The sequence below is a fragment of the Anarhichas minor genome, unplaced genomic scaffold, assembly GCF_050575085.1.
Source record: "Anarhichas minor isolate MPS153535 unplaced genomic scaffold, ASM5057508v1 ptg000024l, whole genome shotgun sequence".
Lineage (NCBI taxonomy): Eukaryota > Metazoa > Chordata > Actinopteri > Perciformes > Anarhichadidae > Anarhichas > Anarhichas minor.
In genome coordinates this window covers 3,275,904-3,410,000 of record NW_027466470.1, presented here as the reverse complement: position 1 = coordinate 3,410,000, position 134,097 = coordinate 3,275,904, and the positions used below count along the sequence as shown (strand labels likewise).

Below are 134,097 nucleotides of genomic sequence, written 5' to 3'. Positions count from 1 at the left end.
CATTCATGTGTATCTTCACAGGAGCATATTTCATCTTTAAAAATCCACTGAAGTTCAGACTGATACAGAACTCCAGCTCTGTATAAAAGACGTTGTCCCATCACAACTACTCAATGCCTTTAAATGAAATAAAGTACAAACACGTGGTTAGTAGTTTAGGGGATTATGTAAAACGAGTTTAAAACCCAGTTTATTGTCACATAATTGTGTCATCATGTCAGAGGTTGAAACCGCTGAATGATCAATATTTCATATTTAATAGAAGGCTGATATCGGCCCAAAGTATCAGCTTCTGTTTGGTGCAGTTCTTGCTGCAGTAGTTGTTTTCTGCGGTGCAGAGAGCTCACTGTTCATTACGGAGGTGGAAAGTGGAAATACATATTTTAACGGCCACAGATGGCGCCCTGATGACTTCTTAGCCGGAGCAGCGAAGGAGCGATTCGCTAGGGACGAGATTCATGAGAGTCGGCGTGTGAAACAAGCTACCCCGCAGGGCGGGAAAGTCCCTCTGTGTTTAATCGCCTTCCAACGTTACAACATGAAAGAGTCACTGTGTGCTGAGCAGCTCGCATGTAAACAGACGTGTGCCTTTGAGCTGCCGCAAACAGTGATTTGCCTATTTTGCTCACGTGTGCTGCAGGTTAGTGTAGATGTTGAAGGGAAACGGTGAGGTGTTATTCACACTTTATTTCCTCTGAGTAAAATACAAAATGATTTCCTTAAAAGGTTTGAAAAAGCAATTAGAAAATGTGACTTGTGGTCTTTGTAGTTCAGTTTTGTGTTTTGGTTTATTTCAACTGGACGCTGTGACATTTAAGAATAGGCTGGCTGGGCGGCTACAGCTCCGGTTGGCCATTAATCATGTTGTTGGTGTTTTGATCCCCAGCTGCTCCTGTCCACATGTGGAAGTGTCCTTCAGCAGGACCGAGCCTTAAAGTGCTCCAAACAAGGACAAGCATCTGCTGAATGTAACGAGTGCATGCCTGTTATGTTGAGGTGGTGAATACGCTTCCAGGACTTTTCCCTGAATGTGTAAAGTAGTGGTATCTCTGACTAATTATTGGAGAGATCTATGAGATTGAACGTTCACTCTCTCTCTGGAATTTTTCAAAATAGCCCAACTTGCACATGTAGTCAACAGTAAGCACCATAAATGTTTGTTGGAGGGCTTCACGATGCTTCTTCACATACTCTCGTGGCCCTTTCACACAGGACACGGTGCGCATTGCTGCACACAAACGTTCAGATTTAACTTTGAGTTTGCTCAGCGCAGCGAAAAGCCAAAGTGGCTTCCACCAAATCATTGGAAGCAATGTCTGTCAGAGCGCTGTTGTGTTTATGGCCCATGGGTGTACATTAAACATGTTTTAATGGAGATGCAGACTGTCGTAGATTTTTATTTTGTAACATCAAAATTGTGGAATTGAATCAAAATGAGTCTGAAAAACAGCAGAAGTGTTTAGCAGACCTTCCCTGGATAACAATAGTGACGCCATGAGAGGTTTCTCTCATTAGAAGTTTATTTCATTAGAGACGGTCGTGTTTCTACTTTTCTTTACTGTTTATTGCTTCTCTCCTGTGTCTCTAATTGTGCCCTTAGAAAGTTTTCTCGTCTTATAACTTGTTTTGTTCTGATTTATTTCACGGTTCCTCCGAGCACTGCAGTACTTTGAATTTATGTCTGTATTAATTACTGGATTTAATTAGCTTTGCTGTATTGTTAGCTGGTGCTTTTCCTCGGGTGCCTTAAGAAATGACTTTGCTTTTACCGCTTTGGATTTCAGCTGCTTCTGAACACACGTCAGCGTGCTGCGTGTCCAACATGTCGGCAGCCTTAGACCTCGTTGTGATGCAAGAAGACCGTTCTGTCTTTCGTTGTAACTCAATATGCTGCAGAGATCAGGATATAAACTGAAACAGAACATAAGGTTACACAATACTTCTGAACTTATGGGGAGCCTCAGACATAATACTTTCTCGAGGCCCCAATCACATGTGCTTAAAAACAAAATTCAAAGCTTAAAGCTACTGTGGGAAATGTTTAACATGGTTGTGAAACAGTATTGATTTAATACTGACGCCTCTATATGACCTACATAAGTCAACGAGAGCGTCAGCTGGAAGATTGCCTATCTTTATGTAGTTATTGGCCAGAAGAGGAGACGATGCTGCCGGGCCCTGAGCTCTCCACTTGCTGCCGGAGCTCCAACTGCAAAGCCCGATCATCAAAAAAATCTTTGAATTCATTCTTGCTGTTTCTTCTAATCCATCTGTGAAGTTCAATGAATACATCGCTAATGTGTTAAGTGTGAAGTCGCTTCCACTTAATTTCCCAGAATGCCTCCTCTCTCTCTCAGCATATTGTTCTCTGGTGCGCAGTATACGTGTGGGTGGATGGAGTGATGGTGATGAAGTAATGAGCTTCCAATAGAGAAAAAAAGTAAGATAGAGAAAGAAGGAACGATGTTGCAGCATGCTGTTAGTTGTTCAAATTATAATAAGGCTTTAGAAATGGCTCCTTTGGGGGCAGAATTGGTCTCCCACGTCTTCCATGATGGATGTCTCTGTGTGTGGATGCTGAACACTGGTACAGAAATGGGAATCTTGAAAGAAGCTCTTGCTGTTTTAATTGTGTGAAACTAAACTTAAAACTATAGGTGCTCAATACGAAAATCAGAGTGCATCTCATCATGGCGACAACTGAGCCAGCGGCTAGAAGCAGCGCTAGCAGCGCTAACAGCGCCATCAGTGGCGCTGATGGAGTCAACAGTGTAAACAAGTAGATTACAAGTAGAAATGTAACCTTTGGTTTGATCCAGTTGTGTAGTTGTGTCACGAAACAACTTGTCCTCATACTGTGGAAAGTCTCTTTCTTTTTAGCTCCGGTTTTGTTCTCCACCATCTCCTGAGGGAAACATCTGGCTCTTTAGCTGCTAAATGCTCCACTGTGTTTCCCAGCTAGTCGCTCACTTTGTCTAATTGGCGATTGGAAGTTAATTTAATCAGTAAAGTCGTAGTCCGGAAAAACAAAACAAGAAGTTAAAAGAAGCTAAACCGCTCTATATAGCTGAGAGGAACTGCAGAGTCGAGGGACAGTTCTCTGCGGATCGTCTCTTTTCACTGTTATTTGACCTTTTGTTAATGAAAAATGATGATTTAGTGCAGCTTTAAGCCCTGTTCCTCCTCCCACTGCTGTGCACCAAACTGCAGCGTGTACAAACTGAATAAAACACCCAGGAAACAATTGATTCAGCTCATCGATCCTCACAGTGATGCCAAACGTTTCTACAGCAGTTAGCGTGCTGTCAAATTTTTATTAGAATTAAACAATGAAGTTGCAACTATGCCCATGTAAGGTTTGTAAGTACCCGAGGGGTGAGTTAATGAAACAGTAAGGCGTTATTGACAGAGGAGGATTCAGGAGGGATCGATAAGGAGAAGACTCGCAAGCTCCCCGTGAGAAAGGAAGCGAACGAGAAGATGAGAGGAAATTAAACTTTAATGTTCCTTGTGGGGGAAATGGGTCACTGCAGCTAAGAAAAGACAACACACAACATCTAAAAATGTAACAAATCCCCAAAATACGTCACAATGAATGCAAAAGTGTTGTCTAACTCTTATCTTAGTTGTCAAAGGAGGAGAAGGACGGTGGATTGAGACGGTCTGCAGCCTGCTCACCTGATTAGAAAAGTACAAGGGCAACAATTTGAGGATGAATCAGTATTTAGCAGATTAACTGAACTCTTCAAAGGTTACAGACGGGCAGATAAATAGACGGACATTTACATTACAACATTTAAGAAAGTATATTACAGCTGAGGGTTCGGATGGAGAGGACAGATGAATGAAAAGTCATCAAAAGCTGCAGAGAGCCAAATGAAGACCTCATCGCCTCGATGAAATAGCTTTCATACCCGAAGGGGAATCTGACATTCATAAGCTATAACCAAAAACAAACACGGCTCCCTGAAACCAATAAGTTGTCCTTCAGACATTTATCCCCAAAAGAGCCCACCTATAGTACATCACTTAATAATCGTCCACGCCGACTTTGCTCTCCACATTTCATTTGTTTCCGGAGCTCGGGGCGAGGTCTGTCTGGAGCTGTTTATCAGAGCCAGATGAGCGAGCTGAAATACGTCCTGAGAGGTTTGATATTTGTGTTTCTACTCTCACAGTAATTCAGCATCTGAGCGGCGGTGCCTGGATCGCTTCTGTAAGTGGAGCTGCTTTTTTATCCCTATTTATAAGAGATTCGGTTTATCTGCTAAAATGTCCATATCAGGTGTGACAAATAAGAAAATGAACAGTGAAATATGAACTTCCTCCTAAACAGCAGTGAATAAAAACTATAAATTAAGAGAGAGTTGCTGCACTTACGTTTCATTGTTGGCCACATACACACATCATTAGGTTACAGGAAATTATCTCTCTAGAATTTGCATATTTTTTATTATTTGGTTATTAATTTGAATGGATCTCCCGAGTGTCTAAACTAGAATTTGGAATAAAAAGAATATTTGAATGCTACGCAGCTTTTGTTCAAACCCGGTATTTCTGCACAGTTTGCGATAAAGATCAGGCTACATTAATATTGTTAGTATTTATGTATTGAACATTCCAGTGGGGGCTGCGTATAGGACCGAGACTCGTGTGATCCAAACATCTCCAATAACTTCAGAGCGATGTAAAGTCAACATTTTTTGAAAAAAAGATAGACGTAATAATTTCCAAAATGCACAATATGTATTAATTTAACGAAATGTTGCTGCGATCCGAATTTGTTGGCGTTCAGCCTTTGAAAAGCAACATTTACACTGTGGTCAAACAACAGTGTTCCTCTCCCGTATGCTCACACACACCTGTGTTAATTGGGCGGTCGATGTAAATACCCACGGCAACATTTTTTTTTACATATTTTTGGTTGATAACCTCCTAGAATATGAAGACAGTCATTCAAAGCTTCATCCGTAAAAAACCTCAGTAAAAGCTTTGAATGTTAAGAAAGGACACTCGTGCAGCCCTCGTGGTTTCATCTGCAGTTTTTCCAGAGAGAAGTTGAGCTAATAAGCCAACTGGTGGTAAAAACCTTCAAAGATAAACTCAGGCAGCCTCTCATTTCAGCGCCTACGCCGACAACTGTCACCTGAAATGTGAGTTGATCAAAGTTGATTCTGTCATTTTACGTAGGAACAGAAAGAACGTCTTGGTTGTTGTCTGCTTCACATGCTCTCCGTTTGCTCGTGTCAGTACCGGGTCTGTTCGGACAAAGACGGTTTTATTGAAAAGAAACACCATTATTTATATTAGGCTGCATCATTTTATCGGATTACATTCATGTCGGAACAATACAAGTCTGGGATCCTCGGCTCAATCATCTATTGTTTAATATTAGTCCTGAAGTCGTCATCTTTAAGAATACTTCCTCTCTCTGGTGTTTCTCTCCCGTCTGAGCTGATTTAGAGCCACTGGAGTGAGTGCTCTATAATCACAGCCTAACGGCAGATAATCTGAAGAACACTGAATGACTTTTAATCCTGGCCTAATGACGGATAATACCGCCTCACTCTTACGTGTCTGGATGCTGATTTGCATTTGCGCCCTCGTCCCTGGGCGTTTTTAGATGATGTTGACTCACTTGAGTCACCACTTTTAAACTCACAACTAAAGTAAATGTAAAACTTTTGAGGTCTGAGTCCTGCCTGAAAGTCAAATTTGAAAAGAAGTCTGTGAGTCAGGTGAGATTCATTCATATTCAGACAGCTTCTGCCTCGTTGCTCCGTGATTAGACTTCCTGAGGGCTGACATGACGGACAGGTAATCACATTTTCTGTGCCGTGAACTTGCTGACCAGTGTCTCCGCTAATTAGGCTCTAAGCTCTGCACGGTTCGGGTATTTACACGCCCATGCGTCGAAGGAGCGGTTTGATTATTCAGCTGCTGCAGACTGTGGAGAGATTTAATACCAGTTACAGTAAATAATAGAGATGCTGGAGGCTGATTGGCAAATTCGTGGGTGTTATTACTCACCCATTGAAGGCAATTCGTTGCCTAGAGAAAGAGTTGGTTATTTAAACTGTGGAGGCTCCAGGGGAATATTAGAGGTGCTTGATTAAATCTCTGAGCTCATGAATTATCCCTCATCTGTTCCAGGATTAATGTGGTAAAGAAGAGGTTGAGGATGGAGAGCGTGAACCAGGGCTCGTCTCATGAGTAATCTATTGCTTTTCAGTGAGCTGCTTGTTTGCTCTGAGAAGAACAAAGCCCTCGCAGTTTGGTGTTCAGCGAACTTCCCGGTCCTTTATGATTCATTAGAGGGCAGCTTCAGCGAGAGCCAGGACGAGTAGCCGAGGATAAATCCCCTTCATATCTCTTCTTTAGTGTCATTTATGGAAATGTGTGCTCGCAAAATGGAGCCATGAACGGGACCTGACGAAGTCAAGGTTTCGGGATGTGGAGCCACCAGTCATGAATCTGGATTTATTAACTCAGGAACAGTTAAGTGAGGAGCTGAAGGGGGTCTGCGGTCCACCCTATTGATATTGGGACCTGCTGGACTGTATTTGTTCAAGGCCGTCCCCAGAAGGAGCCTGTCTCCCCCAAAAAATGAAGCCGTTCATCACAAGATGGCTCGCCTCAAATATCAGCTTTCATCCGCTGAGGTCGTGATACTCCGTCACTCCGAGACGATGGACCCGAACAACAAATGGATTTTACACTCGCAACTGTATTTGTGCCGGCGGATGCATTAGTTATGGCTGTCGTAACTGGATATTTTACTGGGGACATTAAACTTACCAACTGTAACCGCATTAGTCACCAAGGTCACCGCGCTCTCTCACTCTCTATTACTGGGGATTAGCATTTCACCAGAAACAGATTGTCCTTCCTGCAGCTGCTGCAATCGCAACATATTACTCCACAGAATGAGCTCCGAAGAGCTAGAATGTGAAGTTCATATCAAACTGCCAGTTATATCGCTCGTATGCAAAGTGGAAACTTTGGTCTGAGGGTGGCGCTAGAGATACGTTTTAATCATCAGCATTAGGGTTCATCCTCTGGGGATCTGACCATTTGTGCACAAAGTTAAACATTGTACCTCGGGGAATGTCACAATTAAAACCCAAGTCACAAAGTTCTCCACACAAGGCAACTCATTAAAATCTATAAATTATAAAACATTAGATTTAATGATAAAACTAAGTTTAGCAGTAAGATTTAAACAAAATGCAGCTTGAGAGAGAACTTTTTTCTCACCTCATCACACCTGACCAATCACTGCATGAAGTGGGTGTCAGATTACTCGGGAAAGCAATCCATGTGCGTGTGTGTGTGTGTGTGTACGTGTGTGTGTGTGTGTGCGCGTGTGTGTGTGTGTGTGTGTGTGTGTGTGTGTGTGTGTGTATATATACGGGCCGCCATCTGCTTTCTGGAAGCACCGCCTCACATCTTTGAGATGATTTGACTTCATAAGATGAAGCAGGAGGAAGCAGCAGGATGACAGGGAGGACAGCAGGTATGACGGAAAGTGAGGCGAGTAGACGGGGACAGAAGTGTGTGAGAGAGGAAGGAAACGAGGAGAGGAGTGTGGAAGGATGCTGAAGATGGTGGATAGGAGAGAAAAAAGAGAGAGGGAGAGGAGGATTAGGGCCAGAGGAGGAACGAGGATGAGCAGCTAATAGTTTCCCGTGTCTGTTTCCCTGCTCTAACATTCTCAACTGCTTCTACAATTTCACCACCCGCTGGCTTTTAAGGGAGAGCGTGTGTGTTCATGTTCAGCCCCGAGAGGACTGACTTTCTGCACGACTGCTCTGCTATAAATATTAATGCCTTGTCAAAAAAAGTGAAAGTTTAAGGAACAGCTTCTATTGGTCGGATCTGTCAGTGTCAGAGCAGCCTACTACCTTTAAGTAATTACGATGGAATGAACTAAATTCACACGATCACGTCCTAGATGAGGATATGAACAGGATGGTAACAATCATATGTATAGTACCCATGGCATGTACACTACTTTCTCCTAACAATCCCACATATCAATGTACTGCACACTGTGGAGTGAACTACCAAGGGTCCATTAGAGAGGGAGTAGTGAATGAGTGAACGTGGGAGAGATTTCACACACAGCCCTTGTTACATCGGAGCTCCGTGTAAACCAGATCGTATGAGCCGGACTCTCGGAGCAGTTCTGGTTCTGGTCCTCGGGGGAGCAGAAGCTGCAGGAACGCTTCAGGTCTTGAGCGATCATATCGCAGCAGAGAGATAAATTCTAACCCGGAGAAAGAAACCGCAAAGAAATTAAATTTCTGTGAATTATCAACTCTGTGATGAAATACTTCAACCTTCAGGAAAGAAAAGATTAAATTTAAGACAGGCAGAGAACAAATGTGTGTAATACTGTTCTGGAGCACCTACAATCCTCTGCTCCCAAACCATCATCATCATCACCACCAACAGCGTCTGCTGACAGGAAGCCGAGAGTATCTTTGGTGTGAAACTAGTTTTAATCAGTGCAACGTGTCCTAAAGCTTGATTCATGCTTGTGTTAAAGTTTTAAATTGATGTCACACCATTGGACACACCCCTTTATGGGTGGGGGGGGGGGGGGGCCCGTGCGGTGAGGTTTTCGCCTGTCCGTGTCAACATTTTCTACGCAGATGCGGATGGGTGGAAACCATGCGCGAAGATACACCGCCCTTTAAAGTGTGGGAGAATATTTGTGAGTATAAAGATAAAAAACGCTACCTCGTCACGATTCTGCGCTTTTTTCCACTGTGGCTAATTAGGTGAAATTAGGTCAGAAGATCAATATACATTTACCATTTTTGTTTTATTGTTTATTTCTTATTTAATTTCAGTAAAAGAGCATTGTACAAGAAGAGGAAGAATACGTTCTGCTGTTTTAATAAAAAAGAATAGAAAAAAAGAATAATAATAACTTTGTTCTTTTTATCTGATTAATAATTGATTAATTGAAGTAATAATGGACGCATGAATCGATCATTAAAATAGTTTTTGATTGCAGTGCAAGTTTAATCTGTTATCCGGTGTGAACGGAGACAATTGGTGGATTTTTAAATTGCAAAAGTGTTATTATCCGTTCAGCTGGCAGCTTTGATCTCTTGGTGCTAAAGTTTCACATCAGACGTTTTCAAGAAGAATCTGCTCACAGAAGGATGTGACTCACAAGCTTTGACAGGAGATATTCACCACCATATCTCATGTTTCTGACCGGTGCCCTAATTGGAGTCTGTCATGACTTTCCCCCCAGATATCCCCAATTACACTGTCCTGTGACGGTTTAGCAGTTCAATGTGAAACTGCTGCATCAACACTCGTCTCCACAACTTCTAGTAAGGACAGACACTATTCTCTTAGTTAAAGTGGTAGCCTTCTGTGTTTCCAGCCTCGGGAGAAGCCGAGCTCCGAGTGTTTGATGGGCGGGAGAAGACGGACAACATCAAATTATCTGCAGAGACGTTTTTTAAAGAGCACTTATCTGCTAACGTCCCCCGCGGGAAGACGTCTGTAAAGTAGAACTGTAGGTGCTGTGACTGCGGCTGCTGTTGTGGTTTAGTGGAAGTGTAAAGAGGCTCCACACACACACACACACACACACACACACACACACACACACACACACACACACACACACACACACACACACACACACACACACACACACATACACACACACACACACAGGGAGGGAGTTCCATAGTTGCCTTTGGTAACGACATCCAATATTCTCTGGTCTGGAGCTGATATAAAATGTGTGTTATTGCACAGTGCCAGTGCAGGCAGGTCTCCATAGACCAGCTGTTACAGTGCGGGTGTAAAGGGGTTGTCTGGGCTCCAATGGCTGCAGCCGGCCTCCGGTTACTGGAATCATGTTTCCCCTCACCTTAACAAGATCAATCAGATAGATCTCTTCTGCTTTCCCACAACTCTGGTTTATAGATTAGCGATGTGTCTGCGGAGCCTTTAAACAAACGAGGTAACGACGTGCAGTATTGCATTGTGTTGATGAATTGTACCGGCCACTGCAGTTTAGCTTAAGTAGATAGAATGCAGATAAAAGGCCGGGACACGCCGCCATGTCTCTGCTCTGTGATTGGCTGAGTGTAGGATGTATACGGTAGGTCAGGGTTGGACATAAAGGCTGGGCGATGTGGCCTGAAAAGGAAATCTCCACGTTTTTGACACCACACCTGATTTAGGATTTTAACCATATATTCCCCCACACCATTTATCATGAGCTTCCATAGGAATTCTCACCCAACTTTTGGCACATTTTACTTCGTATTGATAACTAACTAGACCCATATGTGTCCCTTGTGCTCAAGAACAAAATCAATCAGAATATCTTTTCTGTCACATTCGGTTTCTTACATTGTTGACCATCACATAGAGCTAGGGATGCATAAAATGTTATATTATTCGTGGGTCAGTATTTCAATATTGATAATGTGGCAATATTTGAAATCCTCTATGTGTTGAATTCTACAGAAGTAGAAGAAGGTTATAGCTCAGGTTTTTATAAAACAAAATTGTCTCAGTCTATATGCTGCTGTCAGTCCATTCATCTCTGTGTCCACAGCAAAGAGACAATTGTTCCACTGGACAAGCACAGATACAATCTAATTAGCAAAAAACTAATGTTGGAGTATAAATGCACCATACCAAGGTCACATGATCGTGAGAATACACAACGAGGCTGAAGAGAAGGACTAGTCGTCGACTTAGCCACTTGTTAGTGACCGTTGTATTTCTGACACGTGAGAGCTTCATTGAGAGGGCTTTGTACTGACGTGTTTTATGTTGGAGAACAAAACGTTAAAGTCTCTTAAGCTTGTATTAACCACAGACCTTTTTTCAAGTATCTATCCAGAAATCCATTTTAATAACCCACTGACTTTGAGACAAGCGAACTGGAAGTGCAAAAATGCTGACTTCTGGGTTTTAGGACTCATTCCTGCAGCACTCTATATATCGCTTGCTTGACTGTCCTCACACTCAGCTGTTGGATTTAACAGTCGTTTACCTCTAAAATGATACACTTAATATCAAACAATCTGGCTTGTTCTGCTAAGCCTTCACGATACAACTGAACCACACCAGAGAAGGTTTGGATATGGATGAAGACCCTCCTCTTCAGACGGTCTTTGTCCAGTTATTTTGTCCGCACCAGAGTCTGAGTAACTGCAGTCGCACCAAACCAAACAAACTCAACCAAATTGGCAAATGCATCAGAATTTGCTCCAGACTTGCTCAGACTTTAATGATAACCCAAATACCATCCAATGAAATATCTAGCCTCACGCCACAATATAAGGATTATATTTACCTTTACAATCACAATATTTGAGCAGGTGATTGCTTATAGTCCCTATAGACAACATGTACAGAATGCTGCTCCAACACTCATTTGCATAAATATAGTTTGTGGTGTAAGCTCCTCTACTGGTGCAATTTATAGTTTTCAATTGTATGAATCCCCAGTGTTTCCTTTATGAAATAAATTAGGTTTGCCGAGGTGCTTGGATGATGTGAATATCTTTGAGTCGAGTATTTTATTTGAATGACAGAACACAATTACACGTTTTTTTTATTCCCCATGGAGACCCGTTGCTCTACTGCTCGCTATTAAGAGACATTTCCAGGCAAATATATTCAAACTATATTTACTTAGAGCGGCCAGAGAATTAGCAGATATTTTATTATACAAACCTCCTCCTGGAGCCATCAGTACGAGTGATGTAGCCGGCAGCTTTTCGCTCTAAATCTGCATAATTCTGGCATTATAATTCACAGTGAATGTTTGGGGGCTTCAGCCGTGTTTGTACTGCACCCTGGTGAAAAAAAAAAAAAAAAAAATCGAATTTCTCAACAGCTTCTTTTAACTCTCTCGTCTGCGGTAATGTGAGTGGAACCTGACGGCTTAAAAAAAAAGAAAAGAAAAGGTTTTAAATGCTGCTCGTCGCTGTTTTTGATCACTTCCTTTGCTTGATGTCTGTCTCCCCACGTCGCTGCTCAGTGTGACGAGCCTCAGAGAGGAGGAGGATTGTTCTCTCCTTTCAAAGAGTGCCTCAGAATGCATTAGGATGCTGTTCGTGTGAATCCGTGGCTGCATCCTTGCAGATTGTGCTTCACCTGATGATCTTATTATCTGGTATTTTGTTGCTGGACAAGGGGTTGAAGGCCAGAAGCAGTCGACATTATGCGGGAGCGTGTTTGACAGCTGGATGAAGAATTGGAGATGAGGAACAAACATTCCGGATGTTGTTAGCAGTGAGAAGTGCTGAGCCTCTCACTCTGGAAGCTGTCAGAGAGAAAGACCGGCAGGAAACTAGTTCCTCAAAGCATTGTGGGACGTTGAACTATAACATAGGAAACTGGAAATAACTGCTCAGGTTAACTTCTGGCACTTTTTGTGATGGTTTCTGCTCCTATTCAGTGCAGTTTGACAGTTTTCATGTAGGAAGTGTTTTTTTTATTTAACTCCAGTGTAAGAGTGGGTCTAACATGTAGAGCATCATGTTCTCCAACATGTTCTCCAACATAAACAACTGAACAGGTTGTTTTTCATTATATTCTGAAATGACCAATGTGATCTTTTTTACTCGTCTTCCTACCCCAGCAGTCACAAACTAGTTCGTTAAGCTACTAAAACTACTTGGTGAAGGTTAAAGACGGATTCCTTTCTTGGGTAAAACCAACCTGTAATGGTGGAAGAAAGTGTTGCACAAACACCAATCTTCATACTTAAAATCACACCCCAACATCTAATGTGAAACGTTTTGCATCAGTATAACAAATTCACAATATTTCTGCCTTTACCACTTTGAGAGCACATTCTTCATCTAAACACTTTACAAAAGTGTGTTATTTATATAAATAATCCTTTTCTGTGGGGAACTTCCATCACAACTGGCAGATGTGTTTTATTAAATATCAATATGTGCTACATGTCCAACTCTACAGTTCTTTATTGTAAATGTTTATAATTCCTGGCACATTTAAAGTAATCACATTTAATTATCTCAAACTATAGCTGTAAACAGCTTGTGATGTCAATGATTCAGCTAAATATAATTATTACACTGTAAGAAGTAAAGCTGCAGTGGATGAATATTAACTGTTGAATTAAAAAATGTATAGAAAATGATATTCTTCAGCTAACAAGAGAGCACCCTGACAACTGAAGGTAATATGTAATTAAGTGCTGTTTGGTCTTATCCACCGGATACTAAAGAGAAATTTATTCTTTTTTCTGAAGTCTTTTCAGTCTTGTGTTTTGGTTTTACAAGAGGGCGACTGAAATAAGTGACTCCGGTTAGACTCGAACTGATAATGTTGCAGTTTTGTAGCGTTGTAACCAGTCGGCTATCAAGTCACTGCAGTCTGTCAATGTTTTGTTGCTTCACGTCTCTGTGGATGAGGCCGGATTAAAAATGCGAAGCTTTTAAAACATTAAGGAGATGAGGCGGAAGTGTGGGTCTTGTAGTTCTTTTACCGAGCATGATTTAGCGACTCAGAATGCAACTTCTCTCTGTTTATGTCTGCGTTTCATGACAGTGAACTATTGATTTAACGGGGAAATAAAGTATCCCACTATGTTCTGTTTGTAATGCTTCCTTTGTTTGCATGAGCAGCTTTGAACCCCCTCTGGTCTAACTGGAGGTAGAAGTTGAGCGGATTAGTAATATGAACATTGATGTTTTCTGCTGGAGGATGATTGTTGGTGCTCTGCAGCAAAAACAAGCGTCCGTCGGAGCCTCATTATCCTGCTTACTGCTACATGCTCTGAATGGCTGAACGAGTCGGCTCACACTGAGTAGCACTGAACTCTGGGTCTGTGGGGCTTGCGGAGCTCTGAAATGCAGGACCTTCTGTTCACTGCTGTTTGTGGAGGTGATGGATGGAGCTCATCGGTATTCAGGGTCCCCGGCTCCGTCGTGGACTCTGTGGGCACTTTGTTATTCAGCGAAACAGTAAAGAAGTGGACAATGCAGGTGCATGAGCTGCCCTCTCTGCCACGTCGGTGTTGATGGAAGGCCTCAAACCTCCGGAGATTTCTGAAGAATCGTTTTTGAGGCTTCTCACTTTTAACTGCTGTCAAACTCGCCATTTGTCATTTCAGCAAAATGACAAACTTCACAAAGTATGGATGGATGAATTGGCCAGAAGCATGGGTGTCCAGGAGCACATCTGATTGAAATGAAAAGATGTTCACCATCACTCAAGTGTCAACATAATGGTCTCCTGCCCAACTGTGGTTGAGATTTTAGCGACTTCCCTTTTTTATTGTTTCACCTGAGGCTGAAACTCACTTTGTGGTCCTCTATTAAATCACTTAATGCTGGTATTCTAAGACACCACTATATTCTTTTCATAAATTGTGCCCATTGAGTTGTAGTGCTTGTATTATACTGTATATTGTCCATTGTTCAGGATGTGTGGATCATTCTTCTGTTAGTCTGGAGCCTCAAAGGTAAATGCCAGGGGAAGCTCTTTAAGTTCACCCTTGTTTAGACGTTGAGTCTGACAGAAACAGGAAGGAGGTGCGTTTGTTTTCCAGTTCGTGCCGAGGGTGAAGCTGCAGCGGTTTAATATTCATGGAGATCTCTGTCTAACACAGCCGGGGTCGGTGTCGAGGTTCAGTGGCTGCAGAGTCCAGCAGGTATTCAACATTTAGCTCCATTTCCCTCTGAGTCGTCCGTGTTTGTGCTTCACTGGTCACAATGTCAGGGACGCCGGCTCTTAAATGCCAAAGCTCAGCTGAGAGAAACCGGCCCGGTGTTTTTAAAGTGCTTCTGTCTCTCTCTCTGTCTGTCTCTCTCTCTCTGTCTCTGTCTCTTTCACTCTCTGTCTCTGTCTCTCTCTCATGTTACCTCAGCGAGGCTGTGCTCTCAACACACATGATCTCCTCAGAGATTACAGCACTCAGCGTTGGAGAGCCGTCCCTCTCATTTCACCTCTTCAGACTACTGTAATTCACCTGCTCTTCCCGCTGAGGGCTCTCCCACCACCCACAGTATAAGTGTGAAAGCCTGCAGGGATAAAGACAATCAGGAGGAGCCTCAGAGGACCAGAGAGCTGGAGGCCTACTGACGACTGTTGAGTAGCTGGACCGCATCTAAAGCAGTGGAATTAAATATGTACGAAGCTCAAAACCACTCTATTACTAATGATAGAGATCTTAAAGACCGACGATAAAGAGCCACTGTGAAGCTCAGTGTGTGTAATGTACATCAGGACTCTTTATGATCACTGCTGTAACAAACTCTCCTAAATGGACTTCAGACTCAATACCAGATCATTTCATCATCAAAGAGAAACTTCTCAGAGCCACAGTGTCACCGAGGCAAAGCTGGAGGCTTTCTGATGTTTTTTAATCAGCTGGACTGTAAAACTATTCACATCTGAAACTTGTGTTATATTTCTTAAACCTGCATAAACTGAACTCCGGAGCTCCGGATGCAAAAAGAAGTTTGGTTGTATAGAAGTCTATGAGAAAATGACTCTACTTCTCTCTTGATTTATTCCCTCAGTAAACATTGTAAACATGAGTTTATGGTCTCAATCTCTAGTTTCAAGTCTTCTTCAATACAGCATGATGTTCATTTAGTACATTATGGTCCATTTAGAGTCAAACAGACCATAAAGCAGGGTACGCTTTAGGGCGGGGCTGCTGTGATTGACACCTCAGGGGCCTCGATGCAGAAAAATATCCCAAATGCTTTTCATTTGACAAGTATTTAGTTCACACAGGAGCAAACAGAAGCAGGTTTTACCATGTGGTTATTTCATATAGACATGCTGTATTGTGATTGCTTTTAGGTAGATACCCAGCCCGACACTGTTCTTGTTCTTAAGTTCCTTGAACACCATAATTACACCAAAGTTTCACAGTTCAGCTAGAAAATGATCTAATGCTGTTGTGACATCTGTCTCATTGAACTTATTATTGAAATATTCAGGTTAAAATGGGGCCTTACGAATGCAGAGTAGCTCCTCTTTTAAAAAGTGAAATCATCAGGCCGTGGTGGATGTCGAGAAGCCAATAAAGACCGTGTGCTGTTGTTGAGATGAAGTACTTGACACTAATGCTGACAGAGTAATCAAATCTAAAAGCCTCGTTGTCAGAGTTGTGGGCTTGGATCGGACCGCAGCATGAATCATAATAATTGTCTCTTATCTCAGCGTCGGAGAACATCATCCATTAACAGAGAGGCTTTAGATGGAGGCAGCGTTAGTTTGGCTTTAGCTTAGAGTTCGGAGCTCGAGGGGGAGAAGATGTGAATATTTATTGAGCCGACGTTCATGAATCTGTGTGAATGTATGTGTATTCCTCTAAAACAAACACTTAGTGTTTAGTACATTATTTCTGCTCAGTAGTTTTATCAAATGAGAGAAAAAGCTGCAGCAACACATCCCCAGTGCTTCAATTGGAAATGTGCATTGATTTACAGTCAATTAAACGAAGCCTAATTAACATAGATTATTGCATCATGTATAATATATGACGTTTTTATTGCCAGTCATCCACAAAGAATTAAAGTGTGAAACGTTAAAGGTTTCTTCTGACAACACTGATTCGTCTCCATCAGGATCCAGCCAGTCAGGACGCCGTTCATCTCCACGACACGACACGACACGATTACTACATTCATTCATCCACATTATTACACTCTTCATTCATCTAATATGGCGCCATTACAGCTGAAAGACCTGTTTCCACCTGGGGACCATTAAAAACCTGCTTCTCAATGATTAGACTCCGCTCTGCCACTCGTGTGCTCATATTCACAGACTCAACAGGAACAAAGACGACGCTGTGACAACCTTTTGTTTTGGATATGAAGGCATTTGCTTCTTTGTGTTTTACACCTGGATGAATACTGAAATGCACGATGGTCAAGCTGAAAGGAAGTGCAGATGATTTTCATCTCTCAGCATCAGTTCTTCACTCAGTCTACGAGATGGAGGATGATAATAACCTCCAGCTGCGTCTGGTATTGTGCCGTCCTCAGAGTGGTTTTTAGTGTTCACCTCTGCTCTCTGCTGTGAGAAGAGGTTCTTTCCGTCTGCTTTTATGATTCTGACCCATAAAGATGTTTATACTCGTGCTAAGAGAGGAGACGTTCCTGCATCAAGCTGCTGTTGTGAACCACTGAGAGACTGCAGCGCGATGTCAAAGGCCTGTTTTCACTTAGCTGAGATTGAACCTGCAAAGATAAAACTCCACTTCTCCTCAGCTATTGAGGCTCAAACATGTGACGCTTCCGCCCCGTTACTTCTGGTATTCTGCTTTTCTAAACCCTGAAGTGCTGAATCACTCAGGACTCAGGATGCTGTGGTGCTCCTGTTCAACCTACTACTTCAACTACTCTGAGCATAGTTCTGTCTCTTTCACAGGCCTATCTTTAGTTATAAGTCCGTGGTTCAAGTAAAAATACTTAACTGACACTCAAAAACAATGTTTGCATTGCACTTAATATACACAGAAATAGACATAACAGCCAGGAACAGGAACTACAGAGTTGAAAAAATACAAGTAAAGAATAGACTTATAGGACTATTTTGTACACAAGTATCTTGAAAAATATGTCTATATATAAGTAGTATTTAGACATGTATACTGTATATAAAAAGTCTTGTTTCAGTTATAAACTATACAAATAGTGCTAATAATGAAATACTGAATGGACATTCATGGACTGTATGATTATGTATGGTATGTACATGTGTACATGTCTGTTTACTGTATTTAGTGTGATGGATTGAACTGACAGTTGTACGTATTATAAAATTGGTGCGTTAAAAACTGTGAGATTATGATCTATAATGGCAGCAGCATATATTTCAATGTTACAGCGTTTTTAACAGAGTGAGTGATTTACGTGTTCATCAGAGCGACAGGTTTTTGTCCAGTTTTCCCCCAACAGACGAGCATGTAGTCCTGTGGTAAAAACAAAAGATGAAATAAGTACAAGTTTTCCTGAAAACATTCTACTTGATGCGCTTTAACTTGAATCACTGCTGTAAACCTGCTCACCAGGGTATTCTCTTTTATTCTGTTTTATAAATATTAGATTTTATTCCTATATTTTAACTTCTGCAGTATTTTTAGTTTATGTCTTGGATTCTTTTTTCGTTTTTATACATTTTGTAGGAGCATTGTTGGTGGGAGTACATATTGCCAACGACTGCTCCGCTGTTATTGTTGTGTTTATGACAAATACAGAACTTCACCTTGATGACAAGTTTGAAAATGAAAAAATCTGAGGGTGTTGAGTTAGAAAGATTAGCCATTACTCGCTAAACACACCAAAATATCTGACCGAGCTGTTATTGGTCAAATTGCATTCTGGGTAATGAGAAGCTTGAGTTCCTCTAACAGCAACATTACAGGTACCAGTAATGAAGAGGACAGACGTTAATGTCTCAATTCAAAGACAACAAATGTGACAAATTGTCCTGACCCTAAAAATGAGCACATGACAAGTTTAGTTTAAGCATATTGAATTATTTTAAAGTGTGCTTTTTTCTTGTGCTTTGTGATGACAGAGGTGTGTGACAGCGCGCTGGTGTCCAATCTGCCGCCATCGTCCTTCAGAAGCTCGTCACAGCTGTCCAGCAGTCACGCGCCGGGCTTCGCCAAACTCAACAGGAGAGACGGTAAGGAAGAGTTTCTGCTGCCGACCAGACTGGAAACACAAGTCCTGATTTGGGCTGAAATCATATCATTATTGTCATTGTTTCCAGTGTTATAGGGCATGCTGTTTATGCTGCCTGTGTTGTTTGTTTCTTAGAGGGGATGTGAGCTTCTCCTTTGGTCTAGTGAAATGTGGAGTTTACCTGAGTCTAACTGAGACCAGCAGCGCTGGCTCGACTGCTTTATCCCCACATCAAAGCCCAGAATCAGCTGGGAGGGTGAGATGGGTTTAATCTGAGTCTGAATGATTTTCACCACCTGCGAAACTAAAGGAAGCAGAGCCTGCAGAGCACGGCTCAGGCCTCGGTTTGCTTAGAGGCTCGATCATCAAACAAACTGTCGTTGTGTCGCAGAATGCCGCCGGTCCGCTCTCTTTGTTTGCTGATCTGACTTTGATTTTTGGTTACAGTGGATTGACGACGCTCTCCGCTGTGGTGCCAGTACACATCTGTATCACCTGTAACAGCATCCAGCACACAGAAACATATATGAAGTTAAGCTTTTACTTTAAAGTGCAACTGAAGAATCTGATTCATCTCCAAGAACTTCAAAATTACAAGTAGGAAGAAGTTGCACTCATATTTTAGGTCATGTAGTGAAGACATTAATGTTAACTTACTGGTCTAAAGCCAGTTTACTATAATGCTGCTGACATTTCCTGGTTTCACATGAAAGCTACGGTTGGTAATCTTGAGAAACTAGCAAGAGTGCGCTAGATTTCAATTATAATTCAACCAAAAAGCCCAGCCCATGAAAGTAGCTGGCAGCGTTAGCTCTAAAAGTTGCTAAATCTATCAAGAAAGTCTCTAAGTCGCCAAAACCGTCAGCCCGTCCCTTCAGGCCTCCCTCCAAAACCATTCCTCCAGAATTATCATTGAGAATGTAGACAACAGATATGGCTGTTGTTAGTACTTACAGCTGATAAGCTGGCAGTGCAAGGGCAGAATATGCGCAGACAGGCAGGTTATGTAATGATTGGACGGACTTATTACAGATACTTGATATTTTCCTTACATTCAGAGTTTGCCATACTGCTCACTGTCCATTCTACTCCTTCTCTTCATATGTTCCTCAGACTGTTGTAGAGTCAGGCAGCTGCTTTTTACTGACTGCCTTATTTGGTTTAGCCACCTGTGGTGTAGAACCCCAAATGCTTCCTCACGCTGCTTCTCTGATGCGTCTCTGTCGTGATTATCCGATCAATTTAGTTTTGCTTGCTAGCGTCCTCCTCCAGTTTTTAAATGGATCAGCAGCGCATGCTATAGATCAGGCTGAGATTGGATTTAAAGAGCGCCCTTTTCTGGACATGGACTGTACATTTTGAGGTTATTACAATTCAGATATTTAACTTTTCCCACGTTGAAACAAAAGTCAAAAGTCTTTGTGTGTGTGTGTGTGTGTGTGTGTGTGTGTGTGTGTGTGTGTGTGTCACATTTCCTCTTCAGCAACATTCTTGATGCAGGATCCCAGAGTGAGATTCCAGCTGCTCGCCGAGGAAATCGATGAATAAATGAACGTCTCCATCTCGTGCTGCCGCTGCTAACACTCTGACTTCTCTAGTTCTCCGAGGAGCAGCGTTGCTCTCGCTTCAATTACCCACTAAGTGAACAGAGATGATCAGTTTTGGAATACTACCTACACAGCATCTTTACCAGGGATTTAATCAGTCAGCCTCGCAGCTGGAATCTATAACATTACACACATGTTTACGTGAAGATGTTGTTTAGCGAGAGGGACGTAGGCCTACAGACGGATCATGGCACCACATTTCACCGTGTACGAATATGTTCGCTACATATGTAGCCAGCTTGAATATTTTGTTAATCTAATGAAGCTAAAATGATAACACCAGCATGCTAACATGCTCAAACCGACGATGCTAAAAGGTGTCATTTTTAGAATGTTCATCATTTAAGTTTAGCTCTTTAGCATGCTATCATTAGCATTAAACACAAAGCAGGTGAGGCTGATGGGAATGTCATGAGGTTCTCAGGCGTTTGATCATAAACCAAAGCATTTGGACACATTTTGACCTGATAATGGCGCTCGATGAAAAGTCAGAGGATCACTCAAGTTATTATAATTCATCCAATAGGCATCCGACCGGCAGACCACTAGAGCCCTATCTGCTCTATATCCCTAACGAGTCCACGGACACGAGGGGAGAGGAACATTTTAACTTATTTTTGATCACTGCAGCTCGGCCAGAGGGAAACAACAACCTTACGTAACCTATTCTTACACAGACACTTCATAAAACCCAGCAGCAGCTTCTCTCTGCAGGGAGACCAGAGGACCTGACATTGACCTGATGTAGCTGGTCTCAGTGGAGGCCTGATGGCTCAGAGTCTGACACCAGAAGTGGATAAAAAGCCCTGATAGTCTATTGATTGGAGATGAATGGCCTTTTACCAGGAACCTGAGGAGGAATGCACTATGTTTCATTTTTTTTCTCTTTTGCCTCCCTTCCTCTCCTTCTCTTGTGTCTTTCCTTTTTTCCATCCCTCTCTGTGTCTCCTCTCCCCTCTTCTCCACCTCCTCTCTTATCAGCATCGATCCCGTCCATCTTCTTTTGCCCAGTACAGTCTGTGTGCTGCTGTGATCATTAGTTTCACTCCGTACGGCCGTCACATTTTCATTTTCATTGGTACGAACTAATTTAGCCGGCTCTGTCTTCCTGCCAAAATGTTAATAGCAGTCTTCATGTTTGAACCGCTTTCTTTCTTCGGGGGGGGCGACGCTGACAGTCATCATGACGCCACTGCAATTATGCTGGAATGGACTTGAGTATGATTATTGTGCCACAGTAGTCTGAAGGTGGAATTAAACTTTAATTGGAACCTGTAAATTTGGACCGACTGTGTAACAACAGCCAACTAAACCCTCTGTGTTTAGTTCTCCTGTGTGGCTTCTGAAAGCTGAAAACACTTAAATATCTATGGACTGTTTTTATGACAGCAATTCTTTCCTTAGTTGTTCTCTTCTGGTAGCAAGACCCCAGTCAAAATATACACAATAAATCGCCCAAATGCACACACACGAACGTTAATCTCTTGATAGCAAAGCCGCCTTGGTTTCTATGAATCATCAAAGTACAAAACAATAGCATCTCAAAGGCCCATTCAGTCGATGTTTTTGAGCTTTCTATCATATCACACCATCCTCATCAACACATTCAGTTTGTTTTGGTTTCCCGGCCCACAACTCTACGTCTAACAGCAGACAAGACAAAGTTAGCGACTAGCTGGTGGACAAAGTGGAGCATTTAGCAGCTAAAGAGACAGATGCTCTCGTCAGGTGTTGGTTGAGGAGAGTTTGTCATATCAGAGGGATAATATGTCAATCTTGTGTTTACAGCTTGTCTCTGCTGATATATATGTATATATATATATATACTGTATATATACATATATATATATATACATATATGTATATATACATATATATATATATATATATATATACATATATATATATACATATACATAGCAACAACACCAACCTTAAAACAAGTTAAAATGCAAATTGTAATTGTAAACAAGTAAGATTTAATCATACTAAATTGTGATATTTTGACTTTCTCAAAGTGCCGTCTTTGCAGTGCGGCATTTAAAAAATGTAAATCTCTCCTGCGTCACGTGCAGAGAACCTGCAGCGTCTTCCAGCCTGCTGCTGCTGTCGGTTCAGCATCGAGCCCGTCAGCTTCCTGTTGGACTCGCTCTCACACTGACATGTTATCAGAGATTACCCTCCGGGCTTTGTATTCTCATGCAAATGACCAGCGCTTATTCTGGACCTGGCACTTATAACAGCCCGTCTGTATCGCGCCTCTCCAGCTGCATCTTGCGTCGCTTCAAGCTGCCTGTCTCTCTGTCCTACTTGCTGTCTGCCTCTTCATTCCCTTTCTGCCTCACTGTCCACCTCCCTGTCTGTCTCTCTGCAGCTGTCTGAAGGAATATTACTGCGTTACTGATGATCAAACAGGCTTTTGTTTAGTTACCGTGAGGCTCAGTCAGGCTGCGGCTGCACTTGGCTCGCTGCACCTGGTATTATGTCACAGTTAACCTGAGACAAAGACTACATTCACACTCAGCCAGCTAATTCTGAAAACATATTTTCCTCATTGTTTCGTCCCTCCGTCCTCACTCAGCCTCATTATTCACACTCTGATATGAACCCCCTCAAACACGCTCTCCATTTTCTTACAGAATGAGACGACGTGCCATGTTATCATTCTTATCAGTGCATAAAGGTGACACGTTATCATTTAGGTCTGCTTTGACCAGTCTAAATGTCCCCTACACACTACCCAGCATAACCTTTATAACTGATTGGTTTTAGTGTCGACTTAGTCTGATCGTTCTTTCTCTGGTATCGTTGCTTTCATGGCTGTTGTGTTTGTATTTGTGTAATATATGATTAGAGTGCCGTTGATATTGCATAGAATGCTGAGAGTATATAAGTCTATGCACCAATTATATCAGTACTGAGGGGCTTGTGGTCAGTGCGACGTTGGCCAGATCTCAGGAAATGTCAGCAATTTGGAAACATTTTACATCGGAAAATCTGTCAAACTCGATAATATAAGAAAGTTCTGCGGTATTTATTCCCTGTATGTATCCGTTCATGTTTCAGAAAGGGTTTAACCTGAGGCCATACGACAATGATTACAATCACATCACATCCATACAGCTGAATAGTACACAGCTTAAACAATATCGGCTGATAAGCAGGTTCAGCTTGGGAGGAAAACCAATAAATATCAGTTTCAGTTATTTTTAGCTTCTGGTGGTAAACTTTCTATTTATTTAACAATGTTAAAAAAATGTATTTATTTGGATTCAGTTTTTTCTCAGACTTTTTGATTTCATACTTTACTTTGATAGCAGTCATGTTTAATGTGTGCACACAGCTGACTAGTCAGATGATTTGTTTGCCTGATTCTTTTCCCGGTTTTACTCATGTAGTTGTGAAACCCGTGTCGGTAAATAGGCCGAGATAAATCGTATTTACACGCTCGTGGAAATGAAGACACAGTTTAAATTTGTGTCTGACTTTGTGCAGCAAATGAAGAGCAACTTATAGTGATGTTTATTCCACAAATGACACAAAACGAAGCAGAAGAAGATACAAAACGCTGTATATGAAGTGGCGTGCGTCCCTGTTTGATGTGGTTTTTACATTTCCACATCTCCACTACTCCCTGTTTGATGTCACTCTGCTGACCTGCATTGTTCTTTACTTCTCTCATTGCCTTGACGGACAGACGAGGGAGAGGAACCACGGCGATCTCTGTGATTTAAAGCGACAGGCGTGGCAGAAAGTGTGCAGACAATCAGCCATCAGTTCACCTCAATTACATTAGTTGCAGTTCTACTGTCAGGGTGGACACCGTAAATCTGTGAAACGCTGCTCTGTCTCTGAGCTGTTTCCTTCTGATTCCCTCTTTTCCTTTCAGTCTCATCTCCATGAGTAAAGGTCAGAGTGTCTGCTCCTTTCTGTTGTCCTGTCACTGGACACGTCTGTTAGTCAACTGCTTATTAGCTTTGGCCTTTAGCTCTTTAAAGATCAGGATCCACCAGCCGTCACACCGACACCGATTCTTTTCTCCTCTGCCTGCCACCGCGCGTTGTTCAGAGACGTTCCTGACTATCAACATTTCCAACTGACCTCTTGAACTTACATGACAGTGAAAGTATATGCTGTAATATAAACATTTAAAACTTTCAATTTGGCATCAGTGAGGAGGAGTTCACACTGACATTACTGGCGTCACAAAGAGGCGATTGCAAGAAACAATTTTGAGGAAAAACTGTCAGTAGAGATAATGTAGTTTGTGTCTTGGTACACAAGATTCAGATAGAGCACACATGAATGCTCCAACACTGATCAGTCACAAAACTGCACCAGACAGACTCATAAAAAGTAATTAGATCATCAAAAGGGTTCAATTTTGGGTGCATAAAGTTGCTTGATAGTTTTGGTTTTTTTTTTAATATTGTGCGATAAAACCTTTTAGTATCTTGAGTCTATGAGCTCGTTGCATTTTAATGTCAGATTGACCGTTAGATATGCTCATTGTCGGTTAAAGTGAAAATGATGTCTTGAAGGCGGCACTGAAGATGATCAAAAACATTAGGATTCATCCTCTGGGGAACATGAATACACACAGCATATGTAATGTAAATCTGTACAGTAGTTTTCATAGAACAAAGTGTTGTTGTGGGATTTTGTCCTCATGTTGTCAGTGGTTGAGAAGCCAGGGAGTCAAAGTCATGTTAAATGGTCCTCAAGGGATCATGAACATCCACAGCTAATTTTATGACATGCTGGCGAGTTGTTTTGTCGGTGTTACGCTCTAAATACAACGTTCAGATGGACTGATGGGTTCAGTGCTACGACAACAGAGAGGTTGGCATTAATCTCTGTATTTGTGTGTGTTTGTCTATGGCGCTCCGTAGGAAGGAACATTAGCAGAGGACATGGCATTGATCCTGTGCAGTGGGTCAGTGGAAGACTTCAGTTTCTCAGTTTGTGACGTTCTCTGCGATGCTTCAGACATCTGTGTTGTTGACATTCCAGTTTTAATTAACTGCTAACTGTGATTGGCTGTTTCTCAGCAGGCACACCAGGAATGTATGGCGTAGTGGTAATCCAAAGGGACAAAGTGATCGTATGGTAATACAACTGTTGTGTGGTTTAAACCTGGTGTGAGGTGCAGAGTAGGCTTCTTGTCTTTGAGGAAACAAATAGACAGTGGAGAGGCAGCTTTCCTTCAGCACGTCTTCCATCTAAAACCACGTTAACACACAACACGTCAGCTTGTAACCTACAGCGTTGACACTTTACTTGCTGCCGTTGGAAGGAAAGAACTGAATTGTCTTTCTTAAAGTCGAGCATTTAAGCAGCTTTCTGTGTGTGTGTGTGTGTGTGTGTGTGTGTGTGTGTGTGTGTGTGTGTGTGTGTGTGTGTGTGTGTGTGTTTGCGTGTTTGCGTGCAAAGTGGGATGCTGGTCAACAGCCTCCTCCTTCAGAATCTGCCCATATGGTGTTTAAGCTCTGAGTTGTCGTTTTGGCCCAGCAAAGTATTTTCCTATGCACACACACACACACACACACACACACACACACACACACACACACACACACACACACACACAGCCTGGTGCATTTTTTCAGTATTTGAAGTGTCTTTATTGTGCAGCAGCCCATTCAATCAAATCACAGTTTATCTGTCCAAGCAGACTTCTGTCAACAAACCCCCCTCCAACACTCACACACACACACACTTGCATTTGCAGTGTGTGCAGTGTGCCTGGTTACACACACACACATGCACAGACTCCTGCCAGCATATACCTTTTGTACAATCCCTCAGGCATCAGTAAGTGGCTGTAATGCAATGTAACTCAGTGTATTGCATCAAAGAAAGGTTACTGGAAAAGTGCACATTTCTTCAATAACTGGACTCTAATCGATCTCCTTGTTTGTTCTCTGTGGGTGAACATCTCAGCCTGATGACCCGGAGCACAACCAATCACAACATAGGCCCCTTATTGATGACGTTCAACATGAGGGAGGATACAAACTGTAAAAGCCAGGCTCGGCAACGCATTGCTGTTTATGGGAAATGATATCAGCTTCCATGTGCTTCCATCTTCATTCTGCTTTATTTTTCATGAGGTCACTTTATAAGCCAAGTTAGTGACCTGCAATACACCTTTTAAAGATGGTGGTGGAGGTGTAAGTTGTTCAGTTTGGTAGAGATCTGGTGACTGTGAAGGCTGAAACAGCTGATTCACGTCATTGTCCTACCTCTCAAATATTCAGTAAGATATGAAAACGCTGTTTCAGTTGACGGTGCAGAATTAGCATTAATATTGCGAGACCTTTGGCCACAGATTATTTTTTGGTTTTGGAGCTCTGTTGCTTTGACAAGTGAAATATGAAATGCAGATTGTTCCGCCTGTTTCTGTCTCACAACGGAAAAGACAATGTGCGTGTTTTACTTAAATAGATATGAAAAGAAACAAATTCATGATGCCGCTGTGAGACACAAAGCAGAAAGGAGTGATTTAAATTCATCTGGAAAGTTCCTAAAGTGTGATTCATATCCCATTATAGCTTCGACATTTTTGATTTTCAAGGTGTTTGCTGTGTTTCAATCACTTTTCTTCAGTCGGCTTTCATAACAGAAAAGTGTGATTTTCGTTCAGAATGAAAGGTCAAGCAATGCAATTTCCTTTTCAGCATCTACCAAAGCCTATTTGAATGGAAATCTAATACATGACTTATGTATTTTCGTCTGTCTCCCTCTCTCTCCCTGCAGGAGCTGGAGGCTGGTCTCCTCTCACCTCAGACAGGTATCAGTGGCTGGAGGTCGACCTCGGTGAGCGGACCAAGATCACCGCTGTCGCGACTCAGGGCCGCTACGGCAGCTCTGATTGGCTGACGTCGTACCTGCTCATGTTCAGCGACACGGGACACAACTGGAAGCAGTACAGACAGGAGGACAGCATAGGGGTGAGTCCGTACTGCAGTAAACAACACCATCAAAACTGTGGTGTTAGGACTACGTCGTATTTGCATGAATCATCTCATCCCTTCAGACAAAGAACTTCATTGTTACGGCTTCACTTTCGTTCGTTCTTTTGTTGTATTTCCCCTCAGGGATAAATAATAACATCGTATTGTTTTGTGTAATTCATCTGAAATGATGTATTGCAGAGTTATGTGGCTCCGTCTACCCTGAACGGATAAACTGAGTCATCATGAGTTTATCTCTTCATTTATAATGTATGAACCAACGCTGAAGCTCTGCTGACTCGGCGCACCTGTTGACAAAACACTTAAGCTGCTGATCATGAACAGAGAGGCAGTCAAGTGGCACCATTTTGTTTTATTTGTTTATTTCTGTCTGGTACTCGGTGAAAGAGCGTTGTGTGAACAAAGCACAGAGAAGCTCGGGGAACAACCTCCGGTTCTTCCAAGTGAAGCCAATGCGGAAGTGCCTTAAAACATGCATTCTCTCTAGTGTCCACCAGGGGGCGACTCCTCTGGTTGTATAGAAGTCTATGAGAAAATGACTCTACTTCTCTCTTGATTTATTACCTCAGTAAACATTGTAAACATGAGTGTATGGTCTCAATCTCTAGTTTCAAATCTTCTTCAATACAGCATGATGCTCATTTGATAACTTATGGTCCATTTAGAGTCAAACAGACCATAAAGCAGGGGATGCTTTAGGGGCGGGGCTACACGGTGATTGACAGGTCTCTACCAGAGACGTATACGGCGTCTCTACGTCACTCCTCCTCATTCCAAACATGGTAACTTCTGTTCATTGGCCACGAAAAACATTGTGATAGCTCTAATCCTGGATTGCGAACTCAAGGCTTTAAAACGTCCACGAACCAATGAATGACGTCACGATGACTACGTCCACTTCTTATATACAGTCTATGGTAACAACACACCCAGAGGGAGATCGACTCCATTCTTTGCTCAGGCAGACATTACTCCGCTGTATCTTTACAAAGCCAACAGTTGTTTGATTTTATGTCAATGTTCTGAATAATGAATAGAGAATCTCTGAAGTGCTTTACATAGTCGAACTCTGTAGAGGAAGAAAGCTCTCCTGTTTGCTCTCCTGTTGACCTCACACTCTTGAGTGCGTACGTTGCCATTTCGAGTGCATTACAGGCTGAAATGAGAGTAATGTCAAATCAGTAAGACGTTTGGTTGTTGCACCAATGCCTTTACTTCTGCCTGAGTATACTGTTTGCTGATGGTGTTTCCTCGTTAGTCGGTCATCACGGGTAGCAACACGGTAGCAACATGAGCCATGAAAGTGGAAAAGCTCAGCTGGTCTCTGTAGAGCTGATTAATGAAGAAATCCGTCAGATAGACAGCGGAGGCAGCGAGGCATCACCTCCCACCTCCTGGTACACACACACACACACACACACACAACTCTTCTTCTGTGTTGTTCAGTGTTGGCCTTGTATTTGTCCCGCTGTGGTGATGGTGCACGGTTCAGTACGCAGCCACAGGAATACTAAGCGGTTCTGATCTTGTTGGTGTTGCAAACACGGTGATGAATCCTGTCAACACAGAGAGCCAGTTGAGTTACTTACTCTCCTTCTGAGCCTCATACCAACTCAAATATAGAACATTTCCCATTTCTATTTGCGTGGACATTCATCCCGGGTAAACCCACGTCTGTTACAGCGGTGCAGAGAGGAGCTTTTGATTAGAAGGAGAGCCGAGGCAATTTCCCCCACATGGAAGGAATCCAGCTAATCTCAGCGCTGAGGATGGTCTCTGAGAGAGCAGAGGACGACTTCTCACGGCTTAAAGACACGTTGATCTGACACTCTGCATAAACTGAGCACAATCCCAGTCGCATTTCAAAGTGTTTCCCAACTTCTGTGCGTTAGTCAGTCGAGCTCACAGAGTCAGTCAGAGGAGAGAGTTGATGTCAGAGCTGTTGGATCATACTGGGCTTCTGCTTTTAGACGCCTGAAGACCAGCGGAGGAAATATCCTGTTTTCTTTTCTCCTCTTTCTCTCCGTCCTCTTCTTTTTCCCAGAGGCCTGTGGGTGCTTGAAAATATAGCAATCCATCTTTTCTTCATGGTCTCCCTCATCTTTATCGGTTTGTTTCCTCCTGCCTGGAGGGCTGGGGATGAAGTGATCTCTTTCACTTTTCCCCGTTCTTCTCAAATTGTCCTCTCTCCCTTCTGGTTCCTCCTCTCATTGTCTGACACTGCTGCTTACCTCCGTCTCACTCTCACCATGTTTTTCTTTCCCCTTCATTTTGTCCCTTTGCCATTCACAGTTTATCTCTCTCATCATGTCTCTTTCACTTTCTCTGCTCCTCAAAGGCAGCTGTTGAAGTTATCTTGTTAAAAATATACAAGATTTGTCAATGTCAACATTTGGACTTTTCATTGTTTCAGTATAATTAAGTTAATTGCATTGATTACAATCAAAGCCTTTGTTTAAAGTTTAAAGTTCCTAATCCTATATTTAATAAAGTAGTTTGATTTATATGCAGTATATGCTTGTATTTATTCTAAACACAGTTGTGCTGAACTTCTTCTGTGTGTTTTACAGGTAGCAACAATACAGATGTATAATGAACAAGTCCTCATGATGTTTGTGTGTTTCAGTCTTTTCCAGGTAACAGTAATGCAGACAGCGTGGTTCAGTACAAACTGCAGCAGCCGGCCATCGCTCGCTTCCTCCGCCTCATTCCTCTGGACTGGAACCCCAGCGGGAGGATCGGACTCCGGCTGGAGACCTACGGGTGTCCTTACAGTAAGTCCTTTCTTTATCACCGGCCTGACTGGACTCTCTGTCGCCCAGCTGTCCTCCAGAGAAACATAGTTTGCATGGAGGACATAGCAAACAACAAATCACTACAACTGAGTAGAGAAGGACTCAACATCTCAATCAATATACAACACATTTAATTTGGTTAAAAAGAAAAGAAACACTCGTTACACATCACACCAATTCTTGTTTTTGTCTTTCCCCACGAATACATAGAACAACCAATGCTCCCTGGCCGCCTTTTCTTGGAAGCATTTCCACATTTCACAACTACTTTACACTCTCCGCTCTGATATTAACAGTGAAAACAACACGTATCGCGTCGTGTTAACAGATCCCGGCTCTGTAATTCTCAGATGATGCAACATATTGTCAGCTTCAGCCGCTGGCATCAACACGATGAACTAAACACACATCCCACTAAAACATATGTTCTGACTTTCTCCCATTCTGTGTCTAAATTACACTACAGTTTATTGTATCAGTAAATTACTCCATGGGGGGAAAAAATCTGTTTTCTTATTTGAGCCAATAAACATATTAATAACATGTATAAATTGATTCATCTTTCAGATGAGCATGAATCTAAATACATTATATCTGCAATGAATATGACTCCTCCTCATCTTCTTCATCCTCTTCATGACTCGCTTGAAGAAGCAGGTCTTTGTAATATTTTGTCCTCTCAGCATTAATTCCCTGCTGTGTCTTTGCCCTCATTTCTGTCCTCACGGCTGGTCTTTCACTATATTTGGACCTTCATAAAAACACACCACACTCATGAATATCAAAAACAGCTCCACACATTTACATATATATGCTCAAATGCATTTATTAAACAGTAAATATGAATGTGCAAACATGATTTCCATAAGGACTGTGTTTCGCATTCTATCAGCAGTGTGTTATTTCTGGTTCTTCCTTTCATCTGTACTTTTGTTTTCAAACTGTTGATTGGAGTGAAACAGGAAGTATATCAAAGGGGTGTCATAGAGTCATTTCACTTATTCTATTTCTATGGTCCGCATGCTAACATGCTCACTATGACGATGCTGCGTTTGCTTATTAGCACTAAACACAAAGTACAGCTGAAGCTAATTGTTAAGAGCATTAGTTTTGCAGGTATTTGGTCATAAACTAAAAGTATCGGACAAATTGAGATGTAATTCAAAACCACAAATATCAGGGGGTCACTAAAGTCAATTGTCTTCATCCTCTGGGGACCATGAATGTCTGCATATTTCTTTATTTACTGTAAATATCGGAAGCATTAACAGAATTAGCAGAGAAAGAAGTAAAATTATTTTCATTTCCTAAGTTTTTAGCCCACAGCTTAATATTGTGGAAGGATAATGAAGCATATTGCTTTACGTCCAGTTGATAAGCGCGTACCAAGTTAGTTAGTTGATCTTGCACTAATGTGGCCTCTATACACTTCATATATTTAGAGGTCCAGACGCAGGTATACCGAAGAAGCAGCATAACACTCCCGGCACTATCTCATTATATGAGTTCACCAAGTGGAAAGATGATTTATGATAAAAAAACATTTTGTGCCCCTTAATAAAACTGTGTCCCGTCTGGAAGAAGATGTATTATGGGACACATTAAATAGATGGATTTTGATAAATAGCCTGTAGTGGTTTGGAAATATTCTCAAGTTATCTAAGGACACAGCAGATCTATTACTTAATATGTTTATCAGTCGGCGTGCCGGTTGGCGGAGGAGACTCGTGGGTTTCCTGGTGGTAAACTAATGTAGCGTGCACAGCAGAATCCTCTTTGGAAAAACAAATGCAATATACTGAAGGAAGCTGAAATATAGCTGTTGGCAGCAAACAGTTTACCGCAGTGTGAAAAATGTCCTGTTGGTATTAGTCTGTTATTGAGGCAACGCAACAAAACGTTTCATAATGCGTCTTGGCGGATCATGTGTTGAGGCTTAAGCAATCAAAACAATAAAAACTGACTCATCATCGGTGGTACAACCTGAACAAACAGCACAGACATCACACCATGATGTCGGTCACTGTACGCACATGTGCCCCCAACACAGGGACCGTCCTAAGGGACGTGGAGGATAAATGTGTTTGTACACATTGTACAGTTGATATGTTTGTCAGTATAGCTGAGTTTGCCATATTGTTTTTACTTGCAGAGCAACAGATTGAACGATAATATGACGACAAAGTAAAGGTCAGGGACGCTATTTTAATATGTCGTTTTTGCCCTTTTTGTGTCAGATTATTCTTTTCGAAACAGGAAATATGTAGAGAGTCAAAGCTTTTATTCTGAAGGATTTGGGCCAGAAGCTTTATTGTTGTTGCTGCAAGTAAAGTATTTCTCAGGATGATGCAGACGTTTTGCAAGAGAATAAAAAAAGTGCATTGTCTTTTTTTAACCTTCCCATCTAAAATATCTCACCCCACGTTCCTTCCGGGGAAATTGAGTTTCAGTCACTTCTGGATTTGACAGATTAAGAAGCTAAAATCAATATTTCTGTATTAACGATGACACATGACTGCTCGTTGTCTCGTCTTTTAGCTCATTGTTATCCAGCACGCAAGTTAACCGTTTTGGTTCAGTTTCACCGTTTTCATCAGCATCATTTCCAGCTGCAGCAGACAGATGTTTTCAGCATCACACCGGCCGCAACGCCAAATCAGGCCAGGGGCCCCACAGGTGACAACAGTACCAGCCACATGCGACTGGTAATCAGTATCTGCTGGATGAATAAACAACTATTTACGACCTCAACTTTATGATAGTACATCACTGTTGTGTCTGCAGCTTGTTTCCACTGCCCCTAAGTGGTTAATGCAGTTTTGAAGAGTCTGTTAATAAAGCAACAAGCTTAATCACTTTTTGCACAGAATAAAAACTGAGAGGTTAATAGCTTGTCAGTTGCTGGACTGAACACAAAGTAAAGACACTCCTAATTAATGTTCTTGCTACAAGACTTGTCAGACTGTAGCGATGTTGTTTCGCATGCTGTAAGATGAAGAGTAGGCTACCGAGTGTCCAAGTTATGACTCGTAAACAAGCAGCGATCTATTATCGGGATGATTATAATCAGATAAAACATTATACTCTAGGATGAAACATAATCGAGGACTGAATGGCCTGTGAGTGGTAAGAGTAGTAAAGTAGACTTGAAGTAATGTTTCGGCTTCACACACTGAGGATGACTCGGTGCTCTGGAGCTTCATCTCGCTGCTCTGTAATCAGAAAGTGCACCGGACAATCCAATAAGAGCATCGCTGCGAGCGAAGTGGCTGTGAGACTGTGTCCTGGCGTTAAGGAGTAAAAGACTCGCCAAGTTCATTAAAAAGCGTTCAGTCAGAGAAACTTGTTGTACGGCTGCAAAAGGAAATTGATGCTGAACTCAGCTGCTGCTCTTTCTTTTCTTTCTTTTTTCAAGAATTTAGTATGTGCGGTGCATTATTTCACAGCCTACACGCTGTTCACCTCACCTCAGCCCAAATCCCCATCGAGCAAGTGAGACCCCGAGGTGAAATTTAATAATGAAAAGTGATAAACAGAATACAGATTCAGTCGTACACTCTGCTGCAATCATATCGATGTCAATATCAATATGTGATGTCAACCAATATCACATCAACCGAATTTATGCCCAGATGTAGGAGGATTTTGTGTTTTTGTCGGTGTGCAGTATGTATTATTAACAGCAACTCTGACATCTAATTATCTGTTGTGGACTTGAATATTCTGAAGACGGCAGTGTGTTCCTCCACACTGAAAGGAATGTGGTGATTGTTAAGCTGTTGTTTTTGGTTCAGGCTCCGGTTCGGATGTTTCACAGTTTTTTGATTGTTAAGTCTTTGACTCCTCTGTGTCTGTTTTGTCTTCCAGCCTCTGACGTTGTGAGTTTGGACGGCGGCAGCAGCAGTCTGGTGTACAGGTTGAGTCCCGGGCCGCGGGGGACATCCAGAGAGGTCGTCTCTCTGAAGTTTAAAACCCTGAGGAATTCTGGGACACTGCTGCACGCAGAGGGAGAGGGAGGACTCGGGCTGAGTCTGGAGTTAGAGAGAGGAAAGCTACTGCTGCTGCTCAGACAAGGTAGGACACACCGCATACATAATCATATCCACTGACAAATACTGCACTGGCCTCCTCTCATACATATGCAGTACACTGGAGCATAACACAAAAACCCTCTCTATCCTGAAACCCTCTCTACCTACTTTTTTGTTCAGATGAAAACACTACAAAGTAAAACAATGAGACGCAGCAACAGGCTCCTCAAATACACCCAATATACAAGAAGAAGAAAAGCATTTGTAATTCATAAAATAACAACATTTTACAGCATTTAAAATGATTTTTGTGGAATTTGGTGCCTTTAAAAATGTACCCCCTGTAATGTTTCACGCTATTTAAAGTTATTTAAAGACTCTAAAGAAAGCTCGTCGTTTTAGGATTACTAACTTACACTCCTTCTTTCTGATATCCAATGGAAAAAAAACCTTGAGCTGAAACAATTCGATCAGCAAAGAGAAAGTTTGTTGACAATATAAAGCCCTCTGAGATAACTTTAGATTGGTTGTGGTTGGTTGAGGTGGGCGACACGCACGCTGCCGCCTGATTGGTTTAAATCTTGGCCCACGCTCCGCTGCTGCATCTCAGTCTAGTTGCAGACATGATGGATGGTACCCGCTTTCTGTAGCATGTGTTAGGGCCGGACTCTGCAAGACGTGATGCATGGCTTACAGCCTGTACATAGGGAGGTGTGTGTGTGTGTGTGTGTGTGTGTGTGTGTGTTTAAATGGGGTTAAACCAGAGGTTTACATGCTGAATCATCACCATATGGCTCCCCTCTCATCAGAAACCCCATCTGGCTGCTGAAATACTTTCTTCATCCGTCCATCCATCCAACTCATTCGCCCTCTGCATTTCATATCTCCCAAAGGTTTTCCCCATCCCCCCTCTTTCTCTTTCTCTTTCCTTCTGTCCATCTCTGATATATTTTTCACTCAAATACTCTTCATCCCAGCATCCTTATCTTCCTCCATCCATTCCTCTCCCACATGTCTATCCTATCTTTCATCCGTCTGCCTCCCTCGTCCATCTGCCCCTTCTCTCTCTCCTCCGTCTCACAATGCAAACTTGTGAAACGATGATGGCACAGCCTTAAAGAAAATGTTAATGAATATAAATGTAAAGAATCCTCTTTTCTAAAGACCCAGACGTCTCCCTGACAAGTGGATCACCTTGTCTGCTGTACGAGACTGACTGTGTTACCTTCAAGAAAAACACCTCCACTGTAACACTCACGTGTGATTTAACCCAAGATAGGAGGCTGGACGTAGTCATGGTTATGTCGCCCGTTGGTTGGTGGACTGCTGTTTTGATTTCTTCGTCGCCATCTTGGATTACAGCCGTCACCGTGTTGTTTGTTACGCAACCAATGAACGAAAGTGACCATATTTGGAATGCGGAAGAGTGACGTAGAGACCCCATATACGACTCTGGCAGCAGCAGCGACCTGTCAATCACAGTAGCCCCGCCCTAAAGAAGACTGTTGAAGAAGACTTGAAACTAACAATCGAGACCATGAACTCATATTTACAATGTTTACTGAGGGAATAAATTAAGTGAGAAGTAGAGTAATTTTCTCATAGACTTCTATACAACCAGAGGAGTCGCCCCCTGCTGGTCAGTAGAGAGAATGCACGTTTTAAGACACTTTTGCGTCGGCGTCACTTGGCAGAACCAGAGTTTGCCGCCTGGATTTAACTGAAGGCTGCTCCCCCTTAAACTGATTCTGTGCCATCTTTTAGAACAGCGGCTCCACCTTAAAGACTGTTGTGTCAAAGAAAGTCAGTGCCTTTGAAAAGCAGCTCAGCGAGAGGAAATTGGAGCCCTCCATTGAAATGAAAGCAGGGACATGGAGAGGAGCTCAGACCGTCTCTCTTCTTCTTCTGTCTTTGTTCTTCATCTGATATGTCTGTTCCTTTCTGTTCCTCTCTACATGACTCTTTGCTTCTGTTTCCCTCTTCCTTTCTGTTGTAATCACGGTTTGTCTCCATAGATCTCGTTGCTATATTTTCACTTCAGAAGAGACCATTTGCCTCTTTCAGCTGCATGCTCTTCATTGTCTCTCTGTCCCTGACACGTACACACTCTTTGATATTCCCCCTTCAACCATCTTCTCTGTAGTCTTCCTTCATTGTTATGTGTCTCTGTGTTCTGAATGTGCCAACACAACTCGTGGCCTACTTGTCCTCCATGTCCATGAGCCCTTTTCAGTTCTGTGTCCTTCAATAAGGAGCAATAAGCAGGTAGATACAGAACAGTTGGATTAACACTTGTATGTAACACTATAGTTTATATTAACAGAGTCAGTACTTCTACTTTCAGTTACTTTTGTGAAGCCCGTAATGATTCTGAATGATCATTTCTTTTATGTTTGACACAGAAGAAGATGCTGTAACTGCTGCAATTTGGACTGTCACATTTTCATTTTAATCTGGTTTCTACAGTTTGTCAAATGAAGAATTGCCTCTCTAGTCAGAGCTTCTGATTCGGGCTGAATATGTGACAGGCGTTGTGCTTTACGAGGGTCAATTGCTGAAATGATTATACCAGCATGTTTTCTGATAAGAGCCGTCAGTGTCTCTCTCCATAATCAGATTTTAAGCGGCAGTAACAGAATAGCAGACAAGACGCGATGAGGTGATTCTGTCTTGAGGACATGAGGAGAATAATAAGGGCATACAGTTCAGCAGCACAGACTGTGAGGTCGTTTTTAGACTTCATCCAGAGCTTTTTCTGAACGCCTGTGCTTGCCTGCCACCTGCCTGTATAAAGCAATACCGAACAGCTCTACCAACAGTTTGCTCTCTTGCTCATGGGTTCATAGTTCAAACTAGATCAAAGTGGATTCACGCTCAAACAAAGCTAATATCTGAAAGTGCACATGGACACTTGTTTCTCTTCTCTTATCGTACAAGGCATGGGGATGGATTTGCATTGGAGCGATGCCATTTTGCAGTTGTCCAAACGCACAGCTGCTGCTCTGTCTTTGTTTCAATTCAATTCAATTGTACGGCCCACAATTACGAATCACAAATTGGCCTCAGAGGGCTTTACAACCTGTACAGCATCCGACATCCTCTGTGCTCGGACCCTTTGCATCGAAACAGGAAAAACTCCCCAAAAATAACCTTTAACGGGAGACAAAAAGGAAGAAAGCTCAGGGAGAGCAACAGAGGAGGTTAATAGATTTACAACACATTCAATGCATGTGACATAAATTATTCATATCATGAGAGTAGTAAGCAGAATAATGATGGAATAAAAGCTGACTATAATAATGAGAGCAGCAGTGGATATAATAGAATAATAAAAGCAGTAATGATAGCAATAGCTTGCACTGTTTGGTAAAACAACATGCCACTGTTCGAGTTACACGTCCTGTATTTGAGGTGAAAAATAAGCCACAAAGCTGCAGCATCGTGCTTCATCTTAAATCCGTAAACACAAGGGTTCGATTAGTCGCCATTATCCCAATACTTCCCGTGGTTCCCTGGTTAGACTGGTATGTAGCAACAAAAAAAGCTCATTGTGAGATATAGCCTAAGCCACTTATTTCTTAAAATGTCCCATTTTATCACGAAATAATTCGACAGCATCATCAAATTCATGGGGCAACTGTCGCCTGTGTCTCACGCATCACAAATAATTGACATTCTATCAACACAGGCAACACAGACAGCTCATTAGAGCAGAGATTCAACAGACATGTCGAGCCAGTTGGTTATATTTTACAATTAAAAATGGTAACAATAATAATACTTCATGTGTCTGTCACGATGACGACAATCGGTGCCGGCCATTCTCTCACACGACCAAATTTGACAGAATTGATCTAAAGAATGTGAAATTATAAAAGTAAGCAGACAAGCCAGATTTGAAATGTAAAAAAAATGGCAAAGTGATTGTTATTTTGTGGGGCGAAGCAGAAAAAATACAAAGCAAACTGACCTTTAATAGATGATGCCTAAAACCATGCAGCCAGACAAGGAATACAGCTTTTAATCAGCCCTATAAACTCCTAGCTTTTCTCTTTCTTCTGCTGTTCGCTGCAGAATTTAACTAACTCATTAACACAATAATATCTACTGTAACAAAGGTCAGTGATGACGGATGGGTTTGACATTCACAATGTCTTTTCTCTCCCCAGACAAAAAGAGAGAGATGGTTCTTTATAAATATTGATATCAATAGAGGGATATTCCAGTTGCTTGGCCTCTGATCTCTCACATTGATTCCTGCTTTCTCTTTCCAGTCATTCACACAGTAATCAAATCATCCATCCAGTGAAACCCTTCATCATCAGATCCTCTCTTCTCCACCTCCGACAACATAATAATTGTTCTATTAATCAATCCCTTTTAATACATCTGATTTTTTTTGTAAGTCTCTCCTATTGATCTCTCTCCACTCGTCCAACTCATCACAATAAAACTCTGGATCACGAGGTCTGCATCCTAACGTTCTCTCTCTGGATGAAGTTGTTTCTTCTCATCCGAGCCGCAGACAAATAAGCCCTCTCACATACTGGGCTGCATTATCAGAAATACATTCGTCCATCATCTTCAAACTGTCTCTGTTTCTCTCTTTGAAGTCGCAGTCGTCTCTCCCTAAAGAATATCTAATACATTTTTAATAGCTGACTCTGTTCGGCTCTTTCTCTCAGCAGAAGACACAAAGTTTCTCCTCCAGTGCTTTCTGGGGACAGATCCACTTGTTTGGACCCGCTGGTGCTCATCAATCATTAATGACGTCTTGCTGTGTTTCCTCTGCACTTTGTTTTAGGCATTATCACATATTTGGCTCCCAGTGCATGTATGCAGATACACTGTAGTCCCTAATGAGATGAGAGAGGGCGACCTCGCTGTGATCCTCTCCGTGGGATACCGAGAAAAAAGAGAAATATTTAGACGCAATACGGAGGCTGGTGTGTTGTAGCTGTCACGGGGCTTTCGTTTCCCCCGACACGAGGTCAGACTGTTGGAAAGAAGCAGGTCAGATAATGAGAAGACAACAAACAAACAGACAAACAAACAGGTCAGATAACTAAAGATAGAAAAAGGAGAAAACAACTGCTGTTATACTCAATGGAAGCAGACCACACTCACACGTCAAATAACTTGGAATAAACGTTTCATTTTATCTTCTCTTTTCTTTTTTTAACGTCTGATTCAGACTTTGAAAGTTAAACAGCGGCGATATGTTGATTGAAAGACTCCGTCAGTATGTGATTAATCCTCTCTGTGTCTGTCTGCTTTATTCTCTCCCTCCCTCCCCTTTCTTATTGCCATCTCATCATCTGCTACCTTCCCTTCACTCTTCCCTTCTTGCTCACCTTCATCCTCCTCCTTTTGCCCGACACTTTCCCTCCTCCTCACCTTCATCCTCCCTGTCCTCGCCCCTCCTTCCTCTTACCTCTTGTCACCTGACTTTCTCATGATCTTCCTCTTCATCCTTGTTTCCCCTCCTCCTTCCTCTCCTCCTGTATGCCCTCAATTTTCCCTCCCTTTTCTATCCTATCACGCCTTCACCACCTCAACGTCCTTTGCCGTCTTGTCGTTGTCACCTCCCTCTTCCTCCTCACCTGCGCTTTTCTCTCGCTCCTCCTCCATAATTCCTCGTCTCACCTCCTATCCACCCACGCCCATCTTTTCCTCCTTTCCTCATCTCTTCCAGGTACTTCCTCCTCTGAACGCCGGCGTCTCGCTTCCCTCGGCAGCCTGTTGGATGATCAGCATTGGCACCATTTAGCAGTGGAGCGGCGCAGCGCTCACCTCAACCTCACTGTGGACAAACACACGGAGAGGATTCAAATCCCCGCAGAGTTCAGCGGCTGGGACATCGAGAAGGTGAGAGGAGAACAACGCTGCTCTGACACAAAAACCACGCCTACATAAACACAACATATGCATTTTCACAGCAAAAATCGTTTTTGTCCCCATGCAGCTGAGTGTCGGGGCGGTCCAGGGCCTCGTCTCCGAGAGGAACTTTCACGGCTGCCTGGAAAACCTGCTGTACAACGGCCTCAACCTGATAGAATCAGCTAAAAACAAAGACCACCGAGTCACTGTTGTGGTGAGAACATTTTATCATGAACTCCCGGTTACCTGAAATGCTCTTATCTGAGCTTTTCTTCGTGATGAAAGCTTATCATCACTTGTTAATGTCTCATTTTGTTTTCAGTTTGTTTATATGGTTGTAAGGTGCTTATAGGTCAGAGCCTAAATGGCAAAAAAAAAAATCCACATTGCACATACTCATCATCATCAGATGTAGACAAGCAACTAGTTTAAAAAGTTGGATCCATGGGAAATACAGTCTCCGATTCTTTCGTGGCACCACATAGTTTTCTTTTTTCCTCCACTGTGATGATGACAGATCACGTTGATCATCTGGGGAAAGCGAGGAGCTTTGATGTTCAGCTCTTCAAACTCTCAGCTTTTATTTCTGAGAGAGAATACAGCATCAATAGCTGGAGCCGCGCCACCTAAAATACAATCTGGAGGCTAAATCTGTCCTTCCACCAGCTGACAAAAGATTCTGCTTGGTGTTGTTTTGTGACTTACTCGTTACCATGAAGACACAAGCTAAGAGTCCACCGAACTAATCCCTCACATGCATTATAGATGAGGTCGTGCGTGGCTACATGCAGGTTCATGTCGCTGCTGCTAATTAGCTGCTAGCTGCTTGTTGAAGCTGACGAGCGCTTAAAAGAGGACAGTGAGTGATGAGAGGACAGTGAAGTGTCGGCGGTGGGTAGACTTTCAGTAAAGCTCCCTCGTCTTTGTCATTAGGACCTTTAGGTGTTTCCACAGTGACGATAAGTGGATCGAGCTAAGTGGAGAGCAGAGCTGAACCATTTCTAATAAGCGGTCTGTCGTTACAGTGAAGGACCAGAGAAATAACGGTTCAGAGATTCACATGCATGGCTGAAGATCTAATAGGGGCTCTATTAGCTGTAGTCATTTTTAATATAAAGACCACTTTTGGCCATTCTTAAAGGTACGATAACAAAATGTAAGTAGAGCTTTAAATGATGTATGTGTGTTTAAGTGTGTGAGGGGGATTTTGGGGTGCACAGTGTGTTAGCGAATAGCCTTTGGGGGATTTTATTGCTCACTTTTTACTTTATATTTTGCAGTGGTGCTGCATCCTCCACCACCTACGTCCATACATCTTTTTAACAGCTCTGCAAAGGGTTTTAGATGTCATCTGTGTTTCCGGAGCATTATAAAGATAGCAGGCTGATATTCCCCGCAGAGGGCTGGGACTGTAATATATAACTGCTGCAGCCTTTGCAATGGACCCGGTGTCATTACCACTACTCAAAACAATGGGCCACAACGGAAACGTCTACAGAGCACTGCTCACATTCATACCCACCTCCCTCCACACCTCTTGGGTGACATTGGTATTTTTCAGTTTGCAATCATGGCTTTTATTCTCAAGGAGACTTGCTGATGAGATCAAGTGACACGAGGTCACATCGGCACGCCCTCTGCAGCTGATTAATATTCATGTTTAATGTTGTTTAATCTCTCTTGTAATCATTTTCTCTCTCTCTCCACGCTGCATGTTTCTCTCTCAGGGCAATGTGACCTTTTCTTGTGCTGAGTCGGTTTCCGTCGCCGTGACGTTCCCGGGCCCCCAGAGCTTCCTCCAGTTGCCGGGGGCGGCTGCGTCCTCGTCGGGGGGCGTGTCCGTTGGGTTCCAGTTCAGGACCTGGAACAAAGCGGGGCTTCTGCTCACCTTTGACCTGCCTCAGGAAGGGGGCGTGGTCTGGCTGTACTTGAGCGAGGCCCGACTCCGGCTGCAGATCCATAAAGCCGGCAGGGCGCTGCTGGAGCTCAGTGCAGGTCGGTCTAACAGCCTGTGCAATTCACTCTTGTTAAAATTACTGAATTTTATGATAATAATTATGATGATTATCATTAAACGTTCTCCCAGGTTCTGCTCTGAATGATGGTCAGTGGCATTCAGTGGAGCTGACCTCCAGACGAGGCCGTCTGACCGTCGCTGTGGATGAAGAGGAAGGAGGCGTCGCTCACGCCAGCCACTCCGTCACCGCAGGAAGTCAACTCTTCTTTGGTGGTAAGACTGAAACAAATCATGTCAGTAGAAAATCTGGGTTGAGCATAAATTAGTAGTCAAGATAGGTTTAAGTACATCAACATGTGGCAGTGGGTCTGTGGTTGTTCAGCTGTATTTCACATTTGAATTTCATTTTTCACAGTTTTAGGCATTTTACCGAAACGTCTTATTTAATATCTCATTTATGAATTATTCTATTTAATGCGTTTCTTTTTCTTTTGATGTCAAGACGCAGACTCCCAGTCAATGCAACCCACCTGACCTTTATATTGTTATTATTTATATTACCTTTTTAGAAAACTTAGTTAAAATGTTGTCTTTTCATATACATAGAAGCGTTTATAATTCAAACTATAGTTGCAGCAGATACAGGAATCATGTAAAGTGACTGTTCACTGTGACATTTCTTCCTACTGTACAGAACAGCTGGTGTCTCACCTCTACAGTTGTGTTTGTTCTGAGCCAAGTTTAGCTCGAGGCTGTTTTATAATGAAAGTTATGAGGCTCGCTTCGTCTTCCCCTCCCTCTTTTCTCCGCTCATTTTACTCGCTTCCTCTCTCTCCTCTTTCGTTTCCTGTCTTCTTCCCTCTCTTCCTGCCCTCCAGTCTTTTTCATTTCTTTCTCCTTCTCTCTCTTTCGCCACTTGGCTTCCTCGCTGCCTCCTTTTCTTAAATCTCATCTCTTGTCCACTCTTTGCTCAGTCGTATTACAATCCAGGCATGTTCTCTAACTGCCTTAGGCTTTTTATCATCACACACACACACACACACACACACACACACACACACACACACACACACACACACACACACTTACACATTTACACAAACTCTGTTTCCAGGTTAAATGGACTACGAACAAATGAAATAACTGTATTAGTTTGATCGAGGCACTTTAGCTCTCTGCTTTCTGTCCTGTCCAGGTTGTCCTGCTGAAGAAGACGGTCAGGACTGTAAGAATCCCTTCAGCCTCTTTCAGGGCTGCATGCGTCTCCTCAGCGTGGAGAACCGGCCGGTGGACCTGATCATGGTGCAGCAAAGACTGCTGGGAAATTACAGCCACCTGCAGATTGACATGTGTGGCATCATCGACAGGTCAGAACCACCAAAACCCGTCTCACTGGTCTACCACTGAACCGTCATTTCACCCTCCCTGCCATTACTGAGCAGCTATACGTCACTCATTGTATTCCTGAGGTGATCACCTGGTGTTCTCTACGTTTGCTGCCTTGAGCTTCATATCGTGGGGCATCTGGAAGTGTTCACTATAAAATATTCGGCACAGACTTGCATTGGTTTTATGGTTCCCTCAATGGAGTGCAGTTTTTGAGACATGTCTATATCTCTGTTGGTTGATGGGCGTGTCAGAGTGAACAAATACAAACACTGCATTGTTTCAAACAGCTGTCAGTGTACCAGAGATCACACAAAACATATAGTTATAGTAGCTACGCCTTTTTTTTTGCTTTGTGCTCTTTGTGAAAGGCTTTATAGTCTTCAGTAATATATGACAGTAGACAGTTCTTAAATCCAGTTCTTACATCCAGTAATAAACACTCCCCCACCAGGTGTTGGACCCATTGCATCTTGAGTGCAACCCTTTAACCACTCAGCCATCCTGGTGAGATCATCTTTTGAAACTGTCCACACAATGAAAATGCTTTCAAAGCCAAAACCCAAAAATTCCATGAAACCATCTTTTCTTTTCACTTCAACAAGCTCATCAAGGTAATCAAACACGTCTAAACAGCATGTTAAGTTATGATTTAACTTATTCAATGACAGCATTTTTGTGAGAGTAGTACACAAAGCAGTGCAGCATAATGTAATGCGTCCATGACATCCTCGTGGTTAGTTCACTTGTTTATGTTAAACGGCAAATGAATAAATTCCATGTTTTGTGGGAGGCTGTGAAGACAACCTTCAGCACTAAATGTTATCCTGTCTCTTTGATTTTGTATATATATAATATATATATATATATATATATATATATACAGTGTATATATATATATATATATATATAGTTTGAGTAGAAAGGCAATGGGTACAAAGCATCTTACTTTGTACACTACTGTTTTTTAAACCAAACAGAACATGCGGACACAAACAAAAGGACAAACCAATGTTAAAGTGGAAAACGAAACAAAAGTCTGTGTATAGCAGAGAACCATGTGGGTACAATAATCCTGCTCTTTTCCCTTTCTGTCTTTAATTGACTTACTGCTCACTGGAACAGAACAAAACAAAAACCATGACTCACTTACTGTTTTAATCTCCAAAATACATATTGTATCTTTTACATCATCTGCTTTATATCTGTGAATGCACATGAACATCATTTTAGAGGAGAAGAGATCATTGTTACCCATCTGAGTGGGGATGTATGTGTAAATCAAACAACCCATAGAAATCAAGGTCCTCCTATGAACTGTCAGACATGTAGACAAGGATTAGTTGAGATGTATCATGTCTCACCAGGTGTTCATAAGGTCCTTATCTACCAGGAGTGGGGTTTGAACCCACGAGGACATGTGCCCATTGGATCTTAAGTCCAACGCCTTAACCACTCGGCCATCCTGGTTAGTGATTAATGGAATTTGAAGAAAGATATAACCCAATATTCACAGTCCTGCTCTGAAATGTAATTTTTATTTTCTTTGAATTCTTGGCAGAGTAATTTATTTGTGAGGTGAAGCGATGTGTTGTGAGCGTTGGATCCAGAATAATTAGAAACAAACAATCAAAAGCATCCTCTCGCACTCCCAGTTTTTCCATTAAAGAACGGTGAATTATTGTTCGGGGGAGACCTGAGGTGTGAAATAAACTCGCAATCCATCCAATAGTTGTTTAGATATTTCAGTTTGGACCAAAGTGATACAACTAGAACCTTATTGCAAGCATGGCTATTGATGCAATACGTTATAATAAAAGATTATATGGAAAATATCACAATTTATATATATATAAATAAACAGCCATATCCTCACCAGAGACGGAGAATCTGCTCCAGTGGGTTTCATTAATTATCTCCTTGTTTCTACATTTATCAGATTATTATCCAGCAGGATTCCTTTCTCGCTCAGATCTGCTCACCGGAACAGAACAAAACAAAAACCATGACTCCCACTGCGCGTCCCTTCATCGTAACTCTGTTAAAAATATAAAGTTAACAGGAAAATGGCTCTCCGACCTCAGAGCAGGGAGTCACATCTGTGTTGGCGTGTCCGTGTGCAGGCTTAATAGCAGTGGAACCCCATACGACGAGTACAACACAGAAGCAGCCATGCATTTAATAGACTTCACCCATCAGTCCTGTTGCAGGACTAGTGCTCTAAAGAACTTCTGATCTAAACCGCGTTCGGCAGCAGCGTGATCAAGAAGTCAAGAGAAGTCCGTCCGTTTCCCGTTAGAGGTGAACAACCTGGGAATGAGGGCAACAACAACCTCGTATAACACTCATGTCAAAGCCTTGAGAGTGAGAGGAAGAGATGGAGGTGCAAAGCGTGTCACACTTTAACGCACAAGACGGCGCTTTTGGTCCCGTCTCCGAACATCAACGTTAGTTTGAATTGAACAAGAAAAGGCAACGGCAACGTGGAGCTGTCTCATTTAATTAGTTCTTCTGTTGCAGTCTTTAACCGTCATGTCAGCCCAGCTCCACAGTTTGCTGTATTCCTCCCTCGAGGACTCGTTGTTGACGTTTACATGGATGCAGATATTAAATATGAACAGGCTTTTTCATTTGACAACTCCCAAGTATGTCGACTCTGACTTCCTCTGTTTGAAGGTAGTAGATCCTTTTACATGTTTGTAGTTGTGATCTAAGGTACAGTATGCTCTCTCATATCGTGGTGTTTAGGGGAGCAACTGATCACAGAACATACGGTTCGGATCATATCACGGATTTTAGAGATCCCCGATCATGCTTTTTTGCTACCGATACCGATTGATGATCATTGATGATCCATACTGGCGGATACAGATCGTTCTTGTTGTTTTTTTTTGTAAAAACAGCTGGTCTACAACGCTCTAGACTATTTATTTGTTTGCCACTGTTCCAAAAATCATTTAAACCGCTCTGAAGTCAGTCATCAAAAATTTTAAATGTTAACATTTTACTTAGTTGTAGTCCTCCGGCCAATAGAGATACAGATGAGCTTATATTATCATACATACGTTGTCTACAGTAATCAATATTCATTTGTGAACTGTGTTGACCACGACAATATCTTTCTTGAAGAGATCCATTTTACAATACAATACAATACCAGGAGTGGGGTTCGAACCCACGAGGGCATTCGCCCATTGGGTCTTAAGTCCAACGCCTTAACCACTCGGCCATCCTGGTGCTGTCATTTACAGGTAACATGGCATCAATCGATCCTTAAAGGTTCCGCCAAAAATTTCAGGTGTGTATAGTTCTCACAAAAAAAAAGCCATCATACACATTGCATTTTGCCCGATAGTGTTACTCAGTCGCTTGACACTTGTTACTAACTGTGACAATAGGATGGATATTTAATGCTGTGAAATACTTCTGTTATCACATATTAGTTGTAACTTGAAGATACTAAAGTTCTCCCACTGAATAACTTCTATAAACTGAACACCACAGTTGGAGTACAAGTCCATTGGTCTTGTCAGTACAATAGTCGACTCATTTAGGCAAAGACGGAACCAAATATGAAACTCATCAACAGTGAGAAAGAGACCAGACGTCACCACTGCCAGGCTGGGTTTGATTACTGTGCGTCAGCCCTGGAACCCTGCCGCACTCACACAAACACTACATATAGCAAATAAAAGAGCCACGCTGTGTGGTAATGTGAATTTAAAGTGAAATGCTTTATCTGCGAGGCTCCAGCGCACTCGTAGAGATAAATGGAGGTAAAAGTCACACTGTAGCAGGCAGACAGGCTGCTTAGTCAGCGCTTTTATCTTGAGAAAAGATTCTGCACAGTCTTCTGTTTGCTCTTCAATATTCCACCCTGGGTTTGGGCGAACACACTCAAACGCTGTCACATGTTTATAGAAGTAAACACGCTCTAAAACATGTATTTAACAACACAACATAGACCAACCGTCAAGCTTCTTAAACACAGATGACGTAAAACTGTGTGTGTGTTTGTCTCAAGCCTCCCGGAGGTGCCAGCCGGTCTTGCAACAGATGGACAGCAACCAGTGTGGATAAAAAAACACACACTGTTACTCATCGTCTCCTGTCGTCCTGAGTCTGTCTGTCTTTTCCTCAGCAGAATGAGGTCACAGGATGTCTTTAAGTATCTCACGCGTGGGATTAGCTGTGTTGTTCAAAACAAAGTGTCGGTTTAACGTCGATAGTTTTGTTTTTTATGTGCAAAAGGTTTTGAGGCATCTGGCTCTGGGATTTCCTACAATATGGTTGCATGCTGTTGGCTTTTTCTTCCACTGCCAACATTTCTGCTACATAAGTTTAAGAAAAATGACCCGATCATTGGCTTTCATGAATTACGTTCAGCGGCCCTCGGGTTAGGAGTCGCATTTACACGCGATATTGCCGCTCATCTTAGAATCTGTGAGTATGTTGAACTGTAGAAATAGATCCTCATAAATATGAATACTTTTCCTCCTATTGTTTTTCATTTGCTGAGCTCTCACGGCAGCTTCCAGACCTCCCACATCCAGTAAACTGTTCATCATCTTCACGCAGAGACAGAAAAACACAAAATGGAGCGTTCCATTTCTAATGTGACAATTTCACTTTCAGTGTCAAATAGGTGAATTTTCGCTGCCGCCCTCCTTCGGTTCCCTTCGTCCCCTCTCCTCCCTCCCACACAGGACTGATGTCATGATGGTTACAGCAGTATGCTTATCTATAAATAGCACACACAGCTTCACTCACGTCTCCTGGGAGCTGTGCTCATAGAGCTTCTGCAAACAGTGTGGCGGCACTTTAGAAGAGAAGCTCGGTTCATTCTGCTGCTGAGAAGAAGTTAAAAGAATATTTTCTATTCAGCGGCAAACTTCCTTTTTTACATTAAATGAAAGAAGCATCTAAAGCGAGAAAGTAATGAAATGAATCTTTTGATCCCACTGGGGAAGGTTGAAAGGTGTTTCAAATTAATTTTGTCTGCAGGAGACATCTTTTCATTCAACACAAAAAAGTTTTTTTTTTTCAACAACCTCCCAAAACTTTATAAATGTATAAACCGATATTAAAAATGTAAGATGTTCTATTTGACGTCAACCTTGAAGAGCTTCGACTAAAAGGTTTTTCTCCTCGAGAAATGGAAAGCTGCGTTTCATACGAGGCTCATTTAGTTTAATGAAGTTAGTTTTCTCTTTGAAAGGTGGTGCAGTTTGAAAGCATAGTGCCCCCTATCAATACTATTCTCATAAAGATGAAGCAGGAGGGGCCGAGCAAGACATTGTCTGTGTCAGTCAGAGGACGCTCATGGCTTTTAAATGTCCACTAATGCTTTCATCATAACCACAGTAAGGCAAACGTTATGCATCACTTATTTCAGTTCCCTTGAAAGTGTGCACCGTCGATTTAGTCTCTTTTTAAACCGATACAGCAAAATGCCACGTTTCTGTCAAAACCTGGCGCCTATATTACCCACAATGCAACTCGACTTCACGCCCCCAGATTTTAGTCTTCAGCACCAGCGATTCGGACTCAAGTGACATCACTTGAGACCATTCATCAGACTTGTGCAGAAGAACAACCCAAAACCCGTGAACACACTCTTGATGTGCCAGATCGGTGGAGTTCCTCTTCCACGATACATCAACTCTTCTGGATTACTCAGCAGTCGATGCTTTGTTTTGCCTGCTAAAACGTGATTGGTCGATACTGCTCGGACTACAAACGGAAAATAGAACCATTCCGATACCAAAATATCTTGTCCCATTGCCCACAGGTTCTACGTTCATATTCTGATCTCTGCTTTTAGAGATTAAACTAATAGAAACAACATTGAAATGCTCTGTAGATTCACTGTACATTGATTGTTACAGTATATTCCTTTTCTCTATTTCCTTCTACCGTTATCTTATTCTAGGATCCAGACGATGCTATGAACCATGCAAATGCTGTAATCAAACTTCTTACTGCGAGGATATACCCTCCCTGATATTTTTTATAGCACATTCAAATTAAAAAACCATAACTCTTAACTCACTGTGGATGTTTTATTTTTATCTCAACACAAATCACAGTGGCCAGGATGACATTTTGTGATTGGGTTTTATGACAAAATCAGGGAGTGTATCTTTTAATTTGGGTTTACGAGAACCATGTGTGCAAATGCAGTTATGCTGAAGAGCCATTTTTACTCCCTGTGCTGTAAGATGAAGGTGAATCAGCCAAAATATAAACGGTGATTTCATATAAAATGTTAACTCCTCCAGACGCTGAAAGATAAAAGCAGTGTTTTGGTTTCAGCTGCCTTTTTTGTTATTTGGCAGAAGATCCAGGAGAACTGTTTCCAAAAGGTTACGTTACCATAACAAGCAAATAAATCAACCCTGATAAATGTATTTCTCTCTCTCTCTCTCTCTCTCTCTCTCTCTCTCTCTCTCTCTCTCTCTCTCTCAGGTGTTCTCCCAGTCGTTGTGAGCATGGCGGCCGCTGCAGTCAGTCCTGGACCGTCTTCCACTGTAACTGCTCTGAGAGCGGCTACAGCGGAGCGACCTGCCACAGCTGTAAGTCACCCGTCGGCCCAACATGAGCACATGACCACCAATCTGTATGAAGAGAGACGCATAGACAGGGAGCAGGGTGGCACAGGACTGATGGCATTAAAAAAGAATAAGAATGAGGCAGTGTGTCGAACAGAATAATGATGATTTTCTTGCCTCCTGCATAATTTAAAATGAGAGGCTGAACAAACAGAGAAAGAAATACAATTAGATGAAACATACTGTGGTACAAAGCCATTCAAACATTAACACAATAAACAAAGATTATACGTTTTCATTCGTTTGGCACACTTAAAAAGGCAGCTGCTTCATACATAATGCAAGAAAAACAAATCACAGAAAGCTAGAAGCTAACGATGCTAACAGTGCTAGCAGCGCAAACAACAGCAACAGTGCTGAAAGAGCTGACAGTGTTACCTCCCGTGAGCTATGTTTGATATCTGCACACCTCTTCCTTCCAGTGGTTATAGTATCATAAAGCCTGTTTGCATGTGAGAGATATGACGAAGGTCAATGAGACTGTAGCTGTGACTAAACTGCCAAATGCTGAATGAATAAATGAAACCACCGGCGGTGAGGTGCCGATTCCCTCGAGTCAAATCCTTGAAACCAAAAGAGGAGCGTTTCCCACACGCTTCGCCCCTGGTCTCATTTTTATTGCTGGTGTTTTCTGTGGAAACCTTTTTCTAACCACACTGAGGGAATGTGATGAATAAAAGGCCTCTGGCTGTCGAGCAGAAGAGAGAAACAGGTGAGCAGAGTGTGGGAACCTTGAGATATGGATTTGACTGGAAGGCCTTGATTCTTTGATTGCAGAGGATGAACTGGTGTGTGTAGTGTGTGTGTGTGTGTGTAGTGTGTGTGTGTGTGTGTGTGTGTGTGTGTGTGTGTGTGTGTGTGTGTGTGTGAGAGGCAGAGAGAGGAGGGAGGAAGACTCATGGACACAGAGAGGAAGAGGCAGGGCTGCTGAAGGTCTAAAGTTGTATTTATCGAGTCTCTGTACTCCCATCAGTCATGTCCTCTCCAGTTGGATTAATCTTTACTTTACGGGACGCCGGCTGCAGAAATAAAACTGAAGATGATTGTCTTCACTCTGGTTATGAGACAGTGATTCAATGGCGGCAGTCCCCACAATCCTCCACAGTGTGTAGTCCTCCTCCCCTCACAGCTCCTGTGTGCGTCTGCCAGCCGACGTGTTGATGTGATTCATGTTGAGCTGATCTCATTATCTTCCTCCCAGCTGTGTACGAACAGTCCTGCGAGGCGTACAAACACAACGGCAACACGTCGGGACATTTTTATATCGACGTGGACGGCAGCGGACCAATCAGACCGCAGCTGGTCTACTGCAACATAACAGGTGACACACACACACACACACACACACACACACACACACACACACACACACACACTCACTTTCACTCCCCCTCATCCTCGTATCATCACTCAACGTTTTTTTATGATTAAAATTTACATAATTGTAAATGATGATGCTCCTCTCATCAGGCTCTGATCCACTTTATCTTCCATCCCCCTTTTTCTTCGGTCATGTCTTTTGTTTAATCATATGAATATGAATAATTAAGTCTCTCTGCTTCATATAATTTGTGTACGTATATAAATCTTAATAGTGATGATGTTCTTTTATTCTCCCACTCTCTGTTTCTTTTGTTTTCTCTCTGTATCCGTCACTTTTTCATAAATTTAACTTCAAAGATGTGTGATTTAGTTCATCTTAATTCAGATAGGGTGGGTTGTCAGAGTATACAGTTTATCCTCAATACATGCCTGTTAGACTGAGAAATAAAGAAGAGCAGACGTTCATAAATATGTCACAATAAGCAAGATAGTGTAACACTCAAAGCAGTTAACAGGTAAATTAATTGCTTGAGGTATAAGTCTTTTGATTTTTAGATGTCATTGACGATTATAACAGCAGAAGCAGTTTTTCCCAGATTGGTAGGAAAATATTGATACCACTGTCATGCCTGTTTTCTAAATATAGAGCTACAGCCAGAGGTGATTAGCTTAGCTTAGCATAAAGAAAAGTAGGGAAACAGCTGGACTGGCTCTCGAAAATAGACATAAATAAAGTTTAAAAATACAGCTACCAAGCAACTTTAAAACTCACTAACAAACAGGTAATATATCAATAATTTAATCCATACTCCATATATGGGTATATATATATATATATATATATATATATATACCCCTAACTTTTGGTAAAATGGATGATAAGCCTACATCCCCAAATATAGATTATCTCTCTTTCCATGAATGGGTAATGATGTTGCAAAGGCAAGTGTATGATACCACATATATGACAAACAAGAAAGAATAATTTACAAATCAATCAATAACAGTAATTTATCAGTAATAAGAGACAAACGTATCTATCTATCTATCCCCCACCAGAGGAGAACACGTGGATGGTGATCCAGCACAACAACACAGAGCTGACCAGAGTCCGACCGTCTCCAGGTGTAGACCAGCACTCGGTTCACTTTGACTACTCCACAGAAGAGGAGCAGCTATTGGCCGTCATCAGCCAATCGGAGCACTGCGAACAGGAGCTGTCCTACCACTGCAGGAAGTCCCGCCTCCTCAACACTCCAGGTAAAGCCTCATCAGGAAAGTTGCTGGATGTTTCCTCATGTTGTTTTCTTTATAGGGTACAGCTCGTCTCATGCTGTCAGATATAGAGTTGCTCACCTGGAACAGCTGCCCAGCCAAGTATTTACTCTCTTAACTTAGAAGGAATAGTTTGACATTTTGGGAAACAGGCTTACAGAGCTCGATGTGAAGATTGATACGACTCTGGTGTCTGAACCAGGCTACAGTTTGGAAACAGAGGGAAGCAGCTCGCCTGGCTCTGACGGAAGGTCTCAGAATCTGCTGACCAGAACCTCCAAAGCTCATGTATTAACACATCATATGATGTTTGTTTAATCCGCACAAACACAGCAGTGTAAAAATTACAATTTGCTGTTTTACAGGGATTATGTGCCAGACTATTATTTTACGTCTATTTCTTGGCTGGAACCAGTACATTCCTGGAGTTTCTTCTACTCAGAAGCCAGAAATAGTCTGGCACATAATCCACCATTGAAATTGCAAATTGGTGTTTCTACACTTTGAATAAATAAGTGTTGATTGAACATGTTAATTTGTGAACTTTAGAGGTGCAGATTTTGTTAATATTGTACAGAGCCAGGCTAACTGTTCCCCCTGTTTCTAGTCTGTGTGCTAAGCTAAGCTAACCAGCTGCTAGGTACACATTGAATAGACATACTGTGCTGTTTTATTCATATTTTGACTCATTTTGTTATTGCCTCTCTGTAAATGACAGAATGCAGAGCGTTCATAAGTCAGTTTCTTACTTTGTCTTTGAACACATTTAATGAACTCTACTGGAGCCAACATCTTATTAAAGTCTGTGTTTGTGATTATACTTAGAAAGTAGATCTCACTTTCTTATCTAAACTTAATCTTTTAATCCTTTAATCTTATTTCAGGGAGAGCCCTCTAGGGCTTTGGTTCCTCCCTGTTCTCTCAATACCCCTCAAGTGCAAATCAGAAAAGACTGTAAACAAGAGCTTGTTCTTAATTGTCTAGTTGGGTTAAATAAAAGATAATGAAAGCTTTGTTAAGCAGGCTCTCTTCTGCGGGGACTCTCTCTCTCTCTCCACCAGAGCAAAATCATTACGCTCTTTACTGAAAACCAGATGTGGTTTCAGGGATTTTCTTCTCTTTCACTAATGAGTCAGACAAATGGATTTTTCAGGATTTGTTTAATACCTCCTCCTTTTGAGAAATGAGTATTGAGTCAGATCAGCGTTTCCTTTGTTAAACCATGTGTTTTTCTTGTGCTGGTATTGACTCAGAGGTGGTGAGCGTTAGAACAAGAGGGTGAATCACTTCGATCACCAAGTTCCATTGAATTGTTCTTGGTAACGCAGCAGCTAACACTTTCCTGTCGAGTCCATAATACAAGAAAAAGCATCGTTAAGTGTAAAGAAACACTATAGATACACCAGGGACACGTGTCCATGTGAGCAGTGTGACTCTATAGGTTTGTCGTTCACCACCATGATCCAGACTGATCTCTGAGTGTTATTACTTGAGTACAGACGTGAAGACTAGAGAATGAATGCTGCTGACGTTGGTGTTCTTTTAGCTTTTTCTGTAGCGCCACCATGATGTTGACATTTGTGATTTTGAGTGAAATGTCTCGACATCTATCAGAGGGACATTATAACACTCATCATTGTGAGCTGTATGCTGAGGTTGGGTGTCCCCTCTGTCTCTGTGAGACGTGATAGATTCAGGGTTTTGTTTTATTTACGAGGCCCTTACTGGGTTTTTTAACCCCCTCGCATTGATCCATTGTTGTCTTTGATGTAGGACCTTATCGAACACGCTCAAATGATTGGATTATGCTGCATAATGTGTTTACTGAGCGTGGAAAGTTCAGTTTGTCTCATTGTGCACTTGCAACATGGAATAACATGCAAAAAAAATGTAAAGCTTTGCATTTTTTATTTCATCCTACTTCAGTTCCAGTTGTTCTTGTTTTAGTTGATTCATTTGCTTTAAATCTTAGTTATTTTATTTATTATAATGTTTCTTATTTGCAATTCTTTGTGCCTAAGATTTTATGTCAGTTTAATGAATGAATGAATTACCATTCAGATTGGTTCACATTCATTCAGTTTATAACCAAATACCTGCACAACTAATGATATTCCCATCAGCCTCTGCTTTGTGTTTAGAGATAATTATCAAATGTTAGCATGCTAATTTATAAATCTATGATGGTTAACGTGGTATAAACATTTTAACAATTACCTCGAAGCGACGCTGTGCTGTAGATTCTCAGCGTTGTTAATTGTTCTGTGTATTTGACTAGAAAAAGTGGTGAAACAATTAGTCAAATAATTAATCAGAAAAAATGTATCAGACGCAATTTGTCTGGTAATTCCCTGAAGGTGGATCCAGGAAGACCAAGTAAAGGTTTTAAGTCCTTTATTAGGCATTCTTTAGATTGGCAGTGATCCAGTGGACATCCTCGAAGTTTATCTCTACTGTGGAACTGCCAAGACTACATGAGACAGAAATTTGAGTGGTTAAGCAACTTTTTTTTTGGGGGGGCGGATAACAAAATGATGGATGAAAGTGGTGGAAAAAGCAGAATGGGCAGAGAGATAGAAGTTCCATTACAAACCACCCCCCCCCCCCCCCCCCGCTGCTCTCTGGGAAAATAAAGAATTGCAGACTCAGCAGAGACCTTTCCAATCACCTTCTCTCTTTCCTCTCCACCTACGCACCCTAGAGATGCGAAATACATCTTTTCACCATATAGTATCATCGCCCTCCATCCAAAAACAATGTATTCAGCATAAGGGGCAGGAGCTGGCAGACTTCCCCCAGCTTCAAACACTGGATTCATCTTGAGAGGCTGACTGATGGGGTCTCTTTCCCGTACAGCGCTCAACTATTTCCTCACTGCGCTGTTCATCTCAGGACATAATGCGGCTCACAAAGAATTAAATGTTGCTTTAGTTTTCCTTTTTTTAACCATGTTTTTGTTAATTAGTTAATTAGCTTTGGCTCAGCTCTTTAGGGAATAATCGTCCTTCTTGTGGCGGGAATATATGATAATAATATGAGATGATCGGAGAAGTTAAAGGTGTGTTTGCTCGTGTGTGTGTTTCAGAGGGCTCTCCGTTCAGCTGGTGGCTCGGTGGTCCCGGTGCCGGTCGTGTCCAGACTTATTGGGGCGGAGCTCAGCCGGGCAGCCAGCAGTGTGTCTGCGGCCTGCAGGGCGACTGCGTGGACCCACAGCACTACTGCAACTGTGACGCCGACCGCATAGAGTGGTACTGAACTTAATATATATATATATATATAGACATGATTATTATTACTGTATAAGCAAAGATTAATCATTCTTGTTTGATTGATTATTTACACTGAGTGAAAAAACTCCTTTAACCCTCTTGTTGATAACTTTGTCCTAAAGATGATGATGTATCTACGGTACATTTTGTGACCATTGTTAGATTGGACTGCATTTTTATTTGCAGTCCCTCCGGCGACAATATATTCAACAAAACAGGACATCTTTCACCGAACCAAAACTCAGAAACATGGCCTGCAAAGTAGAGATTTGACACCTCACTCTGCAGGTGCATGATGGGCGTTATGATCGGCTCATTCCTTACATCTACCTCTCGGTTTCAAACTGTCAAACTGTTCAATGCTGACACAGTTTTTACGAACCATTCATCAGAAAACCCTCAGAGTGAAGGTACACCTCTCGCTTCCAGTCCCGGAAAAATGTCTGTCCTGACATCGAGATGGACATGTAGATTATCAGAGGCCCATAGAGCTGAACATGGGTGTAAATGGACGGGAGCTGCTCACTCAGCTGTCTGTCTGGAGCGCTGCTTTGGAAAATAGCTCTCACAGAAATTGGCATGGATGGAGTGTTGAGCGTCAGGGTGGAAATGATACGACCCGGCTCACCATTTCAATGTCAGGTTGGAAAATTGTCTGAGACGGCACAGGTTGTGTCCGCTTATTGAAGCCTGTTGTGTTTTCTACCAGACAGACAAATGAGCATATTAATGAGCATTTATGTCAAAGTTTTTGATTGAATATAAAAGTTCTTTGACTTTTTTTCTTAGGTTATTTATACTAATATGAATCATCTCATTGCCTTCTCTCTGTTCCTTCCACTTCTTCTGCTTCTATTTCATTTCTTGGTTCCTTTTCTTTTTCTTCATCTCTCTTTCTTCTCCTCCTCCTCCTTCTTTTCCTCCTTGTCCTCTTCTACTTCTTCTACTTCCTTTTCTTCTTCCTTTCTTCCCCCTTCCTCCTTGTACTGCCTTCATTCTCATTCTCTTTTCTTGCCCAATTCCCATTTATTTTCCCCTGTTTTGCTTCTCCTTCTCCTTCCTCTTCCATCCCTTCATCGCCTCCTCTTCATTGTCTTTCGTCTTCTTTTCCTCCCCCCTCCTCACTCTTTATTGCTTTCCCTCTGTCTCCCTCCTTCATCTCCTCCCCTCTTCCCTTCTCTTCTTCCTTCTCCCTTTTAATCTTTCCTCTTGCCCGTCATTTTCCTCCTCGTCCTCTTCTTCTACTACTTATTCTTCCTCTACTTCCTCTTCTTCTTCCTCTCTTCCCCTATCCTCCCTTTTTGTTCTTTCTCTGTTCTTTCTTCCTCCTCCATCCCACTATCACCTCCTATACCTTGTGCGTCATCTTCATTTTCTCCCCCCTTTCTCTTCCTCCTCCTCCTCACTCTTTATTTCTTCCCCTCTGTCTTGTCACTTCATCTCTTCCCTTCTCCTCTTCCTCCTCCACTTTTCATCTCTTCCTCTTGTCCTCCTCCCTTTGCTTTTTCATCTCTTCCCCTCCTTCTCCTCCTCCTCCTTATTGACCTTCTCTGTCATTCCGTTTCTTCCCTGTCTTTCTTCTTCTTCATCATCTCCTCAACCTTTTCCTTCTTTCTCATTCTCTTCTTCTCCAAATCCTGATTATTTCTTCCTTCTTCTTCTTTTTCTGTCACTCCCTCCGTCACCTCCTACTCTTTCTCCTTTTTGTTCTTCATCTCTGCTCTCCCTCTCCTCTTCCTCCTGCTCCTCGTCCTCCCCCAGGACTGAAGACTCGGGCCTGCTCACCCATGAGGAGAGCCTCCCTGTCAGGTCTCTGGTGCTGGGTGACATCCAGAGGCCGGAGTCAGAGGCCGCCTACAGAGTGGGACCGCTCAGTTGTTATGGAGACAGTAAGTCCAGCTCTGGTTGCCTGGTTACACATGATGGAGAGATGACAGAAATATTTCTATTCTGGAAAATACTGTTTCCTTGTTTTGTTGAACTGGTGGAAGGACTTAAATTCACATTCAGACAGAGTTTTTTAATCCATCAGCCGATAATAACTCGTTATTCCTGAGAGACTGATTCCTCTCAGGCCTGTTGTTGATATGGAAACACAATGTTAGGTGTTTAGTGTGAATTCTCCCGGGTAAGAACATCTAGAAGCTAATTATCATTAGCAGAACTGTTGCTAATGAATACTTCCTTTTTAATTTCCCCACTCTCGCTTCTCATTAAATGCATTACAAGGTAGAACAAAGCAGGCTGTTTTGCTAATTATTAGTAATTACAGCCGTTCTATTTCTAACCGGGCATATGAATAAATATGTGACACGATCAGACAAACCACGTAACAGAAATCAGCCCCTTGTGTAAGCTCATTAACTGAACGTCACGCCTCATTTGTTTGCTGCGTGATATCCATTCAAAGATGTTGACGGTGGGCTTTCATCGTGTTTCTCAGAGAACTTCTGGAACGCTGCGTTTTTCGACAAGGAGACGTCGTACCTCCACTTCCCCACCTTCCACGGAGAGCTGAGCGCAGACATCTCCTTCCTGTTTAAAACCACGGCCTCCTCCGGTGTCTTCCTGGAAAACCTGGGCATCAAAGACTTCATCCGGATCGAATTGATCTGTGAGTAGGATCTGGAGGGTGAAGATTCAATCCGGATTAGAGCGATGTGTCAGTGAAACCTGGAAGTCAGAGTCTAATCTGGATCCGTGTAAAAACCCTGAGGTTACAGACTTAATCCATAGCAAAGTATTCTGGAGGGAAAATATTGTTTATTTAAGGTTGAACTCAGCTGTCTTGACCTTCCTGACCTGAATTTAACTTCTGCTCAGGGAAGCTGGGAAGCCTTTCCACAAATATTTGGCATCTGGCTGCAGGGATTTGACCTCATTCAGCCACAAGAGCATTATTGAAGTCAGCCAGTGTTCAACCCAAAGGTGTTGGATTGGGTTGAGGCCCGTGCTCTGTCTTAGTTCTTCCTCACCAAACTGGCTTTGTGCACCGGGGCTGTAAACTCACTATTTCTCACCAAATATCATTGTAAACTGTCACAGTAAATCTGAAATGTCTCTCTTTAACATTTAATATTCTCAAATTGATTTTAGGAAAGAACCGTACTGTTATATGTGAAGTGTATCTGCTTCATCAGGACTTTGTTTGCGTGCTGTGATCTCATTTGACAGAGCTGGTAACAGCAGCAAAGAACGCCATCATCTGTCCTCACACTGATTCAAATGCTGTTTAATTCTGATGCATTACGGCGACATCACCTTCTTCCAAGTGAGCCACTGGCCCTTCATACGGTGGCCCAGCGGGGACATTTTCACCGCTTGCTACACTAGCTTAGCATAAAGACATGATAGCTCTGACCAAAGTGAACCAAAACTCCACAAAAGTCTTAAGTGGCATAATAAAGGAGACATTTATTGCTTCTTTAAATTGGACAGAGTAAGAAATGTAAAACGCTGATTTACATGCTGCAAAATCAGACCAAATCTGAAATGTATGCGCAGTTATTTGCTCTTTGCTTCATCAATGGTTTATCGTCTTTTGAGAATGAAAGCACAACGATCAACTCTTCTTTGTTTCTCTTTAGCTTTCTGTCTTCGGAGCTCAGACAATGTTTTTATGCCTTCACGCCGATATCCCAGGAACGCCTGGACAAACCTGTACCTGGACTCGAGGATGAACTGATTATAAGTTGGTGGTCAAAGGTCACTTGAGCCACAACTGAAGAATTCACATGGATGGAGACTGCAATGTGACTTGTTGGCGGAGGCATTAAACAGTGAGGCGGTAATCGTACTCGGTTTCAGCTCTCTGTTTTATACAGCGTTCTAGCTTTTACCCAAAGTGAATATCATTTAGAATACAACAGCAATAACCAACAGGGTCTTTTTTACTTTATGGGTACCACAACATTGTGGTGGGTGGGTGTGACACCTTTACAGCCCTCATCGGTGTGTTGTCATTTAAAATGTGGCGGAAATACCCACAAGGGTTTTCTTTATGCTCATGGTTATGCAGCCAGATATGAGATATGTGTTTATGAGCAGACATGGCGTCTGGTGTTTAGAGGATCTCGTATAGATGCCTTGAAGCAGTGATGAGAGTCACTTTGAATCATCCCAGTCCACCAGTTTACTTTGGTTTAGTTTGCAGTTTTACATGTGCTGCATTTTGCATCTTCTTAAAAATGGGATTTGAAGGGACACGCACAGAATCTAATACGGGGACACTGCTGCACCAACAGCCGCCGGTCCTCGGGGGAAATCATTGTCAGTGTGGTTGTTCTCCGCTCTGAATACTGCTGCTCTGCTGTCTGCTTCCTCAGAGAACCATTTCTAAATGAAGTTACTGTATGATGCTGGGATATTGTTTCATCTTGTTCTGTGCTCTCGGAGCAATGCATCTTCTCCTTCCAAAATCACAAAGGACGAGATGCCTCTAGTCTCCTAAATCAACTCCTTTTTGTTGGAATGAACATGACAGGAACTTTTTTGTTCTGAGCAGACCGCTTGAAAGGAGCAACAAGAGAGCGCTGGAGGGAAACAGTTTGTTTCAGAAGTAAAGAAAAATCTCATTAAAAATCCCCCAAAATAAAGCCTTGGAGCTGAGAGTTTCTCAGCACTATGTTGTGTGGCTCGCCTCACAGGTCTAAGTAAGGACGGGGAAGTTTTGACAGACGATCTAATATTGTCGTTTATTTAATATAATGTTTTTTAGCTGCCTTTTACGGAACACCATTTCGCACAAACCCTGGATGTTTTGGGGCAAAATGTCACGAGTCGTCAAAAGAAGCGAGTCCACGGGGGAGTCGAGGAGTCCGTCATGTCTGTAATCACAGCAGGAGAGAGAAGCAAACACTGGAGAAGTGTTCAGACAGCACAGATTAAAGCTAGTACGTTAAAGCTGACTTTAGAAGATAGCATCAGTGAATTTTATGGGAAATGGATGAAACAAAATTACGTTGACGTAAGTAGTAAGCTGCAGTTTATTCTGTGTTAACAAAGTAATTGGTGTTAAACATTCACAAAGGTTTAAATTCCTCAGCTGCAAATTACTATAAATTAGCTGAATAAATAAATAAACTTTATTTCAAGAGAGAAGGTGGGAAGTTTTTTTTAGCAGTTAATACCTAAAAGTAGAATGTTGCTGAGGCAGAGTGAGGCAGGATTTTTAATAAAGTTCTTCTCATTTCAACACATGCAGATGTTGTACAGATGTCATTTGATATTGTCGTCAGTATATTCCTGTTACGTGCAGGCTTAATGCTGGTCTGCAAATCAAATCTCCTTCAGCATGATAATAAAGTTGAAGAACCTCCACAAGACCAGAATAATAAAAAGGCTCGTATGAAGCAACTGATCAGTCTCCATTTATCTATAGGTCTGAATCTCCAGCTGTGAGATGACTTTAAACATTTCCTCTGAAAAAAACATGTATGTCAATGTGTTGTTTACTTTGTTAATCATGCTAATGAGGTAAATAGTCTACTGGCCGGATGATCTACCCATTTAAACCATAATTATTTTTTCTTTCTGGTCATTCGCTTCTCTTCTTTTTGTTCTCCCTTCGTCGCCGTCCTTTCTATAAATCAGACTTTTACCTCTGACTCCCCCTTCCCCCCCCCCCCCCCCCTCTCCCTCCCTCCATCAGCCTCCACTCAGGTGCTTTTCTCCTTCGATGTTGGCAACGGGCCGCTGGAGGTTCGCGTGGAGTCGAGCGTCCCCCTGAACGACAACCGGTGGCATCGAGTCCGAGCCGAGCGGAACGTCAAGGAGGCGTCGCTTCGTCTGGACGGACTTCCTGTCGCCACACAGGAGGCTCCTGCTGACGGACACCTCCACCTGCAGCTCAACAGCCAGCTGTTCATAGGTGAGGATGAGAACGATGTGAACAGCTCCCTCATTAGCAGCAGCACTGGTGACCTTGACGTCTCTTATTCTAATACCTCTCCCTCACACACACACAGTCTTTGATGTAAATACACAATATACACTCCGGTATATCTTCTCACACATTATCTTCTCTTTTCTCTAGTTTATTACGTGATTTTCTGTGTCCAGTTGTGACAGATTTTCCTCTTTCCTTCTGCAAGCTGCCGTTGTTTTCTGTGTTTGTGATTGATGCGCCAGCAGAGAGCAGCGTTTTGTGCGTAACAATGAAGTCATGTTAATTTGAATACCAATTAGCGGAATGTGTCAGCTCTAATAGAGCTCTGACTGTCACTGTTGTCATTATGAGTTTTGCAACAACTACTTTGTGTGCACAGCGTAATTGCAGGCAAAGACATAGACTATGAGGATTTTTTTACTTAATTACCTGTGCAGGTGCTGCTGCTTTTGCTTTCCAGAGGAGAAAAGGTCCAACTCCTTTGAATATCACAGCTGTTTCAAACATGCTAAGCCACCAAGCGGTGCTAAATATGGAAGATGGCAATCTGACACATTCCTCCTCTACAGCTAAACCTATTAGGGAGCTAACGTTTAGGAATCGGTATCAGGTAGCACAGGGTGTTGAGCCTCCAAAGAACGCCCAAAATATTCCCTCTTCTTTGGCTGATCTGTTATCAGCTAAATCCTGTTGTTTGATCGGCAGCGTTGGATGTAAAAGGTGCTGAGTCTGCGCTTCCACTACCTCTTCATCCACAGTCGTACAGTGTAAAGAAATATGATGTTTCAAAGTGCTTAACTGCTATCGGCTAAATGTCGGCAGCTGCTCAGCACTATCGGATAGGAAAGTGCTGAGTCGATGGTTTCTGACCACGAATAATAATCTTGTCTGATAAACAAAGCATGCATCAGGGAGCAGTAACATATAGAGTTGTGTGTACATTGAGGGTCTTTAAATAATCTGTAAATGAAGCTGAACTTGTGAATGATTGTTCTGTCATGTAATTAATCAGCGAGCTGAGAATCTCCAACACAAACTCCATCAATACTGCAGCCCGGTTCATCTCAACTCCATCGGTTATGAATTCTGCATGTGACCTCTCACCAGAGCTACAGCGGGGGAAACTATGAAAATACATTTATTATCAGGTCTTTTCATTCTGCAAATATTATGTATGTCAGTTCATATCAGTAAACACACACTGTGTGGGGAAAACAAGCCAACAGTGGTGAGATTGGATGAAGGCAGCGGGGAAATCTAGGTGAATATCAGCCTGAACCCGAATATATGTTTACCTCTGAACCATCAGTACAGTAGACTGAAGTAAGTCTCATATGAGTTGGGATGAAAATGCTAATATTTATCCCCAGATTGGTTTTGTAATAGATGGACGGAGCAGCGTTGAGGTCGAGCTGTTCGGGTTTGATCCAAGTAGCTGCTAATGTGTCCGTCAGCAGCACGATGCTCTGTTATAGTACTGTGTGAGGGGCCATGAACACACCAACAACAACCCTGTTTCTGCTTGAATCGCTTGTACTTTAATAACAGACTAGGCCTCTTATGAATATTTACATAATACAGATCCTTAATTTAGTAAATAATCACTAACAGCGGCAATCCCACACTTTTTGACAGCACTTTATCGCAAGAAAGTATCAAACATAAAAGTTCTTATTATACAAAACATGATTTACCCATCAGCCAATGCTGTACTAAAGACGGTGAACATGCTGAACGTTAGCGTCGTAATATCAACACGTTGGCATCGGCGTTGTGAGCATGTTAGCGTGCTGAGGTTAGCATTTCTCTCAAAGCACCACAGAGCATGAAGCACGGAAGGAATACAATCTTGATGTGATTTCATCTTGCTTTACGGGGCCTGTTGTGTGACCGTTGGCGCCGCTGCATTGCTGTGCACATGTTCATTCATGAGCACACAAGTATTGACTTATTTGGATTCACATGCCTCAGCATTGGCTCGCTTAAACTCATGAACCACACGCGTTGTATTTATGAGTCTCGAATTTGTAAAGCAAACTGTTCCATTGTTTGAATTATAAGCCGCTGTGTTGGTTTGTATAAACGCATGAGCCGTATCTCAGTGTACACACTGTATTTATGAGCCATAATCCTGCCATGCTTTATCCGGCACGGAGTCCCATTGTTTTGATTAATATGCTGTGTTATTGCCTGGCTTGTATTTATAATCCACACCATTGTTCATTTTCCAATTCCTTTATTGCTGCTTGCATTGTAGGTGCAAAAAACCCATACGCAGCGGTTTTGAGTGAGCTTGAGCGATGCATGCAGAAAAAACTCCCTTTGTGAAGGTTTAGAAGCAATTATTTCTGCCTTGTTTGGGGAGTTAAGCTTTTGTATATTTGTGCCGCATTGCTGTCCGTCTGTTTACTCCTCTCTGCCGCTGTGTGCAGGCGAAGCGTCCTCACGTACGAAGAGTTTGAGGATTCCTTAGATCTTCGCTTCGCATTTCCCTCGAAGCGCAGCAGTATTGACGTGAGATCCTCCTGTAGCACTGTATACGATGTAAGCTGTATGACATTGAAGGTTAGCAGCTCATCTGTGATGACTGCAGTTCTTTTGTTTCTCCTCTAGTCCTCTTTGCAGTGGCACAGAACACAGTATGTTATTATTGTCATGATTTTTTAGCATTCAGGCCAGATTCTCTAACTTGTATCAAGTTATATTATGAGGATAGATAAAGTCACATCGTGCCTGAATCATAGTTAACCTGCATGCAGACCTGACAACACATTGGGAGTGTTCCTGTCTGACTTTATCTTACGGTGTGTGAACAGATGGAGCACGGAGAATAATTATGCTCAGCAATAACCACTGGTTCACAACAATATTATCAATGTAAAATCGATCTGTGGTGCAAAAAATAGTAGTAGAGTAGATACAATGTTTTTTTTTGCAGGCATCTTTCCTTTGATGTTTCTTTTGATTTCAACTTAAAAAATCCTTCATTTCACAGTAGACATTCTGTGTTATTGACACTGCTTGATGCACAGCACACTCTACTGTCCACACACTGTCGTGGATTATTTGTCTGATCTCTATCTCACGCGCTTCACTTCTCGGATCGTTTCAGATCTTTTATCTGCAGAATTTCACGACTTCATGCCGAGACTTTTAATTCTCTTCTCCGAGCTGCGGCTGTTGTGTCGGACATGTGGTCGAGTCTCTCACAGCTCCTGGAGTTTTGGATTCAGTCTCTCCACGTGTTGCTTTCCATGCGTGATGTTGAGGCTTGCACATGCATCACCTTTGATGAATACTTTGATGCTAATTGTTTCCCACTCCCATGTGTTCTCGTGGGCTTCAGTACAAAGTGTGCAGAACTCATGTTGAGACACTAGAGGTTGTGCCGTTTGATATGAAGTCTTGAAGGTCTTACTGATAACTTCTGTGTGGATTCTTTGATGTTATCTTTGATCTGCACGTTGTTGCACTCTTTTAAGTGTTTCCTGTAAGCAGTTGTCTCCATTTGATGTGCAGAGCGTGTAATCCATGTCGTAGCTGAAGAAACAGCAGGAAGTGTGGTTAAAATCCTCACCACTCTGATAGCCTCCCTGTTTCCCGCTGAGTTTACTCTCTAATAACCTTTCCTTTGCTCTGCGTGGTTGCTTTGATCAGAGGTGGTCCTCGGGGATCTGTCTCTGTTTCCTGGATCACAACTTTTACACGCGTTATGCCATGTTAACCTTTCTAGGAACGCGAACGGTTTCTTCTGTTCTTACTACAGAGTTGCAAACTCTTTCCGGTTGAATCACCAGGAAAGAGCACAAAGTATCTAGATATCTAATATAGAGAACTGTAACATCCGACCACGTGACCTTGTGATCTTGTATTTGCTGCTAATTTATCAGATAGGACACTTTGAAGTGGGAATTTATAGTGGTGAAAAATACAGAAGATGGTGTAATGTAGAAATAAGGTATTGACTCTCTGAATCAGTGTCTTTAAACCTTGAGAAGATACCTGCGTGACGTATGTTTTTGAAACTTAGAAGATGAAGAGCTCTTGTGTTCTCTAACGTTTTCTGCACAGTTATTTAAGGGTCAGAGATTGAAATACACCCCTCCAGAGTGACTGTTAACAGTGTGAATAACCTGGGTGTCTTGTGTTTTTGTTCTCTCTACCATCACAAAGGAGAATTAGGACTTTTACAAGCTTTTGAGGTGCGGCCATCCTTTTCCAAAATCTCAGCTCTGGCTCTTGTTCAGCAAGGAGTTCCTGGCAAAGCTGCACATGTGCAATGAAAGGAGTAGTGAATGTTGACATGGACATCAGTTATCTTATGTTTCAGGTAGCAGAGCTATCGGCGTTTTAAAATGTGGTGACTTTTGGGTAACTGTGTCTGATGGCTTAAAAGGAGTTCTGAGTTGTTACGCAGAAAACTCGGTGTAGTAACTTTAGTAACACTTTTATGATGATTAACATACAAAAGCATTTACATAAGTGGAAGCACTATCGAGTAAGGTCATGTTATTAGAGAGTGCATGTGAGAGCAGCCAGTGTGCCATGAATGAATATTTTAATATTTCCAATTCAAAGAAAGACAGTTTATCATTTTTCTGTTCTAGTCATTAACGGTGTCCTGAATATTAATACCCAAATGTTGAACAATGATTTTCAGGATAATAAGGATAACAAATGACTCTCCATTGTGTGTTGTCAGAGTAAATGTTGAGGCAAGTTTCATATCCTGTGTTTTTTTTTGCCGGTTCAATAATTCACACGAGTCAACTCAGAGCAGAGGGAGGAGGCCTGGAGCAGAGAGTCTAACGGAGCTCGGTGATTTATTGGTGTGAAAAGCTGCTGCTGCCGCTGAACAATAGGAAGTTGTCGGCTTCAAACTCAGAGAGCAAAGAGCTGCCAAGTTTGTGCTCTGAACACAATAAGAGTTTCAATCTGTGATCTTCGCAGAAATGGGAGGTTGTCATGATTGAAGTGTGCGAACAATAGGTCTTTTGTAGCTGAAGTATTGAACAATACAGTGAGCATGTTGCATGTCCTGTTACTCGACAGGCAAGCAGCCTCTTATGCAGCGAGCAGCCGGCATGGCATCAGGCAGACGGATAGCTGATGAAACTTACGTCCCCGATTCAGTTTTTACCACCTGCAGCTCGTTGCCGTTTCATCTTTTGTGTCATTTTATAAGAAGAGTCTTGACGGTTTGGAGCTCCCGGGGGAGCAGAGGCGACGTGTGGGTTCGCTCTAGAAGACAGGAAATACACAGAAATGAGACAAGGGCTGGGACAAGGAGTGCACCGGTGTGTTAAAGTAGATCCGTGGTGAACGACAGGAAGATTTGTCACCTCTTTGGTCCGGGAGCTCTGGCTTTGGCTCATTAGTTAAATGTCTAAAATGCAATGCTAACGTCATGCACCGTGTTGATATGTTTTCAGGAGGCACAGCGTCCAGGCAGAAGGGCTTTCGGGGTTGTATTCGCTCCCTGCAGCTGAACGGCGTCACCCTGGACCTGGAGGAGAGGGCGAAGATCACCCCGGGGGTTCGAGCCGGCTGCCCGGGTCACTGCAGCAGCTACGGCTCGCTCTGCCAGAACCAGGGCCGCTGTGTGGAGGGAGCCAACGGCTTCCACTGTGACTGCAGCCTGTCAGCATACACTGGAGTCTTCTGCCATACAGGTACATGCACAGACACACATAAGTAGAGTTTTCCTGTGGCTGGTGAAGTTAGTGTCTCTACCAGTTGGCTCATAATCATTTTGTAGGTAATTAAAGCAGCATTCATTGTTTTTTTTTTGCCACTTGAAGGCAGAAGAAATCCATAACAAGCTAACAGCCCTGATTAATGTCCAATATTCATCCTTCTTTTAGCCTTGTTTTTGTCTCAACCAACTGTCTCTTTGGCTGACAGATGCTTGACTTCCTTCACCAGCTGTAGTCGCTGCTTTGCCTGCTGTTATGTCATTGGACTGATGGACAATTATTCCAAATTCCCAAAATGTCCCACAGCCAAAAACAAATGACCATTACTCTGAAGGCCAATTGCTCTGAAATCATTATTATTATTATCAATGGAGGGCTCTGGTGTGGTCTCACGAGCGTCCACCTCTCTCTCTCTCTCTCTCTAACACTAGAAAGCAAACAGAAAATAAATAAGCTATCAGTAACATAGAGAACAAAAAGGCCATTATGTGTTACGATCAGGAAATGTCTGGGTTGATGAGGGGTGGGTGATACAGGTCCACAGGCAGGGAGCAGTGTGCACACCGCCTCTAATCTACAGCCACGTTCTTTAGAAGAAATTGATGACTAGACAAGAACTCTGGCTCCATGTGGCTTGCAAGCTTTTTATAAGTCTTGCTCCTTGGTTGCTCGTTGCACAACTGAGGTAAAACTAAATATCTTTATTCCGACATTGGAAATTTGTCTACGACAGTAAAATCGCTTGTCCTGCAGACACAGACAGGAAGCCTATTAAGGGCAAAACCCTGCAGATTCAGCACCACGGACAGAGCAATCACAACAGTTCTCCACTTGAATGTGCTGCGCAAGTCTAGTTAAGATTGAGTAAATTAAGTCTTATTGTGAGTGATTACGTAGCGGTCCATGCAGCTGTGGTATTGCGACGGTAGTGAGGACTTTAACCCCTAAAAAAGAACAAGCTACTCATGTCTTCATGGACACACATGAGCGATTGTTTGTGAGAACGGAGCTCCATGGAGCAGCCGAGTGGTGTAGCCTAGTTTCAACAGCCATACGGATGCTTCCAATCGGAGGAAGAATGGTAAGAAGCATTAGGAGGCAGGTCCGACTGATTGCAGGCTGTGAATCTCTCTAACTATAGGTGGAGTGTGTGTAAGAGTGTGTATTTCTGAAATAACGAACGTTTGTTTGTGAGATAGCGGGCTGTCGGACAAATTGGCTTTCGGCCCAACGGGGCATTTTTTCGGACTTTTTTTTTTTTTTTCGAAGTAATAATCCATCTTTGGGTGTCTGCCATTTAATGCTGAGAAGTCACAGTTGGAACAGCAAATGTGCCGTAAGACTAAAATAATGAGTTATGAAAGACTGAAAAGCTCTGTAGAGCTGCAGGGCGTGTGATAAGTCCCTGGATGTTTGTGAGTATTACACTTTTTGATTCATTGTGTATATATAAATATAAAATATAGTGATGAGTACATCTATTATAAATAATGTCATTATTTATAGAAGCAGTTTTGAGGGATGCAATGATGAAACTTCACAGGCGTATAGTTCAGTTTATAATGAAGATGAGTGTGGTCCGAGCTGGAAGTAGGGGGGTAGGAAGTGGGGACGTTGCCGTTGCCGTTGGCCCCACCACTTTAAGCCTTTGAGCCAATTTGCCGTCACGGCTGGTGTGATCCCCTCTCAGGATAGTCTCTAGTTTTGGTAATGAGGGTGAATTTCAGTCGCGATACGTTTTCAGAATGTTGAAACTCCTCATAGATGTCCCGCAGCACAACCCACGTCTCCGCTATTAATTCTATTTCTTTTCCAGCCTCACAAACCCACTGCTGAGTAGTTTCTTTGGTCTGAACTCTTACTGATTTGCTCCCAGGCACCAACTTGATGCTCAACATGTTCTTAAATGAAGATTGATTGAGAAGTTACAGTATGTATTTAGCATTATTTTGGCAGAGATATGCTTATGGACACATTGGCCTTATAGATGGACGGCAGAGAAGTCTCTGCAGAAGTGGTTTGAGAAGATTATTTGGACATTTTATTGATTTCATTTATCTGACCACAGCAACCGTTTCTCTGTGAAAGGCAACAAAAGAAAGGCGGCCTTCCTGAAGCTTAAAGATAGAAAACTATTTGATATTCAAACATTTTGGGTGGAGTATGTCGTCAATGCCTTGCCTCCATCCCCTCCTTCTGCTTTGTATTTGCTGTAGTTTGCTCATAATATATCTCAGTCGCCAAGGTTAAAGCTGTGTTGATGAAAGGTTCAGGATCTGTATTATTTCAGAGACGTTTTCACTGCGCTGAACGCTCGTCATAAGAATACGTAGCTACCACGTGACATCAAATGTTACCTGAAATAGAGTCCGTTTGATGTGTTGGATCTAAGTTGTTTGTTTGATGTTAATTATGTAACAATGCATCATCACATTGACCTTCATGTCGTCCGTGAGTTCAGTTTTACTTTTTCAAAAGGACCCTTTGACCTTTCTCCCACCAAATATTGATATCTACTTACGTACTCGTGAGTCAGAGCACCGGTGTGTTGTTACTGTCTTTGTGAGTCACAGCTGCAGCTGTGCGGGCGGCTCTGGCTCAGTGGAGGGGAGCGGTTTATCCTTTGATCACAAGGTCGCCGGTTCAATCCTTCATGTCCGCACATCCCTGGATGCTTCACAGCAGCCCACTGCTCCTGAAATGCAGAGGTTAAATCTAATGTATGCGAGTTGTTGTTTAAGTTTTAAAAACTAATTTTGATTGATACTTTCTCGAAGTCTGAAGTCTCGACAGTTATGACGACTGTTTTCTTTTCAACGCTCTACAGATATTTTGAGAACATCTTTTATTTTTTTCTTGCTAACTAATCAGACATGCAGAGCCGCTCCGACGCTTCCCTTGGAAGTTAATTAAAGTCAAGTATTTCCGTACAGATAGTCTAAATATATGTTTGTTTTGTACTGTGCCCTTGAAATTGAAGGTTTCAAAGTAGAGTTTAGTTAATGTGGTATTAAAAACCTAACGAGGGTGTCACTTGACATTGTCCAATACTGAACAAGACACTTAAACAGTTAAGGAACAGTTATTATCTAATCATTTTGATAGTCGAATAATTGATGATGTGGTTTAACACAAAATATAATGTGATAAATAATAAATTAGCTGGTTCTCAAATGTGAGAATATGTTCAGTTTTTCTGTTTCTTGAAATGTTTATCAGACAAAGCGATCTTTTTCAATCTTTTTCTGCTTTAGTCCAGGGACTAAAGCAGCATTACAGCTAATGTGTTTTATTGGTTACCATTTTAATGAATATGCAATGTGTCAAATAAACCATGAAGCCCCGGTGAAAGCTGGACCATCCGTATGCAAGCAGCATGGGCATACACGTGGCTGAATATAGCATTTTGAAACTGCTACTACAGTCTGTATTAAAAGGTATAAGTGTTTGATTTGAGTGCTAGTGTGACTCCTACATCCAGGGCCCCAGTGGCACTGGCCTCCTAAGCCTGGGATTGTGGGTTCAAGTCCCATCTGGGGTGGAAGTAGTTATCTTTATAAGTTTGATTGTCCCAGCAGTAACGTGTATTTCAACAATCATTGCTTTGTACAATAGTAACACTTCAGATATATTCTTTCTCCAGAGGTGTCGGCCAGCTTCCTGCCGGGCACGACCGTCAGCTACACCTTCAAGGAGCCGTACGAGTTGAGCCGGAACAGCAGCGCCCTGCCGTCCTCCATCTACTCCGACATGACGCTGAGAGGAGAGAACGTCTCGCTGAGCTTCAGGACCAACCAGAGTCCGGCTCTGCTGCTCTATGTCAGCTCGTACTACAGAGAGTCCCTGGCCCTGCTCATCAACAAGCACGGTGACGAGGCTTTTATTTTGAAGGAGTTTGTTTGCGTGGCAGATGTTTACTCTTCATGTGGAGTGTCTTGTTTCGTTCTCCTTGTTAGGTTTCATCTATTTCAATTATTGTTGAACGAGATTATTCAAACTTGAGGATGAGACGTTTTGTAATGAAGCTTCCTCTTCTCCTCTTTATCGACCAGCTTCTTGCTCCTTTATCATCAATACAACATTCCTCTAGTTACTCCCCTTTGCTTTGTCTCATTTCCTCCTTATTTGTTCTCTCTTGTTTTCATCCACCTTTTTCAAACCTCAGAGATTACAAGTCTCTTCCCCTCTCTTCGTCTTCCTCCCTCAACCTTTTTCAATTAGTTTCCTCTGTTGGCATCTTACCTTTCCTCCCCTCTTCCTTTCACTCACATCATTTTCTCCTGATATCGACCTCTCTTCCTTTACGTCTTCCTCCCTCCCTCCTCCCCCTCATCCTCTGCTCTGCAGCTTTTACCAGATCAGGTCTGTCAGATCTTTCCTCTCCCTGGATTCTCCCCCGTCAGCCTCTACTGCCTTTTAATCCATCCAGCCGGTCTGGCTATTACATTTTGTCTCAGGCTGAAGAAGAAGAAGAAGAAGAGTTCACTGGTCTTATCACTGAGACTGTGGTGCTGAATGTCCTATCTTTATTCAAGAGTGTGGTCTTCAATTTGAGCGCATCACTTGTTTATTTCACTTTTTACATTTTGTAATGTTCTCCCTCAAAACCCTGTCCTCACACTTAAATAGACCCTGCTTGCACTTAGAGTTCTGCTCAAATTGTATGTTTGATCCCTGACTCATTGCAGGTGCGTTCGCTTTACTTTTTAGAGCGTCCCTGGCGGGCGGTTCCCCTTTAACCCTCCGAGGCTTTATTATGAACTTCCCTGGCTTTCCTTACACCTTTTGGAATAAAATGATAGTATACCAGCTCCTATACATTATCTACGACTACTACACGGCTGCTACAAACTTTCTTTATTTTGCCGTACGCTGACAAGGATGTCGCTGTCGCTATAATTTAGTCTTGTAGTTCCCTTCCAAGTGTAAACTAAACAAACTCATGTTAAAAATGCTCTATTGTCAGGCTCAGCTAACATTAGCTTGAATCACAGTTAAGTTTAGCTCTGTAGAGCTTAGCTTTGTTTTTGTGAGTGAAGGTCTGGGTGCTTCGGTATATAACATTATTCTCAGTGGTATATGTGGCGGCTATCTGTGCCACAGACTGTAACACGCTTCACTAAACGGCACCACTGTTAGTTCCCCCTCTAGCACACTGACAGGAGGCCGGTGCAGCTATTATAGTAAAAGTAAGGGCGACGCCCTAGTATACATATTAACTGTCCTTTCTATAACTGTATGATTTATTATGTTTCTTTACAAAAGTGGTAAAGAAATGAATGTAAAGAAAACCTTGGAGGACGGAAGTGGATGAGCCCGGTTAAAGAGAAACCGCCCATCAGAGACACTCAACGAGGCAGAGATCATTTCATCGGTCAGCACTACACTCTGGGTTGGGGAATTTCATTTTGACAGGGTTATTGCACAAAAAAGACAGAGAGCAGATAAATCCGGGAGCAGAAGTTTAGCACACAGAAGCAGCCTGAGTGTGAGGAGAAAGAGCTGGAGCTGGAGCGCAGGAAACCTCAGCCAGCAGCAACACATCTGTGTGCAGGCATACAGTTTGAGCAGAAGCAGAGCAAATCCAAGCGCAAGCAGGCGCTATTTGGGTAAACACATACAGGGATCTGAGGGAAAGCCTTAATCTCAATGTGGATTCAATAAGTCATGCTCTGAAATTGAAAAACCACGCTCTTGAATACAGATAAGAGAAAAGCTCCATATGAAGCTGAGAGAAGAATAGTTTGGTGGGCTGGTAATGGGTGGCAGGTCAGTGTGCTGCTGAATAAAAAGGCAGAGAACTTGCTGATGTGTTTTATAAACTTTGGTGTGAAATAATGATGTTGTGAGTTTGGCTTTTAAGAGAAGTAGGAGGCACTTTGAATTTAAAATTACATTTTCAGCATCCAGTAGTCTAATAAAATTGGCACTTTGCTGGCAGATTAGCTGCAAATGGATTTTTTTGTTCTGGTGTTAATGACTCAGAGAAAGCTGACGGACAGCAGGGCATAAAGGTTTCATGCTGACCGTGGAGACGTCAGGTAAATGCACTTAAACTGAAGTGTCCAATTAAATCCCTGAGAGCTTTCTCTTATTTGCCTGGAGAGGGCTCATTCCTTTTCACCCTCGACTGCAATTACACCTCCTCAGCCCGAACACAACCTCGGGCATCTTTTCCAGCATTAATGTGTTATCAGAGCAGCAGCAGGTAGCTGCAGGTCCTCCTACAACAACCAATTATCCCCTCACATTCCTCTATCAGAGAGAGACTCTCATGTATGATCTGTTATCTTTAGTCACACTAATATAGTGCATGCTGTAAAATAACAATATTTTTTGTTGAATTCTGTTGTTAAATCTGCACTTTACTTTCTTAATATTAACATAATTCATTTGATTTAATTAGATTAGTTGTGGTATTGATATGGAATTAGACCTTATCCTCTTAATATAGGAATATGAATTAATAGAGAAATCGCTTCTTTAAAATGTTCAGATATATCTTTGACGGATTAAATAGGTGTTAACCTCTTAGCCAAGATTAAAGGACGAGGACATTTTCAGGAAAACAAAAAACTTCACCTTGAACTTCCGTTTTAAATGAGGATTATGTTTTAAATTAGTTTCCTTTTTTGTGAGATCTAAAACGTGACCCCATGGTGTGATGTGCGTTTGTGGGTGAAGATATGCTGGAGGTGAGATACAAGCTGGACAGCAGCCGAGATGCTGAAGTGTTGAGGAGCAGAGTGGAGAGCCTGGCCGACGGACAACTACACACCGTCACCATCAGCAGACTGACGGACTCTGTGTCTGTGCAGGTAAAACCACCTCATCTGTTCTTCAAATGTACTCGTTTTTTGCTTCGGTTTGGTCTCCTGCTGCTCAACATGTCCCACTTACTTCACCAGCTACACGCTTTCTTTGTCTGTCTGCTGTTTGGTGCTGGGCAGTGAGCATTAACGTGGGTTGTCGGAGCTAATTTGCAGGAAACAGCTGCTACAGTGTTCTGTGTGGAGTTTGGCAAGAGCCAGGAGACCCAAGCTTACATTGATGGTGCTGTATGTGAGGAAACAATGAGCTTAAAGACACTTAAAATCTCTTTAAGGCCGCAGAGTTCGACGTTAATGGATAGTGGTCTCAATTTCACATTATGCAGCGTCAATTCAGTTATACCATCAAAAATATTAGCTGCAGGTTTTAGGACAGGAGATGCACAAACTTTATTCATAGACTAAGGAGACATTTCTTTTTCTTATCATAAATGTCTTCTGTTAGAATGAGGACATGTGTCTACACAAGACAGTCTATTTCCTGAAAATATAACAGAAGGAAGGCTGTAAAATGATCACCATCACTCAACAACACAGCAGCTTCCTGTCTGTTTCTTTTACACCTTCATCAGTGTTATTTATTACTAACGTAAATGGTTTCTCCAAATGAATGTAGGACCGCTCAACGCAGATATTGCTACCTAGCGTTAGCTAAACAAAGTGCAAATGCTAACTTAGCTCATTGATGAAACATGAACTCGACCGTGTACGTGAATGACATCAGCTGACAGGAAGTATACATGGACCCAAGTTGTTACCTAGCAATAGAACTCCATTGAATCGGTCTATATCTGCTTCCAGCTACATTACATGAGATGCTCTTCATATTTCACTGGAGCCTCACACACCTGTGTGCACCCATGTAAGACGAGGTCACCTTGTTTTTCTATCTCTGGGTGTTGATAATTATCCACCGAGGCTGCTGGTTAGATGGAGTTAACCTCATATATCACGAGAGGCTGTTGTTAACAAGATAAGACATTCAGAAGATCCAGATATGATTACAATGCTTCATATTTCAGGTGGAGCTCTGTTAATGTGTTGTTTGTCCCTGCTGCCCTGCCGTCGTCGCATTCAGGGCAGTAAAGCGCTGACGGGGGCTTTCTCATATAGATGAATATCACAATACTGTATCATGGTACAAACAGGGAGCCGATGGGACTGCCTCTGCGTGTGCATCTGTATGTGTGTCATTGTATTCGGGGATCGGTGCCTCGTTTGGCAAACATTGAAAAAGGTGAAGCAACACGTCAGCAGCAGCTGCGTTTTTACAACACTTGCAGTACGACACAAAGTGTATGAACTTGCGCGGGCAAGTCGAAAGAAAACCGACAGCTTCTCTTTCAGTGCCTGTAGTTTTCTTTCATAAGCTGTATACAAACATTTAATACGCACTGTTACCATCATACTAAATCATTATTTATTTAAAAGCATGCCCTAAAGGCATATGGTGACAGTTTAGTAAGTATTTACAACAGATAAACATAAAATTGGGTGTGTTTTGGTCCCCGAATTATAAATCCTGATGTTTGTGGAGCACAGACACATACTCTCCCCACAGGCTGAACTCTTAGTGAATGTTTTCCTGCCATCCTCAGGCTGAAGTTTCATCTTTGCATGTAAGGTTTCTACCGCCACGAGTCATCAAAGTTAGACATTTTCAAATGCAAATTTAGGAAACAAGTATTCTCTTTCAGATCGACCAGAGACCGAGAGAAGACTTCAACCTGACATCTGACGGAGAATTCAACGCCATCAAGTCGCTGGTGTTGGGCAGAGTGCACGGTGAGTGAGGAGGCAGTAAAAGCAGAGACGATGTCGTTTTAATAGGAGAGCGTTAGGACTTACACTTATTTGAACAGCTTTGAAGTGATAGTTTGTTTTGAAGTGGCGGTTGCACGATGCACTTATCCATAGAGTTTATTACCTACGGTAGAGTGTGGAGAGGCAGACAGGAGTACCAGAACAGGAGCAAAGCTTAGACACCTAAAGGAAAGGTCCAACTACTAAATCAATATCACTTTATGTGTATGCTATTATTCCAAATATGTTATCCGCTTTATCTTTCGGTCAGACAACCCTTTCTGATGGGGAACTGAACTGAAAAGTCAAACTTCCTCTTCTCCTCAAAGACACCAGACTCTGTTGGCACATGGGAGAAGTTTGCCTTCAGGGCTTTCTTTATTTTAACCTAAACCACGATCTTTTTCTAAACTTAACACAGTAGGGTTAAGGACTGTCTGACAGAAAGCCCTGAAGGTAAACGTCTGCACTCCAGTAACAGTAAAAGTATAGCTTTACTCCCGTGCCGGTACTCCTGTATGTTTCTCCAAACTGGGTGCGTGCTGACCGCCATCTACTGTAAGTAACACACTGACTGTGTATAAGTACCTCATTCAACCCCACTTCAAACCACCCAAACTATCCCTCATCTGACACTCAGTGTAGGAATATTTAGAGAAACATACTTCCAAATGGGAATATTATGCAAGTTATCTTAAGACGTTGGAGGCAAAATGTAAGAAGTACTTTACCGTGAAGGTTAGCGGTCTTCTATGTTTGTATTCCAATTCATAAGGTTTACAGTCTGAGCAGGACCGCTCAGGTGCTGCAGGAACTCAAGTTTAGCTGCTTCTGTTACCTGTTGCTGCTACTCAAGACGGAAAAGAGATTGTTGTTGCTAATAGACCTTACACTCATTCAGTGGCTGCAGCAGACACGGCAGCATGTCGAGTACCTGTGAAGAAGGCTGTGTCCAGAATCATTCATTTAGTCCACTATTTAGTGCTGCAGACATTTTCTTTTTATAATTTGTAGTTTTTTAAACTCTATAATAACATTGTTTGTATTGAAATAAATCAGGTAATTCTTCAGTGTTCATATTTCTTAAATTGGTGAAAATCAGGTAAATCTATAAAGCAAAATATTAACGCAATCCCTTTTTATAAAACGCTTGTTTGCTCCCCCATCTTTGTGCATATTTTACTCTAAATATGCAGGTTTCAGTTTAGCTCTAAAAACAAATCTAGAAGAGCTTGATGCATAATTGATTAGTTTGATAAAATTTAAAAATAATTGATAGCCTCTCACTGCATAAATCATAATCATAAACAGAGAGAAACATGTCGTATGGAGATGTTCAGCATCAGTAAATGAGTGCAGGGTCGAGTTAAACCAGAAGCATGTCTTCCTGTAAATCACCTGCACAGATATCGAGCCTGTAAAGGAAAACCTCCCCCTGTGGGAGAGTAAAACCACATCCACACCGTGTGTAGTCCTGGACAGGCACCTGCAACAGAGTCGGGGGGGTCAGACAGTAATTGGCTCCGCCATGACTTATTCATGTTCTCTTTAAACCGGCTCCATCAGAGACGGACTGAGATATGAGCTGTTAATAACATGAGGGGCTGAGAGGCCACAGCTCTCTGTTAAGACACAGACACAACAAACTCTGTCAATTTAAAAGGAAACACGCTGGCTTCTACAAATAGCTTCCATCAGAGGCATGCGTCGAGTAACATCAAATAATGACCACAAGAAAAAAATTACACAAACCATCTAGAACACCCGTATCTGTCCAAATCTATTGTTGAATAATCCAAATCAAATAGTACAAAATGAATGTGTCATATCAAATACGGCCACCATCTGTCTTATGGAGTAACTATTACATTATCCAAGATCTTTTCTCTGTTTGGGATGTGAAGCTCCAGGATGCTGTAACTCAGCTCGGTGTGTTTTGACCCCGTCATGTCAGCATGTGACCGGTCCTCCCCTCTGGCACATCAGGATCAGAAAAGCAGCAGGAAAGTGGATTTTCTGTCGTTTCCTGCCAACCCCGTCATCCATCAGCCTAACTAATGGACCCGGAAGGAATACAGAGAGACAGATGGGGGGGGGGGAGGGGGGTGATGGAGTGAAGAGTGTTCCTGCTGAGGGGAGCTTACAGGCGGCAGTAATGTTTCCTGCTGCTCTCATCAGCATACAGACGTGTCACCTCTCAGTCATCTGAACAGACACTGATGCAGCTGGTTACAGCGGTAACGTCGGCTCTCACAGCTGCAGTGGAGGTGAACGATGAAGGGATTTAAGTCCATGAAGTAAACAGATTGGAGGTGAAAGTGCACATCTGTCTCCAGTAGTGATTGATGCAGACTGGAAGCTGAACTATTGACAGTCTGTCAGCTGCAGTGTGTGTGTGTGTGTGTGTGTGTGTGCGCTAATCATTAGAGTCAATGTGCTGCCACTATTGTCCTGCTCTGATAACAGGGGAATGTGAGGCACAGTCAATGAGCCCGCCAGTGCATGTCTTGATTGTGTGAGCCTCTAAACGAAAGGTTAAAAGTTCATTCACTAGTATAGAATAAATACAATCTGATTTCTGATCTCGTTCTTCAACACTCGAGGGTTCCAGTTAATTAACCTGTGCTCTGAAAACCACGTTGGAATAAAACGACAACCCAACAAAGCGTTTGATTTAAAATTGTCTTTATTCTATTTTTAGGAGCAAAGTCTGCCCTTGGGAGGAAATATCTTCATTTGTTTTCATCAAAATGTTCCTTGTTTTAGGATGAATGTAGAAATGAGTGTCTAAAATAAATGAAGCACGCGTATTAAAGATATAGTTCAACATTTTCGGACATATTTCTTGCCGAGAGTTGGACGAGAAGATCGATACTACTCTTGTCTCAGTACGCTACAATCAGCACCCGTAAAACCACAAACATGTAGTTTTTACACGTTTTGTGATTAAACAAATGAGACACAGCATGTTAGTTAGTGAGTTTCACACGTGCTGATTGTGCATTTTGTTTCATTTGGACAGATCTTGGCTGTTTCATGTCTTTGTGCTAAGCTAAGCTAAACAAATGGCATCAATCTTATCATCTTCCTCTCGTATATTAGGCGAATAAGCGTATTTCCCAACAGGACACACTATTCTTTGAAAGAAATAATTGACAGCCTCTACTGTTTCAAGACAACGATCCCTTCTCCCAGAGCAGTTTTTTATTGTCTCTTGAAACACGTGGCAGAATTGACATTTAAAAAAGGTCGTAATATCGAATTTTAGGATGATTAAATCATATTTTACGATTTAATCATTGCCAGGAACCATTTGTTTCACATTATTATTTCAAGTTTCAAACTCTTGTGTCTCCAGAGTCCGATGAGATGGATCCAGATCTGTCCCGGTTGGCGTCTCTCGGTTTTACCGGCTGTCTCTCGGTGGTCCACTTTAACTCCATCAGTCCTCTGAAAGCTGCTCTGCTCCACCCGCACACCAGCCCCGTCGTCATCACTGGACCTTTAGTCCAGTCCAACTGCGGCTCCTCGGCTTCGGCCGATCCCTACGCAGCAGAGAACACACGCCACCTGTCAGGTAGGAGGAGTCGGTTTGGTTTACTGGACAAACATTTAATGTAATATTCATTGTTTTTAGGTACTATAGTGGAGGGAGCTCTGGGTTCAAAAGGTTCAGGTTGTAAGGAATTTGAAACGTATCCCTTGGATTCAACTGTTGCATTGAGCAGTGAGCTGACACTCAGTCGGGGTAGAGGGTCCTCAACTGTGAACTTTTGCCCCAGGACTCCCCAAGGTTAATTCAGCCATAGCTGTGAAATTGGTTAATTAAAAAAAAGAAAAGAATGAATATTGGAAAGAATCGCTAAACCATATGCTCCCTCGAATCACCTGTGTTCGTTCACAGCAGTGCATTGTGGTTATTCAGAGGATGTTATTGTCTTCTCATTTTAGATCTCACTCTTCTTCTCTTTTTCCCTAATTGCCAAATAATTGCTCACCGTTTTCTTTACATCGTATTGCAGTAAATGTGTAATAGTAGGTCAGCTAAAAGTCTGACAAAACTAAAGTGAGTTCTTGAACTTGGCCACTGACAGTGATGTATGCATAGACATCTGTGACTGTTCTACTTTCGTCCCCTCTTTGTTTCTGTGTGTATCTATTCTTGGTTCAGAGCTGCTGTTTCAAACTGTGTAATGGGCTCATTACGTATGTACACCTTGTTGAGGAGAATCATGACAATGTGCTTGATGAGATAATTAATTTGGAACACAGTGGGGAGTTTCCAGTGTCTTTCCTCTGCTCTCGTTTCCATCCAGCTTCATGTTGCTTCATTAGAGTCCTTTGGAGAGCTGCTGCTGTACTCCCTCTCCGCTCTGAATGAGGACGCTCTGATGTTGTCTCTGAATGTCTCTCTTTTCTCTCCTGGTGCCCTATTTCCCTCTTTTTTTACTCTCTCTCTTCCACCTTCCTACCTTTCATTTCCTCTTTCTCTTTCTCTGCTGTAGACCAGTCTGGTTCAGTGGGTTCAGGTCAACCTTTAGTCAATGCCATCCGGACTGACTCGGCTCTGATTGGAGGTACTGGAACCTGTTTCACTTCTTTTTCCCACTATGTTTGTACTGGACTTCCTCTAACTATCAGAGTCAGAGATTACGCTCAATATTTAATTGATGAGCAGTTTTCTTCTGAAAGACAGCAAATGTGATGTGATGGGCAGAAAATTCCATCCATCTTCTGCTCAGTGAGACAGATTCAAAGTGACGATTAATAAGCTTAAATATAAAAATGTGAGCGAGTCAAAAGTCATTGAAAAGTGTCCGTTAAACCTCTGTGACTCTGCGTCTCGGTGCACAAAGGACAGCTGAAGTAATTAAACCTTCGCTGACGCGACTTGCTGATGGAGAAACTTTCACACTGTTATCTTCGAATGCAAACCAAAGCAATATGGTGCGAAATTGATTGCGGCTGTATTTTTTGAAATTGCAATTAAATGAAACTTTTCTCGGGATAATGAAATGTGCTGAACAGAAGGGTTCAGCAGAGGCTGAATATGGGAAAGTCTGTTCGCTGTGCGTTGGAAGTTCAGATTAGTGGGACAAACCGGACCGCGGGGTAAAAGAGCTCACAGGCCAAAGTCGACTGTGATAGATGTATTCCCCAGACAGTCAGCGTGCCAGTCAGCAAAGCAACAAGGCTTTCCAGGATTCAGAGAGACGAACGCACATCGAGATGCCACTGCTGAGTTACAATACGGGCTCTGCTCAGTCGGTTGTCAACAGTGTTGAAAGAAGTATTTAAATAAATAATGTAAAAGTAGAAATATACCACAGTGTGTAAATACTCCATTACAAGTAAAAGCCCTGCATTAAAAATGTCACTTAAAACAAGAAGTGTAGCATTTTGGGGGATCTATTAGCAGAAATGGTGAATAATATTCATATGTTTTCCTCACCTGATTATAAGAATCATTGTGTTTTTGTGTTGAAGTGCATCATGTTCTAAATAGGACTAAAAGCAGACATGTTTTTTTCCAGGTGATTATTAATTTGTGTAAACATGTAATGTATGAAGAAGAACAGCGTCCACCTAGTGCCGACTTCACAGTCTAAACTAACAGATTTTTAGTCGATGTAAAATGTTTTGCTTTTCTCTTGTGCCTCCAGAGTTAGTGCTAAATTAAGATAAACATGCCACGGGGATACCTGATTTGTCGCAGTCTCCTGGTGACCAATGAAACAACATGTCTGAATATGTCAGAGTGAACGTCCTCTACCTTGCAGGTGTCATAGCAGTGGTGATCTTCGTGATTGTGACCGGCCTGGCGATAACCGGCAGATTCCTCTACCGCAGAAAAGAGACGTATAGGAACCAGGAAGTGAAGGGAGTCAAACAGGAGGACAGCCAGGATTTCCCTTTCAACAACCAGACGGACTCCCAGAACGTCTCCACTGGAAACCCAAAGGAGTATTTTATCTAGCTGGAGGCCTGCCACGCCTCAGGACTTCACGCTGCACTCGGAGCCACATTCAGAGACTTCACCAGAGAATGTGGCTCAACAGATTACAGATTACAATACACAGTTTTTTTCTCTTTCTGTACATAGTGTATATATTGATACAAACAGTGCTGGACATATACGGTGTTGATATCCTTTTAAATATTCAAAAATGTAAATGTGGAAGTGAAGTTCACGGCAAACTAATGCCACTATGTCATATGGAAAGGTTGCAAATACTCTTGTGAAACAGATTTTCTTTTATGGTTTCGAGTATTCAAACACAACTTTATTTCAGTTAATCAGGGTGCCTGAAAACGTGACTGGAGTCGTTTGGCTGATTCATGTTTCTATGAGGATAATGAACGGGTGTTTGCTTGAACTGTAATTAGGCCCCAAGGAAGCAAATCATTCTCAGTCCAGACTCATCAAATACCTACACCTGGTCAGTGGCCCTAAACCTCAAACTATGTCGCTCTACCAACCCCGCTAGCGTCAGTTTCCTCACGTTACATGCATGATGTCTTTTACGAAATAAACCTCTCTCTAGACAGGTTTCAATAACAAATCCACTGACAGGCAAGGCAAGTTTATTTGTAGAGCACATTTCAACAACAAGACAATTCAAAGTGCTTCACATAAAACTATTAAAAGCATCAAAACATGAGGCAAAAGAAAAGATTTAAAAACAATCTCAAGACTCCTCAGCGACTTAGTGACTGCTCTTTATACTACGTCAGTTCCTCTGAACGTCTACTAATGACACGGGTGGGTTTACAGACGGCGAGCGACACGGACAAACCATCAGTATTTGATGAGATGGCCGTGGAAACCGGGTTGCGGGAAGAGTTCTTCTATAAGATTCTGGTGTTTGGTGGTTTGTTTGCTGTCTGTCTGTAGCGTGCAGTGCTTCTGGGGAGGAACAGCATGTACGCTTTAGAGGCTGCAGTTTAAGGGAAAATGTGCAAGCAATTGTCAGAGTCCTTGCAGCCCGCAAACATCCACCAGGACATTGTTGACAGTCAGCACATGAATTAAACATTTTTCTCCAGCGTGCTCCCACAGAATTTTGGTCAACATAGTCTCACTCCAATCATCGTCCTTGAGCACATTTCTTCTGTTCGGCGCACTGCAGCCTTGCAGCTACTGGTCGAGAGACTCTGAGACTTTTTATACAGAAGGGATTCATTTTCCACTTTATTTTTTACTCCTCTCTTTCTCTCATACTTATTTATTCATTTGTTTCCGTTGTAACATGAAAGAACAACAAAAAGCAGAGAACAGAAATACATCTGTGAGCACCGAACGCTTCTAGTTTCCTATAGTTTGCAAGCTAAAATAAAAGAAGACTTTTCTCCTCCCTGCTGTATGCAGCCTGCTGGGAGCTTCCTCTCCCAGCGCTCTGAATGTCTCTGGAGAGTAAAGCTTTTAACGCCGACAGCAGCGCCGACTCTACAACACTGTGGCTGTCTGTCACCTCGTGCACTGCAGGCAGAGACAGCTAATGCGTTTTTGAAATGCTAATCTGCTTCGGTCTGACAGGTGGATTGTGACTCGATGGAAAGCAGAGAGATGATCAGAGTGAGACTGATACCAACACTTGAAAATGAAGCAAATCCCCCCCCATGTGTTAGTTCAACCCATGTGTAAAGAGCGCAGCAGATCGAGGGAGGATGAAAGCAGAAAGAGCATCGACAGCAGCTGTTTCTCAAACACACACACCACCGACTCGCTCCGAGACCCCAAAGCGCAGATGGGATTTTAATGACAAAAGTTGCTAAAAGCTTCAAAGTGCATTATTCAACCCCTTCTCTTTGTGTTTTCTTTTGTTCCCACGAGTCACAACAGCCGAGGCCGCACGTTGTTGTCTTTGCAGCATCCTCGATAGTCCGTTTCTCGGTGAAGCAGCAGCAGCAGAGCTGACCGCAGAGAGGAACTCAACAGGTAACCTTGACCGCCAGATAACCTTGAGGACTGAGTGCAGCTGGAGGACACTACCAAAATAAAATGTTTATCAAGATCCAGAGAGGAACATTGATTTTTTTTTTTTTTGACGGCATCAGCTGAGAACATTAGCAGCAAGTCACGGACGTTTGCAGTGATGTGTGCAAACAAGCGAGGGAGACTGTTTGAACTTCAGCCTCAGTTTAGTGTCGCTGTGAACAACAACTGTTTTGTTTTCAAACCATTTTCAGGAATATCGCAACAGTTTTGCATTCGCTCCTGTTTTCTGAACAATCTCACATTTAAAAGATAAAATTCTGGTCACACCGGAAAGAAACACAACTTAATGCATCCACATGTCTTCATGAAATGTTTGGTTATTTGGCTATTTTTTCTGTCAAAGCTACCAAGCTACCCGCAAACTTACGGGTCAAAGTTAAAAATTCTCACGGATTTACTTCGCCCGTGTGAATGAATCCACCACCCCTGGTGATTTTGAGTGGGATGAATTAATGTCACAATGTATTTTTGATCGTTTTTTTTACGTTTTAAATGCTGATGCGACCGGGCCATAAGGCTGGTGATATGCTGCAATTTCCTTATTGTCAATAGATTCAAAGAAAATACTGAATTATATAACTAATTGTCCCTAATGACAAGTATTGTCTGCGTGGGCAATGCTTGACATATGTGGCCTATTCCTCTGTGCCATAGAGTTCCATTATTCTGCACTATTATTATTGAGCACTGCCACACCGCTGCACTGTGTGACATCCATTAGCATGAACATGCTGGGGTTTATTTTGAGTCTGTCCCACATACGCCACGCTGCTGCCGTAAATACTCTCTAGAGAGCACAGTGTGCACTAATCCGCTGCTGAAAATAGTCCCCAACATGTTCACTCCTGTTTGAGTAATGTTTGCTAAAAACAAAACAAAAGTGACACTATATTTTGTGACCTTCTTTTATATCTAATATTTACATGTTAAGTAGGGACCAATGTGTTTGAGACCGAGGCCACAGACTGGTTTGAGAAGTCAGATACAGACGAACACGTTGTTAAATTTGGTCTTTTTGTGAGATTTGTTGACAGCAAGGTAAAAGAAACAACAGAATAACACCAGCCTTTTCCTTTAAGGAGTGATTTCTTTTGAGTGTACTTCCTCTCTGGTTGAAGTTTGTTCAGTGTAACTGTAGTGTTGGTGAATAACAGTGATGTTGTGACATAGAAATATCTAGATATTACACATTCTGGTTGTTTGGGTATCAACAAAATTCCTGTTTGATGAAAATGAAAAGCGATGGCACTCTTTTTCCCCCCCAAAATATCATGTTTGTCATTGTAGCTGGAGGTTTTTTCTGCTTTACAGATGATTCACCAGAGGAATAAATGTTAACAGGATACAATCCAATTGTGCTTGTAAACCAATTTGTTCTTGCATTTACATGTCTGAAGGACAGAAAGCTGATTCGTGTCACCACAACAAAATGAAAGGAAATTCACATTTATTATTGTGGGATTCTTTTTTTAAAAATTCAAACCACTGAGCTCTTTTGTTTTCTTTGTTAAATAAAGCTGACACACAGCAAAGACTTCCCCCTCAACAACCAGGACAATTTACATACATTTACATCTTTTATATTCGCTCCTTCAAATGGCATAGTGTGGGAGGATACACATCCGTCAGCGGCACTGACATTTCTCATGGCCACAGATGAGGTAAACATGTAAAGCTGTGAAGCATCCAGTGATTCTCTGTGAGGAGCCACTTAGCCTCTCTGCCTGTTTAAACACTCAAGACGCACGACATGATTCAAGCGCCTCAGATCAGTGATCCCTGTTTGATTCATTTACGTCTCCTCTTTAGTGGTTGTGATCAGGGCCCAGATGTGAAGCTGATGGCTGACATCTTCAGCATCATCAGCGATATCAAACGACTCCGTGAAGAAAATTTCCAACAGCGTCAACTAATCTACCGTCAACTAGAATTTAAATGCGTTTAACAGATTCCGTCTCATCTGTTGGCAGTGCAGTGTGCAATTAATGCGGTTGATTACGAGGATAAATACCGCTGGGGCGCGGACACACTTCAAGAGAACTGGAATGTATCATTCTAGGTTAACATTTGAAAAGCCGTTGATGTGCTGAAGCAACACATTTCATCTGCGGTGGCGTTCCTGCAGCTCATGGGATTATGTGCAGCTCGCTGCTTTGTATTCCTTCTTTTGATTCACACCGTGGTGGAAGAGAGCTGCCTCTGAGTACCGTATTTTCCGCACTATAAGGCGCACTTAAAAGCCTTTAATTTTCTCAAAAAACGACAGTGCGCCTTGTAATCCGGAGCGCCTTATATATGGATCAATTGGTTAATTGGTTGATCCATACTGGTTGTACACGGCGCTCTGTCAAAATGTTTCAGTACGACTGGTAAACTACAAAGCCGCACCGCGGTAAACACCGGTACTGTGCTTACTCCTAGTCCAACACCACTTGTGTGTATAAAGACCCCAAAATGGCACCTTTCAAGAGACACGCTTACGACGCTATTCTATTCTATGCGCCTTATAATCCGGTGCGCCCTATATATAAAAACAGTTCTAAAATAGGCCATTCATTGAAGGTGCGCCTTATAATCCGGTGCGCTTTATAGTGCGGAAAATACGGTACAAATGATGCTGTGCTAATAGTTCACTGTGTTTCATATTGTACTATGTGTGCATCTCTTTAAACTACATCCAAGTAGTTTGGCATTTCGAACATCTCCATCTTGGATTTTGGGCGTTGCCATCTTGTTATTTTTACAACCACTGAACGAAAGTGACCATATTTGAGAAGTGACGGCGTGGTAGAGACGCCGTATACGACTTTGGTATCGTCCTGTCAAACACAAGATAGCCTCGCCCTAAAACATACCGTTTTATCGTCTATTTGACTCTAAATGGACCATAATTTACTAAATGAACATCATGCTGTATTGAAGAAGACTTGAAACTAGAGATTGAGACCATAAACTCATGTTTACAATGTTTACTGAGGTAATAAATCAAGAGACAAGTAGAGTCATTTTCTCATAGACTTCTATACAACCAGAGGAGTCGCCCCCTGGTGGACACTAGAGAGAATGCAAGTTCAAGGCACTTCCGTGTTGGCTTCACGTTTCAAAACAGGAGGTTGCCGCCTGGTAAATGTTAACATTAACTATGTTCAGCAACTTAGTTTAACATGCTAACATTTGCTAATCAGCACTTAACACGTGACAGCTGAGGCTTACAGGAATGCCATTAGTTTTGCAGGCTCCAAGTGTTGGACAAACTGTAATTTAGATGTAATGATGGCATCAAATGAAAAGTCAGAAGATCACTAAAGTAATCAGGATTCATCCTCTGAGAAATATTAATGTCTGTAAAAAAAATGTACGGCAATCTATTGCAGAGTTGTTTCAGTCTGGACCAAAGTGGTGGACGGCAACATATAAATAAAGTGGCCACAAAATAAAATCCTCTAATAGTGTAGATTCTCACAACACATCTTGATTGATTTTATTTATTTGCAAAGCTATAAGTCTAAAAATAATACTTTAATGCATCAAACGATGTTGAATGAGCCCCAACAGAAACAAGGACCCTGCAGGACTGAGTGATGCGCAACCCAGCAGATGAAATGTTGAACAGCATCATGAAGAGTAAGTAACCCTTTTTGTTTTCATTCATCACATCTGTTCGTACCACCAGGTATATGCAAGAGAAAGCGTTTTGTTACAGAATACACAACATTGCCAATCTGTTCTATTACGACCGTTGATGGATTGAGCCACATGCAGACATGCTGTTTCATCCCCAATGTTGCTGGCAGATTCAGATTCACTTCAGCAGATGAATAATTTAAACTCTATTTATTTATTTTGTTCGATCTACAAGTCACATTAACGGAGAACATTAAAGGCAGATGTTCGCCATAATGACACAGAAAGCGTTGACCCTGCTGAGACCAGATACCTCCATCATCATTCACCCTCTCTTTCTGTCATTACAGTAGATTGATTCTGCGTCTCTTTCTCCCTCCTCTTGGCATGTCGACCAATTTTAACAACTTAAATCCCTCAATTATTCCCCTCTGCCTCTTCACAGCCATGCAGACAGCAGCTTTAAAAGCTGTAGCTACGGCTGTATCAGTGGCTGTTCAGAGGACGGAGCGGTGAGTGTGGCTGCAGCACGGGGACCTGGGGATGTCACGATATGAAATTTGATATCACAATTATAGTCAGAGGAAATTTCAGGTTTTCACGATTATTAATCAGAATATTTCTAAAAGGCCTAAAGCTAAAGAAATACAATTATTATATACACTCACCAGAAAATAAGACTTGTTTAGTTTTCACACACTAGACCTTTAAGGAAGATTTTGAATCCACAACTTTTACTTGTACATTAACAGAGTATTTGTACACTATTTCTATATGTGTCACATGATGCCGATGATGGTGTTGTTTATTTTGCAGGAGGAGGTCGAGTGTCTCAGCAGCAGCAGAGATAAAAAAAAAAGAAGAACCCAACAGGATTCCTACTGACTGACGGCTGTTTACTCGTCGACGTTCGTTCACAGGTTTGATTTATGAACGATGTGTGATAAATTCATAGAAATGAGGACAATCCATACCTTAAGATCCTCAGTCACTTTATTCCCTTTAGTGAGGAGAGAGGACTCAGTCAACTCTGAGTTTTTAAACCCTCTCAGCATTCACCGCTCGCTCTCTGTGATCATTTACATATGAACATGCTGAATCAAATTTAAAGATTAAAATCTGCTTTTTCATGAGTGTGTTAGAAGGAGAAATTAGATTATCTTAACAAATAAAATCACTGAGACCGTGAAGAGTTTATTATAGAATATTATTGCATTATGGTGACGCAACAGCTCTTAGACTCTTAGATCATAACCTTATATTGTGATGTCTTCAGGGATTTAAATGGCACTAAATGAAAAAGCTAAATTGATTCTTGACATGGTTTTATTAAATATAGCCCACATATACAGAGAAGCCCATCAGACCTCTGTGCATTCAGTGCAACTCATTGATCAATGCTGTGTCCCTGGTGCAGTGATATTACTGTTGAAAATGATCCTCCATATTACAGCAAGTACTGAATGATCTAATAGAGTTTACTGTTTGTCAGCTTTGTATTTGAAGGCTCAGTGGATGTGAGCTGAATACTTAACTGGTGTCACACCTGTGGGTTGAAAAACGATCAAGACCACTTAATGAAGAAACTTAGAAATAACTTCTGGAAACACGGCTGTATTTAGAGTTTGCTATTTTTTGGCAGATGGACAACTGCATTGGAAAATACAATTTATTTTAATAAAAAAAAAGAAGTTGAGTAAAGCCTCTGTATATAAAAACGTCAGGTAGTTAGAGGTTTGCTACAACTCCCAAGATGCATTTCAGCAATTTCTGTTACGTGCATCTAACGTTAAGAAAAGAGATTTTATAGTCAGCAGCTTAAGTCACATTTTGATTCTCACTCAAACTCATTAAATACCATCACTTAAAGAAACTAAAAGTAAACGTTGACATCACATCAGTTACCCACGTGAATGACCTGTGTCATTAGTCACGTGAGTCGTTAGTGCCGTTAATCATGTGACTCACGTGAGTCTCTAGTCACGTGACTAGTTTGTCACTCGCCGGACACTTGAGTCATTAGTCAGTCAAGTTAACGTCCTTTCCTAAACCTACTGTAAATAAGTGTTTTTGTTACCGTAACCTACATTTTATGAAGACAGAAGTTTATTTTGAAAAGCATCATAGTTTGAAGCTTAGGGCCACGGACCAAGCGTCGGACGAGTTGGGAGTGAGACTGTGTTGGATGTGGTAGACGGGTACCATTATGTTCTGTGCTGTAGAGCCCTTCTGTCCGGGGCCGTGCACATCCCATGTTTATAATGTTTAGAGTCAGGATGCTTTATATTGCTCTACTGTAAAAGTTAGCAAGAAATTGGCATGTGAATTTTTGTTTCCTCACCGCTCTTTTTTTTTTGCTTTCTTCCTCACGATGGCGATGTGTGTCGACCATGTCAGAGTCTCTGTGATGCTGATTCCCAGAAACGTATTGCTCCCCCTTGGCTCCATCGATGTAGACAGGCCTCCTTTATCAAACAGCTCCTTGGTTTTGATGCAGTTCAGCAGGAGGTCGTTCTCTGAGCATCACTCTGGATTGTTGATTTCCTCTCTAAATGAAGTGACATCTTAACCTCTGGTAAAAAGACATGTAAAATATCAATGGGGATATCCTCATTAAAGGTTTAATAGATAAATACAATTTAAAAAAGTGCCATCGCCGATGATGATAGTGTCATCTGCAAACTTTACAACAGAGTTCTCCTCATTAGAGGATTTAGTCTTGTTACACAGCTGTAGTAACAGTGAATTTTCTCTCTGCTTTGAATTAAAACCCTAAATGTTTTGTCTCGTCTCTCATCTGAGTGGCTGTGGAGAGTTTGTCCTGCTAATTATCAGCCCACCTACCATGTAGGAGAGAGTCAGTCCACTATCACACTCCCCTCCTCCCCTCCTCCATTCATCCAGAGATCTAATGAACGCACTTCATCTCATTCATGTGTGGGCTTGTTAATAGAGAAGATTGAGAAGATTTTTGACACAGACTCCACTAATGAACAGCTCATTACAATCAATTAACATTCAAGAACGTGTTTTCTTTTCCCTGACAGTATTAAAGGGGGACGACTAATCCTAAAGGCCCAATTAGTCATTTTCATCTTCAAATCGCTCAGTTTCAACTGCATCTTACCTAAACGGTGAGATACAGTAAATCTTTGAGCATAGATAATTTTGTTTCCAAAGGTCAAGAATGAACTAACAAAATCGAAATCTGAATTGATTCTAATAGCCAGCAGAGGGCGACTCCTCTAGTTGCAAAAAGAAGTCTGATTGTATAGAAGTCTATGAGAAAATGACTCTACTTCTCTCTTAATTTATTACCTCAGTAAACATTGTAAACATGAGTTTATTGTCTCAATCTCTAGTTTAAAGTCTTCTTCAATACAGCATGATGTTTATTTAGTACATTATGGTCCATTTAGAGTCAAACAGACCATGAAGCAGGGGATGCTTTAGGGCGGGGCTACACGGTGATTGACCACGGCGTTGTTCGGTCTGGGAGTTGTCCATGTTTTCGTCTCAGAAATTTAACCCTTTCCCATTTTGGTCACCTCAGAATGTCTTGTTCAGCGTTTGGTTGTACTTAACCAGAGGCAGTTCAGGAAGGAGACATTTCACTGAGAGACAGTTTCCTGTATTAGTGTCACTCTGGTTTCACCAATGTCCCGCCCCCCTCATGTCCTGAGTCTATTGACTCCATTGGGAAAAGTGAACGAGTAAACAAATTATTATTTTGCTCCATGGTCACCAAAACAAATATTGTACCAATTTCACAAGCCACATGTCTTCCGAACATTCTGACACTGAAATTATATTTTTCAAATGTACAAATTAGGAGAAAATTATCTTTGTTCGAGACCTTTCTCTGTTTCCTAACATAAGACTCTCTTGAGATCTGGCAAATTCACATTGGCAAACGCCCTCGCTAGTTAATTAACATAATGCTTAATATGGCTTTTAGCTGTGTAAATATCTAATGTTGAAAAATACATTACGCAAATATATAACCCAATCTGCTTTTATCCATCCACACGACTTTCACATCACTCTCGAACAATGTGAGGGGGAGGCGAACATGTGATGGCCATGCCCACTTAGGAGACAGGAAGTGCAAATACCATTTCAAACCATTGGCGGAGCTTGTAATCTGTTATCTTTGTTATAGAGCATCTTAGACTTACCTCCAACCGCTCGTGTCGCTTCTGGTTGTAAAAGAAACAAGATGGCGACATCCGAAATCCCGAAACGAAGATGGCGACGAGCAAAATGCCAAACTCAGGGCTTCAAAACCGTAGTCCATACAGTTGCAAAAACAACATACAATGTAACTGCAATGTCGCAGTTTGATTTCAGCCGGTAATCTTTGTTGCACGTCCTCACCAGAGATGTAAGAAGTGGACGTAGTCACCCGTTGGTTTCATATATACATAGATTCCCAGCTGAAATCAAACTGGGAACATCGCGGTTACATTGTACGTTTTTTACAACGTTGTAGCACCTTCATACATCCTGCTTTGCTCCTCAATGGAAAAATATGTTGTTTTACTTGATAGGGAAATGTAAACAAACAGAGCCACACTACAATACCAACATCAGCAAACATGAGGTGTGCTTAAGATTTAATCAACAGGGCACAATCTCCAAATGATCCATGTCTTTACTCTCAGAGTTAAGTGTTTACCTGCTCATGAGAGGGATTTAAAGCCGGTTTGTAATTAATAATCGAGGTCGTCTGGATTCTGCAGTGTCGAAGGCCTGCAGCCTCTTCCTCTTCCTCACACCTCTCCAGCCTGTCTGATAAGAGTGTGCAGAGGTGAAGCTGAAAAACGTTTTTGGAAAATCTATTCGTTATTGGATAGCCAGGCTGTGAGGTGGCTCGGCCGCGATGACTGATACGTATCGGGACGAACACTGACTCCTCTGTGTGGAGGCAGATAGAGAGGAGAAGCTGGAAATGTTTTGGAGAGAGAAGGCGACGAGTGCGAGGATAATCCCTTAAAAGTACACTTCGTCTGCAGGCAGCCATGTTTAGAATGTTGTCCTCCGCTGCTGTTATTTCTCTGTCACAGATTAGCTCTGTTATTTTTCCATTAGAGATTAGGACGTTGTTATCGCCTATTAAGGAGGAGAGGTGGGAAGAGTCAAGGTGCTCTTAAACCGAAGCTGTGAGACTGTTGAGCAATCTGATAAATATTGTCTGCAGACCCAGCAACTTTCTGCTGCTTTTGAACTATCTGTCTCTTACTTTTCATTGACGCTTCTGCCTTCCTCTGTCCGTCCTCTTTCCTGAATCTTCCATCCACCCTCTTCGATCTGTCTTCCTGTTGGAAGACTCAGTCGATCAGAGACAGGTGACAGACATCAGTGTGGCCACATGCAGAAAATCATTAAGCATGTCGGAAAATTCTGTTTCACCTTTCAGAGTTCAGATAATTCTGACAAAGTCTGACAAGCATTTCCCTGATGAACTGTTGGAACTGGATAAGGTTAACGTGCATGAGGAACTTCTCAATAACCACATCTGGTGCTGTCAAACCGAAGGTTGGATATGTGTCGCTAGAAAATAACAAGCATGCACAACAAACTATCTTGTCTTCAGCATTTGTAGTTTGATTAACAAAAAGCCTCAATAAAAAGAAAGTGTTTCCAACTAAGTGTTGCCTCTGCAGCTGCCTGATATAGTGAAAAATAATTAAAATGCTTAAAACTTTAAACCACTTTCTACAAAGTATCCTCATACAAGAGTTTGTGTTGTACAATGCAAAAGTTACTCAATTGTTGTGCGTTTTCCTACAAAAGCCAGCAACACGTGTCAATTTCACATGTCTTTTCAAAATAAACTTTCGTCTGAGGAAACTACTCAGTTAAGTTTAGGGATGGATCGTGAACTACTTGGTTAGGTTTAGAAAAGATCATCGTTTGGGTTAAAAAAAAAGCTGCGATCGTGCCGGAACTACATTACCTAAGTTACGTGACAAGTAAATCAATGTTTTCTGTCAAACATTACCATCACATTGACATAAAAATCTACATATTTTTGTATGATGAGGTGTGTTAACTGACTGTTCTGTGTGTGTTTGCCATTCCTCATGATGCAGGCCTGTTTCACTAAAAGCCCAAATAACTGGATGATTAGGACATTGAAGTCCTAGGCTTTATTAGACATGGCTACACAACAATATGTGGTTTTGTTTTTATTTTGTTTTTGGATAAATGTAAAAATGATATCCTTCTTATCATTTAAAAAAAAGAGCAATCTTTCAGTAGGATAGACAGACTGACGGTACAAGAATCAAACCTTTCCGCTCTGCTGAGGCACCACTTTCTTGTTTGCAGCCTCAGTTCATTTACGTCATCAGCTCCCTCTGCTCCATTATAATGTAATGTAATCCAGAAAAGATGCCTCCAGATGCCCAATTGCCAATTTTCTCATGTTCGCCATAAATGACTTGGACTCGAGGCGATGTGCAACGTGTCCAACTCAAGTTTTTAAGATGGCTATGAAAGCGGCCCCAGTTTTCAATCATTTGTAATTATCCCAGCAGGAAGCCTCCATTATCCTGGTATCACCTGAGCCGCCCCATTATAGTCGATATCATGAGGCTTTCTCCAGCTAAAGTCTCCCATTTACCCCGTGGCACACCTCCCCATTACACACGCCTACAGGCTGACATTTACAGAAGCCTCCTATTTGTTGTTATCTCACACACAGAGCTGTTGAGCTATTTTCTGCTCAGCGGGGGCCTCCAGCTCATCTCCCTCTCCAATTACTGTCTCGGTTTCTTTCTCCCTCTTTTCCATCTTCATCTTGCTGTTATATTCTCAGTCATTGTCAGTGTGCCTCGATTTAGCTTCGTCTTCTATTTTTTATTTTTTTTGCACACCAGTTTCATGAGATTGGAAAGGTTTTACCAAGTCACATATGACACTCATAGCAGCAGCAGCAGCGGTGTGTATTGTTCAAATTAGCTTCAGTTTAACTTTAATCCAGGTGACAGGCAGAGGTACAAAGATGCTTTGACAGTAGCCTGGCAGGGTGCGGATAGACGGCATTACCGTGCTATCTGTTGTGTGTTTCGGTGCCTGATAATGCGCTCAGAAAACAGCTTTATTAAGCCCACAAAGGAAATAAACGCTGTAAATATGACCACAAATCTCTGACATAAACATGTTTTTTTTTTCTGTTGTGACAGTGGGATTTATATGTCAAACCCACAGCAGAGTAAAGTAGATTATGGTCAAGTGTTGCATGAATCATTAGTGTCTTCCCAGCCAACGCAGACGCTTTAAAAGGGCAATGTATTCTCCCAACGATGAGCCAAGAGAAATGTTTTGCAGCCTCAATTTAAAGCCAGTTAAATGTCTCCTAAGAGGAACATGAATAATGTATTATCCATATAGATTTATTTAACCTAAGATGTCTTTTCTGTATTTATTTGCGTGTTCACACACAAGCTTAGCTGACGGCTGAAGTTTAATTTCCCCACAGGGCAGAGTTTGGTTTCAGCTATCCTTGTTTTCAATTATTCTTTTATCATGTAGGCGTCGTTGAAGCCCCGCGAGACTGCAGCCTTGATTAAAGGCGGCACAAATGATTTTCACTTAACTTGTAGGAAAATATAGAGCGTGTTTAATGCTGCACCAGGCCCGATGGTGAATCATTTCTAGCAACAAGTAGAAAATAACCCCAGAAAACAGCGTGAATCCCAGTTTGGCTGCGGCAAGAAGAAGCATCCGATCCCTACAAACTGTGACCTACACCGTAACCCTGACTCGCCGATTGAAATTCAGGAGCCATGTGGACATTAGTGAGGAATTCTCTCCACATTCAGAGTGACAAATTGAAGCTTAAGAGAGGAAAAGAAAACCGCTGTGATTGAACGCTCCGTCCAGAGGAAGCTGAGATCACCAGTCGTAATCTTTTCCCCCCCGTCTCGTCCCTTTGGTATCATTCAGAGTAAAGCTTCGCAGGCAGCCTGCAAACATGAGCACACTGCGATATTTCAGTTTACCTCTCTGCTAGTTCGAGACAAAACCGGATCAATCAGGAGACCGGTGTTTGTGTCCCGAACTGTTGTTGAGTTACTTTGAAGTGATGTTTGTGACGTGTTTTCCATTCTTATGTTACATTGTTTACATTGTATTTGTTTACCTACTTATTTTAAGCCCAACCGCGATGTTTTCACTAAACCTAACATCGGCTGTTTCACGTTAACGGAATTACATGTGAAAAGCTTAAAGTCATGACAAGGAATGTCGTGCTATTTATACTCCTTAACGTGAGATACGGTGGTATTTGTATGAGCTGAGAGCAGATCAACAAAACAGCGATGTTCCATTCCCTGATTGTTTATTTATTATTGTTAAGAGATGTAGAAGTTTTGTTTTGACTTAAATGATCTGCAGTGAGTCAAAAAAATATATTTATAAAGCACAAATGATTTACATAACTAATTAATCATCTTGCGACCCCTCAGATACTGTTAATGACATACAGTATGTCTTAACATATTGGATAAGATTATACGATCTCTCATTGGTGCTGAAAGGGCAGTTTGTATTTACAGCGTTCAGTAATCAAAGCTCCAGTTCTCTGTTTATTGTCCGTGCTTTGTCATAATCACCCCCTACGCTGTGTTTTTATTTGCAGATTTGTAATTATGTCCATATTTATCATGTGCTGCACAGTACGCTGACGGAGAGTTACAGTCAGAGTGATTAATTCCCCACGCTCAGAAAATATGAAAACATTTATCTTGGTGGCACCAGAGCAACTCAAAACCCTCGTATCAGCATCAGAGATCAAAACCATCCACATCACCCACACACACACTGCGCCATGTTACACCACGTTAATCCCCGTCTATCAGTGAATCTAGTGGAGTCACAGCTTCATCTCACCGGCTTCTATATGTAATCACAGTTCTGATCACATCCATATTCACTCCCCACCAGGATCCATATGTCTAATCGTCCATCTTGACAGCGGACGGCGAGCCAGTCGGACCGCGTGTTAAAGGTCGTCCACAGCTCCGTGCCATTACTCACTCTGTATCCCTATAACACATCAGTGATGCTGTTTATGCCCCCGAGGTCAGAGTGATGGATTATTTGTTTACAAGACTTTGAACTGCATGAGACACGGACAGATTTCAGTGAATCAGCGAAAGGACCTCCTTTTTTCCAGGCGTCCCTCACACTGAAACATCACAGTGGCCCCGGATGAAAAATGGCCTCAGAGTCCTCCTGAGTGGGGACGATGAACCTCAGCCTGTATCACACATCATCATAACAAATGTGCTGTAATATGTCTTCTGGTTGACACTGCCGAGATGTACGGATCAACGTACTGCAGTACATCATATGCAGCCTGACAGTAATGGAACCAGACCATGGAACGGGTTCTATACATCGATCATTGATTTTATTGATTACCAACAATCTAAATCAAAACAAGGAATTCATTTGACATTGCATGCTATGGCTATTTTCTTTATACATATTAAACATGTTTCTAACCTTCTTGGGATCTTTAAAACAAAGGTACATCTACTTGCGACCCTTCGTTGTGTATGTTTATGGGTCGGATCAATTCAACCAGTGTGATCCATCGTCTTAGATTGTTTTATTTGTTAGATTCATGATGGGGTAAAATTGTTCGGAGAAAGTAACTGATATATTTTACAGGCAAGCCTCTTGCACAACAAGTCCCACAAAATAAACAACTAAATGCATTATCCCCACGAAACCACATTACATTTATGTCACTTAAGTGACAGTGCATTAATAGTAATGCAGTTATAATAGAACAGATAATAAACAAACTGTGTTCAAGCATAAACGCTAGGGTAGGTAATGTAATGTAATATAATGTATAAAAACCTTTTTAATTATATTCGTTGGAATTCTCAAACAGCAAATCAATGAATCAAATGCTCCAACGAATGAAAAATAAGAAACAGGGTATCTGTGGCTGTTACAGGTCCTATCATTTCATTCAGGCCCGTGTACTCATTGCTCGTCAGTTTTCCATGCGAGCTTAACAGCTGTTAATATTAACAATAGCCATGTTCGTTGTTTACATTCATAATGATAATTTTGGGGAAGTGGCTTTGGAAGGAGACCTGGAGGGACGGGCTGTCAGTTGACTTGCTTACTTGGAGACTTTCTCTCTAGATTTAGTAACTTTTGGAGCTCGTGCTGTTTGCTATACTTTCATTGAAAGAAAGTTGGAAACACTGGGCTGGGTTTCAGGTACGATATTTTAAAAGTCGAGCTTGCTCTTACTGTATTCTCTCATGTTGCCGACCCCAGCTTTAATAAAACGTTTTGAGAAGTGATTTAGAAGATGTCACTGACTTTGCAAGCCTTGATCAAAGCCCATTTAATTCACATTTAACGTATGTGTGAGGGGCTCTGTTGCATCTCATCCTAGGAGATTCTCCTCAGTGCAGCCTTTTTCATATCTAAATGATTCATAACTCAGCCTTGTTTTGACTCAAAATTCTTTTGATTCTTGTTTGCTCTCGACTACGATCATCTGCTTGGAGATGTTTTGTTGAAAAGGTGCAGGAGATCTCTAAGGGACTCACCTGGGAAGGAAAACAACAACCCGCTTTTGCTTGTGGGCTTTTCATGTTCAATCACGGTTCAGCCGAATACACACCAACACAATGAAGCAGCTTGTTACGCCAGCCCCTCCCCGTGTCTCTGTGTTCAACAGGCCTGCTGCGGGCTGGCTGTTGTTTTCAGCTCCAGTCTCGAGGGTTTTGATCAGAGTTGGCACGGCTCAGCGCTCCTCGGGGTTTTCACCGCTCTAAAAACAGTTTGATAGTAACAGAAAAATGACTGCAAGAAATGGAGAAATGTTTGGTTTTCTAGAAAGTACAGAAGAGTCGTAAACATCTGCAGAAATCCAACAAATCCCCTTCAGCTTTCCACAAAACAGAAAACACAACAGAAGGTTTGTCTCGACGCTCGACTTGACGGGAAAACGATGCAGCACGGTGACTTTCAAGAAGCAGTCAGCTGCTTTGGTTCCTTTTATTTATCTGTGTAGATTTGCATGAGCACCAGAAGCCGGCCCCCGGCCCATTAAGCAGCACAAGCAGCTGTTTAGGGCCACACCTGCCGCTCTGAAGGGCCTCTTGAAAGGCGGCATCCTGATGCAGCAGGTGAGCTGATCGGGCCACGTGCTGAACACATCTGAGAGAAAGCGATCAGCATCACCTGTTGCCACTCATGTGTTCAGGGGAAATGGAAAACCTTCTTCTTGTTGGAGGGTGAGTGGAATCGTACAAGCAACCTGCACTATTACAGACTTGTTCACCGTGTTATTCTGACTCCATTTGTTCTGCTTTCTCCAGCTGTCGTACTAACACCACCTCCTCCCTGCACACCTGCTTCTCGTTTGCCATCAGCTCCAGTATAAACTCCCCAAACTCTCCCCTCTTGTATCACTTCCTTCTCTTTCTAACCGTGTCTTGGTTTTGTCAGCCAGCCGTCTGCCTGTACGACCTCTTGCTTGTACTTTGAGACCCACCTACCTGCTGAAGTCCTTTTGGTTTCGTCAGGCTGACTTCCAGGTAATGTGTGCATTTTTTTATTTTTGGAGTTTTTGCCAAGGGTGAGAACCCTCCGTGCAGACAGTGGTGGCTCAAATGCACCGTTTCAGTCACACGGTTTGCGTTGAGTTGCATCCCTGAGGCTGATCACACTTTTTCTTTTTTTAACTTTTATCAAGTAGTTTTGTTTCACAATATTAACCACGTGACATAGTGTGTTTCTGCAAGCATGAAACGTATTTTTGTAATATATCAGGAAGTTTCTCAACAGGCACCTCGACTCCTTCACTTCTGGCTCCTCAGCATCCCAAGATGTAAATGTTCTTTTACATCATTTTCTTTGTTTATCCTTTCGTCGAGAAGGAATCGATTTCTTGCCATCTTGAAATCAAATTCGTTCACCGAAACCAAAATAATAAACACATGTTGTCCACATGTGCATGTACAGACCAGCTGCAGCCATATCATCTCTACTACAGCAGTATTTTTCCCCCGTTGGTCCAGTTCTGCCTCCTCTGATCCATAAAAACCAGTGAAACCAGCGGAGCAGATGGCACAGATGTGGACGTACATAATCACATTCAGCAGGAATACCGGCCGTCTGACACTAAACCACTTTGTCGTGTATTTAACACCAAGTTAGAATCACACACGGACACATAACTCGTCAGAGGGATTACATTCACACATGGATGAAAGGAAACACCTGCAGTCATAATGAGATCTGATCCATATTCATTTCAGCATTAAGTCACATCAGCTGCAGTCGGAGATGGTGGCTGTTTTCATCATGTGTGAAGAGTCATTCCATTACCTGCATGTCAGAAACAAAAGGTAATCTGGTGTCTGTGGCTGTCGGATGAAATGATCGGACAGGCTGGCTGCCATGTGCACTCATTGCGAGGCACTTTACTCCTTCACAAGCTGCAAGCTTAACAGCTGGAAGTACTAACAATAGCCATGCTTGTTGTTTACATTAATTCGGATCATTTTGGTGGAGTAGCTTTTGGACGGGCTGTCAGTGTCGCAGAATTGGCGACTTTCTCACTATATTTAGCCGTTTTTTGGAGCTAGTGCTGTTAGCTACGTTCATTGGAAAATATTTGGCGAAACTGGGCGGGGTTTTTCAGTTGGATAATTCTTCAAATCTAGCGTATTCTTGCTAGCTTCTCAAGTTTACCAACCCTCGCTTTAACTCTGAAGCAGATTCTGCTCCTTGTTTGGCTCATCTTTAATGTCCAGCTGGCAGTATCACGGTGAGTCTGTTTATGTGCTGCTGACAGTCCTCATTCTGTCAGGATCATTGTTTCACATCGATTATTATTCCAGTTTTTATTCAATTTCTGCTCCAATCACCCTGTTCTCACTTAACACCCAACATATGTCCAAGCAGATGTTTCTGTAGGTTCCTGTGCGCAGCAGAAAAGTCGCTGATGCTACAGTTCTATTGTCATATTCCACTGTTCACCAGCATACATTGATTATTATTACTAATGATTCTTGACATATGCCACTTACAATATAATGCACTGCTACAGTGTGACTGTAACGACTTGTCGCTCATGCTCCATTGACAAATCAGACCCCTGGTCATGTTGTTTTCTGGTGGTTTGTCATTGCTCTTCGAACAGTAAATTGCAAAAGAATGATATTTCGCCACAATGCCCACAGGCATATAGCTAGTGTTAATGCGCAAACTTTGTCCAAGGCGCTACGCTCTCATGGTGTTAAGCGTCACCTGTCAGCGGAACATAAGTTGCATGGCACTCTCATGTGGCTCACAGCATTGACACAAGCTAGCAAAGAATAGACAGAAGCCACTGGGGATTGGTGCTGTATGTGGCAGTGCAACTGTTTCCATGTGTCGAACAGCAGCAACATACCACACGTCAAGTTGTCCTATGTAGCCCAATATCACAAATTTGCCTCCAGGGGCTTTACAGTTTGTACAGCACACAACAAAAGTCTATTCTTAGACCCTCGATTCAGAGAAGGAAAAACTCCCCGAAATAAACACGCATGGACGTAAAGCAACAACAACAATAGCGCAACAGCTATGATAATGGCAGAAATAGGACTAATGATAATAATAGTTTTGGTGGGTATATAGAATGATAATAATAACGGTAGTAATAGCAGAACTAATATGACTACTGACATGAATGTAAACAGATGTAGAGGAGAGATGAGCTCAGTGTATTCTAAGAGTTCCTACAGCAGTCTTGGTCTATAGCAGCATGACTCAGGGCTGGTTCGAGGCACGCCTGAGCCAGCCCTGAGTATGAGAGTTATCTGTCTGTTCATCATGACCAGAGAAAAAGCTTCATGGATGAGGACCAACTGGTTAGTTTGGAAAATGCACATCTGGTTAATGTTTCCACCTCCTTTTAAAGAGCAGTGCACAGCTGCTTCCTTAAGCTTTCCAGGACTGTCTCGTATGCCGCAGACGAGGACTAAAGCCAGAGAGCAGTTAAAGTCTAACACACAGTGTTCACCGCCACTAGTAGATCTTTACAGACCACTTAAATCCTCCTCACTCAGAAGCCTCTGTGTCGGTTCACACTCTGGCCGGCTGATGCAGTCAACCAGATGAAAGGCAATCACTCTGCGGCCCGGCGGTCTGTGTTTTCAGGTGAGAAGGTTTCATTATGTTGATTTCCCAGGAGCCTCACATCTCCTCACTACGGCCCTGTGTCCAGTCATTTCTGCTCAGATTCTCAGACCTTCTCATTACTCTGCAGCCCAATAATAAAAACATATGGATCAACAAATGACTCTGCAGCTCCTTTTTATTAGTCCTCTATAGTACCTGTTATCTTTCTGTTCCATTACCAGCTACATTTCTACTTCCCCTACAGTATCATTTACTTTTATATTCCTCACTGCTGTTAAACCACCAGCAGCCATTAATCACGATCCTGACCGTTAAGCGTTTCTCATTCGGCCCGTCGTCCGTCATGGCCGCCTCTTCTCTGAAGGCCGCTGGCTCAGAGCTTGTTACCGTGTCAACTCGCTGACCACCCACGACTACGTCGGCACGTCTCGGCCCGGCCCCAGAGGCTCATGGGTAATCTTTCATCCACTGTCTGTAAGAAAACAAAACTATCACAATCCATCAGTTGATGTGTCGCATACCTATAAATTAATGTTAAAAAACTCTTTCCTGACCCAAAGCTTCCAGGGTTCAATAAGGCAATAACGGTAGTAATTATGCTGAGTGGGAGTAATCACATAAAAGTCAAATATAGTGTTAGAATGAGTCTTTTTAAGGGTTTTCGAGGGGTTCAACAAACACACTGAAAGATGACATTGTCCAGTCTTGACACTTGCATAGTGTTTGTCTACTTCATGTCTTGACTTTTGAAACCCACATTAAACTTCAGAAGAGACTCTAATCACCACTTTCCAATCCCCTGAGCTCCATATTTACGCCGGCTGCAGGAAGCAGGAAGATTGGGTCTTTGATGCGCTGTGAGTGCAAATGAATCCGAGCTCCTTGATGTGATGCTAATCAATTCAGAGTGTTTTCTACAAATGCTTTGTCATCAGTGCAGAATCTGCTGATTGGGATCGACGTAAACACGCATGAATATGACGATTGTTCTCTTCTCGGGACAAGAATTTAAAAGTGGACTTCAGTGCTAATGTGTAGTCTGTATATTTGAAAAGAAAAAGTAAAATTCTGATATTTACTGTCCTAGGTTTGTTTGTTTGATTGCTGTATATATTTTTGGCAAGACTTTTCACTTCTTTGGCAGTTTGTTTTACCATTAATTGGTAAAGTACTTAAACATTTAACTGTTGAATGTCAATGTTTAAACACATTTTTAAAGATACTTCTTTAAATGTAGCTCATACAGCTGCAAATTAAAAACAGCAATTTCATTAATTTCAGTTTCACATGATGAGTTAAATGTTGTTTTCTGTCCTCGTGAGAAGACACTTCTTGAAAGTTTTAGTGACTAAAAATAAGTATTATTAAAGACAGAAATGTCAGCATGAGCCGCTGTCTCTTGAATCCTAATTGTTTGTCTCATATCTTAAATATATATTTCATAACATCATGTGTCAAAAACAGTGAAAACTCTCAACATTCTGTTATTTATAGTCTTATTAATCAGACTTTCATTAGAATTAGTCTGACGCAACATCTCCAGATGCCAAAGAATATTTTCAGTTTTCTGTTTAAGAATCCTCCCACTGCTTCCTGTGACTCACTGTACAGCTGTTGACGTGCATTAATAATGAATTGTATAAATGGAACATGGTCTTTCATTTACATCTTTTGTCCCAATAATTAAACTATGCAAATCATTGATGGATGAATGCTGGTAGAGAATATTAACTAGAACTGTAAATCATCCGTAATGGTTGAAATACTTTGTTGAATATTCACTGCGGTAATTTACTATATTTTTACTGTTATTTGACTAATACCTTAATCTCCATCTGACCTTTTTTACAGTTCAAATATGTTCTTTCCCACACAGCACATCTACATTGTTTTTTAATCAGCAGAACAATACCCGGACAGCAGCTGTAGAAATTAAATGTACCATTTTAAGGTTATATTAGCATAATATATATATATATATTATACACACAGTTCTGCTGTGCTTAAGTAAACACTGATTATAATTAGTGACTTAGATTACATTTTCTGTTGCAGAAAGAAAAACACAAGGGAAGAAGATGAAGGGCTTATTATTTGTGTGTGTGTGTGTGTGTGTGTGTGTGTGTGTGTGTGTGTTTGACCTTGTGTACGTGTTTCCTCACACAATATTAACATTTAAAAAATCCAACAAGGAGCTCTGTAGTGAGCTCTGTAGTAAACGCTGCCTTCTGAAACAGTTTTCCGTTTTCTTACCGCCGTCGTTGATGTGGTTGCTCTGACCCCGCTGCTCTTTGCTAACCTGATGGATCATCTCCGCGCTCACAACGGCCGTGAAGGAGACATTAGTCTCGCAGATTGGAGGTTGTTTTAACTCAGAAATCTGCATAAAGAACTTTCTGTTACTGAAACCCGACTGTGACTTTCTCACTGCTTCACTTTGGTGTTTTCTTTTTCCTCTATCTCACAACAGGCTGCAGTGGGCTGATAGCGGGCCTTCAGTCAGAGCTGTGATGCTTCTATCAGCCGACAGACAAATGAACGAACTTCCAACCGTGTCTCTGAAGCCACATCGACCCTCCTCCTCCTCTTCCTCCTCTTCCTCCTCACCACTCTGCCCTCTCACCTCCACGTCCCTTCTTCTGTCAGCCTTTCCCTTTGTCTCATTTTGTGTTCTTGTCTCCCTCTGACTGCTTCCTGCTCTTATATAACCCGGTCACCAGTCTTTTATTCCTCCATCGTCCCCTTTAATGTGTTCACATTGTGTGTTGCAGGAGCTTTGAACCATTTCCATTCATTATTTCACCGTCGATCGCCCTGTTCGGATATCTGCGCGTCGAGGTTCGGACTAGTTGTTTGTGTGTTTGGTTGTGCTTTTGACTTGTTCCTCTTCGACGAGAGTTCCTTTGAGGAGCTGCTGTTGAAGATAAGAGCTTGAAGTCTGATCATGAGCTCACCAGATATTTCTGCACACACACAAACAGCCGCTCAAAACAAAGTGATTTTCTGGCATTTTTGTTGAATCTCAAAAGAGTTTGAGGAAGGCGAGGAAGGGTCCCTTGAACTGGATTTTATAGACACAAGTATTCCCTTTACAGACACTTTATCCTAACCCCATGCAGTTTTGGGTAATACCGTTGTTGTTACAATACAAATGTGTTATTTTAACTATATATATATGTATGTGTATTTGAATATTTCTGCATACTGGTTCCTAAACAGTCTTGAAATTGTGTAAAGTGTGTGTGACTGGGAAGCTGAAACTCTTGTGGATCCAATGAGCCCATTCATGTGTGGTGATGTTAGTCCACATAGCTGTTTCACATAGTGAGACCATTTTTTAAAACTGTATAAAATGACCTGTTGTGACCTCTGTGATAATCACATCCTCATGAAGCTTAACAAACATGAGATGCATCAGTGAAAAACAAAACGAGTATAACAGATGAATAATCTAACAGTACAGATATAATACATAAGTAAGCCGTAAACTAAAATAAGATGTAATCGGTCTGTATGGATTCTGGATACACTTCTATGGTGTTCCTCAAGGTCTTGGTAACTTAATGTGGTATGTTGGAGAGATTTCTGATCATTTTTTTGTTGTTTAATTGTTAAATTTAGCACCAAATCTGTGTAACAAATGGTATCAACCCCATAAACCGCTGCAACAACTCATGAGTCATACGTGATCTTGGGAATGACAATCATATACGTCCATCGTAATGCCTTTTTACACTTTCACAATTTATTCTAATGAATCATTTAATCATTATTTATTTCTGACATATGACTAGAACCACTTGAGTCACAGGTTCCCAGCTTTCGGATGATGTGCACCACTTCTGTGGGTCATATACTGTTGATCCCCCTTTTCCCCCTCAAAAAAGAAAAACCACAGGTCTATGTGGGTCTCTTAGGGGGAAGAGTTGATGTGAGAAAGTGGACGAAACAAAGGGAGAAGGAGAAACTTGAGAGAGGAGGAAGACTGTCAAGGTGAAGGAGGGGAGCGGTTTTACTTTTCTCTTTGTGCAGCTCCCCAGAGGACCTCCATTTATCTCTGCTATTCTCTCTCTCTCCTTTCCCAGTATCAAATAGAAATTCCCTGGTTACGTTTCCACCTCCCGGTTCTCTCCGAGTCATTTGGCATTTATATTTAAGCCTGAGGAGATGCTGGGACACTTCCAACGTTCACTTCACCCTGAGCTGAGTGTGGATGTGGCGCTGTGTCCTCTCCGTTTGTCATCTCTTTATCCCCTTTATCTACTTCTTCTTACAATCAGAGAGACCAATCTGCAAACTTTAGCAGCATTACGCCCACAGCCAGATGCATCGATCTCCCTCTATGTCTCTTGTGGATATGGAGTCAGAAACGGACTGTGCTCAGTGAAACAAACCCCCTCCGGCGTTGTGACTCAGCTGTCCATCATGACAGATGAGCAAAGCTTTCAAACTCCACAAACATGACCTTGTTGTTGCCTTTTGCCTCCTGTTGTCACTACAAATCCTGCTCTGACCTGCTGTAACCAGTGTGTGGAGTTTAAGTCAAAGTCACATAGAAATCAAGTGCATTTTACACTACTGCCAAACGTATGTGGGCCGCTTCATACCGGAAATAGTTGTACTGTATGCTACCTGTACAGTTAGTGACTATCTGGTGAACATAGTGGAGCATTAAGCAGTTAAGATGTTAGTGGAGACCAAAACATCTATATTAGGCTTACAACTGCCAGGTGGCTAAAATACATGCTATTGTTTCTCCTTGTCTCATAATATGTCACTATTGTGTTCACAGCTTGACTCTATTTCCCCTCTAAAGAAATCAGCCAATGCACATTTAAACGATGGTACACATTTGCAGAATTGTTTCACATTTGATTTAACAAACGTCTACTGCACACGAGACTCCTCTGTTTCTGTTTGTATACGCCCATGACTGTTTAAGTTTGTTACTTATTAGCACGGTTATTTTATTTGCAAAAGTTATGGACTGTACCAATAGAACCACTTCATTCTTGGTAGGATCCGAGCGAGCTGAGTCGACACTAGAGGGTGGATTTAAACCACTGGTTGGTGAGAGAATCGTCCCTTGCATGACTCGGGACATCCTGCACAAACCCGCTGTTTGTACATCGCCAAACTACCGTCAATAGCGACCCTAATTTTTTATTCACTCGACCCACACCCAGATTTTTAGCGAGCAAAACTATGACGTTCACTACAGACACCACAGGGTACGAGTGACAAAGTGCAGATGTTCCTCTGTTTGTCCACCGTTGAAATAATTCAGCAAGTGTCCCTTTAAAGATGATTTCACTAGAGTTGCACGACTTGGTACCAAAGGAGAGTCGAGCAGAGCAGAGCCGTACCATGCAGTGGAAACACAGCAAAACATATGATGTGCAGTTTTCTCACAGAAAATCCCTATTCTACCAATCAATCACTACCAGAACTGACATGGATATGACAATGTTGCAGATTATTGCTTGAGATTCATTGCTCTCATTAGTTGTTGTTTTTGCGTTTTTTTTGTTCCAGAAGCCCAGATTCGATTTAATTACGGACTTTCCCAACAATTAGAAACCTGTTTCCCAGCTCTCTGAATGGTGATGAGATGATTCTGAGGCAATGGAGACTGCGATGTCTTATTCTAGTTTCCCGTATTGTTAAATTGAGACAAAGACGCAACATTTCGTCATGCCGTCTTCTCCAGTTGAAACAATCACACTAACTACTTCTACCAGATGGAATCCAACAACTTTTTGTTATCTAAATTCCACAGAGCTGAATGGCTCATCAGGGAACCATAAAAAATAAAACGCACACATGCTGCTAAAGGAAATGAATGTGTCGCGTCTCATCTCAGTTTTACGAAGCTCACACAAACTCTGCTGGTAGTTTTGCTGTTATCGTTACATCCTCTCTCGGATTTCGTCTGCGTGTAAATGAAGTCTGAAAATACAAAGACGCTTTGTGGGTGCAGATGAACCACATCAGAGACTCAAAAACAGCACTTCTGGAAACACAAACAAGGACGAACATGATCTGATTTGGACAGTCTGGGGACAAACGAATCACAACACTGAGGTGTCCTGCAGCGTCTCCTCTCTGCTTGACCTGCGCTGACTCGGGTCACTGGACGAGATTGTTTTGTGGTCACGGGGAGAAGACAATAAAAACAGAGTTTGGAAACTTGAGGAGAAGCTCTGCGGCCGACTGTCAGAGACACTAATTGGTTTTGCTGCCTGAGGTGGAAAACCGAGCGGCCGGTCTGCTGGGTCCACGGCTGCAGGTGATTTGTTTCGGGGTGAGAGACGGAGCTCAGGCTGAAGCAGGAGGGTGACGACGATGAAGGTGGAGAGGCTTGTTTGACGGCCAGGACTGTGCAGGAGTCTGAGGCCAGGGTTAAAGGGTGAGGCTAGGACTGGGATCAGGATTGGAAGTGGGCTGACCTGGAGCCAGTAAAGAAATGTCTCTATCCTCCATTTTGAGGGTTGAATTGGGCTTTGAAAGAGTGACTGTAGATGTTTTTTGGTGACTGTAGATGTTTTTAGCTGGTCTGAAGTCACTCTCCATCATGTTACTGAAGAGCTTCCTCTCAACTTTATGTTTTCAAAGAAGCAGAGGAATCTGAGCAGCTGAAATGTCCTTTCATCTTCTTTTCCTACATCGGAGGCTTTTATTTTGAAACTGACCTCTAATAGATGTCCTCCTTGTCGGGCTGTCTTTGCAGTGTTTATGCTTTTTAAAAGACATGTTTGCTAGAATCCCGTGGGCTGAAATCATTGTTCGGTTGGATAGAAGCAGGTTTCAGTGCTGCTTAGTGAACCGTACTGTAACTCCACCACTGCAGGAATCCGTCTTTCTTCTCCTCTCTTGTCTCCTCTCACCTCAGGCTGCGTTGTAACATTCAGCTCACTGCACCAAACTTTGCCTCAGGTCACAAGACGAGACACCACAGTGATTACTTCAATTGTTCAATACTGCAGTAGTTCACTGCAAGTTCAAACAGTGAACGCTGAAATATTGAATCCAAAATCAGCTACGAGACCGATGTTGAGTTCTGGAAATGATAAATAGACTCAATCATACTCGAGAGTTCCCTGAAGTTGAACGACTAACTGAGACAGTGAATGAAACCCTGACGTACCAGCAGGAGGGATTCACTCTCTAACACCCAGCGGATTCTTGGGCTGAGCGTCTTGCTGCAGGACATTAAAAACATCAACAGAGCGTCATTCTGCTGGAAAGGGATGAGGGGAGGAAATGAGGGATGAAGAGGAAAATACTGCAGAGCTCAGCAAGCATTTGATGGACTATGACAAAAAAAAATAATAATTCAGGACTCAATTTACTAAACGATGCAGGTAACAAGCTGTGTTACAAACCAAATCTGGTGGTTTTAATGTGGTTTGGTTGATGGTGTGCAATGTGTAGCTCTATCACTACTTACTTTACTTTAATCCACTTATTATCAATACTGCTTTTCATGGAGGCCTTAAAAACATCAGCACAGGACAATTAGAAACAAACCGAGCTTTCTGGTGTCTGTATTCCGGTTTGAATGCGTGTGGTTTGCAGACCAGCTGATTCCAGATTGTGGCACCATGATCCTGCAATCTGGTCTTGAATGCAGCGTTTTTGGCTGCAGGGATTTCCAGGTGGGTCCCACTCTGCCCTCTTTAGAGCGTTTGCCTCCTGACCTTGGGCGCCCATTAGTGGCCTGGTGGTGAAGATTTAAATACCACTGTTGGTACACTTACATTAATTGTGACCGTTGTGGTGTCAGTACCGGCCATTTGCAGAAGTCAACTGACAGCTGTTTGAACCCTCAGCAGAAGTTGTATTAGTGGCTTAAATTGTAGTAGTTCTTCATTGTTTTTAATGCAGTTGCTCCTCTTTTTTGCAGAAGATTGAAGCGAGCTTCAAGTAAGGAAATCATGGCTTTTATTTTAAGGACACTAGATCTTCTGCCTTTTCAAATCTATTGTTTGTTTCTACATCATATTAAATTAGATTTATGTTTTTTACCCTTCGCCCAAAATGCAAAATATCTTCATTTCTTCTTATAAGTCGTTGTTGTTGTGCCTTTCCTCACTCCTTGTAGTCGTCCACTTCCACTGCCTTCATTTGTGCCATTGTAGCCCCTCTCTCTGCACGACGAGCCCTTTGATTCTCTAAGACTCTGTGATTTAACTACTGAACCGTACAGAAGGTTGTCCTGATATCCCACAGTCAACATTCATTCATTATTTCATCAGAAGCAGCTTTCTGTTTCTTTGGTCAAATCCAGCTTTTATTACAGGTCAGTCTCCCTTCCCTTGTTAAATCCCTCCTTCATTTGCAAACTACAACTGACAAATCCCCCTTCTTTTTTTTTGTTTTTTTTACTCTTGAGCTCCATTTTTTCTACCCTTGTGTCTCCCTTTGATAACATTTACAAGGAAAGAAGCAGTTTGCTGCAACGCAAACTCTGAGGATTCACATTTAAAGACGCTTCAAATCATCTTAAAGCATGAAACCTTCCACATCCTCTCCCTTTCAGCTTCTATATTCACAGTCTCGGTTCAAGGGAATCTTAAGAGGGCTCGTCAAGGACAATCCTATGAGTGTGGCCGAGTAGATAAACCTCTGCAAACGTTGTTTATGTTTTACTATTTTGTAATATTTGACTACGTCCTTGGCGAGGACAAATACGAACCATCTCTTACGGTGTATGCAGACTGTCCTGAGGTCTGTGTGTCATGGCACCATGTTATTTCTTCAACTTTCTCTTCCCCCCAATGCGTCTGGAGAGAAGCCGAGTATCACTTTCATGACTGTCATATTGGATGTTTTTTTGTTTTATTTTGTGGTGTTGGGGTACACGAGGCAATCTGCTGCTGCTTTTACTGTGCTGCTGCAATTGTTGCAAACATTGATTTTAGTCTCTGCTGAACAACAATGCAAAGGCAGACAGACGGGTTGATTAGCCTCCCCACGAAGGCAGACGGGCTCCCAGATCCCATCTCATCCGTAAAAGAAAGGGCCATTACATCAACAATGTATGGGAGAGGAGAGGCACCCCAACAGACCCGTGAGCCTCACGCTGGCAGACAGGACAGCGCTGCTGCAGCTTAAGGATTATTCAGGAAGATGGATGGAAATAAACAGGTTTAATATAGACCGGGCTGTCAGACAATGATCCATATATACAGTAAATGAAATGTCTGCGGGGCTGGGAAGTTCTGATAACGGCTCATAACACATACATATGCTACACACAACATATTCCCAAACAGGCATGAGCCATCCATCACAGGCTCAGGGGAACGCTGTGTGTTGATACGGCTACTTTACTATCTTCCCATTTCAATAGAGACGGTGCTGAGAATCCCGACGCAGCGTATTTATGCAGCGGGATGTATAGATTGAGTCAGCTGCTCGGCCTCCTCCTCCTCCTCCTCCTCCTCCTCCTCCGGAATGATTCCTGCTGCACAGCTTCAGTCTGCAGAGAGAAGTCGAGTCCTCCTGTTGGTTTGAGCTTTGGACAGACGAATGTCTCAGTAAAGTACCTCAGCAGGTCATAAGACGATTTACAGAATATGTGAAATATTAATATTTGTAATAAATATTTGCAGTCTTCTGCCACTGTAGTAATTGAGGAAGTTTCATAATCTTAATAATCTCAGTTAAGCAGTTTTCCTTTATTGATCTTTTAGTATGTAAACTCTCAAATTGATGCAAATGAGGACAGAATTTATTTGGATGCTCTGCAGTGATTTTGCTGAAAAACGGACAAAGAAAAGGTGACGCATGCTGGGTCAGGAAGTTTAGTATTATATTGATGTCATTCAGAGCATTGTTATAGCATCAAACATCTATTGTTTGTGTAAAGATACAGTGGGGTCATTTCTACCTGAGCAGTGAAAGAAGTTGCACATTGTTTTATGCATGAAACAATCATGCAGATTTAATTCAGCCATGAGACAGTAAATAATCTTAATTTCTGTCCAAGAAGTAATTTAACCTCGAGATGAAAACCAGTGGTTTACTGACCTCTGTTGGTTGACAGTTGTATAAAGTGTGTTTTGTTGCATTTGTAACTAAATCTGTGCACCGCAGGCGATGACTTCAACCACAAAAACAACGTTTATCTGGTGGAGTGTGGAAAAGTCCGGATTACCATCTACAACACCAGCAAACTCAAACAGATATATTATTACTCTTTTTTTCTGCAAGATAGTTAAAATAGTATTTACACTGTGAGTGTGTTGTTAAAGCCAGCGGGGAAAGTAACTAAGTACATTTACTTTAGTACTGTGCTAGAGTACAATACTGAGTTTATGCTACTTTATACTTCAACTCCACATTTCAGATATTGTTCTTTTCACAACACATTGTTATAATTTAACCACATAACACTATAATAAATTAATAAAAGTAGCTCTACAGTCAGCTACAACATTAAAATGCATCTTACATGTACAATAATCACATATAATAAGAAGAATAATCTAACAGTATAATATATAATGGTGTAACAATGACTGAGCCCATTTTGGCTGCATGATAAATACCTTTGTACATTTTCTCATTAAAGCTTGTGTACTTCAAAGTAACATTTTTGAATGCAGGACTTTTACTTGTAACTGAGTATTTTAAAACTGCTGTGTTGCTACTTTTACTGATGTTAAAGACCTGAATACTTCTTCCACCGCTGACTGAAGCTTTGTTTACGTGAACTCCTCACGTATAAGGTTGGATGAGTACAGCAGCAGCTCCAGCACTGATTCCAACGTTGCAAATAGTACGAGCGGCTCCGGATGACAGCATCGGCTTAAATGCCTGAAATGGAGATGGAGAGATCCTGTCCGCATCCTGATGGACGAGGCGACTAGAGAGACGGACGGAAGACAAACACAGACGGATATAGACGGAGACAGACAGATAGAGAGAGAGCCGGGGGGGGAGCTGAACTCAGCGCAGCCACAGAGGGGCTCCTGACAGACGGACCGCTTCTCCCCGCTTGGCTGCTTTAATGACAGGCAGCAAACTCATTCAGCAGGACAAACAAATCACAGCACACTCACGGTAACACTGCTCCCTGCTGGGAGATCTTCAACCCTGCTGGAATAAAACTGCACACACGTGAAATTGAAATGCTTTTCCATCCCTCTGCTTCTGCTGAGAGGTCAGTCGTGTTTCCTATTAAAAGGAATATAGAGAAAATGAGCATCACACACTCACGCTGAGGAATAAAAACAAAGGTTCATTGGAGTCCATGACTTTTTCACCTAAATGAAGCCACGCAGCAGGAATGATGGAGAACGTGGCACAGCGGTGGGACTATTTATCAGTCACTGTTGTTGCATTTATAAATACAATATATTGAGCTAAATTCCCCTAAAGCAAATGTCTGCTCACTTTCTCTTCTCCCCAAACTGTCCTCTTCCCTCCAAGCTTAGTTTATTTTGAGCTCTGTGTTTTTCACATAAAGAACAAAAATGTGATTTTCAGGGAATTTTCTATTCAGCGTTCTTTTCTTGATTACACGTGTGCAGTTTTAAATAAGTGACAAAGTGTCGGAAATGTTTGCTTATTCACCAGTCGTATGTCAGTCACATCTGTTAAGTCTTTCTAGAGTTATACCTGTTGACTTTATTTCCCTGTGTGTCATATTTGTTGGGGAGATCTCATTATAAATTGAACAAGTTTTAAGTCTTGATATTATTCTTGTTTATTATTTGCAGGAGAGAAGGACAACAAAGCCAAAGCAACTTTATATTTGAAGCAAGATGATTATGATGATGACCATGATGATAATGGCAATGACGATGATGACGATGATTGTTGAGGGGATGGACAGGACGACTCTTACACACAATGTGATGAGAAATACATTATTGTCTTGATGTTTGTCATCAAAGTTCATGGATAAAATGTTTTTTTTGCACTTGTTTGACTTTATATATATATATGTTTAATTGGATAATTGATAATTATATATTTTTCTTGATTAGATGGGTAAAAAAAACTGCAGTGCTCTCAAAATATTTATCAGATAAAATTCAAATTGATGAAGTTCATTACATACAAAACAGAGCTCAAATTGCTGAAAAAAAAGGAGATAAAAACTGAATTAGTGCAGAGAAAACAAACCATCAGACAGCTTCTCTCGGCCTCAGTGTTGCAGATCGGTGGCCAGAGAGGTTGTGCTTTGATTGACAGCTGAGATGTGCTTCCGTGCATCCCGACTCATTCTGACAAAGAGCTCCACGTGTGCAGCGGCGTGAAATGAGCTTTAGGAAGCTCTAAAGGACGACGCAGAAGAGAAATGTTTGTTTGTCTGTCGTTTACATTCCTGTTGGATTCAGATGAGGAAGTATTTAAAGTAAAGATCATTAGTTTGAGTTTCAGATGTATAATGTGTGAGTTCAGAGCTCAGACATTCAGATCTCCTGATCCAAACACGATGAGCACGTTGTTGAAGCGTCATCAAAGTGTCACTCCAAAACCAACATATTTAAAAGAGTCCACAAGGAATTAAGAACATTATGCTTATTTTCTTATCAAGAGGCTTCATGAAAAAGAAAAACACCAAAGTTATCATTTTATTTTCAATGTAATAATGATGTCATGCTGCTTGGCTGAACAAACCTGAAACTGAACCGGTTTAATACTGCAGCAGTATTCAAACATGTCCATGTCCAATAATCTCCTGACAGTCTGTCCGTTACCTGGCAGACTGAATGAGACGCATCAATGAACATCAATATGTAGTTTAATAAGATGTTTAAAACATGGAATCAGGAAGCCGCAGGACTTCAGTTCATCAATGTCTTTATCAGGACAGAACACACTCCGTCTGTGGATTAACAGCCGAGGAGTTTTAGTGTCAGTTTAGATTTAGAAGATATTATAAACTTCTAACACTAATCCATCCAAGGTCAGAAAGGTAGTAGTATTATTTTGATTGTAATAATAATAATAATAATAAAATAATAATGCATGATTATTAATATGTTGTGCACACAAGATTTACTAAAAACTAAAAAACAAAACAAAAAAAGGCTGATTAATTCCATTACCAATAAATCTGCCAACATTTTCTTGTTTTATTATATAAGTGTAAATCAGATTTTCCTAAAGTCTTGGCTGATGTCATCAAACTTCTTGTTCTGTCAGACCAACACAAGATATTCACTGAACTATGTTTATTCAGTGTTTTTGCAGATCGATCGATTGATTCTGGTGCCTACAGTGTTCTTTGTAACGCTGGTTGTTGTTCTTTTTCCTGATAAAATCAAATCTAGACCAATAAAATTAAAATATGACTTGCCTTTTTTCCCTCCACACCCCTGACATCTCATTACATTATTTATATTTTTTACCTCGCTGAATATTACTCTGCGTCACTGGTGCTGCTATAACTCTCCTCAAACGCTACACTCTTGATCTGATAATGTTGCAGATGAATGTTTTGTAATTAAGTGTGGATAAGGCGGGTTAATCGAACCAGCTGATGACCAGCTTCAGGATACAGATGGCGTTGATGATGATGATTGTCCAGGAGCACCAGTTGTATGAGGACGGGTATACAAAGCGTCGTTAGTCGCCCTAATCACTGTTTTTACTGGCAAAAAATTGACCAAATAAATTGGCTGTTGAAAGCCTCAAACCTGCCGCTATAAGTGCAGCATCATCGTCTGCAGTCAGCAGCTCATTGTGCTGCCTGGAGCTTCTTTTCTCTACTTGCTTCTATTCAAGTCCTGCATCATGTATTGAATGCATATGATTTAGTTTTCTGCGGACAAAGCCATCAGCGAAACGGTGTTTTATGAATATTCGTAATAACTGCAGAAGGATGATTTGCACAAAGAACCTCCCACGCTGCATATGATTTGCTTTTATTGTGCTGTAGTTTGCTTTGGGTAAAAGCAGCAATAAAAAGGTTCATTGTGAGCGCACATTTTCATTACCTTGACATTACAGTAGTCTCTAAAAAATGCACTTGTGGCTTTTCCAGTGTCCTAAGGGAATACTTGCACAGATGGAAAAATATTTTACTAATCCGTTGAGTCTCCTGCTCCCTGATACAACAGTTCCCCCCCCCCCAAAGCTGTTATCTCTGCTCGCTGCCTCTCACTCTCCCGCCTCCCTATCTCATCACCGGTTTTTCCTGTAATTACACATAATTGGTTTTCTGCACCAAAAAATCATTCAGGCGGATAATTTCTCATTTGTCTCAGTGAGAAAAGTGAATGTTAGATTACACAGACGTACGCTTTAGTGGAGCTTGGCGTACTCTACAGCACACACGTGGCTCATTCAGGCTCCTGTGTGTACTTCTGAAAAGTGGTTTACTGTTTTTTTCAAATGATTCAAAACGAATTACATTTCCAATAAATCACAATTTAAAGCAACTAAAGTCATAACATAAAGGGAAAAGTATTCTGTAGCTTTTTTAAATGTGAGAGAAATTCCAAACAGTTCTCAAGGATCCAAGTTTACGCTGGAAACTACTTTTATAAACTACTGTATGAAATGAAGAGTATAACTTGACCATGTTACATCTCTGACCAAACTTCAGTCATCACATCTGTTGAGTGTAGAAAACAGACATTTAGTATAAATAGATGTTAGTTTGAGCCACATACAGTCATCATAGTCAATGAATGACTTGTATAATGATTTATTCCTAAACTGTTAACTATTAACAGATCCTGTTCCAACTTCGAGAAACATGCTGACCACGTATTTTCATACATATAACAAAAGTACTTGGATATGTACTGTTTGCAAAAGCTACGGTATAAACATGCACTTTTTAATTTTACAAGCTATAGTTGGCACAGGTGTCTTTGGTTTGACTTTTAGTTCGACTGGCTTTTGATTGACAGGAGGCTGAATGCAAGCAGAAAGCTTTAGCTATCAGTTGAATCTTTTATTTTGTTGAGTAAAGCTCAGTAATGAAAGAAGCAGAAGGAGAAAGCAGAGCGATTGTCGAAGACGTTGCAAAATGGATTAAAATGAACTGCGACGTTGTTCTTTTTTGTTTCATTTTCCGTCCAGTTAATGGAAACGTTGACGGTTCTGACATGATTTATTTTTAAAATGAAATAAAGCTACAGCTGTGCTTCAAGGACAGAAGGGCTGAGAATAGAAGGTTTGTTTTAAAGATGTTTGAAGCAGTTATTGAAATGTGGTGAAGTGATGAACTGTTGCAGATCAGATCTGGAGTCTTTTAAATGTGCATGACTGCATGTGCAACTCTTTTCGACATACTATACTATGACTTTTTATGACTTATTTCGACATGCTATCCTCCTCACACACATGAGACAACAGATACTGATGAAAGGTCAGAATGAGGTCATGTTGGTTCAGTGTTTATCTGTCACCTCACAGTCAGACCATGTTGTAAATTTTGAATTCAGACTCGACTCAAACTTCTTGTGACTCATTTTGTCCAGGGTGACATCTGTGGACCCAACAAACAGCCTGCTGAGCTCAAGAGTTTCTCTAATTTATCCTCAATCAGCAACAAATAAATGCATCTAAAACAGTCATGATGAGGGTTCCTGACAGCTGAGATTGATTTATTGCACCATCACATGTAAAGTTACTCCACCTTTTCCTGTTCAGAAGTTCTTTAGGAACAATTTAATAACCGTGATGATATCCATATGAAACGCTGCTTCCAGTTCAACCAGAATCAACATCAGAAGGACTCGACGTCTGAAAGCAGCAACATGTTCAGTCTCATGTTGAGTCATCGAGACACAATCATTTATGGTTGCTGGAGATTCATGTTGTTCCTGAGGAGTTTTCTCAGTCGTCACTCAACCAGTGAGTGACTCAGCTTTTACAACAGCTGGAATATTTTAACATCAACAACAAATGGAAAATGTGCAGATTATATCAGGTCCAGTCATGACGTCATGAAATGAATAAATGTGAATCTTGAAACGCTGCTTTGCATCAGAATCATATCTTGAAACTCAACTCTTTTGAGACAAATGTTTAAAAGTTGATCATTAAATATGAGAGAAAGGTATTATACGACAATTTAAATGTTTCATACTAGTTTAATTTGATAACTCTTTTGTCAGCCAGCTGTTTTTAAGCAGTGAAAGAAAACTGAACAGAATTAGTCTTTTGATGGCTTCATGTTTGTCTATAACTCTTCCTCTGAGGAGACAAGAAATATTTAACAACTAAAGAAATGAAATGTTTTCAAACGTGGAGCAGGTTTTAACCGAGGCTCTGTTTGTAAATGAGGAAACAAAGTTCACATTCACAGCGCTGCTCCTCTTCCTGGAATGAAGCACAGCTTGATAACCCCTCCTTCTTCCTCCTGCTCTCAAACACAGCCGGCTCCACTCTGTCCACATATCTCCTTGTTCCCTCCCCTTCAGATCTACAGTTTTAAAGATGGGTGTAACCAACATGGCAGATAAGTTCAGAATGAGGTCATGTTGGTTCAGTGTTTATCTGTCACCTTGTCTCTGTTATCTGATAGCGTACTTTCACAGCTTCAGCTAAACTAAATTAATTGTCTGATATTCTTCAGTACAAGCGGTTAATTACCTGCTGCACATCTAAACATTTAATCACTCATACCTCTCTCCCTCTTTTAGCGACTTCTTCTTCATCCAACAGTTGTTTACACGTTGTTCAGATCTGCTAACGTTAGCTACCATACTTTAGCTTAGCAGCAAAGCCCCCCCCCCCGTAATGTCCCCCGTCAACCCCCGAGGAGCAGCCGGAGGCTGAGTGACTGTCCAAAGGAAGCATGAGTCTAAGCAGAAGCCCCCGGTTCACCACCAAACACTTCACGTTTCTAACCGGTTCTCCACACTCAGCAACACTCCCGCTGAGAAACCAACTCTGGTTATCAGCAGCTCCATTCTGATAAACGTGAAGTTCGTGAAACCAGAGGCCACAGTCACATGTGTTCCACTGAATCATATTTAAACCTGCTGACTAAGGATAAGCATAAATACAGTTATATTGTAATTCCTGTCGGTGGTAATGACTCCTGATTACGCCACTCAGAGGTCACTAAAGTTAATGTGGAGTCGGTGTGCACATACGCTAAAACAATGTGGGACTCTGTAGTTTTCTTTGGCCCCTCACAAACCTGACCAGTGATGACATGTTGAGCTGCATGTCATCTCTCTGTCTGGCTGTCGAGGTGATGTCCAGCAAACAATGAGGGCTTCGTAGATCATTGGCAGACTTTCTGGGTAAAACCTGGTCTGATTAGGAGAGACGGCATTCATCTCACTTTGGATGGAGCGGATCTCGTTTCTAAGAATCTGACCCAGTTCATTAGTGGACCTGATCCATGACAACCCAGAGTTCAGACCAGGAAGTAGAGTTGCAGTCTTACACACTTCTCTGCGCTTCACTAGAGCAGTTACCCTCCCAAAACCCTACAGAGACTGTCTGCCCCATGGACACTTAAATGAATCAACTCCTCCAAGTCATATTCATACTCACATTTTTCAATGCACCGGCCGAGGAGGTGGAGTAGCAGCCATCTTTGACTCAAGCCTATTATTAAACCTAAGCCTAAATTAAATAATAACTCATTTGAAAGCCTTGTTCTTAATGTTTCACACCCAACCTGGAAAACACTACAGCCAACTATATTTGTTTTAGTGCACCGTGCCCCAGGTCTGTATTCTGAATTCCTATCTGAATTTTCAGAGTTCTGATCAAGTTTAGTCCTTAAAACTAACCGGTCATGTACCTCAGTGCTTCAAAGTAGCTGTAATCAAACCTCTTCTTAAGAAACCCACTCTTGATCCAGAGGTGTTGGCTAACTATAGACCAGAGGTAGCCAACACGGTGCCCGCGGGCACCCTGTCGCCCGCAGGGACCACGTGAGTCGCCCGCGAGACATGTTCTAAAAATAGCACTCGTCACCATTGGAGCTCCGTCTAAAATTGTAGTTGCTGTTCTTTTTTAATCAAAAACGCTTGCATTAGTGTAGATTTTAAAATGACAATATTTCTTGTCATAAGAGAGTTGGGTACCCGGAGGCGCACGACGGACAGCCAGGACGAGGCCGCCGCACCGCACTAGGTTTTCAGGTTCCGAATGGCGGGCGCTTCCCGTTGGCGCCAGACGCGCGCCGCGAGCGCACCCCGTCGTCAGGTCTGTAAATCCTCGGAACAGGCCGCGGGGCAACAACTCAGGGGTGGCGGGGGTAGAGGCGAGGCAACGCAATCCGACCGAAAAGGCCCAGACTAGAGGTTTGAACGCGGGCGCCCGAAGAAGCTCGCGCGCCTCGGAGGGTTGGATCCCCCGCTCGGATATAGACGAGACTCGTTACTAGTTTCTTCGTTGAGAAAAAGGTACCGTTGGAAAAGCTGGTGTCGGTGACAACAGACGGGGCTTCCGCGATGACGGGCCGGCATGCAGGCTTCATTGCGCAATGCAAAGGTGACCCAGACTTCGCAAAATGTCTACATTACCACTGGATCATTCACCAGCAGACGCTATGTGCAAAAGTAACCGGCTTTGATCATGTGATGATACAAAAATATCAGAGATGTGATACCTTTGACTTTCAAATGTTGAAACAGATTAACAGAAATACAAGTTGCATGTTTAAATATATATGTGTAGCTATACCATCATTATTGTGGAAATCATTCTTAATAATTATTGTGAGGAATAATTAACTGACATGTGATCAAACAGTCTCTTCAGATATATTATTATTATTAAGGTGATCTGTGCAACTTTGTTATTCAGGAAGTTTGTATCAAATAAGTAGCCCTTCGTACTACTCGGTACCCTTGAAGTAGCTCTCAGTTTAAAAAAGGTTGGTGACCCCTGCTATAGACCAATCTCTAACCTTCCCTTCCTCTCTAAGATCCTTGAGAAAGCAGTCGCAAACCAGTTGTGTCACTTTCTACATAACAATAGTTAATTTGAGGGTTTCCAGTCAGGATTTAGAGAGCATCATAGCACAGAGACAGCTCTGGTGAATGACATAATTACATCAGACAAAGGACTTGTCTCTGTACTTGTATTGTTACACCTTAGTGCTGCTCCTCTTCCTGGAATGAAGCACAGCTTGATAACCCCTCCTTCTTCCTCCTGCTCTCAAACACAGCCGGCTCCACTCTGTCCACATATCTCCTTGTTCCCTCCCCTTCAGATCTACAGTTTTAAAGATGGTGTAACCAACATGGTGGTGAAGCGATAGAGCTGACAGCCTCCATTCACTGAACAACAGGAAGTACATGCTGATGATTCACTGTAAGCTGAGGCTGATTTGACTCTGTGTAGTATTTGAACATGAGGTCAAAACACACCGTTGAAAAGACGGACAAACCAAAACTCTGACGTCTAGTAAACGTTGGTTTCATTTCCTCATTCATTCATTCTGTATCAGTGTGTCTGACTCTGTGAGAGGAGACGGAGAGAAAGTCAGGGTTTGTTCAAGAAAACCTGCCAACGAGCAGCTTAACTGACTCAGAGTTTTCACTAAACCTGTTTTCTGAAACAGGGCCCTGATGGTTCGCTGTAAGTCTCTGTGTTCACTTTGTGAATAGAATAATATTGTTAGAGCCATATTTTTAGTTTTGATTACAAATCATAATTTCTCATTTTTGCTAATATATTTGTGTGATTCCTTCAATTTATGAACGAAGGTTACATTTTGGATTCTGTATAATTACTTTTCTTTAGGAACTTCCGTGATTAATCAGATGAGGATCAGCTGGCATAAGAGGAAGGGGTGGGACTGAGTCTCGAGGGTTGGTTTCCTTTGTGTGGAACGGGGCATCGGGACAGTCTTTGACCTCACGTTTAACAGACTATATTTTGCTGTTCAATTTGTCAAAAGAGAAAATAAAATCAATCAAGTGACGGCAAAGAAAGCAGCATCTGCAAGAGTCATTATTTAGACGGTTCAACGTGTGAGTCAGAAACAGAGCCCCGTAACGTGGCTCAGTTCAGAGGAAGAGGAATCAAGAACGGGCCACCACAAATATGAACCATGACCTCTACTCCTGTTAGCATACATCCCCCACTGCTTCTTCTGATCAATTCATATAGAGCTACGTATTAATTATAGGAAATAACAAATGTAAAAAAGGTGTTTAATCTTTATTTCACTCCATCCAAATATCCAGTAGCTGATTTCAGCAGACTTGGGCCTCAGAGGCTGACGTAGAGCCAGTGTTGTCTTCATGGGAAGAGAGACTTGTTGAGGTAAACACAGAAATGGAGGCTGGAAAGAGGCTGCACATGCACCAACCAAAGCAGATGAAGCAGCAGGGCTGGAGGAAGCATCACATGTCTGTCCTTTTATAACAGCTAGTTGTTCATGTGTTTGTTTTCTTCTCCCCAGTTCTTCACCAGGAAGTCAGAAAACAAGATGACAACACTGAAGAATGAAGCATAGTTTTTTCTCCTTTAACGTTTCTGAAAAGTGTGAATAACATTGAAAGTCTAATTGTTATGAGCTGAGCGCATGGACTGTATATAAGAAGGCTGAGTGTCATAACTGTTCTTACTGCACGTTGTATTGACAGATAACACACCCGGCCTCTCACATGAAGCTACACTTGTGGAATGCAGTAGAGCCTGAAAACTCCTCCCTGTGTCTCCTGCTCTCAAACACAGTGAGCTCCACCTCATCAAGGTATTTGCTTGTTCCCTCCCCTTCACAGGTCTGAAGCTCTAAAGTACAGATATAAACAAGATGTTGTGAAATGAGGGAGGTGATTCATCATTCACAGTAGCAAGAGAACACACAGATTGTTTCTGTTCAGAGAAAGTTAAACTATTTGACAGTCGTTGTCACTGAGAGGTGAAATGGCGCAGAAAGGAGTTCAGCCGGATTGGGAAACCTTCTCTTGTTCCATCTGTCTGGATCTACTGAAGGATCCGGTGACTACTCCCTGTGGACACAGCTACTGCATGAACTGTATTAAAACACACTGGGATGAAGAGGATGTGAAGAAACTCCACAGCTGCCCTCAGTGTAGGCAGACCTTCACACCGAGGCCTGTCCTGCTGAAGAAGACTGGACTCCAAGCTGCTCCTGCTGATCACTGCTATGTTGGACCTGAAGATGTGTCCTGTGATGTCTGCACTGGGAGGAAACGGAAAGCCATCAAGTCCTGTCTCGTCTGTCTGGCCTCTTATTGTGAGAAACACCTCCAGCCTCATTATGAATCCCCTGTCTTTGAGAAACACAAGCTGGTGGACCCCTCCAAGAAGCTCCAGGAGAACATCTGCTCTCGTCACGATGAGGTGATGAAGATTTTCTGCCGTACTGATCAGCAGTGTATCTGTTACCTCTGCTTAATGGATGAACACAAAGGCCACGACACAGTCTCAGCTGCAGCAGAAATCACTGAGAGGCAGAGAGAGCTGGAGGTGAGTCGACTAAACATCCAGCAGAGAATCCAGGACAGAGAGAAAGACGTGAAGCTGCTTCAACAGGAGGTGGAGGCCGTCAATCGCTCTGCTGACGAAGCGGTGAAGGACAGCGAGAAGATCTTCACTGAGCTGATCCGTCTCATGGAGAAAAGAAGCTCCGATGTGAAGCAGCAGGTCAGATCCCAGCAGAAAAGTGAAGTGAGTCGAGTCAAAGAGCTTCAGGAGAAGCTGGAGCAGGAGATCTCTGAGCTGAAGAGGAAAGACGCTGAGCTGAAGCTGCTCTCACACACAGAGGATCACAACCAGTTTCTACACAACTACCCCTCACTGTCACCACTCAGAGAACCTACAGACTCGTCCGGCATCGATATCCGTCCTCTGAGCTACTTTGAGGACGTGACGGCGGCTGTGTCAGAAGTCAGAGATAAACTACAGGACGTTCTGAGAGACAAGTGGACAAACGTCTCACTGGCAGTGACTGAAGTGGACGTTTTACTGTCACCTTCACAAGCAGAGCCCAAGACCAGAGCTGGATTCTTAAGATATTCAAGTGAAATCACACTGGATCCAAACACAGCATTCACAAAACTGTTATTATCTGAGGGGAACAGAAAAGCAACATTAATGAGTGAAGAACAGTCTTATTCTAGTCACCCAGACAGATTCACTATATTTCATCAGGTCCTGAGTAGAGAGAGTCTGACTGGACGTTGTTACTGGGAGGTGGAGTGGAGAGGAAGAGTTCATGTAGCAGTCGCATACAAGAATATCAGCAGAACAGGGAGATCTGATGAATGTCTGTTTGGGTACAATGACAAATCTTGGTCGTTAAATTGTCACAACAACAGTTTTACATTTGTTTACAACAAGATCCAAACTCCCGTCTCTGGTCCTCAGTCCTCCAGAGTAGGAGTGTACCTGGATCACAGAGCAGGTATTCTGTCTTTCTACAGCGTCTCTGAAACCATGACTCTCCTCCACAGAGTCCAGACCACATTCACTCAGCCTCTCTATGCTGGACTTTTGATTTATGGTTATGTTGGACACACTGCTGAGTTCTGTAAACTCAAATAGTCAGAAGTGATTTAATGAACAGTAAATTAATTTCTGTGTTTTAATCCTGAAACTCATTTTGTCTCCATCATTGTCGCTTAATTGCTGATTGTTCTTCAGCTGTCAATCAAACATGGTGGGCGGTGCTTTGACATCTTCTCATTATTGTTGTGTAAATGTTTGAGTGTCTTTAGGTGGAGCTCCTTTCTGTGTCTGTTTAGCCATGGAGGCTATCACTGCTCATGATGATCTTTGTTGACCTGAACTGATATTTCTCTTCATGAAAATGTAAACTGCTCTGAGGTTTAAATGTTTGATAAATATTAGTATTGATGTATTTGTTAGTTGTTGTTTCTCTTCACTGCATGGCTCTTAAAGAGAGAAATCACCAGAGCTTCTTTTATCAAAGAGATTTAGTTCTCAGCACTCTTTGTAAAGATTTCTTTAAGTGAAATTAAGTTTATTTTCTATAACAGATTAAATGTTGTTCTTGTTGTTTTCTTAATCGTTGTACAAAAGAGGTACTATGATGTATTATATAACTAATTATTATCATCATAATCAATAAGTAAATCATTCATTATTCTCTTTACATAACTGAGATTCTGGTCAAACAAATAGATGATGAGGATGAAGTGAATGTGTTCATGAAATCATTGAACAAGAGTCATTGAACAGACTTTACTGATGGGATGTGAACAAACTGAAGGTTTACATGATGAATAAAGTATTTCTTGATTCAAGAATGAACAAAGTCTTTTCTTCTTGTCTTATTTACAGGGTTTCATACAAAGCTGATGGAGAAAATGTGAAACTAATATGAGAGAATAACTGAGTCAGTTTTCCTCCTGAAACACCACAAAGTACAGAGTTCATGTTTAGAGCAGAAGAACATTAGTCAGTCAGTCTCTGTCCTTTAAACTGTCCTCACTAAAACATCTTAGTCACAGAGAAATGAGCAGAGTTTTATATCACGTGTCGCTTCTTACAACCAACATTCTGTTTGTGCACTTAGTCAATAAAGAGGATTTATTACACAGACATGAAATAATATATAAAGATAGTGAATTCATTTGGTGAAGTTTGGGTGTGAAGAAGTTGTATTGAGTCCTCCTCACACACATGAGACAACAGATACTGATGAAAGGTCAGAATGAGGTCATGTTGGTTCAGTGTTTATCTGTCACCTCACAGCCAGACCATGTTGTAAAGTTTGAATCCAGACTCGACTCAAACTTCTTGTGACTCATTTTGTCCAGGGTGAAATCTGTGGACCCAACAAACAGCCTGCTGAGCTCAAGAGTTTCTCTAATTTATCCTCAGTTAGTGTGGCACTGGCTGTTTGAGAACACAGGGAAGTATTAGCCCCCCCCTATTGTTTTGAATTCAGTAAAGCTAAGGTCTCAGAAACATGTACTATGTCTTTGTCACTTACCTGTATCATGCTGTCATTAGGTCTTTCACTGGGATGTGTGGTTATTGTATTTCTGCTAAGCCCACCATTGTCAGCAGAGGGCGCTCTAGGCAGTATACTGAGCATCAGTAGCTAACGGAAGTAGAGCAGAAGAAAGCCGTCAGGACGTGATGAGCGAAGTGTCATCAGAACAGAGAGCGCTTCTCACCTGACCTCATGTGTTTTCATATATTTACATGTAAACTGACTTTAAACACAAACATGTTAGATATAACATCTGTATTCACTTGAGAAGCCTTAGTAACTATTAAATAAAGACATTCCGTTGTGGTCCGTAAAGAGTTTTTTTCGCGCTTCTATTTTTAAAATGGCGGAGCTCATTGAAATAATTCTGACATTCCGTTGTGGTCCGTAAAGAGTTTTTTTCGCGCTTCTATTTTTAAAATGGCGGAGCTCATTGAAATAATTCTGCTGACTAAAGCTAATCTAAAAGACAGCCCGGTTCTATTAGAGCTGAAGTTCTATATATATATATATATATATATATATATATATATATATATATATATATATTATTTGAGGGAATGTTTATAGCAACGTAGTTAAGGAATGAGTCAGTGTCAGGCTGGAGAGCTAATTACATGTACTGCTATTTGAATGCTAATCTCTGCTAGCATGCTAACGTATTAGCTTATGTTATTAATGCTACATGCTATCCCTCTAAAGCAGGGGGGGGGGGGGGGCAATTACTTTTCCCAAGGGGCCACATGAGAAACAGGGACTGTTGTGGAGGACTGGACCAATAGACTGAACTCAATCCTGCTCAATATTATTCCACCTCTTTAGAAAAAGCAGTAAATTGTATGGTTTTGATGAGCTGTGAGTGGTAAGAGTAAATATTATGATCAGTGGTGATATAAACTAGTATATTTGAGTACTGTACTCAAGTACAAATTCAAGGTGCTTTACTTGAGTATTTCCATTTTATTCAACTTTGTACTTCCACTACATCTCAGAGATAAATATTGTTCTCTTTACTCCACTACATTTGTCTAACAGCTTTAGTTACTAGTTACTTTGCATATTATAATTTCTCAAATCCTTCCAAACGACCCAAACTGAACAACAGTGTAAAGGAGTTATTAAATCCATATATGATAATAAAACACTGGCAGGGTTGACTGACATGTTTCTGCAAAATTAGTACTTTAATCACTATTGTTTGTCGTCCAATCACCTCATTTTCAGTTTTTCCGTTCAGTGCGAGAAATGTAGTCTGTGTTGATCTTGAACGAGTTCACTGAAGTCAGGTTGAATGTCTGAGGTGAGATGTGAAGGACAGCTGACAGGTGGTCGTCAGTGAGAGAGGATCTGGATCTGGATTTGTTAAACTTCATCACAGAGAATGTTTGTTCACATATGGAGGTCGATCCAAAGAGAACCAACATCTTCTGAGCATGTTGCTTTTGCAGCTTAGCTAGCAAAGCCTCAGATGTCCGTGTCCGCTCTGCATCAGTCAAGTGTTTGTATTTCTCCGTGTGTTTCGTCTCGTAATGGAGATTCAAATTGTAATCCTTAAACTCTGCGATCTGTTCTCCACAAACTAAGCACACGGCTTTACCTTTGACTTCAGTAAATAAACACTTGGAAGTCCATGTTTTACTAAAAACTCTACACTCTGTGTCAATCTTTCTTTTTTTAAACATAGGCTGACATTTTTAAAGATGTTAACAGCAAACTCACATCTCCCATAAGATCAGTTCACCAACACATTGCAGTGACGCTGCTGCTCGCACACATTCACTAACAAACATTAACTGAGAAAAGAAAACAGCAGCACTCTCCTTCAACATAAAAGCAATGCAGCTGTATTCTGTGCATGTTGCACACTTATTTATGTTTTATTTCTAATCTCCCGTTGACGTCCCGCAGGCCGGTCGGCAACAGCCAAAGGGCCGGGTATGGCCCGGGGGCCGTACAATGCCCAGGTCTGCTCTAAAGCCACGGGGTCAGATGAGAATGTTTTAAGCTATATCTTTTACAAAATAAGAGTTCAGTCAATATTCACTGTTGATATTTCTTTATTATCATTTCTGTGAGAAATCCTGTGAAAAGAGAATTTAGACTGGTATGGAAAGTAATGTGTAAGAGCCATTTTGTTATTGTTTTGTTTCATACAACCTCCCACCACTTGGGGGCGTAGTGCCGCTGTCAATGAGGCCACAGGTGAATATAATCAGTGGGGTCACTTGAGACAGGTGGTTGCTAGTGAGCAGAAGCAAACTGTTTTTGACCATGCGACATTTAATGAATGTAAATGTTAGGATTTATTGGTCTATGTAGAGGGAATGGATAACGACAGATACAGTGGTTGGCCTCTGTTTATGTGAGAAATAAAATGCCTATATTGGAACCTGGACTTCGTTATTTATGGCACGCGTCAGAACAAACAATCAGCAACCGTGGTGACTTTTTTGATGAGCAACAGGGTCACTACAACTGTAAACTTCCACTAAATACACATTATGTATTTCATATTGAAAATGATTTTAATGGTTTCTCCTACTTTTTCTATGTATGACCAAAAAGGACCAATTTTTTTTGTTTGTTTTACATTTCCATTGTTTTTCCATATTGTTTGTTTAACTATTTAGGTACTGAAGTAAATTTCCAATCCCATATTTCAATACATACTGCGGATACTTAATTAAATTTAAATCTATGTACATTTACAGCAGCTGACAAAGTAGTATTAACAGCGTTCATGATGTGAAGAACAGACAGAAGCCAAAGAAAACCTCTACTGACTTCTTTCTGCCGTTGAGCTTCGGGCTTTCTGCAGTCGCTCCGGAAGTGACGCTGCTCTTCTTCATCGCTTGTTTCAGGATCCTACATCTCTTCTTCCGGTGTTTCTTTTTGGCCGAGGAGAGCTGAGAGGAGTCTCCGTCTAAAAAGGAGTTAAGAAAGGAAAAATATGCAAATCACTTAACTTAGATTATTACTCCATAACCAGTAGTGGAAGAAGTTATTCTGATGTTTGTCGGTTTGTGAAACACAGCGTTAACAGTTGGCCCCTCCTCCCCGGCTCAACAGCAGGTGAAAGACAAACCCTGATTCACTCTCATGTCAGAACGAGCTTTGTCCGCTCGGCGTCTCGCCCCGCTGTGTGTCCGCCATTTTCATAGCTTCCTCTTGGATGCACCATTTCTATCTGACACCTGGTGGCTCAGTTTATTTAGAGGTTGACGCTCTCTCTCTGCAGAGTAAACCACTTCTAGTGGGTCAGAAGTGATCATTGAGACACATTGTTGTTATATGAGTCCATGCATTGTTTTTTAGGAAAGTCCTCCTCATTCCTGTCCACCAGTTTATGGTTGCTGGAGATTCATGTTGTTCCTGAGGAGTTTTCTCAGTCGTCACTCAACCAGTGAGTGACTCAGCTTTTACAACAGCTGGAATATTTTAACATCAACAACAAATGGAAAATGTGCAGATTATATCAGGTCCAGTCATGACGTCATGAAATGAATAAATGTGAATCTTGAAACGCTGCTTTGCATCAGAATCATATCTTGAAACTCAACTCTTTTGAGACAAATGTTTAAAAGTTGATCATTAAATATGAGAGAAAGGTATTATACGACAATTTAAATGTTTCATATTAGTTTAATTTGATAACTCTTTTGTCAGCCAGCTGTTTTTAAGCAGTAAAAGAAAACTGAACAGAATTAGTCTTTTGATGGCTTCATGTTTGTCTATAACTCTTCCTCTGAGGAGACAAGAAATATTTAACAACTAAAGAAATGAAATGTTTTCAAACGTGGAGCAGGTTTTAACCGAGGCTCTGTTTGTAAATGAGGAAACAAAGTTCACATTCACAGCGCTGCTCCTCTTCCTGGAATGAAGCACAGCTTGATAACCCCTCCTTCTTCCTCCTGCTCTCAAACACAGCCGGCTCCACTCTGTCCACATATCTCCTTGTTCCCTCCCCTTCAGATCTACAGTTTTAAAGATGGGTGTAACCAACATGGTGGTGAAGCGATAGAGCTGACAGCCTCCATTCACTGAACAAACACATGTTGTTCAGATCAGAAGTCAAAGCAGAGTCGCTTCTAGTGAAGTGAAACTAAGACAGTCGTTGTTACTGAGAGGTGAAATGGCGCAGAAAGGAGTTCAGCTGGATCGGGAAATCATCTCTTGTTCCATCTGTCTGGATCTACTGAAGGATCCGGTGACTACTCCCTGTGGACACAGCTACTGCATGAACTGTATTAAAAGCTTCTGGGATGAAGAGGATGTGAAGAAACTCCACAGCTGCCCTCAGTGTAGGCAGACCTTCACACCGAGGCCTGTCCTGCTGAAAAACACCATGTTAGCAGTTTTAGTGGAGGAGCTGAAGAAGACTGGACTCCAAGCTGCTCCTGCTGATCACTGCTATGCTGGACCTGAAGATGTGTCCTGTGATGTCTGCACTGGGAGGAAACGGAAAGCCGTCAAGTCCTGTCTCGTCTGTCTGGCCTCTTATTGTGAGAAACACCTCCAGCCTCATTATGACGCGGCTCCATTAAAGAAACACAAGCTGGTGGACCCCTCCAAGAAGCTCCAGCAGAACATCTGCTCTCGTCACGATGAGGTGATGAAGATTTTCTGCCGTACTGATCAGCAGTGTATCTGTTACCTCTGCTCTGTGGATGAACACAAAGGCCACGACACAGTCTCAGCTGCAGCAGAAAGGACTGAGAGGCAGAGAGAGCTGGAGGTGAGTCGACTAAACATCCAGCAGAGAATCCAGGACAGAGAGAAAGACGTGAAGCTGCTTCAACAGGAGGTGGAGGCCGTCAATCGCTCCGCCAACGAAGCGGTGAAGGACAGCGAGAAGATCTTCACCGAGCTGATCCGTCTCATGAAGAAAAGAAGCTCCGATGTGAAGCAGCAGGTCAGATCCCAGCAGAAAAGTGAAGTGAGTCTAGTCAAAGAGCTTCAGGAGAAGCTGGAGCAGGAGATCTCTGAGCTGAAGAGGAACGACGCTGAGCTGAAGCTGCTCTCACACACAGAGGATCACAACCAGTTTCTACACAACTACCCCTCACTGTCACCACTCAGAGAACCTACAGACTCGTCCGGCATCGATATCTGTCCTCTGAGCTACTTTGAGGACGTGACGGCGGCTGTGTCAGAAGTCAGAGATAAACTACAGGACGTTCTGAGAGACAAGTGGACAAACGTCTCACTGGCAGTGACTGAAGTGGACGTTTTACTGTCACATCCACAAGCAGAGCCCAAGACCAGAGCTGGATTCTTAAGATATTCAAGTGAAATCACACTGGATCCAAACACAGTCAACACAACTCTGTTATTATCTGAGGGGAACAGAAAAGCAACATTTATGAGAGAACAACAGTCTTATTCTCGTCACCCAGACAGATTCACTTCATGTTATCAGGTCCTGAGTAGAGAGAGTCTGACTGGACGTTGTTACTGGGAGGTGGAGTGGAGAGGAGGAGTTTATGTAGCAGTCGCAAACAAGAATATCAGGAGAACAGGGAGCTCTAATGAATGTGTGTTTGGATTGAATGACATATCTTGTGTGTTAGATTGTAACAAAAACAGTTTTATATTTTGGTACAACTATATCAAAACTCCCGTCTCTGGTCCTCAGTCCTCCAGAGTAGGAGTGTACCTGGATCACAGAGCAGGTATTCTGTCTTTCTACAGCGTCTCTGAAACCATGACTCTCCTCCACAGAGTCCAGACCACATTCACTCAGCCTCTCTATGCTGGACTCAGGTTTTATTATGATTATGGAGACACTGCTGAGTTCTGTAAACTAAAATAGTCAGAAGTGATTTAAGGAACAGAAAATTAATTTCTGTGTTTTAATCCTGAAACTCATTTTGTCTCCATCATTGTCACTTAATTGCTGATTGTTCTTCAGCTGTCAATCAAACATGGTGGGCGGTGCTTTGACATCTTCTCATTATTGTTGTGTAAATGTTTGAGTGTCTTTAGGTGGAGCTCCTTCCTGTGTCTGTTTAGCCATGGAGGCTATCACTGCTCATGATGATCTTTGTTGACCTGAACTGATATTTCTCTTCATGAAAATGTAAACTGCTCTGAGGTTTAAATGTTTGATAAATATTAGTATTGATGTATTTGTTAGTTGTTGTTTCTCTTCCACTGCATGGCTCTTAAAGAGAGAAATCACCAGAGCTTCTTTTATCAAAGAGATTTAATTCTCAGCACTCTTTGTAAAGATTTCTTTAAGTGAAATTGTGTTTATTTTCTATATCAGATTAAATGTTGTTCTTGTTGTTTTCTTAATCGTTGTACAAAAGAGGTACTATGATGTATTATATAACTAATTATTATAATCATAATCAATAAGTAAATCATTCATTATTCTCTTTAAAAAACAAGCAATATGCTTTATGAATATTTAGTATTTGACTCTGTTAATCAAACCAATTTACAAAATGGTTCCAATTAATAAAACTTTTCTCAATGTCAAAAAATCACATTTGCTGAAACTCTTCAGTAAATAAGTGAATTAGCCACAGGTCTCATCCACAGGTTTCCTTTGAGTCCTGATTGATGAAACTCTGAGCTTCATATTCTGTCTGTTTTCAATAAAACATCTAAATCAACATCGTTGGCAAGTTTCAAAGTTTGCTTCACCAAAAGTGTTCAACAACTTTCTATGAAGCTTCATTTATCCTGACCTCATTTCCTGCTCTGTGTTTTGAGGAGCCACTTATCCCGCTCGACTTTATCAGCTTTATGTTTCTACAAAGAAGCACTTTGTATCAAAGTGAAGTGTGAACAATAAAAATCAGTTTGACTCATTTAAGAAAACTCATGTCTGACTTTAAGAGAAATAATATTTATTTAAAGAAACAGACGATTACATGACTAAATGAGGAAACCTAAAATACTAACAACTTAACATGTGCAACAGTTAAAATGGTCTTTGCAACTGAAAACAGTGAGCAGCAACATGAACACATCACTCTACTCTGTTGTCAGCAGGTTCAATGTGCCGCTCTTTAAAAACACAAATACATTTCACTACTTGTTTAGTTTTGGTCGACTAAATGAATTATCAGTGAATTACTATGTATTCATGTAAATGTTTAACTGATTACAAGAATCATAATGACTTGTTTTAGGACACAAATCTTTATGTAACATATTTCATACCAAAACATTAATCTGATGGAAACTTCAAACTTATAAAAAAGGTTAAATGTAAAGTTTTAATCCCTGAGCCTCAACTCTTGATGCATATATCGAAGATGAACACATTTTTGATCACATGCATAGTTTATTGTTTAGTGTCATTTGGGCATAAACACAACCACGAACCTCCTCCCTCCATAGAGTCCGGGTAAGAAAAGATCACAAAATAAATATCATGCAGAAATCACGTAACTTACCCCGTAGATATATCCCCAAACCGTTGTCCTTTCCTTCAAATCAATCCTCACACGACCAGCTAAGTTTACCAGCGGTACCAGTAAACACAGGAATGAAGAAGCACGACAGCGCTCCAAACAAACTTTTACGCACCCGAGTAGCAAATCTCAATCCGACCCAACAAACGTAGGTTCCGATGAAAACCAATCTTCAGACAGTTTTTTACCGTTTAGCTGACCCAAACGCTGCGATCAAACAAATTCAAAACCGCACAACTAAGTACCAATTGCCAAAAAGCAGAAAACTACATGTTCCCAAATCTTACCTAGAAGTCACAGCACAAAACGAGAAAAAAGACGGACGAGCCCCCAATTTGTCACAACCTGGCTCCTAGGCTATGACAAATACGGCAAAGACACAACGATGGTTACGTAAAATATTTATTTTAACCAAATAAAGAAATAGTTAACTTTATGAAGCGTGTCAGTCAGTAACATCAGTAATGTCAACGTGGATGCGTGTGTGATAAAGTGTGTGTGTGTTGTCAGCAAAACCAAACATAACCGGCAGAGATCACTCCATGTATACCAGAGAGACGACCCGCGCGCCCAGGGCAACATTGGAGCAGGGCTTTATGCTCAAGGACCAGGTGCTCTGCATCGGTCAATCAGCCACGACTGCTGTTAGAGGCAGGGCCGTCACATGGTGAAGTGCAAAGAGCGTGCTCGCAAGTCTGTGTGGTGGCCTGGACTCAGCCAGCAAGTGAACGAAATGGTACTCAACTGCAGGACATGCATAAAGGAGCGACAAAATCACAAGGAGCCACTCATGTCATCAGAACGCCCTGAAGGACCATGGCAAAAGTTGGGGGCGGACCCATTTGTCCTGGGAGGCAAATCGTATCGGCTTGTCGTTGATTATTTCTCAAGGTATGTTGAGATTGCACCATTGTCTCACACCAGGTCCACCGACGTCGTTGGCCCTTTAAAATCAATTTTTGCCCGCCATGGCATTCCAGA

At 41.9% G+C, this 134,097-nt stretch overlaps 3 protein-coding genes and 2 non-coding genes across 5 annotated transcripts; 3 read left to right on the top strand and 2 right to left on the bottom strand.

Annotated features, from left to right (window-relative positions):
• The first annotated feature begins 18,380 nt into the window (after positions 1–18,380).
• LOC142955968 (contactin-associated protein-like 4) lies at positions 18,381–81,987 on the top strand. The gene is made up of 24 exons (XM_076097235.1): positions 18,381–18,417; positions 18,574–18,684; positions 27,050–27,243; positions 29,894–30,041; positions 33,930–34,136; positions 39,789–39,961; positions 40,059–40,187; positions 41,701–41,968; positions 42,060–42,203; positions 43,126–43,297; positions 49,785–49,891; positions 51,129–51,248; positions 52,310–52,510; positions 55,611–55,773; positions 57,556–57,683; positions 58,238–58,408; positions 61,445–61,663; positions 67,114–67,353; positions 71,021–71,245; positions 74,062–74,195; positions 75,905–75,992; positions 79,369–79,587; positions 80,516–80,587; positions 81,791–81,987. Exons 1-24 carry the CDS (start codon positions 18,381–18,383, stop codon positions 81,985–81,987), a joined length of 3,867 nt encoding a protein of 1,288 aa, XP_075953350.1.
• On the bottom strand, positions 44,704–44,786 carry trnal-uaa (transfer RNA leucine (anticodon UAA)). Its single transcript has one exon. It is a non-coding gene; the product is annotated as a tRNA-Leu (tRNA).
• Positions 46,471–46,553, bottom strand: trnal-uaa (transfer RNA leucine (anticodon UAA)). Its single transcript has one exon. It is a non-coding gene; the product is annotated as a tRNA-Leu (tRNA).
• Positions 81,988–122,628: 40,641 nt separating the features above from the next.
• LOC142956310 (tripartite motif-containing protein 16-like) lies at positions 122,629–125,005 on the top strand. The gene has a single exon (XM_076097834.1). The coding sequence runs from the start codon at positions 122,629–122,631 to the stop codon at positions 124,270–124,272; it is 1,644 nt and encodes a 547-aa protein (XP_075953949.1). The 3' UTR covers positions 124,273–125,005.
• Positions 125,006–128,611: 3,606 nt separating this feature from the next.
• LOC142956308 (tripartite motif-containing protein 16-like) lies at positions 128,612–132,311 on the top strand. The gene has a single exon (XM_076097832.1). The coding sequence runs from the start codon at positions 129,822–129,824 to the stop codon at positions 131,499–131,501; it is 1,680 nt and encodes a 559-aa protein (XP_075953947.1). The 5' UTR covers positions 128,612–129,821; the 3' UTR covers positions 131,502–132,311.
• The last annotated feature ends 1,786 nt before the right edge of the window (positions 132,312–134,097 follow it).

Coding starts and splice junctions, on each gene's coding strand:
- LOC142955968 (XM_076097235.1), top strand. CDS start 18,381: ATGAGAAGCTTGAGTTCCTCTAACAGCAACATTACAG. Junction 57,684..58,237: donor GCTCAGTTGTTATGGAGACA/GTAAGTCCAGCT, acceptor CGTGTTTCTCAG/AGAACTTCTGGAACGCTGCG. Junction 74,196..75,904: donor CGGACTCTGTGTCTGTGCAG/GTAAAACCACCT, acceptor ATTCTCTTTCAG/ATCGACCAGAGACCGAGAGA.
- LOC142956310 (XM_076097834.1), top strand. CDS start 122,629: ATGGCGCAGAAAGGAGTTCAGCCGGATTGGGAAACCTTCTCTTGTTCC.
- LOC142956308 (XM_076097832.1), top strand. CDS start 129,822: ATGGCGCAGAAAGGAGTTCAGCTGGATCGGGAAATCATCTCTTGTTCC.